The 132,201-nt window shown below is 49.8% G+C and overlaps 5 protein-coding genes, 1 long non-coding RNA gene and 1 pseudogene across 13 annotated transcripts; 3 read left to right on the top strand and 4 right to left on the bottom strand.

The window, feature by feature from the left end:
- Positions 1–11,669: 11,669 nt before the first annotated feature.
- SELPLG (selectin P ligand) lies at positions 11,670–22,286 on the top strand. The gene is made up of 2 exons (XM_025986643.2): positions 11,670–11,882; positions 20,068–22,286. The coding sequence occupies exons 1-2, from the start codon at positions 11,873–11,875 to the stop codon at positions 21,405–21,407; spliced, it is 1,350 nt and encodes a 449-aa protein (XP_025842428.1). The 5' UTR covers positions 11,670–11,872; the 3' UTR covers positions 21,408–22,286.
- Positions 17,738–18,172, bottom strand: LOC140594155 (uncharacterized). The gene is made up of 2 exons (XR_011994661.1): positions 18,113–18,172; positions 17,738–18,023 (listed from the first exon to the last, which is right to left on the bottom strand). It is a non-coding gene; the product is annotated as an uncharacterized lncRNA (long non-coding RNA).
- Positions 22,287–27,961: 5,675 nt separating the features above from the next.
- Positions 27,962–45,214, top strand: TMEM119 (transmembrane protein 119). Of its 4 annotated transcripts, XM_025986644.2 has the most exons (3): positions 31,598–32,748; positions 34,820–34,896; positions 43,050–45,214. In XM_025986644.2, the coding sequence occupies exon 3, from the start codon at positions 43,061–43,063 to the stop codon at positions 43,904–43,906; it is 846 nt and encodes a 281-aa protein (XP_025842429.2). In that variant the 5' UTR covers positions 31,598–32,748; positions 34,820–34,896; positions 43,050–43,060; the 3' UTR covers positions 43,907–45,214. The 4 variants fall into 4 exon arrangements, with proteins under 4 accessions (XP_072579115.1, XP_025842429.2, XP_025842430.2 ...); XM_072723014.1 differs by lacking the exons at positions 31,598–32,748; positions 34,820–34,896 and adding an exon at positions 27,962–28,070; XM_025986645.2 differs by lacking the exons at positions 31,598–32,748; positions 34,820–34,896 and adding an exon at positions 37,798–38,062.
- Positions 45,215–64,070: 18,856 nt separating this feature from the next.
- LOC112910512 (mitochondrial import inner membrane translocase subunit TIM14 pseudogene) lies at positions 64,071–64,542 on the bottom strand (annotated as a pseudogene).
- Positions 64,543–64,969: 427 nt separating this feature from the next.
- Positions 64,970–72,125, bottom strand: ISCU (iron-sulfur cluster assembly enzyme). 3 transcript variants are annotated; one of them, XM_025986659.2, is made up of 5 exons: positions 71,993–72,125; positions 70,226–70,339; positions 69,220–69,330; positions 66,999–67,077; positions 64,970–65,492 (listed from the first exon to the last, which is right to left on the bottom strand). In XM_025986659.2, the coding sequence occupies exons 1-5, from the start codon at positions 72,104–72,106 to the stop codon at positions 65,410–65,412; spliced, it is 501 nt and encodes a 166-aa protein (XP_025842444.1). In that variant the 5' UTR covers positions 72,107–72,125; the 3' UTR covers positions 64,970–65,409. The 3 variants fall into 3 exon arrangements, with proteins under 3 accessions (XP_025842444.1, XP_072579114.1, XP_025842442.2); XM_072723013.1 differs by lacking the exon at positions 71,993–72,125 and adding an exon at positions 71,528–71,978; XM_025986657.2 differs by lacking the exon at positions 71,993–72,125 and adding an exon at positions 71,615–71,978.
- A 585-nt stretch (positions 72,126–72,710) lies between these two features.
- On the top strand, positions 72,711–110,400 carry SART3 (spliceosome associated factor 3, U4/U6 recycling protein). 2 transcript variants are annotated; one of them, XM_025986656.2, is made up of 19 exons: positions 72,711–73,902; positions 82,639–82,765; positions 85,029–85,133; positions 88,708–88,892; positions 90,048–90,099; positions 91,598–91,722; positions 95,770–95,925; positions 96,874–97,012; positions 97,482–97,589; positions 98,016–98,093; positions 98,212–98,270; positions 99,162–99,271; positions 102,331–102,443; positions 103,538–103,614; positions 104,255–104,423; positions 106,520–106,974; positions 107,514–107,666; positions 108,506–108,696; positions 109,428–110,400. In XM_025986656.2, exons 1-19 carry the CDS (start codon positions 73,588–73,590, stop codon positions 109,603–109,605), a joined length of 2,895 nt encoding a protein of 964 aa, XP_025842441.2. In that variant the 5' UTR covers positions 72,711–73,587; the 3' UTR covers positions 109,606–110,400. The 2 variants fall into 2 exon arrangements, with proteins under 2 accessions (XP_025842441.2, XP_025842440.2); XM_025986655.2 differs by having other exon boundaries at positions 89,994–90,099.
- Positions 110,401–112,240: 1,840 nt separating this feature from the next.
- Positions 112,241–117,962, bottom strand: FICD (FIC domain protein adenylyltransferase). 2 transcript variants are annotated; one of them, XM_025986640.2, is made up of 4 exons: positions 117,834–117,962; positions 117,387–117,652; positions 116,014–116,366; positions 112,241–115,052 (listed from the first exon to the last, which is right to left on the bottom strand). In XM_025986640.2, exons 3-4 carry the CDS (start codon positions 116,312–116,314, stop codon positions 113,977–113,979), a joined length of 1,377 nt encoding a protein of 458 aa, XP_025842425.1. In that variant the 5' UTR covers positions 116,315–116,366; positions 117,387–117,652; positions 117,834–117,962; the 3' UTR covers positions 112,241–113,976. The 2 variants fall into 2 exon arrangements, with proteins under 2 accessions (XP_025842425.1, XP_025842427.1); XM_025986642.2 differs by having other exon boundaries at positions 117,544–117,652.
- Between the last annotated feature and the right edge of the window lie 14,239 nt (positions 117,963–132,201).

Raw genomic sequence — 132,201 nt, 5'->3', positions numbered from 1 at the left:
CCCCTCCTCAAATGCAGTCTCTTAAAGTTGCTGTAGTCAGTGAGGAGAAAGGCAGCCGGGTTTGTGGTCAGCCCGTGTGTGGCTGCAGGAAGTCGAGCAGCAGATACTGTCTGTGCCCCTCTGTGCCCACAGTCAGGGGGCAGACGCATGTGTGAAGTGTTGACAACCGACTCTCTTCCGCTGCCTTGTGTCCATGCCAGAAAACCCACAGGTCACCATGTCAGCCCCAGACGGCCAGCCAGGCCCAGTGGAGGGAGGACTTCTGTTTTTTTTTAAAGGCTACTTCCTTTGGTGCTCTTGGTGTCCAGAAAAACTTACTGTTGACTCTTAAGAATCTGTCAACTCTCAGTGACCCTTCTGTTTCTGCTAGCATATTAGCATGTCCTAAAGCCATCAGTGGACTCAAACATGTGTCATGGCCAAGGACACACTTTCCTCCAGTAGACAGGCAATATGGGACCGTGCCCTTTGTTTAAAGTCCTTTCCTGCAAGACTGGAAGGGAGTGTGTACACACTGGCACAGCCTTTTCCAGGGGCAGTGCAACAAGTTATATCTGAAGTCCTAAATGTTCCTGCCTTCTGGCCCAGAGTTTTCACCTCTGGGAATTTTGGCCCAGGCAAACTAGTGGGAGATCCATTCAGGAATTAGAGGAAAAATCAGTGTGGTGGGGGTTGGTTAATTAACCAGCCCAGGATGGATTGCTTTTGGCAAGCCCTCTTTCAGGATGTATGCATATGCAGTGTATATTTACGTGTAGAATAAACACAAGTTTTGTTACTGCTCTGTGGAGGTACCAGCTGTGTGGGAAAATTGTATTTAAATAGATTTTACTCAATTGTGTATTTCCCATAACTGTCTTTATTCCCAGAAAAAAGTTATTAAAGTCAACGTATGAATGATGAAATAGTAATACATTGAAACAAGCATCCTAAATCAGTGGCTGGGAGAAAGTGGTGCAGCGACATTAAGTATCCCTGGGGGCAGGGACTCTATAGCCAACCGCCCAGCGGCACCAGTGTTCGGATGGAGTCAGTAGTTAAATGGAAACTTGATTTTCAAGTTTAGAAGAAAAAAATCCTTTTCTATCTAGGCTTAAGTCTGGGGAAAGCCTTTTAAATCTCAGAGGAAAAGCTAGATTGGCTCCATAAAAACCCAATTACATAAAACTTTAATATGTCAAAAGTGAAAGGTCATGGGAGCTGGGAAATAGACTTCCAACCAATATGATATGAAGTAAGATGTTTATATATATTTATATCTGTGATATATATATATCATATATAGATACGGTTTTATTTACTCATGAGGGACACAGGCAGAGAGAGAAGCAGGCTCCCTGTGGGGAGCCCGATGTGGGACTTGATCCCAGGACCCTGAGCGGAAGGCAGGCACTCAACTACTGAGCTACCCAGGTGCCCCCCGAAGTAATATATTTTAGTATGCTTCATCTGCGTTCCAGCTGCCTGCACTGTTTGAAATGGAGGTGATCTCACCTCCCTGGTGGGGTGTGCCACCAGCGGCATTCCTTCTGCCCCCAGGAGTTCAGGCTGTTGGCAAGCTGTTCATCACAGAGGTGGAAGGAGATTGCTGGGCGACACTAGGCAGAATGAGCTTTGTTTCTCAATGGCAAGTTTCTGGAAAAGGTGAAATGGAGAAGTAGGGAGAGAGAAACTCCAGATTCAAAGGTACCCAAGGGTCTAGTAGCTTCTGAGTTTGTTAGGTTGGCTGGAAAGTGGAGGGCAGTGAGTTTAGAGAAGCTGGTAGAATCTGCAGTTCAGCGTAGCTTTACTGTTCTTGTACAGAAATGCAACCAGGTAGGAAAACAGATTTTAAGGGCCCGAGTTCGTAAATGGGCGGTGGGGGGTAGTGTTTGAGAAGCACAGCTGCTCAGGTGACGGGGAAAGTCTGGGATGGGAGACAAGTGAATCACTGCAGGATGCTCAGGAGGCCAGAAAGCAAGTAGATCTGTTACTGAAACCATGGGGTGCTTAGTTTTTTGTTTTTTAAGTGGAGAGGCTTTCTCACACTGGCTCAAAGACTGAATGGATATTTTTGGACAGGATGACAGTGCTGGGTTTGCGGCAGTGCTGGAGAGAGAGGAATCAGACAAAGACCTAGCAGCCAGTTGGTGGGTTGTTTGGAAAGCTTCAGATTGAAAGAGGCAAGCAGGGGCACCTGGGTGGCTCAGTGGTTGAGCATCTGCTTTTGGCTCAGGTCATGATCCCAGGGTCCTGGGATCGAGTTCCACATCAAACTCCCTGTGGAAAGCCTGCTTCTTTCTCTGCCTCTGTCTCTCATGAATAAATAAAATATTTTTTTAAAAAATGTGCAGTCATCAGCATTGCAAAGGGAAGGAGCAAGGAGCTCATCAGGTGCCAGGTGCTGTGCTTGGGCTTCAGCTACAAATAAAGTACCTTCACCGCCAACTGGTCCAGGTGATGCAAGTAGATTGCAGCGTAAAGGGGTGAAGCACAGGGTGCCTGGGGGCCTTGAGGGGGGTGGGTTGCCAGATGAGTGGTGCCTCTGGTCCCCAACAGCAGGCCTTGGCCTTTATCATAGCCCTGCTGTCTTCTCATGACTAATCTCCACTCCCCGCCCATTACCCCTTTCACCACCACACACACACACACACTAGACATGATTCTGTTGTGGCATTCACTGGGTAAATACTTATTTTTCCTGTGAAGGTTTGAAAGTCCTGGAAAAAAATGTAGTTGAGCAAATGACTTAAGTGGTCCAGCTGTGTTTGGGGTTCAGACAGGAGCTGTGTGCCCTGAGGATCAAGAAATCAACCACCAATATTTTAGCAACAAAATCCAAGCTTTTGGGCTGCACTGAGAGGTCTGAGAACTGGGAAGTTGCCCCACAAATAACAGGAAGTTGTTGCAGGTTCATTTCCGTGCCAAGATGATACTTGGGTTGTAGAAGATAGAAGAGGCACCTCATGGTTAACAAACCTGCAGGACCACTTACAGCCACCCTCCATCAACTACAGCCCCCGAAACAGTAAAATGAATTACCACCCTGGCCAGTTTCTACTAGGGGCTGTGGATTAAAATGCCACAAAAGATGACAGGGTGGAGAATCCCATATAGGCATCTGGGCACCTGCCAGAAACTTCCCCTTGTAGAGAGAACAGAGCATTGAACAGCCTTGTAGCTGGTTCCTCTACCACCAGCCACCTGTTCCCTTTTTTGCTTCATGAGTGATGTGTTCTAGAACAGAATCTGTCAAGACCCCTGAGGGGGGCACAAGGTTCCCCTTGTCTCCAGAATGAAGTCCATGCTTTTCAGCCTCCTCTGGGGTAGCCCCCTGGACTTGCCCCCTGGACTTGCCGCCTGCCTCCCACCCCACCTGATTCCCATCTCCTTTCTCATATCCCACTACAGACTCAGCTACTCCTGTTGGCTGTGGCTGCCTCTCACACTGCCACTGCTAACCACTACTGCCATCTCTGATGCGAACTGAGCTTCTGCAGTGGGGTTCTCCAGAGAGACAGGACCAATCAGATGTGTACATATATAAAGTCATTATAAGGAACTTGCTCATAGTTATGGTTGCTGACAAGTCCCAAGGTCTCATTTCAGCAAGCTGGAGACCCAGGAGACCTGATGTTTCCATTTGAGTCCAAAGACAATGGGGAAAAAAAAGGCTCAAGGATAGTCAAGGAGGTCCCTCTTAAACTCCCCATTTTTGTTCTTTTTCTGGCCTTCACCTGATTGGGGTGAGGCCCACCCACACTGTGGAGGACAATCTGCTTTCCTCGGTCTAAGGATTAGAATGTTAGTATCTGGGAAACACCCTCATGGACACACTCAGAATATTTGCCCAAATAATCTAAGTACCCCATGGTCCAGTAAAATTGACATGAAGTGGACTATCACAGCTTCCAAACCAACTGTCCTGCTCCCTACTTTTGTCTGTTCTCAACACAGTGGCCAGAGTAACCATTTAAGGTAGTAAGACAAGTGAGTAAACTGAGGCCCACAGGCCAAATCCACCCCACTGGAAGTTTCTGTAGAGTACACAAGAATAGATTTTTTTACATTTTTAAGTGGGGGGGGGGGGACTAAAAAAGAATGACAAGTAAAAAGTATATAAAATTCAAGTTTTAGCATAAAATTCTCGGAACATAGCCTTTCCTGTTTAAGCAACATCGATGGCTGCTTTTTCCTTACACATTCAGAGTTGACTCTGTGACCACAGATTGGAAAATATGTACAATCTGGCCCATTAAGAAAAAGCTTGCAAACCCCGTATTTTGAGTCAAAACTCTCTATAGGATTTTCTTCCCACTCAGAATTAAAGCTGACTTCCGCATGTTTGGCCGGGCCTGCTGTCTCCCTGACCTCCTCTCCTCATGTCCCCTTGTTTTCGGGGAGGCCTCCTACCTTTAATCTTTCCATGCACTGCTCTCTCCAGAACACCCCTCCTCTGTGAGGCTCACCACTTTGCTCCTCCTCTCCTGCCATCTTTCCCATAATACCTTGTTTCCACCAGATCTATCAACTTCGTTTGAGATTTTGACTATTTCCCCTGAATTGAATGTAAACTCCACAGACAGAACTCATTTATTCACTGTTATCCCTAGAATCTGGCAGATTACATTTTAAAATATCTGCTAAAGGGATCCCTGGGTGGCGCAGCGGTTTGGCGCCTGCCTTTGGCCCAGGGCGCGATCCTGGAGACCCGGGATCGAATCCCACATCGGGCTCCTGGTACATGGAGCCTGCTTCTTCCTCCGCCTGTGTCTCTGCCTCTCTCTCTCTGTGACTATCATAAATAAATAATAATAAAAAAAATTTTTAAAATAAAATATCTGCTAAAGAAATGAAAATAGAGACATTTCGGAGAATGGGGACACTGATGGGATTGTCTGCATGGCAGTACTTTGCTTCCAGAATATGACCTTCCCCTGGCTGGGCCAATCAACGCTCCACTTCTCATGGTGCCAAATCTGAGTTTCCCTTTGCAGAGGCCAGAGACTTGGGGATTCTAGGGAGCAAGCGGGCAGAGCGGGTGTGCAGTGGTGGAGAAAAGGTTTCTGGGTCCCTTTAGTTCACTGAATCCATGCATAGGATCCAGCCACAGTTCTAACCTCAAATTCCATGAGATACCCCAGGAATCCTATTGCCACTTAAGCCAGTTTGAGATGAGTGTGCAACCAAGACTGCTTCCTCATGCCAGTATTCCTCCTTTATCAGAGCCCCTTGAGGTCTGAGTTCCAGAGTTTGCCATCACTGTATCACCAGGCCCAGTGCTCGGGGTAGCCATCAGAGGCATTGATTCCTTCAACTGCTAATGTTGGAAAAATCACTGAGAATGGAGCACTTTTTTTTAAGATTTTATTTATTTATTCATGAGACACAGAGAGAAGCAGAGACACAGGCAGAGGGAGAAGCAGGCTCCCTGCGGGGAGAGTCCAATGCAGGACTTAATCCCAGGACCATGCCCTGAGCCAAAGGCAGATAATCAACCACTGAGCCACCCGGATGCCCCCCCTGGAGTACACTTCTATATTTGATTACCCTCTGACCTTCCAGGTCTGGGACCAGCCCCTGCCATTGAGCCCTGTTCTGTTTACTCTGGAGGAGCAGCTTCACTCTGAGGGCCTTCACCCCAGAAGCTGCTTCTGGGGCTGCCCAGAGTGACAACCAGAATCCAGGACTCCCCAAGGTTCTGTTCCCATTTGAGAAGGGGAATTGCATCCCAGCTGTGGTGGGCCCCAAAGTGGCCATTTCCCCTTTCAATGGCTCAGACTGGCAGATCACAGCCTGTGAGCCCTCCCTTCAATCAAAGAGGATGTGTGTGTGTTGGGGAAGGGGGGAGGGCAGGCCCTTGGGTGTGACCCCGCCCCCACCACCTCCCTTTCATTAAAGCAGCTCTGTTCTCTATAGAAGGATCTTTGCTTTCTTTTGAACAAAGATGATACCCATGGCGGCTACTTTTCCAATGCTGCCCCAGAGAAACGGGGCACAGCCATTTGGACGCTTGTTTGGTAGGGAAGCTATAGGCTTTGTGGTCTGGTCTGGTCAACCTGGACTCAAATCCACCTGAGCCCTTCCCTGAGCCTCACTTCCTTAGGAGGCAGAGTGGCCACCTTGGAAGGCAGACATGATTCTGGGGCACCCGGGTGGCTCAGTGGTTGAATGTCTGCCTTTGGCTCAGGTTGTGATCCTGGGGTCCTGGGATTGAGTCCTACATCGGGCTCCCTGCAGGGAGCCTGCTTCTCCCTCTGCCTATGCCTCTGCTTCTCTCTGCATGTCTCTCATGGATAAATAAATTCTAAAAATATTAAAAAAAAAAAAAAAAGGCAGGCGTGATTCTAGATGTAACACCGTTTCCCCCACAGTTCTGCACCATTTTCAGGTAAATGGGCATCTGGGGGGGGGGAGGGGCAAGGAGGGGCCACGGTGAGTTCGAGCAAATCACAAAGTGATGTTCAGATCTCAGCTCTAGCTAGCCTGTCAGACACAGTCCTTACCCATCCACGAAATCTCAGGATTCCACTGGTGTTTAATGTTTTTTCTCATGTCCCTCAATTGTTGAATGCATGGTTCGACCAGCTTACACCTGGTGAACACCAGGTGGAAGCTTAGCTTCGCTGGCTTCTGCGTCTCTGCAGTTTGAGTTTCATTGCAGCTGTACTGGTCACTGGTGTGAACAGCTGCCCACTCCACCCCCCACCAGAAACAACAGAGGAGTGAAATGCAACTGACAGGTGCCCCCCATCCCCTCATCCCCGCTAAGCTGGTGTAAACATCATCACGTGGCAGCTACCAGGGTTTTCACCCATCGGCTAACATAAGCAAAACTGCATTTAGTGCACGGACAACCATTTAGGAGTGTCCAGGTATAAGGAGATAGTAGACTGCTTGGAGAGCAAGTCTTCTGTTGTCCAAGTGGGGGCCCAACGAGCTTTAAAATGGGGCTGCTCCAGCAGTAATTGGTTAGTGAACTCCCTGGAGCACATGTTGGCCAAAAGGCCCATAAGTGACCCTTGGTCCCAAGGAGAGCCCCACCACTGGGGGTCCATATATAGAGAGAAACCTCACACTCAGTGGCTCATCCTGCTGGAGAGTGGTGGGGAGCATTGCATCCCCTTAGACCAATCATAACGGGCAGGGTCTGCCTGGAGAAGCAGTGATAATGTGCATATTTATTCAACAAACATCTATTGTGATTGAATTTAGGCTCAGTAAACAGCTTGGATTTAAACCCTGGCTCTCTCACTTATTGGCTGTGTGACCTCAGGTGAGTTACTTAACCTCTCTGGGCCTTGACCTTTTTCCATCCCAAAATAGGAATACCAATAATTCCTCATGAGGCAATTATTTGTGGCAAATTACCAGGGTGTTTAATTGTGACAAATGTGTCAAGAGCCTAGGACAGTGCCTGCCATGAAGATGCACCTGATAAATGTTGGCCATTGTTGATTCTTATATGCCAGGCACTATGCTTGGCCCAGGAGATGCAATTGTGGGCAAAACAGACACGGGTGTCTTCTGGAACTTCCAAGGAGAGAGGTAGGTATCAAGGAATCACACGCACATTGGAGAGGGTCACAGTGTTCTAAGATCATGGATGGGGTCAAGGGTCAGGGGTCAGGAAAGACTTTTCCCGACGAGATGGCATGTGAACTGGGTCTGAATTGTGAGTAGGAGTTACTCAGGTGATGAGCAGTAAGGAATGCTCCAGGCAGCCGGAGCTGTACGTGCAAAGTCCTGTGTTAGGAGGAAACATGAGAGGAGCTAAAAGAAGGCACTGGAGCAGAGAACAAGGAGGCCTGGGAGTGGGATGAGGCTGGAGGGGAAGGGAGGTTAAGGCATTGACCACCATGTCAGGGATTTGAGTCTTCTAAAAGCAATGGGGAGCCATTGAATCCTGCATAGGGAGAGTGTTCCTGCACATGGAGCAGGGATCATATACACGGAGGGCTGGGGGCCGGAGACCCACAGTGGGTTTTTGCGACTGGGCTCTGCTACATCTGCAGCCCTATCTACTCTTAGACTTTTACTGATTCCTTGCATTATTTTGCACTAAGCCTTCATGCCTCCATTTTCCAGATGAGACGATCTCAGAGAGGTCAAGTGAATTCCCTAAACACAGCAGGCCTGAGGCAAGGATCCAATTCTCGTTCTCAGACCTGTATTTTTCTACCTGGCTACGTTCAATGGCCTTGGATGGTGGCGTTTGCCCTGGCCACTAATCTATAGGCGCCCAGAGGCAAGGACAGAGTGTGTCTTGTGTGCGGCTCATCCCAGTGCCTGGCGCTCAGGGCTCAGTACACGTGTCGTTCACTGAGAAAGCCAGTGGCATAGTCTTAAGGGGACCCATGTTTCATTCTGCCCCTTCGTGGGGACCTGGTGGGTCGCTTCTTATTGCAATTTGGTTCTCCTTACTGCCAGTGTCTCTCATTTTTCTAGGTCAGGGGCCAGTAAACTTTAGCCGGTAAGTCAAATCTGACCCACTGCCTATTTTTTGCAATGAAAATGTTATCGGCTCACAGCCACACCCATTTATTGCATATAGACTATGGCTGTTCCCATGTTATCACCGCGCAGTTGGGTATTTGGGACAGATCCACAAAGCTGAAAGGATTCAATCTCTGGCCCTTTACAGAAAAAGCTCCTTGGTCCTATTCTAGGGAAGGAGTTGCCCTCAGGCCGTTAGTCTATGATGTCTGAGTAGGTTCCTAAACGCCTCCAGAGAACCCTCCAGAACCAGACTGAGGAGCACTTGAGGAAGTGATGTGACTGGCCCCACCACTGTGGCCACTGGGCCTTGGGAAACCGTACTTAGAAGCACTGAGAAACACAGGGTTGGGGCTTGGGAGGGGCGGTCCCCCGAACACCCCAGAAGGGTGGAGACCGACAGAGGGGTAAGTCTAGTCATCCTGAAATCTAGGGTATCTACAAAGTCCTTGCGCTGCTTAAAATACCTATTTCCTGATAATAAAGCTGGCATATCACACGCATTTTTCTATTTAAAGATACCGAGGAGGACGTATGAGAAAGGGAAGGGCCACGCAGAGACAAGCTCTGTGAGCATTTCTGGCAGCGCGTCCTCCGGGAACCGCACGCAGCTGGGCGTACCTGTTTATGCATCTCTACACCTGCTTTTCCGCTCTCGAGGCACGAGTGCTGTGTGTGCATTCAACATACGTGCGGCTTTCACGTCTGTATCACACTCCGAGCAGCAGGTTTCCATTAGGATGGCACTTGGATGTTTTTTCCAGTGTTTCTCTCACATTGAGTATCGTCGCTTTGAGCTCTGAAGGCATCTTTGGAGCATTGGGGGGGCGGTTCCCGCCTGTAGAAGTAGAAACCCGCTCGCTTTGAATGCTTGAGTCCCACAGGTGTTAGGTGTCACGAGATGTGGTTTTACGGTCTTCTCGTGGACGACACGAGTCCGGATCCTCTTAGCGATCTTTGCTCTTCTGCGAGGCACATCCAGCCGCGCAGGCCTTACCTTGAAGTTGCTTCCCCGCCACGGAGTCACCCCTTCCCCTTACACAGAGCACTTGCTAGAATGCAGGGAAGACTCCCTGCATGCGGGCGCTCAGCCGGCACCACACAGGCCAGGCCTCGAGATAGGGGGCTTATCTTCCGGCCACCTGGACCTGCCTCTGCCACCTACTCTGTGTGACCTTGAGCAAGGCACAGCCTCGCCTTGGGTCTCAGCTTCCCCCCAAGACTGCTCTGAGCGTTACATGAGCTGATCTGATGCACAGCACCTGGCGTGTGCGGGAGCCAAGGCAATGCTAAGCGTCTGTATTACGAAGCTTTGCAGGCGAGGAAGCCGAGGCTCCGGAGAAGCGACCTGCCCACAGTCTCACAGCTGGTGGGAGGCCAGTTATCAGGCCTCTGGCCTTGCAGGTTGTCTCCCGTAGGGCCCTGCTCCTGGATGGTTTTCAGAGCTCACAGATGGCGTACAGGACCAGGGGTGGGTCTGTGGTGCAGTTTCCTTTTCCGCAGGCTGTGCCCGGCCCTCCTGAGACGCAGCTTGTGGCTGCATCTGACGCGGGGAGAAAGGGATGCATCTGCAGGATGTGGGGCTCTGCATCTGCACCACCCCCGCATGGCCAACCCGCCCACCCCAGGCACCCCTGGAACAGAAGTTCTGTCATGGTGTACACCCACACAGTCTCCCCATTATTATTTTATTTTTTTCTTAAAGTTTGTATTTATTTGACAGAGAGAGAGAGAACACAAGCAGGCAGAGTGGCAGGCAGAGGCAGAGGGAGAAGCAGGCTCCACGCAGGGAGCCCCATGTGGGACTCGATCTCAGGACCTCAGGATCACAACCTGAGCTGAAGGCAGACGCCCAACTGACTGAGCCACCCAGGCGCCCCATCCCCATTATCATTTTACTTATATATTTTTAAAAGATTTTATTTATTTATTCATGAGAGACACAGAGAGTGAGGCAGAGGGAGAAGCAGGCTCCCTGCAGGGAGCCTGATAAGGAGCTTGATCCTGGGACTCCGGGATCACCCCCTGGGCCAGAGGCAGACAGACGCTCAACCACTGAGCCACTCAGGTGTCCCCCATTATCATTTTAGAACAACCTGTGTGTAAGGCAGGGTGTGAACCCCTTTCTGCATATGTCCTGCATCCCACCTTGTACGAAGCCACAGGCCAGACCCTGGGAGATGACGCCTTCCTTCACTCCCCTGAGAGCCCTGTGCTTTCTCACATCTCTTGGCTTTTGGTCTCTGCTGTCTGCCTGGGATGGCTTTAGCTTCCTCCTGGGCTGCCCACCCTCCTGGGTAGCGCACCCCTACTTGTCATCTCATGTACCCACTTCTTGGAAGGTTCTCTTGCCGGCTCCCTCCCCTACCAGGGTGGGTCAGGGGCCCCTCCTTGGCTCACCACAGGGTGACATTACGATGCCTCATGATCTGTTTACTTGTTCACCTGCTGGCTTCCCCGCCAGAGGAAGGGAGGGCCAGAGCCTGGAACTGCTTGCCTTTTGGACCTCAGAGCATCCAGCCCGGGATACCAGAGTTGGCACAACCAGAGAGTCAGGATAGAGAAATAAAATAAGCAGGTCTTGGGGCACCTGGGTGGCTCAGTGGTTGAGCATCTGCCTGTGGCTCAGGTCGTGATCCCGGGGTCCTGGGATCGAGTTCTGCATCGGGCTCCCTACAGACAGCCTTCTTCTTCCTCTATGTCTCTGCCTTTCTCTGTGTCTCTCATGAATAATAAATAATCTTAAAAAAAAAAAAAAAGCAGGTCTTGACCCAGTGGAATTTGCAATGTAGCTCCAGTCACTGATTGTGGCGAAAAGGACCACCTGTGCACCTAGAGATGGATCTTGAAGGAATGGCCACGTCATATTTGCAGACCTCAGGAAGATCTGTGTTCCGTGGCTTCTCCCCCCACCCACCCCCCTGATTCCCTTCTTGGACAAGAACCTAGAACCATCCTTATCTGCATGCAGTCACTCCCTTCCTTCCAGGGTGGGGTCCCCTCACCTCGACTCTATGGCCGTGGCGTCATGCCTCTTCACCCAGCCCCCCCACCCCTCTCCCAGCAGAAAGCTGCCGTGTGGTTTTCAGCGTGCACCTGATTACCGGAACCCAAGAGTGATGTTGGGCCCAGCAGGTCCCTGTGTCCCACTACCCGCTCCATTTCAATCCACACTGTCACTGAGTTGTCACAAACAAGGGGGTGTGGGCCGTCACGTGGTTGTGTCTGAGTAACCACATTCTCGCTTCCTCCTTTGGTGCAGGCCGTTGAGGGTTGGCGGGGACTACGGCCGGGGTGCCACAGCAGTGCTCGGACAATCTGGGCCTGGTCCCTGTCGCCAAGGCAGAGAAGCTGCTTCTCCGGGGCCCAGAGGCAGCTGTCCCATGCTCTGCGGAGCATGGAGCACGGTAAGTACCGGCTCGCAAAACCACACTGAGGGGCTGGGTGGTGGCCCTGGGACCAGCAGGCCTGCGTGACAGCATGGGGCAGGCCGGGGCAGGACCCGAACTCCGAACTAGGGCCCCGGGGGCTCCGGATCAACATGGTGGCCTTATTCTGCTGCCATCTCTTCTGGATTCTGCTACCTCGACTTCCAGCCTCCCCACCATCCCCATCAGGTTTGCCCGCAGCCCCTGCCTGAGGAGGGGGGAGTTCTCAATTTGAAAAATCAGAGAAATCAGGAACATTTCTCTAGAAATCATGCTACCCCCTCCTCTCATGTGGGGCACAGGGAGGTGAAGAGATTTGCTCAGAGCGGTGCTGGGGTTGGGTCCAGGCGATTCTGGAAAGGGTGAGCTGGTGCAGGATGTGTCGAAGCCTCGTAGCTACAGATCCACAACAATATTGTCTCCAAAGTTACGTTCTTCACACTTTTTAAAAAGTCGAGGGGTGCCTGGGTGGCTCAGTCGGTTAAGCGGCTGCCTTTGGCTGGGGTCATGATCCTGGGGTCCTGGGATTGAGCCTCAAGTCAGAGTCCCTGCTCAGTGGAGAGCCTGCTTCTCCATCTCCCCATGCCACTCCCCCTGCTTGTGCTACACCCATCAACACCCATAGACAATGATCAGGGCTCCTGTCGCCTCGAATTCTCTTCCTCCTTCCTGGACTCTCTTCCTTTCCCATCTCTGACTTCCAGTCCCAGCCCCAAGACCAGGCCTCTCGGCGGGCGGGGAACTCAGGAGGTGATTCTCCTGGCCCCAGACCCCTCCGTGGCTTCCTCCGGGGCTTGCCTGGCCACACCCGAGATGGTAGATGCCTCCCTCATCAGACTTGGCCAGCAGCCAGGGCAGACTGAAACCCAGAGGGCAGAAGGGGCTGGGCTGCCAGGCTGAGCACCCCCTGGGAAGCCTGGCCAGGCAGGAGCAGGACCTTCAGAGGGGCTGGGGAATCTTCCAAGAATGCTGTGCCCCCTTTCGCAGATGAGAAAATCGAGGCTCAGAAGGGAAAAGCAGCTGCCCATCATGGCCTGGCTGGGAGGTGGCTGAGCTTGGACTTGCGGCGGCCCCATCTGGCTGCAGGACCCTCGTGGGGCCCAGCGTGACCCCGGCCTGACCCCGGTCCAGGTCCCTTGGTCCCCTTTGCTGAACCTGAGCAAGAAGTTGGTGGTGGGGCATGGGGCTCAGGCTGGAAGGACATAGGACGGCTGCAGTGTGTCTGTGTGTCTGTGTGCTTGTCTGTCTGCCTGTCTACACAGACAATTCTTCAGACAAGCATCAGGTGTTAAACTAAAACCAGGTGTAGTTCTCTTTAAATTCATTTGTGTTCTCTTAAATTTAAATTCATTCATTTAAATTCATTCATTATCTTGCCTCCTCTGTACCAGGCTGGGAAATTTGGGGTTGAGAAGGTGAAAGTTGGTGAGGGTTATTTTGGTGAGGAGGGAGCAGAAAAGAATCTTAGCCATCACTGTGGCTTGTGCTCCTGCAAAGAGCTATGGAACAGTAAACAGGTGTATCTGAGGTATTAAAATGTGTGGGGAGGGATCCCTGGGTGGCGCAGCGGTTTGGCGCCTGCCTTTGGCCCAGGGCGCGATCCTGGAGACCCGGGATCGAATCCCACATCAGGCTCCCGGTGCATGGAGCCTGCTTCTCCCTCTGCCTGTGTCTCTGCCTCTCTCTCTTTCTCTCTGTATGACTATCATAAATAAATAAAATTTAAAAAAAAAAAATAAAATGTGTGGGGACGGGTGGTCACTAGGTAAAGAACAAAAACAAAAAACAATCTGAAAGGGCTCCTTGATGGGGGTCAGGGAAATGATGAGAAAAGCTCGGGATGTGCAGGATGGCAGGCCCAGTGCAAGAAGCTCTAAGGTGCATGTCCTGTGCACTTGCAGGTTGGTTGCTTGTCTCCCATTCACAGGTCCCCTCCTGCAACAGGCCTTTCATGAGCTCCCAAGGGTGCTGGGGACCCAGTTGAGACTGTACCCTGCAAAAGCTTGCAGTGGGCAGCTACAGAGCCTGCGCTCCACTGGGCAAATGTCACAATGCCTGCTAAGTGCCTGTCCGCTAAGCCCTGGACATGGGGTGTGAGCAGCAAGACATCTGTGGTTCTGTCCTTTTGAAGTTGAGGGTCCAATGGGAATGAAGTTTTAGACAGTAAACAATACTTTAAGCGGTTTAAACAATGGGAATGACTAGTAGTGCCTGAGCAACCCAGGATGGCTTCTTGGAGAAGGTGCCTATTTGCTCAGCTCTGGAGAATGGATGAAATAGAAGGCTGTGACTGTGAGGTGCATCTGGAGCGAGAGCACCCAGATTCAAGTTCCTGAGCCCTCGCTTACTGGGTACGTGACTCTAGATGCCAAGAGGGTCTCGGTTTCCCCATCTTTCACATGCGGGTCACAGAGGAGGTGGTAGGGCCTGACTGAACTAATGATTCATGCATAGCTCTTAGATCAGTCTCTGGAACATGGTCTACACTTGATACCTGTGGTTTGCAAACCAGGGATGGCCCGGGGCTTGCTGTGGAGATGGTTTTTTAGGACTCTCCATCCCGGCCTTCTCTGACTGTCAAGATTAGAAGCGTGTCAAAGCTATTCCAGGGTGGGGGATTTTTCAGGGATATGGCCCTGAATGCAGAAGGACAAAGATAACACATGGCCATTATTGAGCACTTACCGTGCTGAACACTCAACCTGAACCAGCTCACTTCAACCCACAGCCACCCCACGAAGTGTATGGGCTATGATTGTCCTTTGATCCCAGATGAGGAATCTGTGGCCCAGAGAGGGGAGTTCAGCTGCCCCAGGTCACACAGCTTGTGCGTGCCAGACCTGGGCCTGGATCTGGTTTGATACTGGATCAGTTGGGCCGAGAACTGCCCTGGGGCCCTGGGGTACACCTGGGCCTTGGTTTGACCTACTTATTGATTTGGAGCCTCCTCTTCTCTTGGCTGGCAGCTCAACCCCATGCCCTGAGATGCTCAGTTGCATTTCTTTCTTTCTTTCTTTCTTTTTTTTTTTTTTTTTAATATAGGGGGAAAGCTTATTAACTTTGGGCTGGTAATGATTTCTCGGATATGTTTCTTTTTTTTTAAATTTTATTTATTTATGATAGTCACAGAGAGAGAGAGAGAGTCAGAGACATAGGCAGAGGGAGAAGCAGGCTCCATGCACCGGGAGCCCGACATGGGACTCGATCCCGGGTCTCCAGGATCGAGCCCTGGGCCAAAGGCAGGTGCCAAACCGCTGCGCCACCCAGGGATCCCTCTTTCTTTCTTTCTTTCTTTCTTTCTTTCTTTCTTTCTTTCTTTCTTCTTTCTTTCTTTCTTTCTTTCTTTATTCTTTCTTTCTTTCTTTCTTTCTTTCTTTCTTTCTTTCTTTCTTTCTTTTTCTTTCTCTCTCTCTCTCTTTTTCTTTTTTTTTAAGATTTTATTCATTTATGTGAGAGGGAGAGAGAGTGCCGAGCAGAGGGGAGGGGAGGGGAGGGGAGGGGCAGAGGCAGAGGGAGGAGCAGACTCCCCGCTGAGCAGAAAGCCCACCATGGCCTGGATCCCAGGACTCGGGGATCCGATCACCATCACGACGTGAGCTGAAGGCAGATGCTTAGCTGACCGAGCCACCCAGGTGCCCTGATGCTCAGTCCTTCTGATCCTCTGCTTCCAAACCCTTGAGCGCCGGGATTCCCGGATCCAAGATTCTGAATGGGGGTCCCAAGCTTCTTGGAGCGCCCTGGTGTCTTTCCTGGGCGTCCCGGGGCGGCCGCGGGCTCCCTGTCTGGAGCAGGTTACAGCGGCCTGGGTGGCGCAAGGGCAGAGCAACCTGGTTTTAGGCTAAGGGACAGGAAATGGGCCGCATCTGACCTACCGTGTTAGGCAAGCAGGAAGACAGATGGGATGTAGCAGCTTTCTGCCCCTCTCCCAGCGCCCCTCTCCTGTGGGGAGTGACTGTTCCTGCTCTGGGGGCAGAAAGGCATAAGAGGAGGCGGCTTCACCCTTCTGGGCCTCGCTGTCCTGCCCCGCACGGTGGCCATGGCCGTGGGGAAGGGTCCGCCTCGCTGCCCTCACTGGGTCACACACTTGTCTCAGCAGATACTGAGGCTCCCTGCCACCTGCGGGACACAGGGCTCGCCCTCCGCCCCTCTCCCTGCCACCTGCGCAGCCTGGCTCATGGCAGTGGGGTCTGTGGTCCTTCTCCCCTGAAGCCCGTGAGATGACAGCCACCAGGCTGGGGTGACCGGCCGGCCCGGCTTGCCTGGCGCCCAGGTATGGGGCTGAGAGGTTTTCAGCACTTAACAACAGGAACATCCTGGGCGAGATGGTCACCCTAAATAGACCTGGGCTGGGAGATGGGGCTTTCCTGGGGTGCCCTGTCTTATCTCAACACACAGTGGAGGGGGGGTCTCTGCTCTCACTCAGGACCTGCAGCATCCTCACTGCTCCTGGCAGGAGGGGGAGGTAGGGAGGCTGTCGCATCCACCTCCCCGACTCTGAGCTCATTCCTCTGCATCTCTGTCCACAGCCCCGAAAAGACTCCCCCAGTAAAACACCCCCTGCTGGGTGCCAGCTATGGGGGACCTTCCCTGCAGCGTGTAATTTGATTCTCAGGGCCAGTCTTTGAAGCAAGGCCATCCATTTTACAGATAGGGAAACTGAGGCAACCTGCTCAGGTTACAAACACAGCTGCTGAGTGGTCTCTCCTCCAAGCTGCCTCTGCATGCAGGGGATGGTGGGGACGCGCACAGGGAGAGGGCAGTCACTGGGGAGAGCCCCTTCCATGCCTTCCTTCCCAGCCTCTGGGCTGCAGAAAGTCAGGTCCTGGGTGCCTGGGTGGCTGGGGGGGGGGGGGGTAAGCTTCTGCCTTCAGCTCAGGTCGTGGTCCCAGGGTCCCAGAATCAAGCCCCATGTCATGCTCCCTGCTCTGCGGGGAGCCTACCTCTTCCTCTGCCTGTGTCTCTGCCTCTTCCTCTCTCTCTCTGTCTCTCATGAATAAATAAATAAAAATCTTTAAAAAATAAAAAGGTCCTGAATCATCAAGGTGCCTCCTTCAGCCAGGAACCAGTGGGTGGGGCCTTTGTTCTCGTCCCCACCCTCCCTGTTTCCAGGAAGTGCTGAGGGCTCTGCCTTCCAGGAACCGAGAACTGCCTCAGTGGGGGTGGTGGGTATAAGTCTTCATGATTTTGAAATACGGACCCAACCTGGTGGCTTCTTCTTAAAATCCACCCTGCTCCTCCCCCAGGAAAGCAGGGCCAAGGTTACCCCCAAGCAGGAACTCCACCCGTGTGCAAAGACACTCTGCCTCCTAAAGGCAGGTTGGGAGGCAAAGAATGTGTGTGTGTGTGTGTGTGTGTGTGTGTGTGTGTGTCTGTGATGCATTTATTAAGCACCTACTGCAAGCCTGGACATTCAAGTCCATCATCTTGTTGCATTTCTTTAACAGCTGGATGAGATAGAGGCAGATAGTTATCCCCACTTTACAGATGAGAAAATTGAGGCTGAGAAATTCAAGGTCCTACAGCTTACAAGGAACAGAGCTAGGACCTGAACATCTTTGTGTCTCACCCCAAGGACTGTGTTCTCAATCCCATGCCCTGAATAGCACCTGGTACAAATGGGACTGACCTTTCTGGATGAGATAGCTTTCAAGGTATTTTTTTTTTTTTTTTAGATTTACTTGTTTATTTGAGGGGGGAGGGGCAAAGAGAGGGGGAGAGAGAATCTCAAGCAGACTCCCCCCTGAACTCGGAGCTGACACAGGGCTCCATCCCAGGACCCTGAGGTCATGACATGACCCAAAACCAAGAGTCAGATGCTTAACCGACCAAGCCACCCATGATTTTTTTCTTTATTTGATACAGAGAAAGAGAGAGAGAAAGAACGGGGGGAGGGGCAGAGGGAGAAGCAGACTCCTCACTGAGCAGGGAGCCCAGCGTGACGCAGAACTCGATCCCAGAACCTTGAGATCATGACTTGAGCCAAAGGCAGACACTTAACCAACAGAGCAACCCAGGGACCCCTCCATGGTGATTTTTGGATAACTATTTCTTTTACTTTTTTTTTTAAAGTGTTTTTCTCATAAATATACTATTTTCCAACAAGAAAGAAAAAGGGCAGACCTGCAGAAGGAGAAAACACAACAGACTTCAGCTCAAACAGCAGAGCCTGAGATTAATTTTTAGTGTATCTGTCAATTTCAAAAACTCACTAGTGGAATAAAGAGCTTAATACAGGTATGCAAAAAGGAAGACCCCAAGAGGTTTTCACCCAGGTGCCTTAAGGTCCTTTTTGTTCTTACTCTGCCTTCCTTCTCTCATCTGGGTCCCCAGCCACAGACACAATAAGCGAAGATCTCTTCCAAGGCTTTGCTCCTTCTGCCCCCTCAGCCAGGTCAGGTTTCTCCACAAAGTCTTCCTGAATCGTCATTGGGTTCCAGTCTGATCTCTGCCACTTGCCAGCTGTGTGCCCTCGGGCAAGTTGCTTTACTTCTCTGAGCCTTATCCCTCCATAGTAAAATGAAGATAATCGTAAAGGCCTGATGTGTCTGGTGCAAATATCATAAAGTTTGGTTTAAGAAATTATTTTAAGGGATGCCCGGTGGCTCAATCAGTTGAGCATCTGCTTTTGGCTCAGGTCATTATCCTCAGGTCCTGGTATCAAGACCCACATCAAGCTCCCTGCTCGGTGGGGAGTCTGTTTCTCCCTCTCCCTCTGCCACTACAACCTCTTGTGCTTTCTCTCTCTCTCTCAATTAAATAAATAAAATATTAAAAATTATTTTAGGACATGATCAGACTGGGGATTGAGTTGAGCCTAGAAATTCAGGGGCTTACGAGTAAGTTATAGTCACTCAAGCACTGATGAGCAACTGGTCTCTGCTCTGAATTATGTGAAGTACAAGGAAAAGTATGGGAAATGATCTGGGCTCTGCCCCCGACAGAGTGGGATTGCATGCTGCTGGGTCTGTTATGTCCGAGGAAACCAGGAATACCCGAATCCTGGCCCGGAACACAGCTGTCACTCACCACAGGATCCTTAAGTGCATGATTCTGAATCCCATGAACAACCAACCAGGGCCAGGGGGAGCATAAGAAGAGGGAGAGCCATCAAAAAAGCAGGGGCGCTCGCAATGCCAGGAAGAAGGACCAAGGAGATGGCTGCAGGGAGTGGCTCTGCCCTCTCTGGCTGCTGGCCAAGGGGCTGAAGGGTCACAGCAGAATGGCCCCCAGGCGGGTGAGATGACTGCCAGCTCCCTGAGGGCAGGACTGGTCTGAAGAGGTAAGAGGTTTCTCCTGGCTGTGGATGGTATAGCTGATGGCTCTGGGCCCTGGAGGACTTACAGGAGAGGCTTACTGATGGAGCCAAAGTAGCTGCCCTTTGCTGGGGCTTGCAATGGGAACAAAGTTTGAAGGGCTCCGTAGGTAGGCATTACCTGCTTCAACCTCACAATAAACTATGAGGTAGGTACTGTCATCCTAGTTGTGTAAGAGAGGACAGAAGGGGACAGACCAAGCAGAGACACCGAGAGAGGACGGGAAAAACTGAGAATCTGAGGAACAGGCCAGTGCCACGTAGGGTGGGAGCCAAGATGAAGGAAAGCAGAGCAGAGGGACACGGAGAGACGGGTCAGGAACGGACTCTAAAGGCCTCAAGTGTCCAAACAAGCAGCTTTATCCTGTAGACTTGTGGTCTCCAAACTCTTTGGCTCATGGACCCCATCGGTGGACAACGCATGTACATTGATCTATCTATGAATTGTAAGTAGGTACCGCTGGGCTCATGATAGATTAGAAATGTGTGCAAAAATTGAAATCGCAAATGGGTGACATAACAATATAACTCGAAGCTCTAAGAGTTTCTTTCTATACCCCAGTAGCCTGCCTTGCCCACAATTTTAAAGTTTTAATCAAAAAGGAGAGGAAGGCAAAAACTATGTCTATGCACTGTATAAGGAGAGTTGCAGAGCCCTCTGGATGGATCTATTCATGTGGAGAAACAGTAACAGCTGCTGTTTGCTGGGGAGCTACTGTGCGCTGGGTCAGGAGGGTGCTGAACGCTAAGTGCCTGCCCCAGATCAGACATAGTCCAGGATTGCAGTAGAGGGTGCTTGGCAGGCCCGGGGGGAAGCTGTCCTGATGTCCTTCTGTCCGTGTCTCCCTCCAGGTGCCATGCCTCTGCAAGTCCTCCTGCTTCTGGTTTTGCTGGGCTCTGGCGACAGCCTCCAGCCGTGGGAGATACAGCGGAGTGGGACGGAGGAGGCCCCAGAGCTCCTGCTTGCCCGGGGCAGGAGGCAAGTGGATGAGGAGCTAGAACTGGACGTATATGACTACGCCATAATAGGCACAGACGCCCCAGAGGTTCTCACCCCTGAGTCTATGCCCCTGACCCCTAAACTTCTGGCTGAGATGGCAATGTTGGGGCAGAGGAATTCTACGGGGCATGGAACTCCAGAGCCAGCCACTCTGGAGGCGGCCACAGGGGACTCTGCTGGCCTGGACGCAGGAGGGGTGACCATGGGGAACCTGAGCATGGAAGTGGCCACACAGGGGATTCCTGTCACACTGGACTTTCTGACTGAAGAACCGGCCACTACACTGCTTCCCACCACGGAGGCTCCACTCACAGAGGGGGCTCCAACCACAGAGCTGGCCACCACTGAGGTCCTGTCCACAGAGCCAGCAGCCACAGAGGCACTGACCACGCAACCGGTGGCCACGGAGGCCCAGTCCATGGAGCCTATAGTCATGGGGACCCTGTCCACGGGGCCAGAAGTCACGGAGGCCCTGACCACGCAACCCGTAGCCATGGAGGCCCAGTCCATGGAGCCTATTGTCATGGGGACCCTGTCCACGGGGCCAGAAGTCACGGAGGCCCTGACCACGCAACCCGTAGCCACGGAGGCCCAGTCCATGGAGCCTATTGTCATGGTGACCCTGTCCACGGGGCCAGAAGCCACAGACGCCCTGTCCACAGAGCCCGCTGCCACAAAGGCCCCGTCCACAGATCCAGCCACCATGAAGGGCCCGTCCACGGCACCTGCCTCCACAGGGCACCTAACCACAGTCCTTGTGCCCTCTGATCCTCAAAACAGCACTAATGTGACAGGAGGCGATTTGTCTGATGCCTTCATCAAACGATGGAAAAATAGTCAGGGCCTGCCCCCCCAGAGCTCCGCGGTGCCGCCCCCCGCGGAGGGCCCGGACCGCATCCCCGTGAAGCAGTGCCTGCTGGCCATCCTCGTCCTGGCCCTGGTCGCCACGACCTTCCTCGTGTGCACCGTAGTGCTGGCCGTCCGCCTCTCCCGCAAGACTCACATGTACCCCGTGCGCGGTTACTCCCCCACCGAGATGGTCTGCATCTCATCCCTGCTGCCCGAGGGGGGCGAAGCGCCCACTGCGGCGGCCAACGGGGGCCTGCCCAACGCCAAGAGCCAGGGCCTGAGGGCGGAGCCCAGGGAGGGCCGGGATGGGGACGACCTCACCTTGCAGAGCTTCCTCCCTTAACGCCTCCGCCTCCACCACCCAAGCGCCCCCTGGCCTCTGCAGCCTTCCCAGGCCCCCTCCCGGCCACCGCTGAGGGGAGCAGAGCCTGGGGAGCTTTAGGACAGGGCGGTTGCCCCCCAGGACGTGAAGCAGCTGAACTCCCACAGCCAAAGCAGGACCGGTGAGCGGTGGGCGAGCCACCTTGCTCTTCCTCCTGCCTCCCTGGCTCACGCCTGGCCGGGCTCCCTCTCGGGCCTCCGCCGCTGAGGTCTCTTCCCGGTGCACCAAGGAAGACCCAGAGTCTTCTGGTGGCTGTGGTCACCATACAGGAAGGAGGCTTTGGGGGGAGAAGTGCCAGGTTCCTGAGGCCATTCCTGGTCACCCCTGCCCCCCACTGGGAGGCAGTTTGGGTTTTCTTGGGTATCTCTCAAGGGAACCCAGGGTGAGATCCTAGCCCATGGGGTCTGGGGTGGGCTTGGAGAGCCCAGGGCTCTATCCTTCTTTGGGACCATGTGTACCAATGGGCTTCCTTCCAGGAGTAACCCCCATCCTGCCCTCTCTCAACTGCTCCTGTGTCCACATTTTAAGGTGGACTCTGACTTGCTCACTCCCCAGCCCAGGGCCTGGCACAGGCCCTCAATAAATCTTTGATGAACAAATGATGGCAGAAAGTTTCAGGGTATCGGGGTGACTCCTCCTGGTGGGGGAGCTGGTCCTTTGGGGCCCACAGACTTTTCCTTAAATGGCCGAACATATTGTATGCTTTGCAGACCACGTGGTCTCAGCTGCAACTTCTCAGCCCCACGGGTCCTCGTAGGTGGAATGTGGTGATGGGACAACGTGTCACAAACGAAGAAGGGGTTGGCTGGGTTCTAATAAAACTTGATTTCCAAACAGGCAGCCGGCTGGATTAGGCTCTGTGTTTGCTGACCCCTGATTTAAGCACTGGGGGACCAGATGGTCCGGTTTGTGTGGGACTTTGTGTGATTTTAGTGCTGGGAGCCCCGGGTTGGGGGAAACTCTTCAGCCCCAGCAAATGGGGACAGTCCGCCGCCCTATTCAAGCAACACTCACCGTGTGCCCACCTTACGCAGTTGGACCCACACTGATCCCAAGGGGCAGATCCGAAAGTCAAGGCTTCCCTAGTGGCTTCCCCAGTGGCCAAGCCGGGATTCAGACCCGGGATCTTCCACCTCCCGATGCTTTTCTGTCACTTTGGTATCAGGAGAAGGACGGGAGGCTTCAGGCACACGGTTCAACCTTCTGGAAGAGGAATGCAGCTCACCTTGCAGGACTTTCTCTCTTCTAGAAAAATACCTCTTGTGGCCTGTTGGGGAGCCAAGGGACCCCTTCACTTTGGGTTGTGGCCTGCGGAGAGTTCAAAGACAGGGCTGAGTCCTGGTAGGTGTGGGCTGCAGCTGGAGAGGGGACACCCGGGGACAGGCAGGAGGCAAGGTGGCAGGCGTTGGGCCAACAGGGCAGAGTCAGAGAGGTGCAGGGATGTCGGCCCCGCCCCCTGACGCTCTAGAACGAGTGTGACCCACGAGCAAGGTGATCAAGGTGATTTGGTGGGAGACGGGTGCCCACCCTGGGCCGGGACAGCTGACCCTGCAAAAGGCGGGATTGCACATTATGAGAAACATGGGTTTGCTTGCTCTTTGCAAGTGATGAGAAAAATCATGCGGGGGGCGGGGGGGCGGGGGGACGACGACGTGGGGGGAGGGGAGGGGCTCGATATTACGAAGCCTGAAGGACTTGGGGGACATCTGAGCAGCCTCCGTGGGGTCTTGTCATCCCATCCTCTGGGCAGGGAGCACGTCCCCAGCCCCACCCCCCCTCGCCGCTGGAGGACACTGAGACCCCCCCAAGGGCCTGCCCTCCCCGGCTCGCGCTCCAAGGCTCGGGAAGGAAGACGGGTGCTCGAAGCAGCCACCAGGGGGCGCCCGCCACCAGCTCTTGGGGCCGTGAGAGGCCGGGGCTGGGGGCGGGGGGGCTGGCGAGGGCGGAGCAACCGGCTCCCTGGTGGCCTGGTACCCCAGCCGCCCGGTGCTTGCCAATGTCGCTGGTGTAAATACTCCCAGGGCTCATTTTTGAGCAGCGAGCTATGTACACAGTAAATGCGACAACAGACGTAAATAATCTCAAGAACATAGGAGCAGAATGTAGTAAAATAATTAGGAAGTGATGAGTTTTGAGTATTAGAGGTGTATATATATATATATAATTTAACTTATTGCACAACTGGCTTACAGAATTCTGAAAATCTAACAATTGGCCCTGGGAGATGGCTATAGGCTGGCTCCTGTGCACCCCTGGGCCCTCCTCCTGCCCCGACCTCCTCTCAGCCTTGAACCCCTGCCTGAATCGCTCATTCATCCATTCAGCACATCTATTCCAAGCACAAGCATCTGCAACATCTCCCTCCCTGCCCCTCCAACAGCCTGGGAAGGAGGACTCAGATTCTCCTCGTTTTGCAGAAGAAACAGGCACAGAGAGGCGAAGTCACCTGTCTTAGGAGACACACAGGATCTGGAACTGGAATCCAGCCTTGGAGCAGAAAACCATGTTGCTACCACAATGTCATGCTGCCCTTGCGGCCCCTGTGGGGGTTCTGGGAGAATGCCATGCCCCAAACTCTCCCTGCTGCTGACCTGTCCTGGTGCCTGGAAGTCCCCATCAGTCACCCTGTGGCTCCAGTGGCGGAGGGAAGGCACTGGTACTTGGGAAGGTGACAGGGTCGAAGCCAGCTCCCCTCCTTGCAGAGAGCAAGACATGGTAATGCTGGGGTCCAACAAAGAGAAATGGTGAGGGGAGGGGGGCACGGAGCCGGCATGTACTGGGCAGTGAGTGCACATCCAGCGCACACCCAGCACTTCATCTGCAAGATCTATCAGGCCTCACAGCCACCCTGGGACGTGGGTATACTTATTATCCCATTTTACTGTTGGGGAAACTGAGGTTCAGGAGGCTGGGTCATTTGCTCTAGCACATTGCTCTGCTGAGAAAGCAGACTCTGCTGACTTCAGCTCTGTTGGTGGGGAAGGAAGGAGGGTAGACAGGACATCAGGAAATGGAGGTGGGGGTGGCAGTGGGAGGGGATGCATACTAAGTTCTCTTGTGTCTTCCGGGCTGGGTTGCCAGCCCTGCGGGGGTTCACCTGAAGGCTGATCTGGGCAGAGGCTCCTCAGGCTTGCCCTCTATATCCCACCCCACCTCCGCTCAGCCAGGCCACATAACTTGAGTGTCACAGTGTGTCCATCCTGTGCCAGGCCCACCGTGCTAGGTCCCAGGATGCCATGTGGGCAAGAGGGGCCCGGGGATGCCTGTTGAGGCTCAGGGCCTGGAGGGACAGCAAGAGATTCACCAAACGATCACCCAGAAAAATAGGAGATCGTGGCTGGACCCGGAGCCCAAAAGGAGGGGTGGGGGGCTGGGGGACTCTGAGTCTGTGCAATGTGGCCAGACCTTGGGGCCGCGGGAGGAGTCAGGACAATGTTGGAGGCTGGAAAAGGTGCAGAGTTGTTGAGGGTGGGTGTGGAGAAGAGAATGTTCCAGGCATGGAGAACAGTGCAGAGAACAGGGTGGGGGCATTGGGAGAAAGGACAAGGCTGGGGCGGCGGGAGGGAGCCAGCGAGGCTTCAGGGAGGTGGCCTGTGTGAGGATAAGAGAGCCTGGGCCAGAGTGGAGGGTGCAAGAGGGGAGGAATAGAGAGAGAACTGGGAAGGAGGAAGCGTTGGAGTTGGTGATGCCTTGGCAGGGTGATGACGAGACGGAAAAAACCTGAAATCCCGTTTCCTACATGGGTGTCGTCGGTGGAAGAAGCAGGCCAGGCGGTGGGATGGGCTTCGGCCGTGAAGAGTCTCCAGGGCCTGTTCAGTCTCCGGGCGGAAGCGTCAGGAGGCTGCTGGCAAAGATGCTCCCCGACATTTGCCATCGGGGAGATGCAAATGTCGGCCACCCTGAGATGTCACCCTGCGCCGCCAGAAGGACTACAGTTCAAGGCCCAGCCTACCGCGTGCTGACGAGGATGCGGAGAAGCCGGCACACGCACACGTGCTGGTGGGGGTGCAACAGGCACAGCCACCTTGGAAGCCAGCGTGGCTGTTTCTTATAAAGTTAGCCGCGTATTCGCCGTATTGCACGATCGCACCACGTCGCACACGCAGGCAACTCCGACTTCCCTTCCCTAGGTATTTCCACAAGAGAATGAAGACGTGCGTCCGTACAGAGACCCGAACGCGATGCTCGTGGCCGCTCTATTCATGATGGCCAAAAAGCAGGAAACGAACGGGCCAGTGAACAATGGGACACTCCTCGGAATAAAAAGGCGTGGACAGGTGACACAGGCACCAGCGTGGATGACTCCCAAAGGCACGCGGAGTTAGAGGCCACACCCGAAGGGCTACTCGTCTACTCTGTGGCTTCGATGGTAAAAAGTCCAGAAAGAGGCAAAACCAATCTATAGTGGTGGGGATCAGATCAGTGGTTACCGTCGCTGGGGATGATGGAGGAGGGGGCTGGAAGGAGGCTTCCGGGGTGATGGGAACATGCTTGACCTTGGTGTGGGTGCTGGTCACACGAGCTCGTCGTCCCCCGGAGCTCACTCAACCGCTCTCGTCTGATCGGTGCGTTCTACTGTGAGGGAAGGTGCAGCAGGCAGGGGGGCTGCTGAGCCTGGCATGTCTGCGGGTCTGCTCCGGGGAAGGAGCGTGTGTGACGGTGGGGGGCTGGGGCATCTGCCCCAGGGCGGCCGGGACAGGCCAGGTCTCCTGGGGCCGCATCCCCACCCGGATCCTGCCTCGATGCAGCCCTCCTTTCCTGCAGCGGCTGGCTGCTCCTGTGCTCAGACACCATCCGTGACTCCCTGGTGGAAAAAAAAAATATATATGACTCCCTGGTGCCCGAGGACCAAAGAAGTTTCCAGTCTTGTCATTTGCTGCCTGTTGACCTAAACGTTTCAGGGGCCGGACAGACTGACCTCATCACTCCTCACTCTCACACACGTTTCCTGCCCGAGTCATCGTCCCCTTCTACTCCCTCTCTCTGGGGCACAGCGACCCCAGCCCCGGAGGCCTTGCTGAGCTCCGGGTGACCCAGCCATGCCTCTGGGCTCCCTGTGTGCTGTCCCCTCCTCTTCCTGGTTCTTCGCCCTGAGCCCAGGCTGGCTGACCAAAAGATAACTTCTGGTTGTTCTCCACTCCCAGCCTCCGTCTCTCCATCTGGAAGCTGGGTGTCCGCCTGTCTGCTCGTGCCCGAGCAGCCACTGTTCACGTCCCTGTTCCTCCCGCTCAGGTGGGAGCTGCACGAGGCAGGGCCCGGCGAGGCCTTTCAGGCCCTAGAAGGCTCAGGAAGGAGTCAGAGGTCAGAGGTGCTCGCCCGGTCTTTGCCGCGTGCCTCTCGGAGCCTCCCAGTCCTCATCTGCAGCACAGGCATGGTCGCAGCACCCCAGGGAACCGCGGACAGTAAGGGCCCGTTAGCCTTCGCAGGGGCAGGGAAGTGGGGGCGCCGCTCACTCCCGGGGGGCCAACCTTGACTTACTCTGTGCTAGATTTGTTGTCATCCTTTGCTGGTTTCATCCTCGCCCTGGGACGTTGGGCCTCTGTAACCCTGTTTTACAGATGAACAAACTGAGGCTCAGAGAGGTTCGGTGGCTTTGCCTGAGGCCACGCAGCTTGAAAAACCACAGATCTGGGGTTAGCCCTTAGACTTGCCCGGGCGCACCGAGAGGCCGGCTCCTCCAGGAACTCCCCCATGATCTCCACTGCTCTGAGCCACACGCCTCACCCGACCGCCCCTCGGGGACAGAGCAGAGTCCTCCGGGGGGGCCGCTGGGCACCCACGCCAGCCACGGTGGAGGGCACCCTGTGCTGGGAAGCAGCCCCTGGGCTCTGCTCCTGGGTGCCCACGCAGCGCCAGGGGCTGCAGGGGCGGTGCTGGGGCGGGGGATCCGTGAGCACAGAGGTCCTCCCTAATTCAGCCCCAGCCTGGACTCGGCTCTGAGACCCGATTTTCCCATCTGCAAAGTGGGAGCACCTGTACTAGCTCCTGGCCGGAGGGACAACTCCGAGGGCAGGAAGCAGATCGGGGGAGCGGCCCTGGATGACCTGGTGGGCAGCGAGGGCACCCCCAGGCAGCTGGGGAACCAGAGGGCCTGAGGCGGCGCGGGCACATCTGCCTGGAGGTGCGGCCTGAAGCTGGGCTGCACGGAGATTGCCCAGAAGACAGCGTGGGCGCCCCTGGGCTCCTGCTCGTGTCCCCCTACCCGGGGATGCGGGCCTGCTTGCGGGGGTGAGGGGAGTGGGGGGGGTGAGGGGGTGGGGATAGCGCCTCCGCCTCCAGCATGTCCCCCGGCAGGTGACCCGGCAGGTGACCCGCCAGCCTTCGGGGACTGTCCCCACGGCTGGAAATGGGCATGAGAGTGTTTCCGAAGGGCGGCCTGGTCACCCGGACTCTCAGCCTCTGGTCTCCGCCTCCGCGAAATGGCGCAATAGCGGGGTGGGTGGGGGCGTCGGGAGGGTGACGGAGGCGAGGCTGGAAGAGAGGAAGGGCTGCTATTAGGGCTGCGGAGGTGGGAAGCCTAGAAGGAAGCCCACGATGGCTGAGAGGGGCGCCCCCCCGTGTGCGCTCCTAGGGGAGCTTTATTGGCTTCTTTCAGACTTTTCTGGGGCCCAGAATCTCCGGCTGGTGAGTAAACCGTCATTCTATACTTTTTTTTTTTTTTAAGATTTTATTTATTTATTTATTTATGAGAAACACAGAGAGAGAGAGAGAGAGAGGCAGAGACACAGGCAGAGGGAGAAGCAGGCTCCATGCAGGGAGCCCGATGCCGGACTCGATCCCAGGACCCCGGGATCACACCCTGGGCCGAAGGCAGACGCTCAAGCACTGAGCCCCCCGGGAGCCCCTCGCTCAGTGCTTGTTGCTGCCTGCACACGAAGGCTCTGAGCCCATGGTCCTCACCTGGGGGCGCCTCTGCCCTCCGCAGGACATTGGCCACGGCAGCGGATACTTTGGTGGCACCCCTGGCATCTAGCAGGTGGTCGGGGCTGCTGCTAACCCTCTGCAGCACGCAGGGCAGACCCCCCAGCCCGAAGTGTCTGGAACGCAAGGCCAGCAGTGCCGAGTGCACACTGCTATGTGTGTCCCACACGTCCTGGGGGTTGGAAGGCTGTAGCCCCAGCTGGCCCCCTGGCCTGCCCTCCCAAGCCTGCGGAGCACCCCCATGCCCAAGGTCGGAGGAATGAGAATGCCATCGCTGAGTTCTGGGTGGGTCGGGCTCAGGGCTGCTTTTCTCAAGAAAGGAGAGAGAAATGGGCCTCCTGACGTCCCGTGCCAGACAGAGGTGCCAAAGGGGCACAGATGCAGACCCCTTTCAAGGCACAAGAACCCTCCCAGGGAAGCCATGTGCTGGTGAACCACACTCCCCTCCAGTCTCAGCTCTGGTTCCGGGCTGTCCCCCTGCCCACTTGGGGTAGTTCTTTGCAGAGACCCTGTCGTCTAGCTGCTGGGCGCCCCCAGGAGGGAGAGGCTTCAAGTGATTTCCTGCGGAGTTTCGGCTGTGCCTCAGCCAGTCGCTGGGTACAAATGACCACAAAGGACCGTATTCTCCCTCTCACTGTGCTCTGGCCCCATCCTTCTTGATTTTTCTTCTCCACATGCTCCTGCCTCAGGACCTTTGCACCTGCTGTTTCCCCTACCCGATGTTCTCTTCCCAGATGTCCTCCTGGCTGGCACTGTCTCATCCTTTTGGTCCCAGCTTGATGTCAGTCTTCAGAGAGGCCTTCTCTGCAGCCCTGCCCACAGGTCTTTGTTCCAACAATCCCCCTGCTCTTTTTTTTTTTTTAAGGTTTTATTTATTTATTCATGAGAGATACACAGAGAAAGTCAGACGACACAGGCAGAGGGAGAAGCAGGCTCCTCTCGGGGAACCCAAAGTGGGACTTGATCCCAGGATCCTGGGATCACAACCTGAGCCAAAGACAGATGCTCAACCACTGAGCCACCCAGGCATCCCACCAACAATCCCCTTTTCCCTTCAAGGCACCGATGACTGTGGGATAATGTTGAGATGCCAGTTTTTGCTGTGCAAGGGCAGGGGTCCCTGTCCCTCACGTTCATTGTCTCCCCTCGTCACTGCCCGGAGCCTGGCTCACAGTAGAGTTTCAGGGGACATTTACTGAATGAGCAAAAAAAAGCAAGGGAGGCTCTGTGAGGATGTGGGGAGGAAGACAAAGCAATGGGACCCACAAGAGTGTAAGCACAGGGGGGTGGAGACCAACGGAGCCGTGTGTGTGTGTGTGTGTGTGTGTGTGTGTGTGTGTGTGTGTGTGTAAGGCTTGGGGCCAGGCAGCCGTGGTTCGAATCCTGTTCCCCTGCTTCCCTGTTGCAGGATGGTGGGCAGCTCTCTAATTTCTGGGGCCCTCGGCTTCCACACCTGTGAACTGGGGGGAGGAGTCCTTGCTAACCGTAAGGCCGTGAGATGTGGCCACGCATGTGGCTGGCACGTCGTAGGCACCCAGCTATGGCTCAGTTGGGTGGGGAGAGATGGTCCCTGGCTTCGGGATAGACCAGGGCCACCTGAGCAGCCCTATGCAGGCCTCCCTGCCCCCCAAGCTTCGAAGCCCCGTCCCTGTGGTTTGGGGAGCAAACCCCCACCCTGCTGAGCTCTCTTTTGGCCTAAAATTAGCTCACAAATTCCTTGGCTCCCTGGTCAGTGCTTCCAACCGACAATTCAAACCAGATGTTTCCAGCTGTCGGGGCCCATCTCCCCCAGCCAGCGCCTGCCTGTGTCCCTGCCCTGGGAGGGCTGAATTAACCCCGGGGGAGAGGAGCCCGCCACCCGCACCCAGGAGCCTCCGCTGCGTGGCGGGTGCAGGGGTGTGGAGGGGAGCCCTGGGTCGGTGCGCACACCCCTCCTAGGATGGGGGGCCCCCCTTGCCGACTCACCTGCTGGAGGGTGGGTGGGGGGACTAATCGCCCTGCCCCTTTCCATCCGGTAGCCTGATGGAGCGCCTGCTGTATGCCAGGCTTCTGTGCTCACTGCTGTCCAGATGGTGTGTTAACATTCTCAGTCCCTGTGTCACTTGGTTGCTGTTATTATTATCATCAGCATATTTATTTAGTGCCAGGTGCCAAGGCTCATGGATTTCTCATGATAACTCGGGGATCCAGGTGTTATCATTACTCCCATTTTACAGATGAGGAAACTGAGGCCCAGAGTGATTGAGTAGCCTAGCCCCAGGTCACCCAGCTTCAAAGCAACAGGACCCAGAGGTCCCTGAAGGGCAGGTGGGGTTTACCTTCTCGCTGTCACCCGCATGTGGGGCTTTTCCACTTGGCAGGTGGATCTGGATGTCGAGAAGACCGTCTCTGTGAGGATGTCCCTAGGCCCAGCTGCAGAAGACTGGCGGCTGCCGGGAGGAGGAGGCTCTCAGCAGTGCCCACAGCCAAGTTTCTGGTCCCAGCTGAGTCAGAAGCTGGTGGTCAGGGTGGAAGGAGCCACGGGAAGGGCTGGGGATCTGTGTGGCTTCTGTGGGGGCCTCATACGGAGCCCCTTCTCTTCCCCAGAGATGAGATCTAGAACCATCTTTTGGTCAGAGTCCTGGAGAGAGAGAGCATTGGGGGTGGGTAAAGAGAAGAAGGGTTTGGTGCAAGGAGAGAAGTGGTGGAGGGTTTTGCACACACAGGGACCCATGGCTGGCCGTCTTCACCTACAATAAAAGCCCAAACACTTGCCAATACCTGCGGGGGCCCCGCATGATCTGGCCCCGGTGCCCTGTGGCCTCACTTCCTCTCACCATCCCCTCACTCTCTGTGTTCTGGCCACACTTTTCTTTTCCACTCTTTGAAAATGCCAGGCGTCCCCTACCTCAGGACCTTTGCACTTGCTCTTCGCGCTGCCTGGAATGAATGCTCTTCCTCTCATCATCTCTGACCCACTCTCTCTCACCCTCAGGGCTTTACTTTACTGGAATGTCACCCTTCCCTGACTTTTCTTCATGCCACACCATATATACATTATATAAGTTATCGCTTTAATTGTCCTGCTGGTCCCACCAGATGTGAGCTCCAGGCAGACAAGGATTTTTATCTGTGTTGTTCTCTGCTATAGCCCTAGTGCTTGGAAAGTGTAGTATGAGCACATAGTATGTGCTCAATAAATGTTGAGAGAGGGAAAATGAGAGAGAGAGAGAGGAAGGAGGGAGGAAAGGAAGGAGGGGAGGAGGGAGAAAAAGAGGAAAGGGGGGAGAGAAGGAAGATGGAACAGAAGGTCCTAGTGTAAAGCAAGAGGTGCAGAAAGAAAGCAGGAGACGTGCGGGGTGATGGACTGATGTTTGGGTGACTCAGGACCCCCTGAAGTTCAGCCACAGCCCTCCCCACTTCTCCCTCTCAGCCAGCACCCCTCTGCTCAAAGTCAGTCCAACAGTGCTGAGGAGGAATCTAGAAGCATCCCCGGATTCCTCCCCATGATGGGGGAGCAGGTGGGGTGGGGGCCGCGGGCCTCCTGGGGAGGGAGCCCCCGAGGGCACCCAGTGGGCCGTGCGGACGGGGAGAGGGGGACCAGGTCTGCAGCATGGCAGCGGGTGTTTACATTCCTGTGCTCCGGGATGGGTTCCATGTGGGGCTAACGAAGCTGCTCCTTGCACCGTGTGGGGAAATGTAAATGTTTACAAGGCCGCGTGCAGCTGGCGGGGCCACCACGGCCACAGGAAGCCCGAGATCCTATGGGCTCCCGCCGCCCCCCTCAAAAAAAAGAGGGATACAGAGGCCTTTAAAAAAAAAACTTTTAATTGACTTATCACCCCCACAAAAGACACAAATCTGAAGCGTGCACCTTGATTTTTCCAAACACACGCACCCAGGCAACCACCCCCCGGGTCTCGACAGTGTACATTTCCAGCCCCAGAAACTTCCATCGCCAAGGATAACTAACTGCCCCGCTGACTCCTGTTCCCATAGCTTGGTTTTGCATTTGTTCCAGAATTTCACGTAAATGGCGTCACCCCGAGTGTGTTCTCTGGGGTCTAGTTCTTCCGCTGGGCCTGTCGACGGGGCCTCTCCTGGCGCTGGGTCTCCCGCCTCTCCGTTCGCTGCTGAGAAGCGCCCCCGTTGGAGGCTCCACGGGCTGGGCATCCGTTTCTCTGTTGGTGGACATCGGGGTTGTTTCCAGATTTGTTTGCTCTGATGGATTAGAGCACTTCCGGGCATTTTGGTCTTTGTGTGGCTGCGTGTCTTTATTTCTGTTGGGCAGGTACCTACGGAAGGGCTTGCTGGGCCGGCCGGGACGCGGACGGTGAACTCGGTACAAACTGCCAGACGGTTCTCCAAAGAGGCTGTGCCATTTCTCTCCCATCCGTAGTGGGTGAGCGTCCGCTTGTTTGCTGGGGGCGTGCAAACAAGTGGAAAATTTACCTAGGATCACTGAACGGCAGAGCCTGGGGGAGCCTCCACTGCTCCTTCCTGATCCAGGAAGGGAAACTGAGGCCCGAGTCACACAGTGTGTGGGGGGCAGAGCCAGGAGCTAATGCAGGTTCCCCAATTTCCAAGCTGCTGGTCTACTGCTGGTCTACTGCCTGGTCTTTTCAGATCAGGACCTAGTCTTGTTTTCCTGGAAGAGGCCTCATGCCACGCCCTTCCCTGCCTCAGGGCCTTTGCACTTGCTGTTCCTTTGACCCGGGGAGCTCTTCCTCCTGCACCCCGAGTGCCTACTTTCTCTTACCCTGCAGGCTTCAGTTCAGAAACCTCTTCACGGAGGCTGTCTCTGACCCCCGTTGCTAAAATAGCTGCCCAGCCACATGCCCTCACCTGCTTCTAAGCTACTCTGTTTCCTTTCTGTCTCCCTGATAGCATCCTACAGGGGTGGGTTATCTTTCTGATTTGCCAGTTGACTTGTGCCTCATCTGTGTCCCCTACTAGGAGTTCCCAGGCAGGGGTCTGGTGTCTCTCTTGTTCCCATGCACGAGCTGGTGCAAAGTCAGTGTGGGCCTCAGTTTCCCCATCTGTAACATGGGCAGATTGCTAAAGTCATTCAGCCAGTGGATGGCATTTTTTGAGCACCTGCTGTGTCCAGACACAGGTATCGGGGATACCTTCACAGAAGAGGGCCCTGATTCTGGACCTGAGAAGCTGACAGTCTAGAGTCCGGTGTTGATAGGCCATGAGGGCCCAGTGTTCTCAGCGCTCTGAGTGGGGAGCCTAGTGGACACGGAGGAGGCTGCTGAGCTCCCGCTCCAGGGGATGGGATCAGGGAGGCCTTCCCGGAGGTGGTGATGACCAAGCTATGAGATATGCAGGGGTGTGGTCAGGCAAGGGGGGGTGTGTGTTGAAGACAATGCACCAGGCAGAGGGGACAGCCCAAGCAAAGGTGGCAGTGTCTGTCTCACAGCTCTCTGTGGCTGGCACAGATCCTGGCACAAGGAGGTGCCCAGTAAAGAGCTGGGGAGTGGGTGAGCCTCTCTAGTTTATGGGTGGGGAAACTGAGGCCCAGGGAGGTTTCACAGCCCACCCAGAGCTCTGGCTTGCCCAGACGAGGCCCATTCTGCCTCCTTGGAGCACCCCACGGGAGGCCACTCCATGGGTGTCCCTCTGAAGGCTAGGACTATGCTGTGATGGGGCCACAGCCCAGGCTTCTCCAGCCACATGAAAGGCTTGGGATATTTTTGCCAGGAGGGCAGGCCCCAGTGGCCCGAGGGCTGTGTAATTAGAGGTGGCTCCGAGCCCACCAGAGGCTAGAGCGGGGGGCTGTTCGGCAGGGCGGGGGCACAGCTGTTAATTGTACGGTGGGCACAGGGTGGGGTCTCTGAATGGCTTCATGGCTGGAATTATAGGTTGCAAACGAGTGGCCTGGCATGTTCTATGCCACAGGCCTGCCCGCGCCCCTTGGAGCCACAGCTCTGTGGACCATAGGGATCATCTGGGCTGGGCCCCACAACAGGTCCCAGGAGTGGAAACTGTAGAATGTGAGACCTTCGGACAAAGAGTGGCTGGAGAAAACTCTCAGAGCACGAGGTTGTCCGAACCCGGGAATGCAAGAGTGGTGGTCAGAGTGGTCATGCGCACATCAATAAGCATTTATTGAGCACCTATTGTGTGCTAGGCACTTTGCTCGATGCTGGCAGTGCACAAAACGGACTCCGCAGACCGGGCTCATCTACTCTTAGTCGATAATAACCTTTAGGAACTGCTCTGAAGGTGCTGGGTTCCATCTACCTCAGGGCCTTTGCACATGCTATTCTCACTGCTGGGACTCCTCTTGCACCCTTGCCTTCCTAAATACCTCCTCATCTTCATGAGCAGCTCTACTACTGCCTCATGGAGGCTCCCGTGAACTCTGGGACCAGACTAGCCCCCTATAGCGCCAGAACCGCCCCATCCCAACTCCTAGCCCAGTGTGCAGTTAGATATTCATTTGTTTGTTTACTTGTTTATTGCAGGTCTGCCTTCTCTGTAAGCTCTGTGCCTGTGCTTGCTCGTCACTGCCTCCCAGAGCCGGACACTGGCTGGGTATAAAGTAAATGTCAAGAGAAATTTGTGGGGCGAATGAAGGGCTGAATGTTAGGGCATGGGAACCTCAGTGCTGGCGGGCTCGTGGCAGACATCTAGTTGGAGCCCACATTGCACTGCGGCCCAGAGAGGGGCAGGGATGTGCCCAGCCCCCCACCGTTGAGGCATGGGCTGGGGCTGGGACTGGGGCTCAAGGATCCTTTTCTCTCCCATGGGTGCCTGACATTTTTGCTGTCCTGGGAACTGTGGGTTGGGACGTTGGGCTTACGGGGAACATGCGTGCCTTTGTGTGCATGTGCGCTGATATGGTCTGCCGGGCTTTCAGGGGCCAGATGGAGGTAGAACAGGGGCCCTACTGTGGGGAATGGGCCCTCTGGCGGTGGGAGGATCGCTGGCCGGGCAGTTTCATTTCCAGATGAGACACAAGCTCTGGATGCCCCCAGTCTGGCCTGTGGGGTCCTGGCCAGGCCACACCGCTGTGAGCCTCAGTTTGTACATCTGTCCAGGGGGCTCTGCTTGTGTATCCACCTCTCCCCGAGCTCCTATGGGGCCTGCTGGGCCTGAGGCACCGAGGTAGGCTCCGTGGAGGGCAGGAAAATTCTGTACCTTGCAGAGTGGATGACTCCAGCTCTGCCCGAAACGAGAAATACTCTTCAATCTCAGCGTGGGAGACCGGATAATGCGCCTCCCCCAGAGACGCCCACCCCCCCATTCCTGGAATCTGCGGATCCTAGCGGTCCCTGGCCTGGTGAGAGGGCTTTGCAGACGTGATTAAGTTAAGGAGAGCAGATGGGGAGACATCGTCATGGGCTACCTGGGTGGGCTCAGCGTCATCCCCGGGGTCCTTGAAATCGGGAGAGAGTTTGGAAGAGGGCCAGGGGGACGGCGGCCTCCGCCTGCTGCAGCGGCTGTGAGGACGGAGGAGCCTAGGAGCGAGGAATGCAGGCGGCTTCGAGATCCCCTCCCCCTGAAGCCTCTGGGACGAGCTGACCCCGCGACCCACACCGGCCTTTCAGCGGAGGGAGACCCATTTCTGCCTCCGGACTGCTGGCACCGTGAGAGAACAAACGTGTGTTGTTTTAAGGCACGAAGGTTGCGGTCGCTTGTTACAGCGACTGTAGGAAACTCATACACTCGGCATCTAGGCCATTTCCTGGCCTCCAGCTCCTCCGACTTTTGCCAGCAGCCTTGCGAGCAGCAGAGAGTGTCTGTCCTCGGTTTACAGATGACACAGTGGAGGCTCCGTAGGGGCCCGGACACAGTGGAGGCGGGATCTGAACCCAGGACTGTCTGCCTGTGGGTCAGCTCAGCTGCTCTGCCGCCAGAGGAGGAGCAGAGCCGGAGCGGCCTAGAGGCCTGGGGGCAGGCCCTGTTTGGGAGAGCCATGGCCCTGCCTCTGGATTTCTCAGGGGCAGGTTCCCCGCAGCCCTCAGACGCTGCAGAGGGGCTCCTCCCCGGGGCTCCTGGGGTGCCCGCTGGCTGTCCGGAAGGTGGGTTCAGCTGCTGCACGCGTCTGTGGGCGGCCCCTCGCACCTCGGGGCGTGTGTGTCTGTGCGGGTCCGCGGGTGGGCAGCTGTTCTGTCCCTGCAGGATGCCAGGTTTTGGAGGGGGGCGGATCCTGAGAAAAAAAAGGGAACTTGTCTGGTTTTATTTTCCAAACAGACAACTGTCCCCCCACCCCGGCCTTTATGAAGGTGAGCAGGGGTTGCTGGGCCCACTGGAAGGAATGACAGTAATCTGGAGCCCTGTCGATTCGTGTCCTCCCTGTCCCATACCTCCCGTGGCTCCCGACTGCCTCCTGGATGAGTGACCTCCTGACACTTAGCCTGGCTCCTGCTGACTTCAACCCTCATTACCTGCTCCTCCCCTTTGTCCACCTGGGGCTCTAGCTGTCCACCAGGGGACAAAGGCTCTAGTGTAACCCGCATGGCATTCGGGCCGCTATGCCTCCGTCCACCCAGTCCTTCTGCCGGGGACTCTCGGGAGTGTCTCGCTCAGACTCCGCGTGCTCACAGCCTCGTCCTCCAGGATGACTTCCCTGCCTCTTTCTCTCAGGGGACCTCCCCTGCCCTGGGGTTCCCTGAGCCCTGGGCCTGACCTCTCTCCTCCTGTCCTGTAAAAAAGTCATTCGCGTCGCGTGAGAGCTCCTCGAGAGCCGGCTTGTGTCTGTTCCCCTGAAACCTGATGGGCACGGTGCCTGGCACACGACGGATGTTCAGTAAGCATTTGCCAAGTGAACGAATGAAGCGGCGTGTGGATGAATGAATGAATGCACGCAAAGGGCTGCAGAGCCGCTGGAGTCGTCGGGTCAGCCAGAGATCTCAGCTCCAGGGGCTGCTACTGACTTGCCTGTTTCCTGGCTGAGCCACTTGACTACACCCTGCCTCACTTTACCCACCTGTGAAGTGGGCTCTGACTCCCGCTTGGGCTATTCCATCTGGGGTCCTGTCAGGCCACGGATGAGGTGCCAGAGCCCAGGGGGAGCCCAGAAAGCTTCCTGGCCACAAATAAGCAAACCGAGGCCGGGACAGGGAAGAGCCCAAATGGGGCTGGACAGTGGGTGCTTGAAGCCCACTCCCTGCCCAGGCCTGGACCCTCCGCGGGGCCTCCGCTCAGGCACTCCCTCAAACATGCTCAGCTCCCACCCTGCACCTGAGCCTCTGGAAAACCTGACTCACAGCTGGAACCCAGCACTGGGGACTTTCCTCCTCACTTCCAGGGGCTCCCCAACCTCCTTGACCTTGGTCCCCTTTGGAAGGGAGGCAGGCCCTGGCTCCCGGCTCTGGGGGTGGGGGTGGTGGGGAGCGCTGCAGGACAGCCCTGTCTCTGTCTGCGTGGGCCAGTGCCGGGGCCCCAGGGTCAGGGAGGAAGTGCCCCATCTGGTGTCCCCCCAGAGCTGGGGGGCACCGCGGGAGCATGCGCTGGGGGGGGACAGGGGGGCGTGCAAGCTGGAAGCAGGGGTATCGTGTGTGGCCGAGCGCAGCCCCGCCCCTCCCCTGTCCCCACCCCAAACCCTCCTAATGGAATCAAGCTGGCCCCGCAGCCCAGCCGCCCGGCGGAGGGAGGAGGCGGGGGCAGGAGGGTGGGCGGCGGCGCCAGCCCCGGCAGCGGCAGCTGGCACTCCCCGTCGCTCCACCTGGCGGGAGCACCCAGGCCTGCGCGCGGAGGGACTGGTGAGTCCCCGGTGTCCCCTCTGCGTCCCCTCTGTTCTGGGAGCCTCGGGGCGCCTTGGGGGTTTAGGGACGGAGGCCGGCACAGGCACTTTGTGGGGAGTCTCTAAGTTCGTGTGCATTCCGAGGGCGTGTTGGATGCTGTGTGCCCTGGCATCTGTGCTAAGGGTTCGGGTGGCGGAGTGTGAGTGCACCTCCTCTGTGTCGGGGCCAGTGTGCGCGTGTGCAGTGGTGGCCTAACTGTAGGGGAGGGGTTCTTGAAAAGTGGGCACCCGGGTAGTTGTCCCGGCATCAGCGGGAGGCTCCTGTGGACCGGGATGTCCCGTCCGTCTGTGGCCTGTGGGGGAACCGAGTGTGTGTCGGGGGATGGCTATGTGCTCGGGTCTGTTGTGCGTCCTCTGTGGATCCGTGCTGATGGGCTGTGCAAACTTTCTGGGGTTGTCTGGGCGTTGTGTGTCCCCGTTGCTGTGAGCGTGTGTGCTGTGAGACAGGGTGGCGTGTCTGTGTTGCGTGCCTCTAGATTGTGTGTCCCTGCTGCCGCTGCTTTGTGTGGGTGTGTATTTTGAGCCTCGGGACTCCCCTTTCCTCTCCGGGCCTCCCTTCCAAGGGGCCCAAGTCCCTGTCCTTGGCTGCCCCAGGGCAGGGGGTGTACTGCTTCAGCCAGCCCCCCTCCCCCAAAAGCCACTAATTGAAGCCAGGTTTTTGCGGGCTGCCCCTCCCCCTCTGGCCACCAGTCTCTGGGTGGGGGTGGGGCAGCGGCTCAGGCCCCTCAGCTCAGGTCCAGGGCCCAAGGGGTGGATTTGCATCATCTGCGTATTCCCCACCTCTGCTGGGGCCACAGCCTTCAAAACCACCAACCCTGAGTGACGTGGGCTCTGGAGGGAGGCCCTGCTCCAAGCTGGGGGTCCCGGCACAGTCCTGAGGTGCCCCCTAATTGGTCCCCACTCCTCACCCAGCACTGCGGCTTCCTGTCCTAACATTGGTCCAGGGGCGGGGCCCTTAGCCCCATCGCACAGATGTGGAAGCCGAGGCCCTCAGAGGGGACGTGCTGAGCCCGGACATGGCTGTGCCCTGAAGTCCCCTGGGCCTGTCAGACCTGCTCTCCGTCTGCGCTCTGCTGCCCCAGGTTGGTGACCCCCGGGGCAGGCCATTCCCCGGCACGGGCCTGAGGCTCCCCTGAGGCTCCCCTCTGGTAAAATGAGAGGGGTTGGCCTGAGCCCACTCCTGGGGGCCGCGGGCTTCTGAGCCCTGGAAGAACCTAGGGCTTGGGGAGCTAGGCTAACGTCTCCCAGAAGGAGTGGGGCCAGCTGGCGGGAGGCTGACCCCTTCGGGGCTGTCTGGGCCACTGGGCCTGGGGTACACAGGGGAAACTGAGGCCCAGAGAGGGCAGGGGCTCATCATTGCTTTTCAGGCCCAGCCGGCTCCCCCACACTTGTCCTGTGCCTTTCCCGGGGAGCCCTGCTGAGGGCTGTGGGGGCACCTGAGAGTCGGGGCCTCAGCCTCTAAGAGCCAGCGATCATTTGTGTGGCCTCTTTCCTTAACCTCTGTCCCTGACCCCAGGGCTGCGGGGAGAAGGCGGCCCTCCCCTCTGTCCTGCTCGTTGCTGGGTGTGTGTGTGTGTGTGTGTGTGTGTCTGTATGTCTGTGTCTGTGTCTGTGTCTCTGTGTGTCTCTGTGTATCTGTTTCCGTGTATCTGGGTGTCTGTGTGTGTCTCTGTGTATCTGTGTCTGTGTGTCTGTCTCTGCGTGTCTCTGTGTGTGTGTGTGTGCACGCACATGTGCGTGTGTATGCTCCCCGGATTCCTGGGTGGTCAGGGTTGAGATTTCACTTAACAGGGTGGAAAAGCTGGTCATTTCCCGAGGTGGGGCGGCAAGGAGCTGGTTCACACAGCAGGTGGAGGTGAGCACCTGCCGGCCTGGTGCAAAGGTGGGGCTCACCCCGGGCTCTGCTGGGGTGGCAGGGTGGCTGCTCCTGGGCCCCAGCTTGCCGGGTGTGTGGCTACCCAGTGCCAGCTGCTCTCTGCACTCGTGTCCCCTGGCCCTCGTGTCTCTGAGCAGAACCTGCACTCACTGCTCCGCCAACCCCCCACTTTACAGATGGGGAAAGCAAGGCTGTGGGGGGCTGCAGCAGATGGCAGCACTGGCCCAGGGTGGGGCGGGGATCCTAGCTGTGCCCTTGTGCCCTGGCCCCTGGGGCAGGCTGCATGACCCCCACTGCTCCCCCCCCCCAACCCGCCTCGTGGCCCCCTGCGGTGGTGAGACGCTTCAGCAGCCACCACGAAAGGTCTCCCTCAGCTTCATTTGCACAAGGCAGGGAGGTGACCCGTGGACAAGGACCCCAAAGACCAAAGCTATCTGCAGGCACCTTTGCGGACAAGTATGGTATGAGGTGTAGGGAAGGCCCCCGGTTCCAGCAGACGAGTGATGTCCTCCAGGGGTGCTAGCTCATTTGGGGGCCAGCCCGGAGCACATGGGAGCCTTCCCTACAGGAAGGTATTGTGAGTGTGTATGTCTCTGTGCAATGTATATGTGTGAACATGGGTGTGTGCCTGAGTATATGTATGTGTCATGTGTGTATATATGCATAATGTGTGAGTGTGTGCATATGCATGTATGGTGTGTACATGTGCATGTGTGCAAGTGTGTATGTGGTATGTGTGTGTGTGGTGTGTGAGAATGTGTGTGTGTACACGTGTGATGCCAGCGTGTGGATTCTCAGAGTCACATAGAGAAAGGTTAAAATCCCAGCTCTGACACGTGCCATCTGTGTGTCCTTGGGCAAGTCATTGTCTGTCTGTGAACCTCCAGTCCTTTTTCTGCAAAGCAGAAGTGGACAGTGCCAGCCCCCAGCGTTGAGCTATAGGGTTGAGCTATAGTATTGAGCTATAGGGTTCAGCTATAGGGTTGAGTTATAGGGTTGAACTATAGTGTTGAGCTATAGGGTTGAGTTATAGGGTTGAACTATAGGGTTGAGCTATAGGGTCACTCTAGGGTTGAACCCTGGCAAAGGGGGCAGGGGCTTCACCTGCAATGGAAGTGCAGAGTCATTAGCTAATTTAAAATGAACCCCTGAGTAGTTTTGCTTCTTTTTATGTCCTAGAATGACCTTTTGGTTTTCTTGGTCATCTGAGCCAGTTTGTTCAAATAGACACCAGTACAATTAATTCCAATTAGTGATCCTTAATTAGGAGACCTCAGGTCAGTTGGAACAAGCTACTCCATATCCTGACACTGTAACCACTTAGCTCCCTGAATCCCCATAAGTGACCCACAAGGCCGGTGCTGCCCGCCATGTGAGGACTGGCTACTCAAGGGGCCACACAGCCCAGGTATGGGGAACCTGACCTCCCCTCCAGCCCAGGACCTCGCTCTGTGCCCCTGGGCCCCTGACACCTGAGAGAGGGCATCAGGCAAGGGATCCCAAGGCTTTTCAGTCCTGGAGCTTCAAGCCCTGCACAGGTCAGGAGGGGGTTCTCAGGGACAGCCAACAAGGGGGGCACAGCAAGGGGCTTCTGGGTTTGTCTGAGCACTCAGCCCCCTCAGGCTGGCAGGGAGAGCCCTTGTTTGAGAAGCTGGCCTCCTCCGCAAACCTGGACCATGTGGAATGTATTAGTCAGCCTGGCTGTCTGGGCCAGATGGGGTCTGGGGGTTCACGTCGGGAGCAGCCTTCCAGCGGGGGGAGGAAGGGAGGAGCGGGGTTCATCTGGTTCCCATTTAGTGGTGGCCTAGGACTCGGGCTCCAGCAGGCTCCAGCTCTGTCTCAGGCACGAGGGTTCCCCCACCCCCCGCCTGCATATCCCCTCCCGGGCCTCCAGGCCCTGCTTTGCGCCTTGAGGTGAGGGAGGGCTAACCATGTTCCTGGCATCCAGGCCCTCTACTGAGCTCAGGGAGTCTGGAAGCTTCAAAACCTGCACGTCTCCTGAAGAAGGGACCAGGACCACAGAAGGACTGAGGGCTGCTGGGGAGGGTTGCCCAGAGGAGGAGGGGTCAGCTCCCTTAGCTACTCCATTTCTTTTTTTTTTTTTTAAGATTTTATTTGTTTATTCATGAGAAACACAGAGAGAGAGAGGCAGAGACACAGGCAGAGGGAGAAGCAGGCTCCCCGTGGGGAGCCTGATGCAGGACTCGATCCCAGGACCCCGGGATCACACCCTGAGCCAAAGGCAGAGCCTCAACTTTGAGCCACCCAGGCGCCCCATCAGTTACTCCATTTCTTACTTACCCAGCCTGACCATCGTTTCTCCCTCCATGCTGTGCTCAGATCTCAACCCCAGCTCTTGCTGGGCAGTGACTTCATCCCTCTGAGCCTCAGCTTCCATACCTGGAACATGGGGATGATAATAGTACCTCCCCCCATTAGGTGGTTCTCGGGAGTCGATGAAATTCTGTGTAAGAAACTTAACATAGGGGATCCCTGGGTGGCGCAGCGGTTTGGCGCCTGCCTTTGGCTCAGGGCGCGATCCTGGAGACCCGGGATCGAATCCCACGTCGGGCTCCCGGTGCATGGAGCCTGCTTCTCCCTCTGCCTGTGTCTCTGCCTCTCTCTCTCTCTCTATGTGACTATTATGAATAAATAAAAAAAAAAATTAAAAAAAAATTAAAAAAAAAAAAAAAGAAACTTAACATAGTACCTGGCACATGGTAAGCAATGAAGGGGTAAGTCATTATTAATTCAGCCAGGTCAGTCAAGATACATTTATTGAGCACTTACTGTATAGGAGGTAGGGTTTGAAACCCTGAGGGTGCCGAGATAAATAGGATGCGGCCCCTGCCCTCCGGGACCTCAGGGTGAAGTGGGGTGACTCCCTGGGGGTCCCTCCAGGATGAAGTGGGAGGGCAGGCAAGAACCCCCTGTAGGAACGAACGGGTCCCATCGCATGGCCGCGAGGGAGGTGGCCCGCTAGGAGGTGGTCTGCGTTTCCTGCACCTCCTCAGGCCCGCCGAGGCCCTGGAGTCCCACCCGAGCTCTCTCCTGCCTCGCTTCCCCACAGGTCTCGCCAACATGCTTTCTGCGGTGGCCCCCCGGCTGGCCGTGTCCCTGCTGCTGCTCCTCAGAGCCCTGCCCGCCGCGGCCTACTCCATGCCCCTGCGGGCCGCCTCCCTGGAGGACGCGGGGGGCAGCGGGGACGCCGAGGGCTCGTCGGCCTCCTCCCCAAGCCCCCCGCTGCCCCGGACCCCGGCGCTCAGCCCCACATCGGTGGGAGCCCAGCCCACGCCCCTGGCGGGCCCCAAGCCCCCCACCAACTTCCTGGACGGGATCGTGGACTTCTTCCGCCAGTACGTGATGCTCATCGCCGTGGTGGGCTCCCTGGCGTTCCTGCTGATGTTCATCGTCTGCGCTGCCCTCATCACCCGCCAGAAGCATAAGGCCTCGGCCTACTACCCGTCATCTTTCCCCAAGAAGAAGTACGTGGACCAGAGTGACCGGGCCGGGGGCCCCCGGGCCTTCAGCGAGGTCCCCGACCGGGCTCCCGACGGCCGGCCCGAGGAGGCCCTGGATTCGTCCCAGCAGCTCCAGGCTGACATCCTCGCGGCCACCCAGAACCTCAGGTCCCCCACCCGGGCTGCCCTGGGCGGCGGGGACGGAGCCAGGCTGGACGGCAAGTCGGAGGGGGACGAGAGCGGCGGCCGGGAGGTGGACCAGGAAGCCCGGGGACGCGGGAGCCCGGCCGAGAAGGCAGCCGCGCCGGCCGAGCCCTGCCCTGCGGGGGTGGAGGGGGCCCTGGAGGCCGACCCTGGCCCGGGCCCAGGCGAGCCGGAGTCGGCCCCTTCGCCAGCCCAGGAAGCCAGGGGACCAGCTGACCCCCCCGAAAGCCCCTGTGCTTGCAGTGTCGCCCCCAAGGTCTAACAGGCCTCGGGGGCTCTGGCCCGGACTGTCCGACCCCTAGTGGTCACCTCCACGGGGGTGGAAAGGCCCCTGACCCTTCCCGCTCCCCGACACCCCCTCCTCGGCCACCCCCTGCTGCCAATGCCCGTGCGTCCCGGCCCTGCAGCAGGCAGAGATGCTGGTCTCCAGTCTACCCCAGGAATCACCCCAGGTACCAGGGACATCCCCCCTGCGGCCTCAGAGGGCTGCATCCCAAACAGCCTCTCTGGGGTGGGGGCGGATGGGAAGGATCCTCGCTGTATTCGTGATAACACACCCCACGAAATCAGCCACGTCATCCGGGCAACGTATGTCACAGGCCCCCTGTGATGGTGCCAACGCTGCCGCTCTTCCACGGAGGTAGGAGAGACAAATTAGGATAGCGAGGAGTTTTGGATGAGGGTGAACAGGACGTGTCAGAGGCCCCGGGAGGGGCGTCACTAGAGCTACTGCAGAAGCGGGCCTGTGAATCAGGAAGCTTCCAAGGGGCCTGTGCACGCCTCATGACGCATCCCTAAGTGAGCGTTTCCAAGGCTGAGTTCCCTGGGGTACTCCATGGGAAAAGGATTTTGGGGTCCAATGAGTTGAGGAAACGCTGCCTCTCCGCTCCCTGCACCCTCCCTCCCCTTAGAGCACCCCAGGGCTCTGCAAATACTCCAGGAAAGGCCCCCCGCACAATCTGGTTTGGCTTGATCTATCGCAAACTGCTTTTGACCACAGAGTACTTTTTTTTTCTTTTTTTTTTTTTTTACAGCTACAGAATAAAAACTTGCAGAGCACATTCTGGAAAATTACTGCCCCAAATGTTCGTGAAGGCGCCCCCTAGTTGGGGTTGGGGGTGTGGGGCCTGGGGGCCTCAGCCTGCTTAAGTTCTTCCAAGCATCTCTGCCTGGGAACGAATTTCTCATCCCATTATTGTTATGGGCATGGGGGTGAATGAATTGAACCTTTCTTGTCAGGCCCCCAAAGCAGCCCAGAAACTGGGGGTCTGTATGTGAGAGGGCCCCACTCTGGGGGAGTCTGAGGGGGTAGGGGAGGGCTTCTAACACCCGGCCTGGAGCTGCGGGGCCCTGGCCCCCCCACCCTTTGCTCATATGCGTTGTCTGGCAGCCTGTGCTCACAGCATTCTTTAGCCTTTGACAAGGGAGCCTGAGCTCCGTCTTGATTTGGGGAGGCTCTGGAGGGTCCTCCTCCTCACCCCTCCATCTGGGCCCCTCCCCCAACTTCTGCACAAGTTTTTAGGTGCTGAGATATAGCAAACCAGCACAATAAACCTTTATTCTGGCCTGAGTGTCGCTGGTTTTCTGAGGGGATGGGAATGAGTCTGCTGGCAGGGGTGGGGGTAGAGCATTTCTTCCAGGCTGTTCCATGGGGTGGGGCTCTTGGGGGGAGACACATCAGGCAGGCCCCGAGAGGCTGAATGAGAAGATTCGTGAAAGGAACGTCGAAGGGGTTCCCACCTCCTTTTCCGGGAAACATGAGCAGGGGAAGAGCTGCCAGCCAAGGTTTCAGTCTCCCGTCTGCTGGCAGAGCGGCCGAGGACTAGAACAGATCTCGCAGACAATGCCAGGCTCCTGGCACCCTTGGCCTGGGGTGGGAGGCAGCCCCAGCCTTTGTCTCCTCGCCCACCAGGCTCTTCCTTGCCTTTGATGGCAAGTTCCTGCAGCCACTGCTGCCCCTCCTCCCTGGAGCTGCCAGCTGGAATCCAGATGTGGCTGGGCTGGGAGCACGTGCTGGATCCCCCGGGGTGAGGGGGGCAGGGAGGCTGTCCCCCCAGCTCCTCTCCTCCGCTGACCCCACATCCCTTCGGGGAGGACCGGGTTTGGGTTTCATAACACACAAGGCCTCTGTCTCGCGCAGTGGGGAAGGGCACTCCCCCTCAGGCCAGACCGGCTCCTGCCCAAGAATGTAGGGAAAATCCAATATGGATAAGTGAATGCTGCGTGTCCCGGACCAAGTCACTCAGGGTCTCTGTGTGGGACAGGCTCTCCCCTAGTTTCTGAGCTCCTGCACGGTCGAGGTAATCGGGTGTGGCTGGGATATACATTAAGCTTCCCCATAACAAGTAAAGCCCCGGTAAGACAGCAGCAGATGTCGGGGTTCCTGGGGAGCAGGCAGGGATGGATTTTGTAATCAGCAGTTCCCTGGCCGCTGGTTCCCCATTAATTGTCACCGGGCCCATTAGAGGACACAAAGCGTGTGGCCTTAATGGTAGCCTGTGTCTTCCAGGACTGATGAGGGTGGGGATTCAGGAGGTAGTTTGAGCCCCAGGGAGGGAGTCAACCTCTCCCTCACCTCTGAGCTTTTACAGCTACTCTTCCCTCTGCCTAAGGCACCCTTCCACCTCTTTTCTTGTCTTGCTAACTTCTCCTCCTCTTTTAGCTTCCACCCTAGATGTCACCTGCCCTCCCTGACAGCCCCCACCCAGACTCTCTCCCACACTCCCCTGGGCTCAGTGCTACTAATTGCTCAGAGCTAACGAGCACCTCTTACGTACCAGGCACTGCTCTAAGCACCGAACGTCATTTACTCCTTGAGACTCCCACCCTGAGGAGAGAGCCCTGCTGCTGTTTCCTCGTAGAGGCGGAAACAGGTCCACAGAGGCAGACAGTTGCCTGGGTCACAGAGCCGGGATTCCAGCCTGGTGGTCTGATTCTACAGTGACTTCTCCATCGGGCTCTACAGCTTTGTGGATGCGTGAATGAAGCCCTTGGGGAGGAGGAAGCAGGGGCCTGTTCCGCTTAGAGCCCTCCAGTATGCTCCCACATTTTAAAAAAAGATTTTATTTGTTTATTCATGAGAAACACAGAGAGAGAGGCAGAGACACAGGCAGAGGGAGAAGCAGGCTCCATGCAGGGAGCCCAATGTGGGACTCGATCCCGGGACCCCGGAACCCCGTGAGCCAAAGGCAGATGCTCAGCCACTGAGCCACCCAGGGGCCCCTGATCCCACATTTTTGTCGGAGTCACGGGAAGGGCCTTCCCAGGGCACGCATCTGGCCAGGCAGCAGCAGAGGGTGCGCTATGGAGGGGGCTGGGGGCACGTGTGCGCTGCGGCCTCATGAGGGAGGCTGGGCTTGTGGGTGGGGGCTGGGGGATCCCCACTGTTCACAGGGATCCGGGAATCTGCCAGGGCCAGAACAGGCCCCCACTGTCCCAGGGCTTGTAAAACCGCACAGCTGCCCCCAGGCTGCGCATCTGTCTGGGGGCCAGGCCTGCTGTCGCTCTGGCGGTACAGAGGGAGGGGGAGGGGAACAAAACCCTGTCAAGACGCGGACCCCCACTCAGTGCGGAAGTGGGGGCTTCTGGGGAGGTGTGGCGGGGGCCAGCGGGGAGCCGGAGGGGAGGAAGAGGTGCCCTGACTTTCTCGGATCACCCCGGCATCACCCCGGGGGAGCCGGGCATTCGCTGGCTCATGTCCCAAGCAAGAGCTTGTGCAGAAGTCACTGCCTCCTGGGAGCTCTGTACCAGGCTCAGCGTCTTTAACCCTCTTGGGGTCATTAGGTGGTTTGAGCCCTGGGGACACTGCCGGGGTCAATGCCAGTTCCACCCTTCCTTAGCTGTGTGGCCTTGGGCAAGTGGCCTCACTTCTCTGGGCCATTCACACAGTCAAGACAACGGACATATCTGTCCCCCCTGATTGTTTCTTCGTACCCCTTTTGTTTCCATGTGTGTAAAGGGAGATGATCCTACCCTACCTGGTAAGGGTTGCAACCTGCACGTTGGGATTATCTGAGAACTTTTTAATATCAGAACTCCTGGGCTCCACCCAGATCATTAATTAATTAGGTAATTATTTAGTTAAAATAATAAAAAATAATAAAATAATTAAAATCATCTCTATGGGCCTGAACTCACGACCTTGAGGATCAAGTTTCATGTGCTCTACCGACTAAGTCGGCGAGGCGTGCCCCCGCTCACCCAGACCAATTAAATCAGAGTGTCTGAGGGTACAGCTGGGCAATTGTCACTGCCTGTGGGTCTGTCCACCACCATCTACCCAGAACTGGGCAGGGTGGCCTGGTACACAGTAGGTGCTCCGTGTATGCACATGCGTGCATGTGTATAAGGCTGAGGGAAGCCCTCTGTGCCAGCACATCCATTTAACCCTCACCACACTCCCCACAGAGAGATGAGCAATATCATGACCCCCCATTTAAAGATATGGAAACAGAGGGTGCAGAGGCTTGCCCAATGTCACACAGATGGGCGTAGCTGGGATTTGAACCCAGGCCTGTCTGACTCCTCGAGCCAGGCCCTTCAGCACTGAGCCTCCTGCTCCATTTTAAGAACCTGTTTGTGGTTCTTCTACTGATGAACCCTTCTACTGCTGAGCCCTTCTACTGATGTCGGGGTGTCCGTTGCATTTCATCGTGGGTCCTGCTTCCTTGTTTTAACCCTACTCTCCCCCTCGGGGGGTTGACTGTGACTGCCCAATGCATGCAGAGTCCTGGAACCACTGAGTCTGTCCCAGGTGCCCTTAATCAGCTCTCTGGGTTCCAAGGTGGCCAAGGAGCAACTGCCAGGGTCATGGACTCTGTTTTCCAACCTCAGACTCTTTAATGAGCACCTACTGTGTGCCAGGGATTGAGGACACACCATTAGCACAACAGATCTGAGGCTATATGTGAGTGGAGGAGACAGAAAATGAATCAAAGAATCATCTAGATGGAACCACAGTGATTAATAACAGGAATGGCCGCCATAAATATATGTGCTATTATATGTGTCTGGCGCTTTACTTATACTAGTTCTTTTTTTAAAGATTTTATTTATTTATTCATGAGAGACACACAGAGAGAGAGAGGCAGAGACACAGGCAGAGGGAGAAGCAGGGCACCCATAGACCCGGCTGCAGAGCCCGATGCAAGACCCGATCCCAGGACCCTGGGATCACAACCTGAGCCAAAGGCAGATGCTCAACCACTGAGCTGCCCGGGCATCCTCTGATATTAGTTTTTACAGCTTTGCTGAGGTATAATTGACACATCATAAAACCACACAGTTAAAATGTGCAATTTGATAATTTGACATACGTGTATACTCATAAAGCCATTCACACAGTCAAGATAACGGTCACATCTGTCACCTCTGCTTGTTTCTTCGTACCCCTTTGTAATCTCTGCTGATTGTTCCTCCCCACCTCAATCCTTAGACCACTATTGATCTACTCTCTCCGTCACTATGACTCATTTTTATTTTCTAGAATTTTTTATCAATGGAACCATTTGTGTGCTCTTTTTATCTGGTTTCTTGCATGCAGCATAAATATTGTGAGATTTACTCAGGCTATTGTATATATTAATATTTCACCACTTTTTACTGCTGAGTAGTATTCCCTTGTGTGGATACACTACAATTTGTTAATTCATTCACCTGCTGATGGACGTTTGGGTGGTTTTCCAGCTTTTGGCTATTACAAAGAAAGCTGCTGTGAACTCCTGATGTTAGTTTACTTCTTCCTTACAGCTTTCTTTCTTTTTTTTAAGATTTTATTTATTTATTTGAGAGAGAGAGAGAGAGAGAGAGGCAGAGACACGGGCAGAGGGAGAAGCAGGCTCCATGTGGGACTTGATCCAGGGACTCCAGGATCATGCCCTAGGCTGAAGGCAGGTGCTAAACCGCTGAACCACCCAGGGATCCCCCTTACAGCTTACTTAATGAGACGGTTGTTATTTCTCCCCATTTGACAGATGAAAACAACAGACTCAGAGAGGTCGGGTAATCTGCCCAAGGTCACACAGCCAGCAGTTGAAACACTGAAACTTAGGGTAGGAATGTTTGAGCTAAGTTACTGTAGTGAACTTCTGAAGCTTGGAGGGTCTCAGAAATCCTGATCTAGACCAGTACCCCACCTCATACGCGGACATCTGAGGACCAGACAGGGGCTAGGACCCTCCAGAACTGACCAGGAATCTGGGGTCTTTGGTGGGCGGTCCTGTGCTGTGTCTAGTTCTGCTCTGCTCTGCTTCATCGCTGGCCCTTCACCTGATGCTGGGGAAGAAGCAGGCCAATGTGGAGTGGGACAGGGATTTGTCATTTTTTTGAGTGGTTTTAATTTCAGGATTCCTCCGGCTGCTCAGAAATAGCAGGAAGGATTTGGCACTGGCTCCAGGGCCCGGGGTGGGGGATCCCCTGCAGCTGCTCCCCTCTCCCCAAATGGGTCCAAGGTTTATGGCGGCAGCTGCAAAGTATAAAATAGTCCTGTTCGTAAATCCACTCTTGCCAGGGTCCCTGATGCCAGAGGCCTCTGCAGTGCCCACCACGGGCATCCTGCCACCCGCGGGGACCCTGCAGGGACACCTGGGGGTGTCTTGGAAGACTGGAGGGCCCAGGTCTATGGGTGGCCACCTGTAGCCTCTGCTTTAGGGTTTGGGAAACAAGACTCAGCTAGGGGGCCTGGAGGGGAAAAGATAGACTGGGATTGTACAGGCGTGGAGGATTGGGGACAGCTAGGGGAGGAGAGAGACAGAGGGATACGGAAATAAGGAACCAGGAGACCTAGTTAGGCTCCTTCTAGCTGCGTGACTTTGGGCAGTCAGCTTACCTAACTTTGAACTACAGGCTCTTCACTTATAAAGCCCTGGGACCACAGCCCCTGCCCTGTCTCCCCCCTGCCCCCCTGCCCCCCCAGAATGCTGTGAATGCACTTTTCAATGTGTAGGACAGTGGAGCGTGGTGGTTAGGGGTACAGGCTTCACATGACCTGGGTTGGAATCTCAACTCTGCTACCACCCGGCAGTGTGACCTCAGGCAAGTCACTTAACCTCCCTGGGCCTGAGTTTCTGCTTCTGTGAAGTGGGAATAATGGTGGTCCCTGCCTCGGAGAGCTGGTGGAAGTTGAGTTCATTCACTTCCAGGGTTTAGAAGAGGCCCCCCATGGGTGTTCAATAAACGTGAGCTTCTGTTAGCTGTAAACTGACGTACTGTGTGCAAAGGGGGAAACTTCTGTCTCCAAGTGTCTAGCTGTGTCGAGAGTTACCTCTTCCTTCCAGATCTAAGTAATAGGAGCTTCAGAATCCTAAGATCAGTGATTCTTACTTAGATACTTGAAACTTTAGAGTTGTTTTAGAGTTTTCTTGGGGTGGGGCAGGGCAGACGGGCCTGGAAATGTTGGTAAAAGCAGAACAATGCCAGTATCCAGGGAAGTCCCGTGAACTCCACGGAGGGGGCGAAGGGTGTGGCTGGAGAGAAGAGACAGGCTCACGCTACCCTTTGGGCAAAGACACCCCCCCAACCCTGTATGCCCCTCTGCAGGGGTTTGGCGCCTGATGGGGGCCAGGGGTCATGTGGCAGCTGTTCCCTCTGAGGTGTGGTGACCCCAGTTAGGGCTTAGACATTGTCTGGGCGAGTGTAGCTGGAGACGTGGCTGACAACGTGGGTCGGGGAGCCCAGAGACTTGGGCTCATCTGGGGTGGGCGCCAGGGCTATTTCTGGGGAGTTGGAAAGGTGGGGGGAGTGATGGGGTGGGGAGGGTGGCCCAGCTGGATTAGTTGCCAGGTGACCTGGAATATCTTCCCTCCCTTCTTTGTTGGGTTCCCATCTACAGAACAAGCCAAACACTGGGTGTTATACTATATGTTGGCAAATCGAACTTCAATAAAAACAAATTAAAAAACAAAATGAAACAAAACAAGCCAAACACTTAGCACTGACTCTGGGCGGGAGACTCCTTCAGGCAGTGTAGGGGAAGGACAGAAGGTATCCACATTCCAAAAGAAATCCGAGTTGGAATTCCACTTCCAGGCTGCGTGACCTTGGGCAGCTTCTCCCTGCTTTGGGGGCCTCAACCCCTTCCCTGTGAAAGCACGAGTCCTGCCCAGTTGTGAGACTCAGATGAGAAGGTGCTCCTCGAGCCCAGGGCCCGGGGTCCAGGGTAGAGAAAGGGCTCCATTTCTCTAGACTCTCCTGACGATCTTTGTCACTCCTGCTGCCAGGAAGCTCCGGAGAGGATGCTGCAGGCCATTCTGATCTCTGAGATTCTGTGGCTTCCCTGCCCAGCGCTGCGGGTCAGAGCCCAGTATGGAGCTGGGTGCCCAGTAGGTACTCAGTGAATGCTGAGCAAGGAGTCCTGAGGTCCCTTTGAGTTGCTCCCTGAATGAGGAGCAGAGAGGGAGGGTGACATTGGAGGTAGGACATCTCCCTTGCACCCACCCTAGGGAGGGTTGAGACGAGGTTCCCTGAAAAACCCCTCTCTACCCCCCATCTCCTACGTCTGTCCTTGGTCAGTGTTTATATCCCACTATCACATCCAGTTTCCATCACTTGAGTACCCACCGTGTGGCAGGCACAGCACTAAGCACTTTCTATACACTGGGTCCTCACAGAGCTGAGGGAGGCACAGATATTATGCACCTTTTACAGAGGAAGACATGGAAGTTCAGAGAGGTGAAGTGACTTGCTCAAGGCCACACAGCCAGAAGGTGCCTGAGCTGGGCTTTGAATCTCCTGAGGCTTTGGAGCCCATGGCCGGTGCTCTGAAAAGGCCTGCAATCCTGTCCCTGAATGAATGAATGAATGAGTGAATGAATGAGTGAATGAATGAATGAATGAATGAACGAATGCAGGACAACAGGGTTAGAGCAGAGGCCCAAGCCCAAGGCGCCCACACTTCTGCGTGGCCCTGCAGCTCAGCTGGGCAGCAGGTGTCGTCACAGGGGCCGGGGGCTGGGGCGCCTGTGGTCTGTGGGCAGAAAGGTGGCGCAGGGGGCTCTGACCACAGCCCCCCGCCCGGGGGGCCGGGCCCTGCGGGCTCACACATGGCGCATGCGCGCAGGTGCGGCGCTCCCACTCGCTGGTGGAGCAGGTGTCCGAGCCCCTGGCATCACCCCGAGGTCACGTGGCAGGTGAAGGAGCAGCCGGCCCTTGGCACCCTGGGGCCCTTGGTCCTGCCCAGGATGTGGCACGTGCGGGGATTCCGAGTCCACCGGGTCTGGAGGACCGGCCCACAGCCCTCGGGCTCTGCGGAGACGTGAACTTGCAGGTGGGAGGCCCGGGCAGGCACGGGCTCTGGGTCCGTGCCCCCGGGTGGGGGTGGGGGAGGGGGTCCAGCTCTACCCTCTCCCGGGCTGTGCTGCGGGGGCAAGTCGCTTGCCCTCCCTGGGCCTCAGCTGAGTCTCTGGCAAAGGGAAGAAGGAGGCTTGCTCTGGATTTTAGCCAGCTGGTGGGTTCCAAACTGTTCCTGTGTGAGGTGTTATGGTCAGCACCTGGGGAAAGCACTGCGGGATGCCATTTACCCTAAGTACAAAGAGCCACTCAATTCTTGGACGTGAAGGTCTTGGGAGAATCTGGCTTCTTCCACTGCCACTTCCCAATTCTCCCCAGAGAGCTCAAACTACCCCTGTGTCCCCTTAAGAGACCCCTAGAGGAATCCTTCCCGCAAATTCTGTCCTCTCTAGCATCTGCGAATGCCTCCCTATTAGGAAGTCCATCTTTCTAGCGCACCTAAGTTGAACAGGCCGGGCCTGAGGGCCAGTTTCCCCACAGTCTGGCCTGCAGCAGAGCTCTGGCTGGAGGGACGGGGCCAGCTATTGGGGAGCCAGTTAGAAACACTTTTGGTTTTTTTCCATGACCTCTCATAAGATGGGAACATCTTGTCTTTGTTCAGATTTGATCTTCACATGGTCTGGTTTTCAGCAGAGCAGAGGGAAGATGAATGGCCCTCTCGGAGGGGTCAGATGGCCACATTGACCATTGTTGTAAATGTCCCTGCCCTTTGCCCCAGAAATTCTTTTCCAGAGCCGGCCTACACATGGACCTACGAGGATGTTCATGCCAGTGTTGTTTACAGGTGGAAGAAGGGAAGCTGTCTCTGTGCCCATCAGTGTGGCAGTGGTAATGATGGTGCTCCTGCCCAGTGAGGGGATATTCAGAGAGAATTGGCTGTTGGGGGGGTGCTGCAACATGAGGGGTGGTCAATACTGACATAGTATTTCCCAATTTGCTTTTCACATAAATGGTTTCACTTGAAAAATCACTGCAGAGTTGGTTTGATCAGCTTCATTTAGCTGGCGAGGAAACCATCCCTGCTCTGGCGAATTGTTGATGGAGGTGAGGTGACTTGTCCAAGGTTACACAGCCGGCACGTGGGGGAGAGGGCTCAGATCCTAGGTCTGCCCTGGGAGCTCAACCTCCTTGTGGTCTACCTTATGAGACTGGAAAGGGCTCTGAGTTCCAGGGAGCAGCCCTGGCGTGATGGACTTATACACACAAGTCAGGTGCGTGACTGAGGTGAGGACTTCTGGTCACCTGGGCTTCAGGTGTCCCCAGAATGGAGCCAGTTCGGGGTTCCCCTGGGTAGGTACAGGGGCCGCAGCAGGCCCTGGGTGAGCTCGTGAAGGGAGGTCACAGATGGCAGAGCTGGGTGGCCCTGTGTCCTCACACATTTCCAAGGGCGTCCTCCAGGTGCCTGTCTTTGCAGACCCAGGGAGTGCTCCTGCCTGTAGGTCCTTCTGGTGGGATCGCCAGGTCAAAGGAACATGCATAGCCTGCTCACAGATGCTGCCAAATGACTTGTCCAAGATGCGGCACCAGTTTCCATTCCCATCTTGGTCTAGAAGGACCCCCCATTTCTCTACATCCTTGACGACACTGCTGGCATTCAGGCTTTTTCCGATCCAATAGGTGGGCAGTGGTGGGTTAGTAGGGCTGTCTGAATACTGGTGAGAAAGGGAACTCTCTCCTTACAGAGTACTTCTCCCATGAATTACTTGTTTCTATCCTTAGTCTCTGCTTGTATTGATTGTGTATCCACTGATTTTCAACTCTTTTGAGCCACAGAATCCTTTGTTTAATTAACTCTCACCAGGAATCCTAACATAAGTTGCATGAAAAAAGAGCTACATTTTGGAAGGGGGATGGGCTACTCTGAAGGCACCTGTTTGTCTCCCTGTGCTCCCCTGCAGGTGCCCCTGGCCCTCAGTGGAGTGTAGTTTGCAAACAGTTGGCACAGTCCTACCACTCAAGCTACAAAGGTGGAAAATGAGACTCAAAGTTATCCAAAAGGCAATGGCCGAGGCAGGCAGGTCTTCAACCCAGGCCCCCTGACTGTCATCAATATTGACTGGCGGAGGTGATGGTGATGGAGGTGGTCATGATGGTAGAGGTAGAGGTAGAGGTAGGAATAGTGGCAGAGGTGGTGGGGTGATAGTAGAAGAAGAGATGGAGGTGGAGTGTTGGTAGAGTTGGGGATGTGGTAGAGGAGGTGGTGGTGATGGTGGAGATGGTGGTGGTGGAAGTGGTGGTGGAGGAGGTGGAGGTGATGGTGATGGTGGTGATGGTGGAGGTGATGGTAGAGGTGGTGATGGTGGAGGTGATGGTGATGATGGTAGAGGTGGTGGTGATGGTGGGGGCGGTGGAGGTGATGTTGATGATGGTGGAGGCAGTGGTGGTGATGATGATGATGGTGGAGGTAATAGTGAGATGGTGGAGGTGATGGTGGAGTGGTGGTTAAGGAGGTATAGGTGATGGCAGTGATGGTGGTGGTGGTGGCGGCCTTGTGCCTGATCTTAATGGTAATACTTCCAAAGTTTCCCAGTGGACAAATCACTTGCTATTAGTTTTCTGGTAAATATCCTTTTTCAAGTTGAGGAAATTCCTTTCTATTCTTAGATTGCCAAGATTTTGTGTCACAAACGGGTATTGAAGTTTATTAAATGCTTTCCAGTATCTCCTAAGATGAGACCAGTCCCTTTTCTCAGGGTGGGGACCTGGGGAATCCGAATGGGCTGGCTTTGTCTCGGGAGTGCAGCCTTCCCGCTGCCTTGTTCACTTTCCCGGCCTCTCCTTTCTTCCTCCCTGGAACGCAGACGCTGTTCAAGGCCTGAGGAGGGTGAGGCATCGGAATAGAAATGATCTCCCGGTGCTGGGTCAGCGCTTTCTGCCTGCCTGACTTCTGCTGCTGTTTCCTGTACTAATCCCGAGGGGGAACAGCTCTCCTCAGCTTGTTCCAGACATAGCCCGAGACATTCTGAGGTTGCGTTAAAATGTTGGTGGCAGACAGACGGGGTGGGGGGGCGGGGGACCTCGAAGCCTTGCATTCCTCTCCAGGATGCCAGCGGAGGGGTGGGGGAAGGCGGGCCAAGTGTGTGGTGGGGGAAAATTTTTTCTTTGGGGGGGGTTGATTCCGGGTGTGGGGGGAAGGGCTGGTTGCTAGGCGAAATCGGCAGAGATGAATCATGTTCTGGCATGAGTTGGTTATTGGCTAAAATGAGAAGTTGTCCAAGTTTGTGGAATCTTTTTGTTTGAGCTGGAAGGGAATATGGAGTCATTGGGTCCAATCCCCTCATTTTGCAGAGAAACTGCAAATACAGAGCGGGAGAAAGATTTGCCCAGGGAGTAAGAACAGGTCTCTTTTGCCTCGAGCTTTCTTAGGACCCGTGGCCAGAACGAGCCTTTGGGAGGGCCTCCCGTATTGTACACAGTCTGTTCTAGGCATTGGAGATTGAGTGTTGAATCCTCAGACATACCCTCTCTGAGCAAGGTGAGGCTGTATACAGTGGAGAAAATGGACGAGGGTGATGAGCTAGTGAGCAGGTGTGGGCTTCTACCATAACCCTGGGGGATGGGGTGAGGTAGGACCCCAATGGAGGAGGCAGCCTTGGGAAGCTCTGGGGAAGGGGGCTCTGGGCAGAGGGGCCACCAAGTGCAAAGGCCCTGAGATGGGAATGAGCTTGGTGAGTCTGAGGGATGGCAAGGAGGCCACTGGAGGTGGAATGGGGTGAGTGGAGCAATAAGTAGGCAGGTAAGGCCTGAGGGGCCAAAGAGGTTCAGGAAGCTGTTGCTTAGCATAAATCCTGACTTTTCCTTCTGCCCTGTGGTGCCTGCTAAGGGCCTGTCCTGTGGATGATCATGTGACCTGTGATCATATGATGATCATGTTTTGCCCTGTAACAGCCCCTTGAAGATTTTCTAAATGAGAGAGGCCACACTTGTCCGTGGCCATGCAACACAAGCGACCCTGACCCAGGCTCTCTCCCTGAGGCCCTCAGCTCCATCAGCTTGGCCAGAAAAGGACTCGCTTGCACGAGCAGATCGTCCTTTGGTTCAGCTCCTTAGAAAAAAGAGTGGGAAAGGTCAAGAGGAGACAGATCCCAGCGACCGCCCAAGAAGGCTTGCCAAGAAGCAGGGCCAAGCTGTCCCAAGCCTTTGGGGTTAAAATGGATGAGTACCCACTCAAAGGGAGATGGTCCCAGGGGCCCAGCTGTTGTGGGAAAGTGAACAGGACTCTGGGGCTGCAAGGCAAGTGGGACAGTGTGAGAAGCTCCCACAAAGCTCCTTTGCCCCGAGATAGTAAACCCAACAGATGCCTGGAATTCCACCATTAATGATTTATTCATTGGTGGTAAGCCCTTGGCTCCTCTTCTTGTACTTTGCACATCTCCTTTGGAAAATGAGTGGGAAGATGAAGTCCTGAACTCAATATTGTGGTACATTCTAGAGATTGTAAGTGACAGGGGCCTGGATGCAGGACAACTCTGAGGGGCTCTCAGATTTAGAGCTCCCGTGGGATCGACGGGCACTTTTGTCAGGGGTACACTGCTGCCTATCTCTTTTCTCTGCCCAATCCTGATTTCTTACCACCCTTCCACAGGTGTTGATACCAGGACTACTCCCAAATAAATACCCTTCATGCTAAGTCCATCTCAGAGTCAGCTTCCTGGGGAATCTGACCTGTAACAGTGATGGTGATGATGGTGGTGGTGGTGATGGTAGATGTATCCATCTGCTTGCACTGCCAGAGCGAAATACCCCAGACCACATGGCTTAAGCAATGGAAATTTACTTTCTGATAGTTTTGGAAGCTGGAAAGTTTAAGGTCAAGGTTTGGACAGGGATCAGTTTCTGGTGAGGGCTTTCTTCTTGGCCTGTAGATGGCCGCTTTGTCCTCACATGGTCTTTCCTCAGAGACCATGCAGAGGCATCTTTATTGTAAGGCTCCACCCTTATGACCTCATCTAACCATAATTCCCTCCTAGAGACCTGATCTTCAGATAGTCATGTTGTAGGTTAGGGTTTCACTGTATGGATTTGGGGGGAACACTATTTAGTTAATAGCAGTGATAATGGGGACAGTGATGATGGTGATGACCATGATGGTGACAGTGCTATTGCTGCTGCTGAATTTGGTGATGGTGCTGCTTATGGTGGTGATGGTATTAATGATGATGATGATGGTGATGATGATGATGGGAGTGATACTGCTGATGGTGGTGGTGGTGATGGTAAGGATGATGATAGGGAGGGTGGTAATGGTGATTATGGGGTGATGATGGGGGTGACAATGATGGTGGTAATGATCATGGGGATCATGGTGATGATGATGGGCATGGTGGTGATGGTAAAGAGGATGATGGTGGTGCTGCTGCTGATGGTGGGCAGGGTGATGGTAAGGGTGATGACAGTTAACATTTATTGAGCTCTTACTACATGCCTGGTTCAGTGTTTCACTTGACATGTCATAATTCATTCAATCCTCACAACAATCCTATGACTTAGGAGCTGGTTTTCTGCTGATTTTTCAGAAAGGGAAATCAAGGCTCAGAAAGGTTCAGTACCCACTTAAGGTCACATGCAGAGATCATGGCAGAGCTGGGATCAGAACCCAAGCTCCCAGGTCCGCATCCAGGGTTGCTCCCTAAGGCCCTGTGGTCATATTCAAAGGGGCCAGTGACATAGGGCTACATATGGTGGGGAGGCATTTGGGCAGAGGGGGGGGGTCTAGCCCAGTGTCCCCATTGGGGCTTCCTGTGACCCACTGGCTTGAGGTACCAGGGGCAGGATGGGAGGCCCCTGGAACTTCTTTGGCACCAGCAGCTCTAGGGCAGTAATAGTTGTCCTCACTGTAGGGGCCTTTTGGAGTTATTCTGGGACCTGGGCTTCTCTGAGGTGAGGGCAGGACCTAGAGCTTTCCAAAGATAGCTGGGCGGGGAGGGTAGTGGTGGTATCTGAGGCTGGATCTGGGGGAGAGCCATGCCTGTGGTTGGCCAAGCACTGTGAAAGGAGCTTGCCCAACAAGCCGTGTGTGACAGAAGTCACATCTGTGTGTGTCCTGCGCTGGGGCAGCCAGACTAGGGCTCTGCAGACTAGGCCTTACTGTGAGGGCCAGTCTCATGGCAAAGATACCATAGGTTGGAAGTCTTGAGGTTCTAGTATTTTAAAAAGAGTAACAGTAGTAGTAGCAGCAAACAGTAGGAGTAAGAGTAACAACAGTTATTACTATCCATAATAGCCATGATAATACCAATGCTGATAGTAATCAGGGCAGTAGAGAGAATGGAGTCGAGTAGTAGCAAGCAGAGTGCCGGGACTCTGGCTCAGACAGCCGTGGGCTCCAATCTCGCCTGTTACTTTCTAGCTGTGTGATCTTGGACATGCCACTTTACCTTTTAGTTTCCTCATCTATAAAATGGGATAATAATAGCATGTTAGGCTTCCTGCGGGGAGTCAGTGAGCTCCTCTGTAACAACACCAGGCAACTGTGCCTGGTATGTAGTCAGGGCTGAACTATTGTGTGTGATCCTAACAGACGCCGTGACAATGATGAGCTCTATGTATCATGCACTTTACTGCATTGTCCCATTTAATGGTCCTGTCAGTCTGACTGGGCAGGTATGATTATCATTCCCATTTTGCAAATGAGTAAGCCGAGGCTTGGGATGTTTGGAGTCTCTTGTTCAGGGTCATGCACGGACAGCCGGCATTTGAACCCACCCTGTCTGATTCCAGCATTCCCAGCTCACTCAACTTTGCCCTGCTGCTGCCTCCCTGTGTGGGGACCACATTCTCTGGGGAGGTGGCTTTTTGAGGGTTGGCTGATGTCACCTTGGAGCGGGGAGAAAGCAGGGAGATAGGCCAGAAAGAGCCATGGATGAGGAATGCACTCCACATCTATCTCCTGCTTGGGGTTGGAGCTTGCCTGTAGGGTCTTCCTCACTCTACCAACACTCAGTGGGACCTAGAAGTATTCTTTCCTGCCATGAGGATAGACACAGAGTCTGCACTCCTGCCTCAAGTTGAAGGAGCCTCAGTTATCAAGAGGCGCCTCTCATTTGCTTGGCTTTTAAAGAAGACTCCAAGATAGAGACAGCAAGTTTTGACAAGACATGCTTAATGTGAGGTTCTAAAACTGTGCATTCTGATGTGGTCCCAAGTGGCCCAAATCCAAGAATAACATCTAGAAAAGGTTAAATTAGAGACATGGTCATTGCTGTGGTGTGGTGCTTTGAAAGGAGTGAGAGGGGGATAGGGGACATTATTGGAGTGCTTACCTACTGCTTCCTAGCTGTGTCATCTGGGGCAAGTCATTTAACCATTCTGATCCTGTTTCTTCATCCATCCATCCATCCATCCATCCATCCATCCATCCATCCACCACTGTCCATCTATGTATCCATTTACCCATTAATCCACCTACCCATCTATCCATTGATAGATCCCTACCGTATCTATCCATTCATCCATCCATCCACTCACCCAACCACTCACACATTCTTCTATCCATCCACGCATCCATTGACCTATTCATCCACTAACCCACCCATCCATCTACTTACCCATGAATCCATCCATCCATTCACCTATCGACCCACCCACCCACCAATCCATCCATCCATCCATCCATGCATGCATGCATGCATGCATCCACTCAATTAGCATTCAGGGAGTCCCCTAGTAGATTAAGAACTGTACCAGATGCTGGGTCCCCTAATTGGGACATTGCTATGAAAATAATCTACACAATCATCAACAGAAAACCAAACTATGGACCTTCATACATGGAATGCTGTGCAGCTGTTTAGAATGTGGCAAGTCTATAGGAACAGATAGGGAACGGTCTTCAGAAATATGGTCAAGAGGAAAATAAACATGGCGGAAATATGTATAGCATGTTACCACCTGTGTAAAAAAAGAAATGAGGACAGTCTATTTAAACACATGTATACTTTGATTTGCGGAGAGAATTTCTGGAAGGACATCTAAGAAACGAGTATCAGAGATTGCCTCTGGGGAAGGAGGCTGAAAGATTAGGGATGGCAAGGAAATTTATGTAGCACTCTTTCGCTTCAGGCTGTTTGAATTTTTTTCTTGAGGCATGCTACCTATTTAAAATTGAAAAAAAAAAGACTCAGTGTCTGTATCATGATATGGAAAGACAAGAGAACAGTAAATTACAATGCTGTCCCTGGCACATGTGATTAAGAAGTATAGGGGATTGTGGGAACAGAGAATGGCACCTAGCTCAGCCTGGGACAACCTGGAAGGCTTCTCAGAGGAGGTAATGCCGGAGATGAAGCTCCCAGGCTGAACGGAGGTTAAGAGAAGACGTCTGGCAAGGGCATTCCTGGCAGAAGAAACAGCAAGAGAAAGGCCTAATGGTAAGATTCGGCATCCTGTAGCAAATCCATCAATGTGGTAGGAAGTCTTGAATTTGTGTAAAGTGCACCAGGGAGCCATGGACAGGGTCACTTTGATTTAGGAAGACCCCCTGGCAGTCATGTGCAAAGTCAATCCCAGCAGTGAGGCTGGAGGCAGGGAGACCAGTGGAGAGGCCAGGAGAGGCAATGAAGTTCTAGATGGAGGCAGGCACTGAGGGGCAGAGTGGAAGGGACTCAGGAGGTCTTTTGGAGATGGGGAGTGACACCTCCTCACAGGACTGTGAGCATCCACTGAAATAACTGTAGCAAATTGATTTGCAGAGTATACACTGGAAACTCCTGAGGAGCCTTAAAAGCATACCAGCGTCCACACTCCACCTCCAGGACGTTAGATTTAATGGGGGCATTGGGGTTAAACCGGGTTCCCAGATGACTCTGACGCACAGCTAGCTAAGGGCCATAGTACTTGGTGGCGAGGTGGCCAGATAAACGGATTGGGGCCTATCCTGTGTTGGTTTATCTTCTTTGTGTGAGGGCTGAAGGCCCTGGGGAGCCTCTGATGCGCGGTCAGTCAGAACCTTGGTGTGTCCTGTGAGAACGAAGCCAGGAAGGAGAAGCATGGGCTTTGGCTTGAGTCCGTTTAAATAATGTGCCCCTTAGAGGGTTGTCAATGAGAAGGAACAGATTATCCATTTGGTATAGGGCATGGATGCCAGATACACTCTGGTAACTTCTGTGTCCCCATCTCCCTGGGGGAGGGGAAGTTTTACTCAGGGATGCTCAGACCTAGCTTTAGGCTCATTGAGGAGTACGCGATGCCCTCGTGTGGTGAAAACTAGATTTGTCTGGGCAAAGGGGGGAGGCGGTCTTGACTATAAGTCCAAAAAAATTCATTTCTTTGAGCTGCACAACCACATATTTTGAGGTTTGGGCTGTTCTGGTAACATTGCCCGAGTTGTTTGTGCGCGGCCTGTGATGTGTAGAATTCTGGTTCAACTCTCAGAGGATGCAAACTGGGACAGAAAGGTCTCATTTTTTAAATTACAAAGAAAAGCGGTGGGGAATTGCAGTGTTGCCACATATAATGAAGAAGGGAACAAGACCAGCTTAGCCTAGAGGGATTGTGAATTAAATAGTAGAATGCACCACACAGGACAATTTGACATGGCTCCTCCCGGCGGCCCTAATTTGAGATTCTCATAAAGGCCTTGCTCTGTGGCCCTCTCCACAGGCTGTGGAGGGAATGGCCTTTGAAGTTCTGTGCCCTTCTTCAGGACTCAGAGGTCTTCTTTTTTTTTTTTTTTTTTCTTCTTTTCTGTTTTTAAACAAAAGAGAAGAGATAGCTAGCCCATGCCTGAACGAAAAAACCACCATTGGAAAAAACTACTATTCTACTTTTGAAGAGTTGAAAATTTGAGATGGTTAGCTGGTACTTTATTTATAAAAGATTTTATTTATTCATAAGACATAGGCAGAGGAAGAAACAGGCTCCCTGCAGGGAGCCCAAAGTGGGACTCAATCTCAGGACCCTGGGATCATGACCTGAGCCACCCAGATGCCCTGGTTAGCTGGTACTTTAAGATCATGTTTTTGCTAGAAAATTGGGCCTCCTTTAGTGGGATTTTGGCTGATGCAGGACTGTGGGTACCTCGGAATGAAAGACACAACCTTAGGGGTGGGTGCAGAAGAGGGTCGGAAGGGATGGCAGGCAGGATGTTATTCATGCTGGGGCCAGGGATGGAGATTTTTTTAAGCCTCAGGTCGCTGTACATGCGACAGTTCTCAATGAACTACTTGACTATCACACCTGCGTGCAGCAGGACAGAGAATGGACAAAAGCAGTGTCTTCCCTGTGACCTGGCTCCTCCACCACCCAGAACCATGTTGGAGGCCATCAGAAGCCACAGGTAGGGGATCCCTGGGTGGCGCAGCGGTTTGGCGCCTACCTTTGGCCCAGGGCGCGATCCTGGAGACCCGGGATCGAATCCCACGTCGGGCTCCCGGTGCATGGAGCCTGCTTCTCCCTCTGCCTATGTCTCTGCCCCTCTCTCTCTATCATAAAAAAAAAAAAAAAAGTCACAGGCAGGAACCTAAAGCCAAACATTGGGTCTAGAAATCTCCATTTTCAATTCATTCCCCAGGTGTTGTTTTTAAAATCATACTCTTACAGCCTTTAATGTATGAAATCTGAATTCCGTCAGTGATACATATAACCTAAGAAGTTGATCTAGGTGTATGTATGTGCATATATATATATATACACATACACACACCTTGGGTCAAAGTTGTGGCTAAATTCACTTTTAAATTCAAGGTTCCAAGCTGCTGGGTCAGTTCTCGGAAACATGGACAGCTTTTTCTCCCGATGAGAGAACAAGGACCTGTGCTAATTCCATCATAGTATTAATCACATTAGATTTTAATTACGTTTGTCACTCTCCCACTAGATTGGGGGCCCCTTGAGAACAGATGGGCATGTTCACTTTACTCAGTTTGTGAAATAATATACGTTTCTATTCAAATTGTATCCACAATTATTAGCCTCCAAATATTCTTTAATCTGACTTAAAATCCTCAGATACAAAGAAACATACTCAAGTTTTTGATGTAGCTTGTGCTAAATCATTTTTAAAATTTGTAGCTGAGGGGCGTCTGGGTAGCTCAGTCTGAGTGTCTGCCTACAGCTCGGGTGATCTTGGCATCCTGGATCAAGCCCCACATCGGGCTCCCTGCTCAGCAGTCTGCTTCTTTCCTCCCACCCCTGCTCCTGCTTTCTCTCTCTCCCCCTACTGAGGCATTTTATTATAAAAAGTTGGTGCCTCTTTACATATACTCCTAAGAACTTAAAATTCACCATATATTCGTTTCTTTTGTTTCACCTTTTAGAAAATCTTCAGCTTCATTCATTCTGGCTGCTATCTACAGAGATCCTCCCATCTGGGTGATTTTAAAAGCGTCATGCATAGATGGGCAGCTCTTCTTTCACCTTTAGGGGCTTATGCCTGTGTTAATGCTTCTTCCCGTTTAGTCATTTTGGGTTCTAAGTCACCTCTGCAGTAGCCACCATTGAAGGCAGATTTTGGTAGACTTTGAAAAGCTTGTTTTGTCTGAGGCTCCACATGCTTCATGGCTTGTAGAAGATGTAAGGACCTGCAAATCCTACAGCACCAGAGGGCAGTCCAACCACTACCACGGTACTGGCCATGGCTCTGGCTTGGCATCCCAGCCTGGAGGCTGCAGCCACCAGCTCCACACCTCTAAGGCAAAGTGACAAGGCCACCACCTGGCAGACAGGTGCCGCCCAGACATAGGTTCTCCTTCCTCACCCCACCCTCCAGTTGCTCTGTATTTGGTCTGTAGCTTTAGGGGATTGTCAAAGCCAGTTTTTCTCAGCTTTCGGCATTTCACAAGCCAGTGAAATTATAAAAAGAATCTCCTGGACTCATGTTGATTTGTCAATTTACAAACCGCAAAGCATAATGAAAAGAAATGGCTCTTTTCTTTCACCTTTGCCGTTTCATAAAATGTGACACCCATCTAGCCATCTGTCCATGGTCTTTCCTGTCCAGTTTGCTCAGAAAGGTGCAGAGGTCATCACGGGTTAGTACCTGGGAGCCCCAAGGGGCCCTGAGCAGGACCCTAGGTTGAGCGAGGGATCCAAGAGACAAGGCTTATCAGAGAAAAACATGATCTTACGTTCCTTTATTATATATATTATATATGTAAATGTTTTATGTACAATAATTGGTTCTATCAAATAATCATACCAAGGCCTTCTACTGGTAATCTTCCTCAAGATAGATTCAGGTGAGATTAGGTATTTGCGCACTTTGTGGATTAACCACACTTGAGACTTCGTGATTGATTTCAGTTTTGAGGCCATGCACACAATTCAAAATATACACAAACTGGATTAAGGCGATAAAGTGGGCTGAAAGAAAGCACAGGACTTGGAACGAATAAACTGTATTTTGCTTGCATTGGAGCCACCACGTGACCAGCAAATGCTTTGTGCGTCTCAGAGCTGTTTTACTGTAGTGTGAGGGGCTTCTGAACGCCTACAGTGATCGCGTGGCGGGTGTCAGACACTGCTGGACACTTCATTGAGCGCTCATTTCTCTGCTTCTTCTTTCTTAGGTTCTTGTTTCAGTTTGTAATCAGCCAGGGCAGCCTTGATTGCATCTTCGGCCAGCACTGGAAGGAACACAAGGAAAGACAGCCTAAGTGTGTAGACTGTACACAGAAGGTCTGGGATCGCATCTTTAAAAGCCGGAGGGCAGCGGTGCTGGGCAGGGCTGGAGGCCAGGGGCAAGCCAGGAGAGCCAGCCATCTGTTTCCTAAGCCTGATTACTCTTGCCTGGTGGCTTCGGAGAAAGGCTGGTGTTTAAAATACCTGGGATTCAAGACTGGTCCCTTGGTCTCCTGGAATCCCCCTCTGTCCTATCACACTGGGGCGTTCTTTCCTTGCTGGGATAGTGTGAGGACTTAATAAAGCTTCTGACGTATCGGAGGGCCACCAGAGATGTTAGTTCTCATCTGCTCACATGAAGTCAGGACTAAGTGTAGTGGATGCTGGTGAGTGAGCTGGTGTAACTTAGGCCATGCCCCACTGTTGATAGGAGGATCTGCCATATAACTCTCTAGCGATCCCAAGTTTGAAAACTTTGGCTTTGGAGTCAATATTAAAAATGAGGCTTTGGGGGGGGGGGTGTCAGAAATTAAGAATGTTGGAATGACAAGAGAGAGCAAGCAAGTGGCAGAGAGCAGTAGCTGACGGTTGCAGTACCCAAGAAGGCCAAATGAAATGGCTGGGGGTTTTCTGAAAATGTTTACAAGCTATGCCTTGGCTCCTGGGTGCTTCAAATTCCAGTTCAGGTGGAAAGAACTCGAGTCTCAGCAGACTTCCTGATGACTGTTTTAGCATGTCCCTGCCCCAGCACTCAGTTCCCCTATGAGTCTTATGCTGGCAAGAGGCCTGGCTCAATGCTGGTTTTTGACTAATTTGGTCAGTAAACCTCCATGAGTAAGTAAGGCTACTGTTTCTCATTCCCTCCTTCCCCTAGAAGGTTGAAAGAAGATGAGAAAGCTTTAGATTTAAGACAGAGACTGAACTGCAAAGCCAAGTGTAAGTCTTTAGGCATCTGGGCTTTCTCTCACAACAGTGTACAGGGGGCTGTTGCACAACTGGGCTTAGTCATCCCGTACACACAGATGCAGACCGGACACAGTAACATGTTACATGTTACATGCACCAGACAGGATTATGGCAGAAGCTGAATTTTCTCCTTCATTGGTTCTAACTTGATTCCAATGGAGTGGGAATAGCACAGATTCTGGAATCAAAGACTGGGGCTTAGGGCCTCGCTTTCCCACTTAAAAGCCATGTAACTGAGGCACTTTAAGCTGAGCCCTGCTTCCCTGTCTGTAAGAAGGAAAGGTAATGACACTATCTGTGGACTAGAGAACGTTTCTGAGTCTTAGAAGTGATGCCATAAGCATGGCATGATGCCCAGTACACACTCCTTCCTGTAAGACTCTCTTGAGATGGCTGTGAGACCTGGGGACTTAAACCATTCCAAAGGTTATGAACTCCACAACCAAAACGGGCTCGCCATTACTTTGTCACAAATGCCAGCTGATGCCATGACAAAATTACTCCCAACTGTGCAAGCTTGTCGGCATTTTGGAGCAGAGACTTACTGGAGCAGTGCAGTTTCACGGGGGGAAGGCAGAGCTCCTTGGCGATGTCTGTGTTCTTGATGGTCAAGGCTTCCTCCACCTGAGAGGCGTATGTGAGAGTTAACAGTTTTAGCAATGCTCTAGCTTGAGGAACAAGCAATAAAAATGGAAGACCAGGGGATCCCTGGGTGGCGCAGTGGTTTAGCGCCTGCCTTTGGCCCAGGGCACGATCCTGGAGACCCGGGATTGAATCCCATGTCGGGCTCCCAGTGCATGGAGCCTGCTTCTCCCTCTGCCTATGTCTCTGCCCTCCCCCCCACCCCGTGTGACTATCATAAATTAAAAAAAAAAAAAAAAAAAAAAAAAAAAAGGAAGGCCAAAGAGGCCATCAGGACAGGGTGGTGGGGGATGATTTCCATTTACCAACCCCAAAGGATATTCACTGTGTATCAAGGCTAGCTACAGCCAGGACTCTCCAGTATGGAATATACACACCCTACTGCTTGACTGGGGTAAGCAGGGCCGGCAAAGACCCTTTTCTACAAGCCAGCCAGTGAGACATCTCTTAGAAGTCTGCTTGAGGCCAGTGATAGGAGTCTTTTTGTTTTAGCGCAGTGATTTCCTATTCTGGTTTTGTGAATATCAGCTTCACTGATGTCTTATACCAAATGTTTAAAATAAATCCCTTCAACTAGAAGTTTGAATGGTGTTAGGGGGCTCAGAGAGATGGCAAATAGGCCAGTGGCACTCCAGCACTTGGCAGTGGCACAGACCAGTCTTGTGATCATCTTCTATCTAAGACAATCTATGCCTTCAAAACAGACTGAAAAGGATGCTTGGGTTTGCTTGAGTGCCCAAGGGCATGAGGCAGGCCCATGGGGAATGGAGCCCTGCTGCCTTAAGGAAAGCCAGATTTGCCCACCTGCTCCCCAGTTTCTCAGTTCTGCTGACTTCAAGGATAATTCTGCTTTACGTTCTGTTCTGGGTAACTCAGATAGGAGGACCTCAAGGTCAAAGAAAGGCTCTCTTCCTTCACTTTCTGATTACAACTCAAAGGCCAGATCCTGGGAGCAAAGGTACCTTGTCTCACTTCCCCTTTCCGAGGACAGTTCTTAACAAATTACTTCAAAGCCACCTCCTCCAGAACAGGTCAGGTCTATGCTTGCCAAAGGAGCTTGCCAGCCAGAAGGCCCTGAGCCACAGGAAGCAGGCAGCACATGACCTGGCATACTGCATTGCAGTAGAGCTGCCCAGCTCCCCAAGCACACACCTCCATGACTCAGCTCCCTGAACTTGTCCCTCGGGGCTGCAAAGATAAGCAGCCCCATAGTTTGGCTTTTCTGAGAGGTTTTAATGACTGGATTTTAGAAGCTCTAGCTCTTCAGTGGATTTGGGACCTTCTACCTCTGCAGCTGCTGGGAAAGAGGCTTTGGCAGAGAAAACAAAAAAGGCATTCCAGCCTCTCTCATTTCCGTCAGAGGGCCTGCTGACCAAACACCTGATTTGATCACTTTGCCCCTAATCTTTGCTGTTTTTAATTCTTTAATCTCTCTTTTAGCACAGGCTTGTCCATTATTTCATGAATCATTATAAGCCACCTGCAATCCTTCCTGAAACATGATAGAAGGTAATAAATAAGAATACCAACGACAATACAACCTCTCTCACCTTTAGACTCCTAAGAAATAATAATCAACAACCTCGGAGAAAGCCACAGATTTCTTTATAGTTTTTGTTGTTGTTGTTGTTGTTAGAGGTAGAAGTGAAGATTTTTTTCTATTTAACTAAAAACAAAACAAAACAGGTGTGCCTGGGTGGTTTAGTCAGTTAAATGTCTGACCCTTGATTTTGGCTCAAGTCACGATCTAAGGGTTATGAGACTGAGGCCTGCCTCAGTCTCTGTGCTGGGTGTGGAGCCTGCTTAATACCCTCTCTCTTCCTCTGCCCCTCTCAGAAGTAAACAAAATACCACCAAAACCCCCAAACAAATGATCAACAAAAACCCCCTCAAAACAAAAAACACTTAACAAAATTATCCATAATCCCCAAAGTGGAGAATTTAATCAAAGCTCAAGTAGGAGAAATTAAAAACAAACAAACAAAAAAAAAACCTTAGAATATTTTATAAACAAAAACAAAAACCTGCTGCCCTCCCGCCCCCCCATAACTAGACCCTCCCTTAACTCAGAGGCAGGTTTGTTGAGAATATGATTTAATTCTGTCCATCTACAAGCAACCTTACCGTCTTGCCTTTTACCCATTCAGTGGCTAAAGAGCTGGAGGCAATTGCAGACCCACAGCCAAATGTTTTAAACCTGGCATCCACAATCTTCCCCTTTTCATCCACTTGAATCTAGAAAAAAGACAGGTGTTAAGCAGTGGTTCCTGATGCCGCCTCATAGATCCTGCATTTACGGGGGTTCACTGGGGGCTCTCCTCAAGGGCTTTGATCTTGCTTTCCACACCTTAAGTTTTGACATTAATTACTGAATTTGCTTCGTCAAAAGGGCTCAGTGATGAAGAATCAAATGTAGGAACGATCAGCAAAATGATACAGGCCTAATCTGGTAAAGATAAGATAAAAAATATGCCCCTACCCACTTTTTTGTTTTGCAACCCTAGTCTGCTTTTTGGCTATGAAGTTCTGCTCCTGGCTACTCATTCAATCTGCATCTTTACACACTGGGGGGAGTCTGCAATAACCGTCTCTGGTGAGTGCTTTTTAGTTTGGCATGAAATGACATCTAGTGGTTCCCTCCTGCCTTCTGTTTTCCAAGGCAGGCATGAAGACCTCCAGCAAGCTGTCCCCTCACCATGATGAAGATGTGGACAAAGGTACAGGTTTACTCAAAGTGCCAGTTACTATCTTTGTGTTGTTTCCACTTTGGGGGGGGGGGGGGAAGCTTGATATGTGGTATTTCCTGTGTCACTGGGGACTGCTAACTGAATGGTTGTGGTTTTCCTTTCACCAGTAAAATTCACAAAACTTTCTTCTTAGCTGGAGTTGGAATTTAAGCTGATAGAGTAGAAAAGTGACACCTAAAGGGTCAGCACAGTGTGCAGGAAAGGAGAACTAAGATTTAGTCCCTACCCTAATAATCAATAACATTGATCCATCCCACCATCTCACAGGAATCCAGACAGAGACCAAATGGAAAGCTGTGCTTGCAAATGCTTTGTAAACAACGAAGCACTGTGTGAGCAAAGGGATTGCTGTCATTACCACTAAAGATGAAAACCAGTGGTACCTGCAATTTCATTACGTCACCACATGCTGGAGCCCCCACCAATCCAGTTCCAACATTTTTTGATGTCTTGTCAAGGGACCCCACATTTCTAGGATTTTCATAATGATCAACAACCTGCAATGAGAAGGTTAAGAGAAATGTCCCATCCCTCTTTTTTTTTTTTAATATATTTTTAAAATTTTTATTTATTTATGACAGTCACAGAGAGAGAGGCAGAGACATAGGCAGATGGAGAAGCAGGCTCCATGCACCGGGAGCCCGACGTAGGATTCGATCCCGGGTCTCCAGGATTGCACCCTGGGCCAAAGGCAGGCGCCAAACCGCTGCGCCACCCAGGGATCCCCCCATCCTTTTTTTACTGGTCTCCCCAACTTGATGGTAAGCTCCTTGAAGTCAGCAAGCTGAACCTGTCAGGCAGTCCCTAAATAGCAAATGTCACCTGGGGAGGAAGGCTTACGCTCCTGTCAATGAGACTTTATCTTTTTCGTACCTCTTCTCCCAACTACCTTCAGAGATAGGAGTTCCTGGAGAAAAAAATCGGCAAAAATCATGCCTTAACTCCACAGGGTTTTTAGTCACAAATAATTACCTGATCTTTACCGCCTAAGTCACCAGATTTGGGATCCAACAGCATGTCTGGTATTTCGAAATAAATCCATGCTCAAAGGATAGCCATCGTAATTTTTAAAAAATAAGTACGGTCCAGCAATCAAAGGGCTTCCCAGAAGCCTCAAGGAGAATGTTACCCGAGGAACAGTGCTATGGAAGGTGTCTGTTATGCTAAAACGAGACCGGTCCTCCCGCGGCGCTTCAGGGCCGGGCCCTCCCTGCGGAGGGTGGAGCAGCGCGCCCTGCTGGCTGCGAGGCTCCTGGCGCACGTGCGTGGGGCGCGCGTCTTGTCAACAAAACACACCCCTCGGTAGGGGAGGGGCGAAGGCCCGCGGACAGGCGCGGCACGCGAGAGGCGTTGGGGGAACCTCGGGGCTTGTCTCCTAGTTGGCCCTAAGAGTCCCGATCTGCCCGTGTCTCTTCCCACCTGACCACGGATTTCGACTCCAACGCAAGGACCTGTAAGATAGGGCCTCGTCCGGACTCGGCCTCACGCTGGTCCACCGCGTTCCTTAGTCGTTTCCCGAGGGGGAACGTTTCGGGTCTAGGGGACTCGACGCCCTCGGAAGGCAAAAGGGCTGCGAGCCACGCACCTGCCTCTACTCCCCGACGCCACCCCCCCCCCCAATTACGCCTGCTGGTTACGCATCTTACTCCCCTGGGAGCCGACGCCTCCTACGACAGTAGCCGCACCATAAATGACTCCCACGTGCTGGGCACCCTGCCGAGGACCGAACGACTATCCCGTTGAGGGGAATGCGCCCTGAGTCCCCATTTTACCAACGGGGAAAACAGGTCCGACGCAGGGCACGGGCTTGCCCGAGGCCATCCGGGTGGCAGCGATCCCCGCTGAAGCCGAAGCCGAAGCCGAAGCCCGCGCCGGTGCGCGTCGCCGGCGGGTCCCAGGGGGTCGTCCTTCCGGGGGCGCCGCCCACCGGCCGCGGCGCGGGCAGTCGCGGCGCAGCGAGGGAAACCTCGTCCGGTCCGAGTCTCGCGAGAGGGAGGCCCGCACCCCGGCCGCAGTAGGAGGCTCCCGCGGCCGCGCCTCCTCGGGCCGGGCCTCCGCGGAGCGCCGGCGTACCCGGGTGCCCTCGGCGGTCCTCGCCCTCCCGCCCCACTGCCATCGCGGGCCTCGCGCATCCCCTCAGCCGCCCCTACCTTCTTGTGATAGAGCCGGGCCGGAGCCGACAGTTCCCGGGCAGGCAGGCGCGGGCTCCGGAGCAGCAAGGCCGACGCCGCCCGCCTCAGACGGCCAGCTCCAGCCGCCGCCATCTTCCGGGCTTGCGCCTGCGCAGGCCGAGTGCGAGACGGAGGGGAGGAGCGCGCCCGCGAGTCGGCTCCGGCTGGGAGCGCGCACCCTTTTACGTCACCGCGACTTCGCGCCTGCGTCCTCGCGCTCGGTGCACGTGTCCGCCTCTGGCCGCGTCTGGACCACGCCCCCCCGGGGTGGGCGGGACGCCGAACTGAAAGCCTGAAGTTGGAGGGCTTGTGAGTGCAGCGTTGTCGGCCGGGGTGGGGTGGCGGCGTCCTCCGGCGGCCGTGGGGGCCCAGGTTTGTGTTCACGGAGCCCAATCGCCAGAATCCGGCGCGGTGGATCAACCAGTCTACTTTTCTTGACCTCACGTGCAGCTTGGGAAGTTGAGGGTCAGACCGGTTTAGTACCTTGTCCAAGGTTGCCCAGACAGACTCCGTTGGGATTCAAAGAAGGGCAGTCCTGGGTTAAAAAATCCTGATTCTGCACCTTCTCCACTGCGTGGCCCTAGGCTTATGACATCATCTCTTTAAGCTTAGATCCCCGCTTTTGTACTAATTCAAGGACAATTCATGCATTGAGCAAGTACGACTTGAGTACCTACCTGCCGTGTGTCCAGGCGCTGTACTAGGCTTCGGGGATGCAAGAAAAAGAAAAACACATGAGTTCCCGACATAATGAACCTTACTAACGAGGGAGAAATGCAACAAGTAAACAGTATTTTCCTACCTCAAAAATGGAGCTTAACTGAGGAAACGAACACGCCATACCCTGATTTTTTAAAAAAGTATATATGTATATGCCTGCATCTATTTCTCTTCTCATAAGGCAGCAAACTGACCTACTCGTGTGACAATGCCTGGAAATGAAGGGTTTCCAAAGAAACGCTTAGTCGTGAAATTTATTAATACCGGTTTGCAGAATAGGATCCTATAAAACCAGAAACCTCACACGTGTATTTAATGCTTACTTAGGCACCAGGTATTACATAAAGGGGAGGAATCTCTTTGGGAAACGGGTTTTCTCGTGAGTGGTGTGATCGATCCTTCCCTGAAGACTTGGAGGTTTTTTTTCCCTCGTTTGAGGCTCAGATGCTGGGGACGCTGAACCAAGCTCCAGGTCGGGTTAGGCGGGAAGACCGGCGTTTATTCCGAGATTCCTTTTGACCTTCTCAAGATGGCGCCAAATCGTTGACTTCAATCATCGCCCCGTGACTTCCTCTACGGCCCCCACTTCCGGTGCAAAGACCCAACTTCTGCCCGAGGTTGCAACGGAACACATGCCGTGTTGGGGAGCTTTTTCTCTGCGAGCACTTTTACACCTGTGTCAAAGCAACACGAAATTCCATGCACTCTGAGGTTTTCCCGTCACTCGAGGTTCACGGTTTCCCTTTCGGTGGCCGGGAGAGCGGAATTTTGGTCAGGCGCCCGCCACGGGCAGCTTCTACTTCGGCGGGTCTTCGGCGGCCGCGAGAAGACCCGGGAGTCCCTGGAAGCGCAAGATGGCGACGGCGGCCGCAGCTTCGGCTTCCGAAGCGGAGCCTGAGCCGAAGGCCGGGCCCACGGCGGAGGGCGAGGAGGACGACGTTAAGACGGCTAGGACGAGGAGGAAGGTTTTGTCGCGGGCCGTGGCCGCTGCGGCATACAAGGCCGTGGGGCCGGGGTGGGACCAGCAGGAGGAGGGCGTGAGTGAGAGCGATGGGGACGAGGAGTACGCCATGGCTTCCTCGGCGGAGAGCTCCCCCGGGGAGTACGAATGGGAGTACGACGAGGAGGAGGAGAAGAACCAGCTGGAGATCGAGCGGCTGGAGGAGCAGGTGCGTCCGGGGCCGGGGCCGGGCGGCGGCCGGCTCCTTCCCTCCGGTTCCCAGGCCCCCGCCCTACCCCTCGGTCGGTCCCCGGCGGGAATAAAGCCGCTATTAATCACCGCGGCTCCCGTCGTTGGAGCCCTTAATGCTTGCCGCGTGCTCTGCAAGCGTTGTCTCGTTGGGCCCGGGGGAGGAAGTAGAGTATGCCCCTTTCCGCGGGAGGAAGTTGAGGCTCGCCGTGGAGCGAGTTCTCTGGCCGAGGAGGCGAGCCGGGCCTTGAACTTTGAAGCGACTCCAGAGCTGCCGCTCGTCACCGCGCTGTCGAGCTGTGGTCAGCAGTAGCAGTAAAATTGTATTCGTGAGAGCGTGGCTTGTTTCGTTTCTTTTCAGTAGCAGTGCCCACGGTGATGACCACGATAATGGAAATGGGACGGCAGGGATTTCAGCTTCTGGGGGCTAAGGTCCCAGCTCTTCTGTGCTCGTGTGAGTGTAGGCACATTTCCTAAGTTCTCTGAGCCTCCGCTTTCCCCCATGGTCTCCTTGGGGAAATCAAGGCCCGGAGAGGAGGGAAGCCCTGCCTGGAGACCCCAGTAAGGGAGGGCAGAACCGGGCGGGCCTCAAACCTGGGTCTGCCGGCCCTGGGCATGCCCGCTCCCCCCGTCAATGGGGAGCATTTTTCCATCATGTGGTTGTCCTAACAGTAATGAATAGCCCAGTGCCTGGCACCTTGGTGACATGGTGTCTGATCTGTAACTCCTGTCTAATCCAAGGTCCCAGCAGGAAATAGGCGATACATTAAGATTAGGGTAATTTGAGAGAAGGTTAACATAGGGAATGTTGTGTTTATTAGAGTGTGGGCAGACAAATCAGGAGTGGAGGTGCAGTACCTCAGGGCTAGTGACAGCAGGGCTTTGTGTCCACCTTTCGACCTGAAGAGTTTAAGGGAGAAAACTGACCAGTTTTCCGAATGAGTTGTATGGAGAGGGCACCTGAGAGCAGGTGAGACCTTTAGTCAGGGAAGCCCCAGCTTCCCATCAGGGTTTGGGGTTGGGGAAAGGAATGCCGTGACCTCTCTTCCTCTCCAAACATCTGTTGGTGCCTTTTGCTGGGCAAACCCTGCTGGAGGCAAGAGAGCCGAGGCGCCACGGATGTGGTTCACACAGGAGGGCACAGGACAGGGAAGAGGGTGGGGAGTAGAATCGGAAGGGCAAACAAATCAAGCACATTCTCGTCTCAGCAATGAGGAAACAGGCTCGGAATGGATGATGAAATTGAATTGAATTGGTCGGGGTTTTCTGTGGACCAAAAGCCACACTGATGTGAAATCACTTAGTGATGTGAAGTTGTTAACCTATGTTGCTCATTTAACCTTGCTGGGTATGAGATTCCATATAATGTCCTTTTTGGCAGTGATACTTTTGGTGTGAAATAGTAATGATATGTTTTCTTTTTAAAGATTTTATTTATTCATGAGAGACACACAGAGAGGCAGAGACATAGGCAGAGGGAGAAGCAGGCTTCCCCACCAGGAGCCCAATGCAGGACTCTATCTAGGGTCGGCGCAGCAGGATCACACCCTGAGCCAAAGGCAGGCGCAGGTGTCCCTGATGATGATATCTATTGGCAGCACTTGTTTCATTTGTCATTATATTCGAATGTCAAAGGAACCCAGTTGGGGTAGGCAAGTGGTTACCTTTTCTACTTTTTAATAAGTACACCCGTGTTTGTTCAGTCTTTTATTCATTCAGAAAATGCAGTAATATAGGGTGCCAGGCTATGTCCCTGTCCTGATGGAAATTTGTGTCTCTGACTTCTAGCCTTGGGCTTTTCCACAAGCCATTAGCTCACTCTTCTGTGAGGCAGGGGAAATAGGATTAGCTGTTTGAGCGGAAGCGGAGGCTTGGAAGCAGAAAGATTAAGTCCTTGATGAGGATAACCAGCTAGCGAGAAAGGAGGATGAGTCAAAGCAGAGGGCTCCTGGTGTCCTGCAGTCACCTGCCCTATCTCAGGCCACAGAACGTGGAATGGAGCCCAGACGGAGACCACACAGGATGAGATCTGCCAAGTGATGTGAATTGAAGAGCTTCTGGCTCTGTCAAGCTCTGTCATGATGGGGTCTAGAGATTGATTTTTCCAGTTTTTCCAAACCTCCCTCACACCTCATCCTGATCCCAGAGCCTATAGTTCCTGCTGTAACGGCTCTTATGGGGAAGCGTAATGATGAAGAACTTCTAGACAGGCCTGCGAAAAACTCAACCTTGTCATATTTTGTGAATTCCAGTCCTCATCCTGAATGTATTTTGTGAAAGCTCGAAGTTAGTTGTGGTATCTGTCCATGTAACAAAAGCGAAGGTTTCCTGTTAGCTGTATTTGTGTCCTGAAACTAAAAATGGCGCCCCATGGTCCCTTATTCCAGCTCTCTGAGTCTGTGATGTCCTAGATGGTTAAGACAAGGGTTGGAACAGTGCCTCCCTCACTGGACTGTTGGGGAGCTTCAGGGAACCGCCACTTAGGAAGCTCCTGGCAAATTTGACATAGTAGGTGCTGTGCCAAGACCTGCTCTGTTCTTTCCCTGCCCTTCCCATGATGGCAGTGGTTGTTGTATCTTTTGGACCAGGCCTTTGGTTATTTCTCTACCAATATTCCAGGCCCAGGTTGTGCTGTGAGGGGGTCAGGAAATCAACACATCATTTTATGCATTGGCCAAGCCATTCTTTCTTTAAAATTTTACTTATTCATTCATGAGAGACACAGAGAGGGAGAGACATAGGCAGAGGAAGAAGCAGTCTCCCCGCAGGGAGCCTGATGCGGGAAGCAATCCCAGGACCCTGGGATCAAGGCTTGAGCCAAAGGCAGATGCTCAACCACTGAGCCACCCAGGTACCCCTCCTTCTTTCAATAATCCTTTTTTAATGATGTTCTGGGACCAGAATAGTATGTGTGCTTATTTGTTGGTGCTAAGCGAACTCTGTGGAAATGTCTTTTAAATGCATCTTCGTATGCATTTAATAAGATACTTTCAGAACATCTCTTCGTATATAGTGTCTTTATTATTTGGGCCTAAAAGTCAGAAACTTAGACCAAAAGCCATCCTGGTGGCAGTTTCTCTACTTCATTGACTTTTATACCTTTTTTCCTGACCTATGTGTGGTATTCATGTAAGGGGCACTTGTGTAGACATTAATCCCGCTAACTAGCAAGGACTGTTCACCCTGCTTCATGCTCCAAAACCCATTCAGATCCAAGTAAGTTGAGAGCAGTGGGTGACAGGGAGAGCCTTTGCCTCTTCTTTAACAAGGAAAGTACATTTTGGGCAAACTTCACTTCTTTATGTTACTTGAGTGCACACTTGGCAGTTGGTTTTGAAACGTGTGTCATGGCAGCCCACTTGAGAAGTGGGGGTTTATTCCGGCTCCTTCCTGGTACAAATACAGAAACTGAGAACTCGGGGAGATTACACTGCTGCTGCCTGCCCTAGTCCAGTCCTTCTTCAACCCATCATGTAATCTTGGGATGGGCTCAGCTTATTTTATATGTCATGAGCAGGAGAACATTGCTAAAAGTCTTAAGATTTAAAAAAAATATATATAGGTCAGACTCTTCTCTGTTATTGAGTATTGTCTTTTTTGCATGTAATTTGCATACAAAGCAGTTCACGTCTGTAAATTGTGAAATGTGACAATCAAACGAACACTGCTTACCCCACCGCTTGGTCTAAGAGTTAGAACTTCATCAGTGCTGTTGCACGTACTACGGGCTTTATCCCTACTCTATGGCCCTTCCTCCCCTCCTAAAACCTAGGTAACTATTTTCTTGAATCTGGTGTGCTTCCTTCTTTAAAACATGGATAGTTTTATCACCTATGTGTGTTACCTAGGTAACTATTTTCTTGAATCTGGTGTGCTTCCTTCTTTAAAACATGGATAGTTTTATCACCTATGTGTGTTGTCCCTAAGTAATACACTGCCCACTTTTGTTCACTTTTGAGCTTTTGAAAAGTGTATCATGCTGTATGTGTAATCTTTTGGGACTACTTTCCACTCAACAGTGTGTTCCTAGGATTTATCCATGTTGCTTGTAGCTGCAGTTTGTTCATTTTGACGACTTACATTTAGTACACCATTGGGTGGGTGTCCCACAGTTTATTAGTTCTTCTGACATTGCTCCGTTTTTGTTGTTTGTTTGGTTTTTTGGTCTCATTACCAACAAGCTACAAGGAATGTTGTTACTGTTGAAATGTTCAATAATAGAACATGTATAAGAATTTCTCCAGTCAGTGTTTTTGAATCAGTGTTCAAATGGGGGTCATGGTCATGGGTTGTGAATTCATTTTAATAGACGCAACCAGTGCCGCTCTGTCATGTGTTTTTTGTCTGTGTGGGTCTGTTTCTGGGAGTTCTCTTTTGTTCAGTTTGTCAATCCTGTGTCAGTTCCAAGATCTAACTCATTCTTACTAAGGCTTGCTACCTGGTGAAACAAATCCTCTGTGTATTTTATTGCAATAGCTAGTGTCTAGATTATTAAGTACCTTGTCAGAGTGTCAGTTGAATGAAGGAGAGGGAGATACTGCTGAAATGTTGTGGCAGATGTTGGAAGAGTAGAGGCTAGTGTTTGTGTACAGACTTCAAGTAACCTCATACCCCAACTCACATGGAAGTTTTTTGAAAAAATTAGACTTTTCATTTTGAGATAGTTGTAGATTTCCCTGCAATTGTAAGAAATACTACAGAGAGCCTGTGTACCCTTTGCTAGTTTCTCCCAATGATAACCTTTTGTAAAACTACAGTATAATACGACAACCCAGCTGTTGACATTGGTACAGTCAATACACAGATCAGTTTGTCATCACAAGGGTCCTTCCTATTGTCTTTTTATAGCTACAGTTCCTGACCTTTGGCAACCACTAACTTGTTCTCCATTTCTATAATTTTGTCATTTCAAGGATATTCTATAAATGAAGTCATGTAGTGTATAATCTTTTGGATTAGCTTCTCCAATTCAGCAAAATTCCCTTAAGACTCATCTGAGTTGGGTGTATATTGTTCATTTCTTCTTTCTGGCTGAGTAGTGTTCCACAGTGTGGGTGTCCCATGGTTACTTTAATGATTCACTGCTGAAGGACATCTGGGTTGTTTCTAGTTTTGGCTACTAGGAATAAAGCTGTTATGAATATTCACATATAGGTTTTGTGTGAACCTAAAACAATAGGTTTTATTTCTCTGGAAAAGGACCCAAGGGTGCACTTGCTGGGTGATGTGGTAATTGTGCATTGAATTTTATAAGAAACGGCCCAACTGTTTTCTGGAGCTGCCATACACATTTTACTTCCCCATCAGCAATGTGTGAGTGAGCTAGTTGGTTTTTTTTATAGGTTTTTTTCCTGCATCTTCTCCAGTGTGATGTTGTCACTATTTTTTATTTTAGTCATTCTGTTAGGTGTGTAATATCTAATTGTGTGTGTGTTTTAAATATTTTATTTATTTATTTATTTGAGACGGAGAGTGGGCACTTGCTCACAAAAGCAGGGGAGCAGCAGGCAGAGGGAGAGGGAGAAGCAGTTTCCTTGCTGAACAGGGAGCCCTGTGTGGGACTCCATCCTAGAACCTCGGGATCATGACCTGAGCCGAAGGCAAATGCTTAACCAACTGAGCTACCCAGGCACCCTGCTCATTATGGCTTTTTTTTTTTTTAATTTTTATTTATTTATGATAGTCACAGAGAGATAGAGGCAGAGACACAGGCAGAGGGAGAAGCAGGCTCCATGCACCGGGAGCCCGACGTGGGATTCGATCCCGGGTCTCCAGGATCGCGCCCTGGGCCAAAGGCAGGCGCCAAACCGCTGCGCCACCCAGGGATCCCTCATTATGGCTTTAATTTGCATTTCCCTGATAGCTAATGATGTTGATTATGATTATGTGTATTTATTTGCCATGTCCTCTTTGCATATACTTGTTGGTTCATGTCTTTTACTAAACCATTTTTCTTTCTTTCTTTTTTTTTTTTTTAAAGATTATATTTATTTATTCATGAGAGAGCGAGAGAGAGAGGCAGAGACACAGGTAGAGGGAGAAGCAGGCTCCATGCAGGGAGCCTGATGTGGGACTCGATCCCAAGTCTCCAGGATCACATCCTGGGCTGCAGGCAGCACTAAACCTCTGCGTCACCAGGGCTGCCCTACCCATTTTTCTAAGTAGACTTTTTTTTATTGTTGAGTTTGGAGTTGTATCTTTTAAATTCAGTCCTTTGCTGAATATGTGGCTTTGTACATTATATATATATATATATATATATATATATATATATATATATATATATATATATTTTTAAGTCCTTAGCTTGTCTTTGCATCCTCTTACTAGAGTCTTTTATAGAGCAAAATTAGACTTTAATAAGGTCTCAACTGGTCTAGAGTTTTTATCACGAACGGTTGTTGGATTTTGTCAAATGCATTTTCTGTATCAGTTGATACCATGAGTTTTGGTTTAGGTTGTTGATCTAGTGGGTTACAGTGGTTGATTTTCAGACTGCACTCTGAATGAGCCTTATATACCTGAAACAAATTCCACTTACTCATGCTGTATGATTCTTTTTATACATTGAATTTTTTCGTTCTGTAAGTTTTCCTCTCCATACTGCGTTAATTATATCCTTATTTTGACTTGCTGTATTTTCATTTTCATTCAGTTCTGCAGATTTTTAAGTTTTCCTCGAGACTTTCTCTTTGACTCGTGGATTATTTAGAAGTGCGTCACTTAATTTCCTAATGTTTAAAGATTTCCCTACCGTTAACTGATTTCTAATTTAATTCTGTTGTGATCAGAAAACATACTCTATGATTTCACTTTTAAAAAATGTGTCGAGATTGGTCTTAGGGCCCATAATTTGGTCTCAGTAAATCTTCCATGGGCCCCTGAGGAAAAAAAAAAGGTGTGTTCTGTTACTGTTGGATGGAGTGTTCTTTATATGTGAATTAGATCCTGTTGATTGATAATGTATCCTTGCTGTTATTATCCATTTAGTAGTTCTTTTAGTTGCTGAAGTGGAGGATGTTGAAGTCCCCATCATAAGCGTGGATGTGTCTCTTCTTTTAGGTTGAACAGTCTTGCTTAATCTATTTTGAGGGTCTATTGTTTGTTGCATACATGTTTAGAATTGCTTTGTCTTCCTGGTGGTTTGGTTCTTCCATCATTTTGTAATGTCTCTTTTTATCCTTGGTAATTTTATTCTCTCCAAAGTCTGCTTTATGTGATATTAATATAGTCACTTTGGCTTTTTTTTTTTTTTTTTGGACTAATGTTTACATAGTATACCCTTTTTTTTTTTTTAATCTTGCCTGTTTCCTTGAATTTGAAGTGAGTTTCTTGCAACCAGCATATGGTTTTTATCCACTCTGTCGTTCTCTGTCTTTTAGTTAGTATAGATTTATTTATTTTAGAAAATGCGCACGTGCAAGGGGGAGAGGCAGAGGGAGAGGGAGAATGAGAGAAGCAGACTACCTGGTAAGCACAGAACCCCATGTGGGGCCTGACCCTGAGATCTTGACCTGAGACGAAATCAAGAGTTGGATGCTTAACTCATTGAGCTACCCAGGTGCCCTCTTAGTTTATTGAGAGCAGAAACATTTAAGATAAATCCTTCTATGTTAGGTCTAAAGCCTAACATTTTATTATTTTCTATTTCCTCTGTTTCTAAATGTTCTGTTTCTCTTTCTTTGCCTTCCTACCAGTTACTTGAACATTTTTTAGGATTTCATCTTGATTTATTTATAATGAGTTTTGGTGTAGTGCTTTGTATAGTTTCTTAGTGGTTGCCTTGGGTATTAATAGTGTATTTGACTTACATGGTATCTGTGTTCTACCACTGAGTGAAGTGTGGAAACTTAGTTCCATTTAAGTCCCTTTACCATCCCCGCTTGTAAATATTATTGTTTTGAGTATCAGATGGTCTTAAAACTTTTGTGTCAGTTACCACATAAAACTTAGAAAACTCATGAGAAGGACCATTCCAGGATACTTGTCTGTATTTGGTGCTCTTTCAGTTCTTCCTTCCTGATGCTACATGATGTCTTTTATCATTCTTTTTTTTTCCTTTCTCTGTCTTTAAGAGAAAGTCTGCTAGTGACAGATTCTTTGTTTTCTATTGTTTCAGACGCCTGATAGCTTTTTAAGCAGTTATTTTAACTTTTAGTTTGAAAAGTTTCAAATCTATAAATCTGTATACCTATCACTCAGCTTCAACAGGTACTGCCATTCTTGTTTCTCCCAGTAGGGATTTTCACTTTTGTGTGTGTTTGTTTAGTAAAAGACGAAAGCTCTTATAGAGCTGGCAGGTGCTAAAGCATGTTATTAATCACCTTTTAAAACCCTCACAAGAACCTTATGGACTAGACCCTAGTGGTATTCCCATTTTACAGATGAGGAAATAGAGGCTTGGCAAAGTTAATAACCTGCCTAAGGTCACACTGTGTGTGTGTTTGTTTCATCGGGATGTTTCCTGTATTTCAGAGAAACCCAACTACGTTCTCCTCCAGCTAGAACAGATTGGAAGAGATATGCATTTATTAGAGAAAAAGAGATTTTCTTTCTCTTCCTGGGGGTAAATGTTGTATCACTGTCTCAGTGGCTCTCCCAGATAGCACATTTATTTTGTTTGTTGCAGACATGTGCATTGTTATCAGTGGTTAAAAGTGCTAGGTTATTTTGATGGTGGCATTTTAAATTTCACCTGGTGTTCTTTTCTTTTTAGCTATCTATTAACGTCTACGACTACAACTGCCATGTGGATTTGATCCGGCTGCTCCGCCTGGAAGGGGAGCTTACCAAAGTGAGGATGGCTCGCCAGAAGATGAGTGAGATCTTTCCTTTGACTGAAGGTAACATATCAGCAGCAAGGCTGCTTTAATAAACAGAGAACTGAAGAGTATACATTCTGTTTTCAGAGCTGAAACTGGGACGTGTTACTTACAGAAATCTGGAACATATAAATAGAGTGCAAAGAAGAAAACCCATCATCCAGTGTCCATGATTTCTAGTTTTTCATCCTCTAGTTTTTTTTTTTGCAAAACTTAGTTGTGATCATATAATTTTTTTTTTTAATTTTTATTTATTTATGACAGTCACACAGAGAGAGAGAGAGAGAGAGGCAGAGACATAGGCAGAGGGAGAAGCAGGCTCCATGCACCGGGAGCCCGACGTGGGATTCGATCCCAGGTCTCCAGGATCGCGCCCTGGGCCAAAGGCAGGCGCCAAACCGCTGCGCCACCCAGGGATTCCCCGATCATATAATCTTGATTCATATTTTGGATTCTGTTGTTGTTGTTGTTGTTGTTTTTTAATCCTATGTCATGATGAAAACTTTTTATGTGATTAAACTTTTCCCGTGTCTATTTTCCATTCCAGTGTTTATGTATTTAATCCATTCTCTCAGCACCACATAATTGTATTATAATTAAACTGTTGTTTTCCTTTTTTTTTTTAAGATCTTCAGAGAGAGAGAGAGAGAGAGAGAACAAGCAGGGGGAGCAGCAGGCAGAGGGAGAAGGAGAGGCAGGCTGCCCACTGAGCAGGGAGCCTGACATGGGGCTCGATCCCAGGACCCTGGGATCATGACCAAAGATGAAAGCAGATGGTTAGCTAAGTCACACAGGCACCCCTAGTTAAGGTTTTATAAACAATTTTTAATGCAAATGTTTTATACCTTGTTTGTTACACAGTATTTGGGCATTTAGGTTATTTATACTTGCTTATTTGAAACATTAATTTTTATTGGTGTTCAATTTACCAACATACAGAAAAACACCCAGTGCTCATCCCGTCAAGTGTCCACCTCAGTGCCCGTCACCCATTCCCCTCCAACACCCGCCCTCCTCCCCCCTTCCACCACCCCTAGTTCGTTTCCCCGAGTTAGGAGTCTTTATGTTCTGTCTCCCTTCCTGATATTTCCCAACATTTCTTCTCCCTTCCTTTATATTCCCTTTCACTATTATTTATATTCCCCAAATGAATGAGAACATACACTGCTTGTCCTTCTCCGATTGACTTATTTCACTCAGCATAATACCCTCCAGTTCCATCCACGTTGAAGCAAATGGTGGGTATTTGTCGTTTCTAATGGCTGAGTAACATTCCATTGTATACATAAACCACATCTTTATCCATTCATCTTTCGATGGACACCGAGGCTCCTTCCACAGTTTGGCTATTGTGGCCATTGCTGATAGAAACATCGGGGTGCAGGTGTCCCGACGTTTCGTTGCATCTGAATCTTTGGGGTAAATCCCCAACAGTGCAATTGCTGGGTCGTAGGGCAGGTCTATTTTTAACTCTTTGAGGAACCTCCACACAGTTTTCCAGAGTGGCTGCACCAGTTCACATTCCCACCAACAGTGTAAGAGGGTTCCCTTTTCTCCGCATCCTCTCCAACATTTGTTGTTTCCTGCCTTGTTAATTGCTTATTTGAAACATAATTACACCATGCATCTTGTAGATCGGTGTTCAGGAATGTTTATTATAATTGATCTTTTAGGGGAGGCTTTGGAGAATGCTGGTCCCAGATCCACCTCTGTCCCACTCTCTCTGCCCAAAAGTATAACTGCTGAGTATGAAATCAGATTGCCCAGATTCATCCCTGGTTTTATTATTTTACTAGCTGTAAGACCTTAAGCAAATTATGTAAACATTGTAAGACTCAGTTTTCCCAGCAGTAAAATGGGCTAACAGTATCTTCTGCCTTATAGTACATGGATTGGATGAGATATCCTATGTACAACATGTATCAAATACCCTAGAATATCGTAAATGCTTTGATAAATGCCATTAGTATTCATTATTATGACTATCATCTACAGGAATTTAACAAAGATTGAATGAGAAATATATATGTGTAAGTATTTCACAAAAATAATAAAATGCCCAACAGGTGTAGGGTATTATGATTTTAGTTGTTTGATCTTATCTGGAAGCATAAACCTTCTATGTGCTTGGTACAGGTTTTAAGAATTGAATTTCTGTGAACCGTAGCAAGTTGTATATGGTGGGTAAAATGCTTGTGTGCTCCTGACTCAGAGTAAAGTCCCTGCTTTCATCCTGCCCTTCGGGGAAGGAGATGGTGATGCAGGAGGTGCTGTTGTCTTGCAGAGCTCTGGCTGGAGTGGCTGCATGATGAGATCAGCATGGCTCTGGACGGCCTGGACAGAGAGCACGTGTACGAACTCTTTGAGAAAGCTGTGAAGGATTACATTTGTAAGTTCCCCATTCACTTTTTCTAGGTGTCTGTGAATGCATCCATCTCTGCTGCCCTGGGTTGTACCGTGAGGTGTCCCCCCAATTCAGAAAGGAGGGGGTTAGTCTGGTAGTTAAAAAGATTTGAGTTTACTTATTTTTCTGTGGTTTTCATTTGAGAATATTTGGTTTTAAAATACATAGAAGAAACCTTTGTAGTAAAGGAGTGAATAAATTCACACCTAGTATCTTTCTGATCTTTCTGGCAGGGAGAACTTACATAGTATTTCCAGATGACTAAAGGTTGCCTTTTACTTGTTGAATGGGTTTTTAGAAGTTTTGAACAGAAAACTGTTTTTTTTTTTTTTTTTTTTTTGGATATTAAAAAGTTATTAAAACCTTTTTATTTTAAAATAATTACAGATTTACGGGAAAATAATGCAGAAAGGTTCTATACTTACTGCATCCTGCTTTTCCCAATATCTTGTAACTATTGCACAAAATCAAAACCAGGGAATTAATCTTAGTGTACAATGTGTGTATCTATCTCTGAGATTTTATCATACATGGAGATTCTAGTAACCACCACTGTAGTTGAGATACATAATCCTCTATCCCCACAAATGTCTGTATTGTCTGCTTGAGTTGATGTTTTGCCAGCACAGTTGGAGGGTAGACCCCTCTCCCTTTAAGTTTCTTTATCCTCCCCTGTTGGTAGTATGATTCTCTATTCTCTCTCTCTCTCTCTTTTTTTTTTAAGATTTTATTTATTTGTGAGTGACAGAGAGAGAGGCAGAGACATTGAGAGAGAGGCAGAGACATTGAGGGAGAAGCAAGCTGCCTGCAAGGATCCTGATGTGGGACTCGATCCTGCATCGTGGGATCACACCCTGGGCCAAAGGCAGATGCTCAACTGCTGAACCACCCAGGCGTCCCCGGTTCTTTATTCTCTGTATGTACATTTAGGACACATCAGAGAATGCTGTGGGCAAAATGTTTTTTAAAAATATTTTTTAAAAAGCACTCCTTTTATTTATTTTATTTTTTAAAGATTTTATTTATTTGAGAGGGTGTGCATGCAAGCTGGGGGACTTGGGAGGGGAAGAGCAGAGGGAGAGGGACAAATAAACTCCATGCCGAGCACGGAGCCCAATCCTGAGATCATGACCTGATCATGACAATTCTTAATCAAAGAGAAATCAAGAGTCAGATGCCCAACCAACTGAGCCACCCAGGCGCCCCCCTCCCAAAGTTTCCTCCTTTTAAATTAACATCCTTCTTCCATATCTGGTTCTCCCCACTCCCCACTGGGGGAATTTCCCCTTGTGAGAATCCCTGGAACTTGGAAGATAGACTGCCCCGAGGAAGAGAATTTTTCAGATTTACTACCCAAAAGAATTGATCAATTTTTTGAGTTTATATAATCCGGATACTGAAAATTACAGGTGTTATATGAATGTGAAATTACTCCATATGTGCTGTTAGAAGCTAGACTGCGTCTCTCCTCTGATCTGCCCGTGTGGCTGCTTAGAACCTCTTGACCGTTCTGAAGGTGACGTTCCCATGTGTTTGGATGATCCTGTCACCCCTTTGTGAAGGTCTCAGAGTCATTAACAGCACCAGTTCTTTTTCTCCAAGGATCTTTTGTTCCTCCACAGACTGTAATGCTTTTTGGTCCTTTTGGTCCTTGATGGTTTGCGGTCACCCTGCCTTTGGACCTCACTTTCAGTGTTGATGTCAGGATGCCTGCCTTTCCCCCAACAGATTCAGGGCTGCCGGTGGTCAGGAAGTCTGATGACTGTACCATTTAGATTAGATCTTTCTCTTTTTTTGTTTTTTAAAGATTTTATTTATTAATGAAAGAGAGAGACAGAGAACATAGGCAGAGGGAGAAGCAGGCTCCACGCAGGGAGCCCGATGCGGGACTCTATCCCGGGACCTCAGGATCACACCCTGGGCCAAAGGCAGACACTCAACTGCTGAGCCACCCAGATGCCCCATCTTGAAGCAGTTTTGATTTGGGGCCCTTGGGGTTCTTGTGTTAATTTCAGGAGCCGTGGATCATGGAAATTGTGTCACTTGTTTTGTGAATGTTCGAAAGCCACTTTGGCCTGTTTCTTACGTTTTAATTATGTTTAGCACATTGAAGATGCTCAATATAGACCGTTTTTCCTGAGCAGGTACTCAGTGATTTCATCAGTGATTTCAAACTGCGCAGGAGGTATTCATTGTACCATTAATAATTGTATGCCTGTGGTCTTTTGGCTCTTCAACAGTCTTGAAAACTGGGTTCCTTAGACTCTGGAGGCAGCCTCATGCAGAAGCTTCATGCCTGCTTTGGAACCTGTGGTCTAGTGTTGTGTTCTTTATTTGCCTTATAGTCGTCGTGGACTCTGCATCCTTGGGTTTTCTGAATTTAAAATACCGTTCGTAATATTTACCCCTTCCTAGATTAAATATTGGGAGGAGCCGTGAGGTAACCCATTAAAAATTGCCTTCTTTCCCAGGAGGAGCTGTTTCATAGATGATATGTAAATGTTACTTATCATCTCCAAGGGCTTCAGCTCCAAGAGTTATCTATCTAGTTCTTTTCCTTTTTTTTTTCTTTTTAAGATTTTTAAGTAATCTTCACACCCAACATGGGGCTCGAACTCACAACCCTGAGATCAAGTTGCATGCTCTACTAATTGAACCAGCAGGCGCCCCTCACTTTCTTTTTTGTTTGCAGCCCATATGGCAACTCTGTACTGGTGAGCTAAAATGAAATAGCTAACAAATGCTGTCTAAGTTCTCGAAATAAACCTGTTTCAATGAAAAAGCAAGCCTTGGGGAAACATACAGTGATTCTCAAATTGGCTTCTTTATCCTTTATGTATTTTTATTGTACAAAGTTAGTGGATAGGCCTATGAAATTATTTTCAGATCTCTGAAAAGTGACTTAATAGGCAAAAAGTGTACAGTGGGAACCACTGCATTACTAAAGAGTTTAATTCATTAGTCTGCTCTAAAAGCCGCAGGGATGAGTATATTAAGTTTAAGAAGAAAATGACAAAAAACAAGGCAATTGGGTATTTTCTGTTGTTGCTGTTTAAACATTACAAATAAGAGACCTAACATATAGACTTCTGGTTACAGGATTGGTGGTTTTAATTTGTTCTTTGACTTTGACCAGAGAGTTAAAAAATTTCAAAAGTTAAAGAATTCTAGGCTTTGAAATTTTTCTGAAAATTGTCTCAGATTTGTAACTGTTTTCATCAAGTTTTTTCATTGAATTTTCATTGAATTCCTTCCATTTTAACAAATAGGCTTTATAATCATGAGTGTATTACATACTACCTGCTGGCATGTTCTGTTTATGCAGTAAAATCTCAATTATTGTAACCTAGTAGGAACACTGTTTAAGATCTACTTTCTTTTCTAGCTGCAGTATTAGTAATAAACATAAATTGGGATGCTTGTTGATATGCTCTTGCCTTTCTGCCTGAATGAGTACTCTTTTGGTGGACATTTTCATTTGTGATGCATCAGAACAAAAGTTTTGATATTTGGATATTTATTTCATATCCTGAATTAATAGAGCACTTCTCCTCCTTAGGTCCTAACATTTGGCTAGAATATGGCCAATACTCAGTCGGTGGAATTGGTCAGAAGGGTGGCCTTGAGAAAGTCCGCTCTGTGTTTGAAAGGGCGCTCTCATCAGTTGGCTTACATATGACCAAAGGACTTGCCATCTGGGAGGCTTACCGGGAGTTTGAAAGTGCGATTGTGGAAGCTGCTCGGGTGAGTGCCCCTGTCTCTAACCACTGTTTGCTTTTGAATAGTGGGGGCTATCTTTGTACATAGCCTTGGAAGAACACAGATAACCAAATGGTTTTTGCCAATCCCTTGGTGTGGGTGGGCAGAAAAGTAAAATTGGTAGTCTTTATGGAACAGCAAGGATGATTTCTTTGACTAAAAAGCAGAGGACTCTATAATTTTTCTGATATTTAAAAATACTGTTTCAGTTACTGGTTCCAGGTGAATATACAAGAATAACCATGTCACTCCAAAAATATATATCTGTATCCTTATCAATCATATATAATAGTAACTGCAAGAGATTTGATCCCATCATAATTGGGTTTTTTAAACTCTGATTTAAGGATTTTATAGTTCTCCGTGTCCCCTTCCCCTGTGTTGGTGTGCATGCATGCAATTACCCTTGGTACCTTGTGGAGCCCCCTAGTAGTTAGACCATTATTAAAGTAGCCCAGTCCCTTGTTGATTACATTCCTATTGAAAAGTCTGCAGTGATACCTTTGGCTTATCCTGCCTGAGGCATCAGGGCTAACTCCTTTGGCTGACATGTGTGGCCCTCTAGCATCAGACATGACCCTGCCTTGCTCCCACACCCTCCTCGACAGTCGTACCTTTGCTCTCTACTGTACTTACACTGATCCTTTGACTGGGAGTCCATTTCCTCCTTGAACTACATCAAGAGAGCCTGCAGATGTATCCCAAATGCCAGCTCCTCCAGGAGTCTTCCCTGATTTCCTCCCTTCATAACAAAACTCAGCCTTAAAAATCAGCTGAAAGCAAGCTCCAGTACTTTGCTACTTGTGATACTTGCCTTGTGATGTTTACATTCTGCTTAATTGTACTCATATACATATGTGCATATGTAGTCAATATATACAGTTTTTGTATTTTTGCTTTTCACCCCATCATAAATGGGGTAGCAGAGACAACCGTTTTTATGCCTCTTGCAGCGTTTGACACAATACCTCATATAGCAGGTGTCACTTTTTTTTTTTTTAGTTTGAACTAAAAAATTTGTTGAAATATTTTTTGAAGTAGGGAGGACCACAAAGTTTGTCATTTACTATAAATTTGCTTCTTTAGCCCATAGCTGGCTTCCTTTCCCCTTTTGACCGGGAACAAACCTTTGATTCACAGCTGGAGAAAGTCCACAATCTCTTCCGGCGACAGCTGGCGATCCCACTCTATGGTAAGAGAAACTGACCTGACAACGTCTGGCCCTCCATGGTTTTTATTTTATTTTATTATTATTTTTTTCCTCCATGGTTTTTAAAATGCTTTGGGGTATGTCCTATTACTACTAGGTTTTCCCAGCATCTTGTGAGGCAGATGTTGCTGGTCTTCTTACTCTCACTGGACAATGTCACCGTGTACGAGGCCCTTGGTAAAAACATAACCTTGAATTGTTAATGCTGAAGAGGATTGAGGGTCAGCCAACAGAACTAGAAGCCAGACTTCCTGACTCTCATTTCCTCCATTAAGACACTGTTGGAGAGGTAGAGTCACTATAAGGAATAGGGAAACTGACCCCCTGTATTTTCTGGGGAAACTTTATTGAGTAAGAGTTCCATTGTGAGCATTTTCTTCTTAGCAATAACCTCTTTGTATCAGAATGGAGATTTTCACTGGGCTTGTATCATTCTTCTGTGGGGGTGATTTGGTTCAGGAGCTCTATTGATTGGAAGTGTTTACATCTGAATTTCTTGGGCGTTTGGGAAGGATTTTCCTGTTTGGGTGAATGTATTTTGGTAAGCCAAGCCTTTGAAGCTCTGGAGCTTGGGCATGAGCAGTGCCTGGGGGATTTTTCTGGTTATGGGAAGAATTTGGTGCTGTCATCTTGTTTGTTCCCTAGGCATACTTACGCATTGTAACACCCTTGGCATCTCTGGACAACTACTTGAACCCAGATGTAATTTCTCTTTTTACTTTGTGGTTTATTTGGATTTTTTTTTTAAGATTATATTTATTTATTCATGAGAGATCCAGAGAGAGAGAGAGAGAGGCAGAGACACAGGCAGAGGGAGAAGCAGGTTCCATGCAGGGAGCCTAATGTGGGACTTGATCCTGGGATTCCAGGATCATGTCCTGGGCTGAAAGCAGGCGCTAAACCACTGAGCCACCCGGGGATCCCCATTTATTTGGATTTGATTTAACAAATTATAAAGTGACTTTCCAGTTGAATCCATGGGTGACACTCAGAAAAGGCTAGAACTGAGCAGCCTGTAGGTTTCATCTCATATACCAGTGTGCCACGGCATAGTACAGTGAGTAGAGCATGAACTTAAGCCAGACTGCCTGATTGAAGGCCTTGCTCTACTGTGAACTGCAGACAATTGATGTAACCTTCTACTTGGTGTTTCTTCAAGTGCAACATGGGGATCACAATAGAACCTACTCCATAGAGTTGGGAAAATAGAATGAGTTAGTGGATAGTGTTAGAACATAGGAAGCACTAGGTAAGTGTTGCTATTATTTAATTAACTGATTAATTAGTTGGTAGGGCTTCCTGGGGAATTGCTTTGAGACAGAATATAAGATCAAGTGTGGGCCCAGTAGAAGATTTGATCATAAGAGTTGCTGTGGCCACTGATTTGGGAGGGGCTGCAACATTCGAGTCTCGTGGTTACATATCTGGGTTGATAAAACCCTATGGCAAGACCTACGGGGCTGAATCCATCTTTCAATAGATATGGAGGCCACATTTGCAGAGTATGAAGAATGGTCAGAAGACCCAATCCCAGAGTCGGTAATTCAGAACTACAACAAAGCACTACAGCAGTTGGAGAGATACAAACCATATGAAGAAGCACTGGTAAGTGTTGGCCTCCTTTATGGTAAACTTCTCCCTGCAAATTTTTCCCTAATCAATAGTTGCAAGTAAAACCGTATCTTTAAAATTTGTTTTGTTGTCAAATCTGTAGAGTGTATAAATGTGTACGTACAGTTTACATACTAATAATAAAGTGAACGTCCATGTACCCACCACCCAGGTTAAGAAATAGAACATTGCCAGTACCTTAGAAGTCTCCTATGTGCCCCTCTCCGATTGCCTCCTCTTCCCTCTCCCGAGAGGTAATCACTTTCCTGACTTTTGTGATACTCATTCCCTTGCTTTTCTTTATAGTTTTACAATCTATAAACGTATCCTTGATTAATATATTGTTTAATTTTGCCTGTCTTTGAGCTTTGGTATAACGGAATCGTGCTGTGTATTTCACTGAACTTGTTTTTGGGTTGTACTCATGTTGATAAGCATAGTCTGCTTTGACAGCAGTGAGGTGGTAGGCGTGTGCCACAGTGTACTTATGCACGTTCCTAGCTGGGTCACTTTCTGGTTTGTTGCTTGGAGACACACAGAGAGGCAGAGACACAGGTTTCTGGCTGTTCTTGCAAGAGTCTCTTGGTGTACATACAAAAAGGTTTCTCCAGACTATGTCCTTAGGAATGGAATTGCCGGATCAGAGGCTTGTGCTGAACTGTTTCTCCAAGTTATCGGTTGACACTCCTGCCCTGGAGTTCTCACTGACCTGAGGGTTCTGCTTGTTCTCACCAGCCTTGGATATTGATGTAAATTATAGCCACTCTCATGGATCTGAAGTTGTTGTTGTAATCTGCATTTCTCTGACCACTAACGAAGTGGAGCATTTTTGCACATCTGTTGGCCGTTGAGATTTCTGTTTCTGGGAGATGCCTCTTGAAGTCTTTGACTCATTTTTCTTTCATTTGTATTTTTTTCTAATTAATTTGTAGGAATCCTGGATCTGTAATGCTTACTTTTTGGTAGTATGTATTGCAAAAGCTTCCCCCAAGTATGTGGTTTGTCATTTCAGTCTCTAATGGAATCTTTTGATGACCAGTTCTCAATCTTATTCTAATTGGATTTGTCATTCTTCCTCTTAGGGTTTGTGCTTTTGTTTTGCTTAAGAACTCTCTCCATGTTCCAAACTCGTGAATATTCATAGCTCTGTTTTCTTCTGAAAGTTTATAGGGGTATATTTCACGTTTAGAACTTCATATGGAATTGATTTTTGTGTATGGCCTGAGGTGGGGTCCAGTTTCATTTTTCCATATGAAAACCAGTTGTTCCAGCACTGATTCTGATAATTCCATCCTTTCCTCATTGATGTGCTGGCCCACATCTGTCATAGATTAGCTGTCCATTTGGGTGTGGATCTATTTCTGGGCTTTCTGTTCTGCCCCAGTGGCTTATACTACACTGTCCCAATAATGATAGCTTCATAAGTTTTGCTCTTAGGTAACATGAATCCCATCCACGTTGTTCCTCTTCAAGAATGTCTTGTCTTTGTTTAGCTTTTAATATTTCCATTAAATTTAGAATCAGCTTTTCATATTTTATTTAAAAACCTGTTGAATTTTTTATTGGAATTGCATTGATTGATTTGGAGAAGAATATACATCTTTTATTTATTTATTTATTAAGGATTTTATTTATTTATTCATGAGAGACACACAGAGAGGCAGAGGCACAGGCAGAGGGAGAAGCAGGCTCCATGCAGGGAGCCTGATATGGGACTCGATCCTGGGACTCCAGGATCATGCCCTGGGCTGAAGGGAGGCGCTCAACCACTGAGGCACCCGGGTGTCCCTGAATATACATCTTTTAAATGTTGAGTCTTCCAACCTATGAACATGGTATAGGCCGTTGCTATTTAGTCCCTATCTTTCTGTAAAGTTTTATAAATTCATAATTTCTTCTGGTTCCTTGAACACATTTTTTTAAGATCTATTTCTAAGTTTGTTTGTTTTTTTTTCCCTCAGTGGTCAGCTATTTTTTTTAAGTCTATATTTAATTTTATTATTATTTTTTTATTATACATTGAATTTTTATTAGTGTTCAGTTTGCCAACATATAGAATAACACCCAGTGCTCATCCCGTCAAGTGCCCACCTCAGTGCCCGTCACCCAGTCACCCCCCACCCCCCGCCTACCTCCCCTTCCACCACCCCTAGTTTGTTTCCCCAGAGTTAGGAGTCTTTCATGTTCTGTCTCCCTTTTAAGTTATTTTTGATTCCTATTGAAAATGCTGACTTTTTAAAAGATTTGCTTTTCTTGTTGTCCTTGGTATATAAATTGTAATTTGTTTTTTATACTAATTTTTTGTCTATTGAACTTTCTGAATTCTTATAAAGATTTATAGATTTTTTTGGATTTTCTGTGTTGACCATAATATTTGGTTTTTGACTACAACATTTTAAGTGGCATTTTTCTCCCTGTCTTGGTCTTAGAAAATACTTTCAACTTCATGCCTCAGACTTATTCTCGTGTTTTCTTGTATTTCTTACCTTTCTGCTTGACCTGAAAGGCATCATCATTAAGTTAATCTGGCATCATACAGCCTGCTTACATTCACTATGCACATTTCCCACTACCTTTGCTCTTCTTTCCTTGCATCCTGGTGTAGTTGTCTGGAATCATTTTTATTTTGCTTCAGGTACACCCAGTAGTCTCCTGCACTGGATATTTGCTGGTAACAGATTTTTTCGGTTTTAATTTGAAAAGGTCTTCAATTTGCTCTTTAAAAGTTCATTTCTCAGGATGTAGAATTCTAGACTGAGAGTTATGTCTCCTGTCTTTCTTTGTGGCTTCTGTTGTTGCTGCTGGGAAGTCAACTTCCTTGATGGCAATCCTTGTTTTCTCTCTGGCCCATTTTAAAATCTTACTGGTTTTGTTTGATGTCCTGTAATATCATTGCAATAGGTCCAGGGTATATCTTTGTATATATCTTTTTTTTGTGGTTGGTTGGGCTTCTTGGCTCTGTTTTTAGGTATCTTGTGGTGTAGTAGGAACAGAGACTTTGAGAGCCGGGCTGCGTCAAGTTTGAATGTTAGCTCTGCCAGTTAGTTTCTAGCCCTTTGGCTTTGAGCTCATGCTTAGCCTCTGTGTGTATCAGTTGCTTCAAATGTAGGATGGGGATAACGACACCTCAGTGTGAAGATCAGATCCTTAGTACATCTTTCACCAGCAAAAGCTTAATCTGCACCTAGATTTTGTCCTTGGTATTTCTTGCGTCTTTGCTAGTTTGCTGATGATTTTCAAAGATGTTCTTCATATTGAATCTAGCAGTTTTGGTTGTTTTCAATGGCAGTCTGGGTAACCGGTTTGTTATTATAAGGAGAAACTGAGACTAAAACATCATCTTTCCATGTTCAGAGCACGTGTGCTCTCCTGCTGGCCTGCCTGTGCTCCCTCCCTTTTCCACATGTAGATGATTGGTATGTGGTTGGATTTCTCAAAGCCTCATTAATGAAATCCTCGGCTAGTTCGTTTTGTTACGACCGTTAGTAGAATGTGGCTGAAGAGAAAAGCTGAGTAAGGATTTTGCTTGAAAAGAATTTTGATTGTGGGTCTTTGGATCAGTACACATTCAGCCTAGTCTCTTTCATGTTCTGCATGTACCTGCACACTGGCAGGAACTGATATTTGGAACAAGAAGCCTTGGAATGAAGGCTGTAAATCACTCCAGTGTGGTTGTGTTCACTTCATTCAGTGGGCCAAGAAAGTGACTTCTGTTTTGGAGGGGTGGCTAGCCATGGTCGCTGGCAAAGGTTTTTTCTTTCATTCAGTTTCTGTGGGATGCTCCCATTAGAAACCCCCTGTGGCCTAGGGGTAGGTGTAGAAAAGGGTCTCTGGAGCCTTTGTAACCATTGCTGTGAAGAGGCGCTGTGAACTCTTACTCTGCCCATCATGTTGTAGACCCCGGCATGCCAGAAGTTCTGACAGTTGGGATTGGGGATTCTTACTGACATAGCCAGTCTTGCCAGAATTGAATATGAAGATATGTTGTGTTTCCCGACAGTGTCAAGTAGCTCATTTCAACCTCATTATGCTTTGCCTCAGTTGCAAGCAGAGGCGCCCAGGCTGGCTGAATATCAAGCATACATTGATTTTGAGATGAAAATTGGTGACCCTGCTCGTGTGCAGTTGATCTTCGAGCGTGCCCTGGTTGAGAACTGCCTCGTCCCAGACCTGTGGATCCGCTACAGTCAGTACCTAGTAAGACGACTTGACTGTTCTAACTTACCTCCTTGCTGATTGAGAATCTGTTCAATGAAAAGTAGCAGGAGTGCCCAGAGTTAGTTGTGTGCTACCCCTCTCTGCTTCCCCCTTTCCTCTCATCCTCCTCTCACCTCTGCCAGCTCACAGTTTTTCCAGTGTTTCAAGTCATTTCAAATTGATTGCTAACTGTGAAAAAAACTTGCACAGTCTTGCTACTGAGGACTTTCTGACAGATTAACTTTTTTCTTGTAACTTTTCAGTATATAAAAAACATAAGCATTAGAACACAGATTAGTAGGGTGAAAAGCTCCTGGACTCGTCTCCTAGCTCCAACAGTTAACTCATGGCACTAGTCTGTTTCGTTTATATCATTAACCCTCTTCCCCCTTTCGTGTAATTTTTGAAGCAGAGCCAGAAATCACATTTCTTTGTAAATATTTCAATATGTGGATATAAAAGATTTTTTTTTAATGTTTTGCTTTTTTTTTTAAAGATTTATTTATTTATCTGTTTATGATAGATACAGAGAGAGAGAGAGAGAGAGGCAGAGACACAGGCAGAGGGAGAAGCAGGCTCCCTGCAAGGAGCCCAATGCATGACTCGATCCCGGGTCTCCAGGATCACGCCCTGGGCCAAAGGCAGGGGTTAAACCACGGAGCCACCCAGGGATCCCCGATATAAAAGATTTGAATCAGGATCCAAACTAGGTCCATCCATTCGGATTGGTTGATGTCTCTTAAGGCTGTTTTCATCTATACATTCCCCTCATTGCATCTTTTCTTGCCCCATTCCTTCTTACAATTTCTTTCTTGAGGAAACCAGTCCTATGAGAGGAATTTCTAAGGAGATTTCTTTTGTTAGCTGATTGTGCTGAAAATGTCTCATGGATGGTGAAACCTGTAACGATAGCATTTTATCTCCTAACTGTGGACTTCTTTATCATAGGATCGGCAGCTGAAAGTGAAGGATTTGGTTTTATCTGTACATAATCGTGCTGTTAGAAACTGCCCCTGGACAGTTGCCCTGTGGACTCGTTACCTCTTGGCCATGGAAAGACATGGAGTTGACCATCGAGTGATTTCTGGTGCGAATGTTTTTGTGGGAAGAGTCTTAGGCTTTCTGTTCCAGACCAGAAACATAGTGCTGTGATAGTCATTAAATCAGCCTTCCCTGGCTGGTTTGGGATATTGAGTATTAGTGACAAAAAAGGCCCTAAGTGGGAAATAAACTGGTTACAAGCTTTTATCATGCTAACACTTCTTGTGATTTTCCAGGAAGTGGGAGTCTTTTCTCCAAACTTACTTGACCTGGAGTTCTTTTAGTGCAGGGCATCTTGTGGAACGTGCCCTTTCTAGAACACAGTTCATGCAAATCCCGTAGGAGCTTTTCTGTTGAACCTTTCTCTCTAGCCCATTTCACTTTATTGCATCTTGTCATTATTATTAAGTCATATGGTATTTGATAGTCAGTGGAGGCTTTTGTAACAATCTTGATAACTCTTGATAACTTCCTTTTGAATTTGTAACAAATCCTGGCTTTTTCTTCAATTTTAGTGACCTTCGAGAAAGCTTTGAGTGCTGGCTTCATTCAGGCCACTGATTATGTGGAGATTTGGCAGGCGTACCTTGATTATCTGAGGAGAAGGGTTGATTTCAAACAAGGTATTTATATTCACATGTCAAATTCAGTTCTTAGTTTTTTCCTAACATGTTTTGGTGAGAGTCCTAGTTGCCCAAATACATTATGATTAGGCAAATGATGTAGACCAGCCATTGACAACTGTTTTCCCCCAGAACTTTTAGCTACATAAATCCTTAACCAGTCTTGCTGTGAATTGTAAAGGAAGAGTTAGGGTCCTTTTATCCTGGCTCCTGCCAGCATTTTCCATACTGTGCTTTCTGTTCTAGTGTCTTTCTCCCCCAACTATGTGATGAGGGCAGGGACTGGCAATTCTATTTCTGTGTCCCCAGCATGATGCCAGGTGCATAGCAGGCTCCCAGGAGTTTCACTGTAGGATTAAACAAACAAACAAAAAAGACATGGTATGCGGTTTCCTGAAGCCAAACCTCTCTTGCAACTTCTAACAGACTCCAGTAAAGAGCTGGAAGAGCTGAGGTCTGCATTCACTCGCGCCTTGGAGTATCTCAAACAGGAGGTAGAGGAGCGTAAGTGTGGCTTCACCTACTCCTTGATCCACTTGTCTTTCCTCTTGGTGGATATGCCTTCTCAGAGGCTGTTTGTCTCTAAATTCATTTCTAATTGTGACTAATTCTGTTCTTCCAGGTTTCAATGAGAGTGGAGATCCAAGCTGCATGATCATGCAGAACTGGGCTAGGATCGAGGTAAGTGTGTTTGACACATCTGTCTGTGACATCCACCTTTGAAGGACATTTGTGTAATAATATGGCTAATGTTGAGTCAGAATCCTAGGTGATGGTCTAGGGTCTCTAAGAGTTTGTGTTCTATATCTAGCTCGATGAGCATTCAGCTGTTTCTTAAGAGAAACACCAGTACTTGGGTAAGAACTTATGCAGCAGACATCGGAAATCCAGATGTTCACTTGTGGACCGCCCCACCCTGGTGCGTGGTTTGTGAGAGTATACTGGATATGTACTATCTGGCAGGCATTATACTGTGTGCTGGGGAAATGAGGTAGACCTGCTGTGTGCTCCTAAGTCTTTAATGTTGTGTGGGAGTCAGAAATTTGACAAATAATTAGGAAATAGATATTATTTTGGAGCAAGGACCCCAAGTGACTAAGGTATGGAACCTGCTCTTGATCAGCTCACAGAATTGTGAAATTCTAATCATGTTTTATTTTCTGAGGGGGAGTCAGGTCAAAGAAACAAATATCTATCAGGTTCAGAGAGGTTCGCTTGTCCAAGTCACTTAAATGGCAGAGCTAGGACCTACTCCTAGATCAGTCTTTCTCTGCATTGCCTCTTGGACTAAACTTTTGTAGTAAGCTTGATAAAACTAAAAACCTGTGGGCTCCTGCTCTTTGCTCTCATATAGTATAGGCGAACAGCTTGAGACTTGTCACCTCTAAAAGCCGGAAGTGGTTGAGCCGGGCCTGTTGCTGTGCAGCGTGGCTGGGGAATATGCAGGGAGTTACAGAACACTGATCATCAGTGGGGGGTTTTAAGGCACTTCTGTTCAAAGTATATTTTGTAATAGGTGCCAACGTTGCAAGTTTTGAGTCTTTCCTAGTGGAGCCTATTTATGCATTTTAGGCTCGACTGTGCAATAATATGCAGAAAGCTCGGGAACTCTGGGACAGCATCATGACCAAAGGAAACGCCAAGTATGCCAACATGTGGCTCGAGTATTACAACCTGGAGAGGTAACCAACCTGGGGGCGTGTTGGTGGTGCTTATCAGGGGTCAGCTGTTGTGGGTCCTGGCTGCCTCCTGCCAGCCTGGGCTTGCTCCTCCCCACAGGCCTTGGGCCTTTATCTGCCTGTCTTTCATTAGTGGCTATGTGTGTACTGGGCGAGGTTAGGAAACTAAACCTAATATTTAGTGTCCAGGCTTGTTGTACAGCCAAACGTTTCTTTTAGTTTGTTATTTTGGTTTGTTTTGATTTTTGGACCTGAATATTTTATTTGACTTTTTGGAGAACTATTTTTTTATATTGCTTTTGTATGTAAAAGTAGAAAATATTAAAAAGCAGAGAAAAACCCCAAATTATCTGCAGCAATAAATCCAGAGATGTAACCCCTGTTAGCTAATGGTTTTTGAGATTTTTCTATGCTTAATTTTTTTTAAAAGAAAATGCAGTGACAGAGTACATGTTACAAATTTTAAAATTTATTTTAAATAAATGAGACATGACCAACTGTTGTAAACATGGGGAAGATGTAAAGAATAAGACCATCTTTTCTATTTATTGTATCTTGAACATTGCATGTCAGTAAATGTATTTCTGTATACTTTTTTGGGGAATATTTTTTTTACCCCCCATTTAAAAAATAACATGCTCAAATTAAAATAGAGCATTTGCCAAACTATGTGGTAGAGAGTGAAAGTTCCTTAGCATCTCACCCCCAGAGATGACCACTATTAAAGCTTCTTGAATATTGTTCTAGGTCAGCAGTTCTCAAGCTTTTTGTTCTCAAGACCCGTTATACTCTTAAAAATTTGAGAACTGTAGAGAGCTTTTGTATATGTGAGTTGTATGTACTTAATATTACCATATTAGAAAACTGAGAAATTAAAAATTGTCACAATAGTAAATTCATTACATTTAACATAAAGAATATATTTTGTGTGTTTTTCAAATTCCAAAATAATTTAGTGAGAAAAGTGGCACAGTTTTGTAGTTTGGCAAGTATCTTTAGTCTGGCTTGGAAGACAGTTGGATTCTGATGTCTATTTATGCATTTACTGTGTTGTGAATTCTCATTGAAGAATATGAAGAAAATTTGGCTTCCTGCAGATAGGATATTAAAGAAAAGGGTATTTTAACCTTTTCAGATAATTGTGGATATTTTTTCACACTAGGGCAAAATTCAGCAAGTGGTAGTTTTTTAAATAGTTTCAGTGTGGAATATGAAACCATACTGAGTTTTTCAGACTTTGTTATATTAATATTCACTGGCCTGAAAAAAAAGTATTTTTTTAAATTTCATTTACTTATTCATGAGAGACAGACAGAGGCAGAGACACAGGCAGAGGGAGAAGCAGGCTTCATGCAGGGAGCTGGACATGGGACTCGATCCCGGGTCTCCAGGATCATGTCCTGGGCTGAAGGTGGCGCTAAACCACTGAGCCACTGGGGCTGCCCCTGTTTTGTGTTTTGAATAAACCTTTTATCCATATGTGCTTCTGTGACATGCATTGTTCATTTGGAAAATACTCATTCACAAAGTCATGCAGCTCTTCCAGTATTGACACATTTCATTATACAGCATTTAAAAAATCCCGTTTGTTCATATCCTCAGTGATCTTAGTAGAAGTCTTTTTTTAAAAAAGATTTATTTATTTGAGAGAGAGCGAGTGCACATGCAAGTGGGGAGGGGCAAAGAGAGAGGGGGAGAGAGAGAGAGAATCCCAAGAGCACAGAGCCTGACACAGGGCTTGATCACACGAGCTGAAACCAAGAGTTGGGCACTCAACTGAGCCACCCAGACTCCCCAGTAGAAAAGTCTTTTAAGTAGGAAGCTGTCAAACTCAAAGTGGCAGATACAGGGACACCTGGGTGGCTCAGGAGTTGGGTGTCTGCCTTCGGCTCAGGGCATGTTCCCAGTCGGGGGATCGAGTCCCACATCCCTGGGGGGAGCCTGCTTCTCCCTCTGCCTATATCTCTGCCTCTCTGTGTCTCTCATGAATAAATAAATAAAATATTTTTTTTAAAAAGTGGTAGATACAGATTTTCCAAAATTCCGATTTTCACTTAAAAGCTGCAGTTTGATCATGGCAACAAATAAACAGCCAGTGGTTTTCCTTGAAGTGGTGGACTCACTTCATTAATTTTCACAAATGTCTGCCAGGTATTCAGGTCTATGTAACCACAGTTTTTATCACTCAGCTGTTTCCTCAAGTAAAAATGGTGTTCTGTGAAAAAACAAACTGTTCAACTTGCACCTCAAACAAAAAGATAACACTTTTCTTTGTGACAACCATTTTATGTTGGTATGCAGAAAAAGTGCTTTATGTGTATATCTTCTTTTGTCACAGTATATAAAATGTGTGCAGTCTAGATTTGTGCTAAGGATTAGGGTTAGCCATAGCTTTTGCACGTCCCCTGAAAGGGTCTTTGAGACCCTCAGAACTACATGGATCATACTTTGAGAACTACTGCTCTTAACTTTTTTTTTTTTTAACTATTATATGTATTTATAAAATTTATATATATTTTTAAGTTTTTAAAAATAGGAATGGGAGCATAGTGTTTCATAATTGTTGTTAATAAGAGATTATTATAATTACTGTGATTAATGGTGTATCTTCCCATGGGAGTATCAGAATGTGTAATTCTGGGGTTTAAATCTGACCATTCTCTGGATTAGTGCTTCTCTCCTTGGGTAGGGTGGCATCCTAGAATTTCTATAAGGACTTTATCAAGTTACATAGCATTCTTAGATCTCCCACCTGTGTCGCATATGCCAGTGCTATCAAGGCAGGACACCTGGTAGCAGACTATTGTCCTAGGTGCATTTTCCAGTAGCATCTCCTTGGCTAAAGGAAAGAGTGATTTAGGCGAAAACCTTAGTTTTGAGTTGAGGAAAAAGGAGAAAACATTATAAGTAGCAGTAATACAAATAGCTGTGGATATTCCTGGAAGCTAGAGCCATTGCAGAGCTTTTGATCTTGTGACGCTACCTGTGAGAAGATGGCCCCTCCCTTTGTGTGCCTTCTGCTTTGTGTCCTTGTGGCAGCAATGCTTTGTTTTCTGTCCTAGGGCACACGGTGACACCCAGCACTGTAGGAAGGCCCTGCACCGGGCCGTCCAGTGCACCAGTGATTACCCAGAGCATGTCTGTGAAGTGTTGCTCACCATGGAAAGGACAGAAGGTGGGGACCCTCAGCTCTCTGATTCTGGTTTGGAGTCTGTCTCATCCACCATTTGGTCTCAGGACAGACTGTATGAGTACATCTGCTCAGGTGGTGCTCTGTGATTAGACTGCCTGGTGAGCCCATATTCCCCTTGCCTGTCTCTGCAGAGTTTTGGAATAAAGGAAGGCTGAGACATGGCTCTGGCACAGGGTTCTCTTCATTTTTTGTGGTGGGTGTGGTTCTGTCTACTTGTTAGGTACTAGGAGTACTCCTCCCTTGTCCTCAGTCATGACAGAAACATCTCCAGACTCGTTCCCTGGGGATCCAGAGCACTCTAGTTGAGAATCTGTGCAGTAGCACAGTGTCATGCACACCAGAGGCACACTGAGGGTCAAAGGGCTAATGACTACAGGCTTTGGGCGTATGCACATCCCTCATTAAATTTTAGAGCCTTGGCATTAAGTTCTCAATAGGGAAAAGAAATCGTCAATAGGAAAATAGTGAATTTATCCATGGGCATTGATTTGGATTTTGGGTGTGAACCCCTCAGAACTGGGAGTAAAACACCCAAGCAACAATAGATTAAAAACACCCCAAAATTTATCGTTTGAGCAGCTCTTAAAATCCTTCAGTCTTCATGTAAATGTCATACACCTTTTACATTAAGAATGTCTTCGTTTTAGTTTGCTAATGAGAACCTGTAATAGATCATATTCTGGTTTTCAAGTCTTTTCTAAAAGAGAAGGGTTTTTTGTTTTTTGTTTTATTTTTTTAAAGACTTAATTTTTTACTTTCAAGAGTTTGTGCATTCAGTGCACTCTCTAGCAGTGGGGAGGGGCAGAGCTCGATCCCAGGACCCTGAGATCATGACCTGAGCCAAAATTAAGAGTTGTTGCTCAACCGACTGAACCACCCAGGTGCCCCAAGAGAAGGGATGTTTTAAACACAGCTAGAAGAACTGGTCAAATTCTGAAAAGTTCAGGCCTACTATAAGGAAATCTGAAAATAGGGAACTGACTCTCTTGTGGAGATGTGGGGAAATTAAGAACATTTTATATTACCCTATCTTTTAAAATTCTAAATAGTGACAGTTTGCTTCTGTTTCTATCTAGGTACCCTAGAAGACTGGGATATAGCTGTTCAGAAAACCGAAACTCGATTAGCTCGTGTTAATGAGCAGAGAATTAAGGTAAGGATGTTATTTAAAGCCTTTAGAAGCTTTTCTGGCTATTTTGACTGTGTTTGGTGTGAATATTTCTTGTTAAAACCTTTGAGGTCTTCTGAAGAAGTATCTTTTACTCAGAATATTAACTAGTGGAATATTTGAACCTGTATTTAAGCCTGTCTTGTATAATTTTTTTGAATTGGCTTAGAACTTTAGCCCTGATGATAAAAACTTTATGTAGTAGGGGAGTTTGGGACCTAAAGTTTCCTGGGATACAGATGGAAAAGCTAAGAATGGAGCCTCACTTAGTCCTGTGATTGGAACGGGAACACATCCAAATTCATTAGAGCTCCAATTTTACATTTTGTTTTCTTTCTGTTGGTGAGTAATTACTGGGGATGTTGCAGAACATCCTGTAGATGTGAGATCACATCTTCTTAGGAACCCTAAGAAGCCTACATCTTCTTAGGAACCCTAAGAAGCCTGGTAGGGAAAATTGTGAGCACCGCACCCCCTGCCCAAGCCATCTCCTCATGACCTTTCTTTTCCTTGGGGTGGCAAATTTTTCTTCCCAGCGTCCCCTTTCCTCTCTGCTCATCATGGGCCTGTAGAGTTCCCACAGTTATTCCATCCTAGTGATGTGTCCATGTTCCCATCTTCCCAGGCTGCAGAGAAGGAAGCAGCCCTTGCCCAGCAAGAAGAAGAAAAGGCCGAACAGCGGAAGAGGGCCCGGGCCGAGAAGAAAGCATTGAAAAAGAAGAAAAAGACCAGAGGTGCAGACAAGCGCAAAGCAGAAGAGGATGATGAGAAGGAGTGGGGTGATGATGAAGAAGGTAGAGCTTTCTGGAAGTGTTGTTTGGGAACATCTCTAACTTCCAGAGAAGTTACAGGCACCATACATAGAACTTTTTGTCTTGAACAGTTGAGAATAAGTTGTCAGCATGGTGCCCCATCAACTTTCCCATCCCTGCCCGCTGTCCACATTGGCATCATCTTCCCTCCCTACTTGGGCTCCCACAGCCCACCTGTCCCTGCCCTTCTTCCCCTTGGACTCAAGCATCCTGCACCACAGCTTATGCAGACACCTGCCTTGCTCGCCTGCCAGACAGTTTTGCCTTGGTGGAGTTTTCCAAGCAGTGCTTCTCTGGCCCCTGCCATTTCAGGGGCAGGCAGGTGTGGGGCAGGTTTATTTTGGCAGAGTCCACTAAGGTAAAGAATTGCTTGTAGACTTTCAGGGACTCCATACGTGTTCCTGGTACAAAGGGGTCAATTAGAGGGAAGTAGTAGTTCTGTTCACCTTTCTTGTGCACCTTTTTGAAACTGTCAGAAATGACCATGGATGGGTAGCTGGGTAGCTCACTGGCCTTGAGGACCCCAGGCTTAGCGGGGGAAGGCAGATGTGACATGTGATATCAGTGGTGTGTAATTGGGACTGTGGGACAGGACGGTCTGGATTAATGGTGAAGGCCAAATGAGGCTCTGCTGGGTCAGCTCCCCGCAGGAAAGACTTCATGCACTATACTGTCTGGAGGTGAAAATGGGTGACTGTCCAGTGCAAAGGAAGAAGGGAGAATTAGACAGAGCGCATGCCTCAGCAAGGCATGAAGCACAGAACAGCCTAGCATTTTCTCTGAGCAGCAAATAACCGGGTTTGAGCCCTGATGCATGCTGAGGACTGTACTGGGGTAGGTGAGGCTGGAACAGTGGGCCAGTTTGCTCACTCAGGGCCCCTCTTGAATGCAGTGAGTAGTAGTTAGACTTCCATCAGGAAGGCAGTGGGGAATTGATAGGCCTGGAAGTGGGGCCAGTGCCAACTGGCTTTCAGTACTGTCCCTCCAGAGGCAATAGGGCAGATGGGTTGGAGTAAAATGTTAAACTGTGTTGAAGGACACAGCATAACAGTGAACACTTTAGGAATTATAGTGCTTTGCAGAGTGTAGCCTGTGGAGTGCATTTGTCAGAATCACCTGAGGTGCTTGTTTAAATATAAGTCCCCGGGGCGCATGGGAGTTCAGTCGATTAAGCATCCAGTTCTTGGTTTCAGCTCAATTGGGTCATGATCTCAGGGTCGCGGGATCAAGCCCTGTGTTGGGGTCTGTGCTTAATGCCTAGTCTACTTGAGATTCTTTCTCTCTTACTCTGCCCCTCCCTCCACTCACACACATGGGCACATGCGCACTAGGTCTCTCAAAATCTTTAAAAAAGAAATGCAATTCCCTGGGCCGTATCCCTCCTTTGCTGCCCCAGGCTTTCTAGAAGAGGGGTACTAGAATTTGTCATCAGAACTTTGAGGCCCTCCTGAGCTTTTGTGCACTTGACCCTTGAACCTTGGAGGTTAGGGGTGCCAACCCCCCACACAGTCAAAAATCCATGTTTAACTTTGGATTCCCCAAAAACTTAACTACTAAGAGCCTACTGTTGACTGGGAGCCTTACCAGGATAATGTAAATGGTTTACTAACACAGATTTTATGTTATATGTATTATATATTGTCTGCTTACAATAAAGTTAGAGTAAAGAAAACATTATTATACAAAGATCATAAGGAAGAGAAAATACATTTATGTATTGTATTTATCCCAAAAAGTCCGCATGTAAGTGCACTTGTGCAATTTAAACCTGTTCAAGGGTCAAGTGTAATTAAGAGTGGATAATGGGGACTTATGTTATCACTTCACTTGATTTAGTCCACTCACTTGAATGTAACTGGGGCCCAGAGTGTGGGACAAACAGCTAGTGGGACTTGTTGCATGTGTTAGATAAGACTTGATGGAGGGTGTGGCATGGGCCTGGCTCCAGAGAAGGACAGCTATATGTCCTGTGCAGCTGCCGCAGATGCACCATCCAGAGTGGGAGGAGGACTTGTATCGAGCAGCTCGCTTAAGAGAAGTTCATTAATCATTGTTCCTTTTCTTCTTTCACCCTGTAGAGCAGCCTTCCAAACGCAGAAAGGTAGAGAACAGCACTCCTCCAGCTGGTGAGGCACAGGATCTAGAGGCAGAAATGGGACTCTTTGGGAAAAGTGCACCTGTAGACGTCGACCCTCCCTCCAAGCAGAAGGAGAGGGCAGCCGCCCTGAAGAGGGACATGCCCAAGGTGCCCCACGACAGTAGCAAGGACAGCATCACCGTCTTTGTCAGCAACCTGCCCTATAGCATGGACGAGCCTGAAGTGAAGCTCCGGCCGCTCTTTGAGGCCTGTGGGGAGGTGACAGAGATCCGCCCCATCTTCAGCAACCGGGGAGATTTCCGAGGCTACTGCTATGTGGAGTTTAAAGAGGAGAAGTCAGCCTTGCAGGCGCTGGAGTTGGACCGGAAGACTGTAGAGGGGAGGCCAATGTTTGTCTCCCCCTGTGTGGACAAGAGCAAACATCCCGACTTCAAGGTGGGTCTTTGTAGAAAATGCCTTTCACATCAGGTTACTGTGGACAGATTGAACATTTTGTCTTGCAGCAAGCAACTACCATTTAGAATCTGCGTGGAATATTTGTGGTCTGTGAAGAACTAGATGCAGGGTCTAGTTCTGAGCTGGGTAGGTGAGGCCTGACTCACAGCTTAGTGATACCGAGCTTGCGCTAGTTGACAGATGATGAGAAAATTGGAAATTCTAACAGCGGCTGCTTGCCACTGAATGTTGAGAAGTGGCAATGGCTGTGTGAAGGATTTACTGTGTCACCTTGTCAGATCCTCATCCAAACTCTGAGGGTAGCGGCTTTCATCCCTGCCACGTTCCGGAGGCAGAAGCGGGGGCTTTGAGAGGTTAAGTGACTTGGCCAGGGTGACCCCATTAATAGTTCGTAGCACCCAGAGTCGGCTGTGGTCTCTGGCTAGGGTGAGGCCTGTGGCTGAGTCTGGTACTAGCTACAGTATTGTACGTTGGGTTGGGCCATGGGTGCTTGACTCTCTTTCCCTCCCTTCCTGTAGGTGTTCAGATACAGCACTGCCCTGGAGAAACACAAGCTGTTTGTCTCGGGCCTGCCTTTTTCCTGCACTAAAGAGGAACTAGAAGAGATCTGTAAAGCTCATGGCACCGTGAAGGACATCAGGCTGGTTACCAACCGGGCAGGCAAACCGAAGGTCAGTGTCTGTGCAGACGGTGTCAGCCTCCCGAGGCTCTGGCAAACCTAGTTCTCCATCTGTTCAGATTCTTAGTTTCTGAGTGGGTTCCTTGTTAGCTGAGAAATAAGTGAACAGAATAATAGGGACACTTGGCACAGTAGTGCCAAGTGCATTTGGAGTCAGAGTAACCTGTTTCTAGCTAATCATACTAAAAAATAAGGCATTGAGGGAAAAGGAAACTTACCATGAATTATTAGGGGCCACAGTGCAGACCCCTGGCTGTGAGGGGCCTTTTTGGTAGTGTGTGCCCTCCTGCCCCAACTCACCTCTTCATTAGGTTTCCAGGTGCCTCCTTCAGTCTCTTCCCCAGAGACTCCACCAGATTTTCCTATTAGCCCCCTTAGCATCCTGTGAAATCTTTTTGTGTCACGTTCTGAGTAGTTGGCTAGGCACGAGTTTGGATTCCCTTTCTCCAGCCCTCTGGGTTGATGGAGAGTTGAAGAGCATGAAGTAAGGAGGGACCCACATGAAGGCTCACCCTGTATCCAGGCGCCTCATTCATTTGCTTTTGCTGGATTTACTGGTCTGTCTCTCCCTCCCTATCTTTTTTTTTTTTTTTTTCCTGCAGCAAGCACAAGGTACACTGGCCTCACAAAGGTTATCTGATATTTACAATCTGTTGCAGAAACAGGGAGGAAGAGTGTGACTAATGCATAAATCTGTAGACAAAGGATGGTTGCGGTGGGGAAGGGAACCTGATGACGGGGCAGCTGTCTGTACTGGCTTCTCTGCTGAGGCAGGAAGTTGTGTCCTGGCTCTGCCACACCTGATCTGGCTCTGGAACTTGCATCTTTCAGGGCCTGGCCTATGTGGAGTATGAAAATGAATCTCAGGCGTCACAGGCTGTACTAAAGATGGACGGCATGACTATCAAAGAGAATGTCATCAAAGTGGCCATCAGCAATCCTCCTCAGAGGAAGGTTCCAGAGAAGCCAGAGGCAAAGAAAGCTCCAGGTGGTGGCATGGTGCCACGACAGATTTATGGAGCGTAAGTGTTTGCATGCACAAACTCTGCCCTGGCCAGCACTGCAGGGGATTCGTTTCCTGCTAGTACAGCAAGTTGGGGCAGAAAGCCAGGGCCTGCTGTTCCTGGGGATGCTCACGGTGGTTTACCAGAGCAGGGTGTCTGGAGCAGGGCCATGCGGAGCAAAAGCCCGGAAGTGGAACCCTTCCTGGTATTTGCCAGTTTACACTTGGGATTTATTTGAGATCATTTGGTTTCTAGGCAGTGATTATTTTTAAAGTCTCCTTGGGCAGTAGAATCCATCATGTAGATTCTTATTGCTCTGGCTGTAATCTGATAAGAGGTAGCTTTCATCTGGTGGGAAGGAGACCACAAAGTTGTGAGGTTATTTGGTGAGGTCTGAAAGAAGATAGCATTTTTATCCACTCTGCATGTAACTATTACACAGGGTTGGTCTTTGCCAAAATTGTTTAGGCAGTTTGTTTAAACTGGTTTTTGCATATTAGTCAAAGTCACGGAGAACAGGGATCATCTCTCCTTTCTGGTTTTTAGGTTTTTACTCTTTACCTATTAACTTGGTACTCTGCACATTCCAAGAAACTTCTGTAGTAACTGACATAGAAATGAATTCAGAAAGTATGGTTTTCACCTTGTAACTTTGGGTAATTGAAGACCATCCTGGCTTATTTGCACAAAGAAATCAGGGGCCATGGATTGTTGCTTTGTAAGGGTACATCCAGTGTTTGCTCTTCTAGGCGGGGGAAGGGGAGAACCCAGCTCTGCCTGCTGCCTCGTGCCCTGCAGCGCCCGAGCACGACAGCTGCTCAGGCTGAGAATGGCCCTGCCCCACAGCCGGCGGTCACCACTTCAGCAGCCACCGAGGCACCCAAGATGTCCAATGCTGACTTCGCCAAGTTGCTTCTGAGAAAGTGAAATGGGACTCTGGAGAAGGGAAATGCCTTACTTCATGCTGTCCAGGAAGAGCACCCGGCACCCAGCTGTACTCTGGGTATGGAAGGGCCTAGGACAGCACCCCTCCTACATATTTTCCTCTGGGTCAGACAGAAAAGGGATGAGGGTGTCCAAGGAAAGAGGCTTGAAGTGCTCCCTCATATTGAGGGCAGTAGGAGGAAAATTGATCACTCTGTGGGTTGGGCCCAGCGTGTAGTTTCTTTAAGATATTTTTGTGTCTTATAGAGTGAGAAACAGAAGTGAAACTCAAACCCGTTTTGAGACCCACTTGTCCAGGTGTTTTCGGCCATCTCTGGCCCTCTTTTTATAAGACACTTCTCTTACAGCCTGCATAGCACGTGGGCCCATCACTCTTTTAATTTTAAAAGACAAAATGGCAGATGCTAGTAATTCACCAGAATGGCCTATTTTAGTAAAGGGGTGGTGGGAATAGGGAAGTCACATAAAAAAAAAAATGTGATGGATTTCTGTTCAAGGGAGGGGGCGCTGTGCGTTTTTATATTATGTATTTGTAAAAGACACATCAACCCATTGTTTTATGTTTCCTAAAAGCAAAATATTTGTGACCTTTGTTTTCTATGGGAGTTCTGTGTGCCACCTGCTGTGGACCATTTTCTTTGCCTAGTGATGAGTGAACTGTGTTCTTTGTCTAAATACTGAGTTTCAGCCCTTTGGTTTTGTTTAAATATCATGTCAAGTGCAAACTTAAATTCCCCCCTCTTAGCTTTGTTTATTAAACTGAAGTTCTCTTAAAAACGTCTTGCCGAATGGTACTCAGATGTGCATTCAGACACGGCTGTACTTTGAGATGGGTGCACTTGCGTTACTGAACGTGTAAATAGAACTTTTGTAAGTCAACTCCTCTTGTTCCTCTGATTTAAGTCATTTCAGTTGTGATGGGTCCTCAGTTTTATTTTATTTTATTTTTTTTTTAAATTTGAGTTCTCAATTTTTTTTTTTTTTTTTTTTTATTTATGATAGTCACAGAGAGAGAGAGAAAGGCAGAGACACAGGCGGAGGAATAAGCAGGCTCCATGCACCGGAGCCTGATGTGGGATTCGATCCCGGGTCTCCAGGATCACGCCCTGGGCCAAAGGCAGGCGCCAAACCGCTGCGCCACCCAGGGATCCCGGGTCCTCAGTTTTAAACTTCACTTTGCTGCATTTTGGCCCGTTCGCTTCTAAGCTTTTTTTTTTTTTTTTTAATCTTTCATCTCTTATCAAATATTTATTGCTTTAAAAGCTACCTTGCCAGTTCAGTAGGGAGACGGATTTTTTCATAAAGACACTGAGAGAAGAAATCAGGAAATGCTTTCATGTGTGGGAGAAATCAGCCCACTTTATCTGGTTGTTAAGTTTTTGTGCATCAGGCTTTACTGCATTTTTAATGGGAAATTGGAAGCGCCATCCAGAAGTGTTGACAGAAGAGCAAAAGGAACTCCTTACACGCCTGTTCTTGAGCTTCAGCAAGCATTCCCATCTAGTGCAGGGTTCCTCATCTTTGCCACACACCCCCACTCGGCCCCCAGCCCCAGTAACAGTGCAGCGCACCGTGGCCTCCAGGAGATCAGGCCCTGAGGGCCACGGTTTTTTTCATTACTCCTAGAAACATTAGCAGTAATGCTTTTGTGTCCTCAACTGCCCAAATTCCCTGTTTCCTGAGGTTTTTTTTTTTCTTAATATTTTATTATTCTGGGGGGGGAGCGGGGAGAGGCAGAGACACAGAGGGAGAAGCAGGCTCCACGCAGTGAACCCGACGTGGGACTCGATCCCTGGTCTCCAAGATCAGGCCCTGGGCTGAAGGGGACGCTAAACCACTGAGCCACCAGGGTTGCCCTCCTGATGTTTTTTAAGTGCATCCCCCCACCCCCTAGGAAGTTAGGATTGGTTAATAAACCTCTGAAGTCTCTGAAGGTCCCTCTCTACCGTGTCTTTCTCTTTTGCACAAAACATTTTTGGTTAGGTGTTCCTCGTGAATTAAATTCAAATAGTGGCCAGGAGAACGTATGCCGTAACGCTGGTCCCTCCTGTGTTCTTTGGAATGGGCACTCACCCCACCCCTGCCACCCACCCATGGAAGCGACTGGGGATGTGCAGGAACTGCCACCGAGGAGCCCTGAGCATCTCCTGACCAGTCCAGGCTGACGTGGCTTCACTCCTGTTGCTGCACATCTCACCATTCTCTCTTGCTGTTGGCCAGTCTTCTGCCCTCACTTTGTGCTTTCCCATGTCAACACGGAACTGGAGCTGCTCAGACTTGAGCTCAGGGTATTGATGGTCCTAGAAACGGAGTGTCAGGAACATGTGAGTGGGTTTATGTGTTTTCCCCAGGAAATCAAGAACTGATGGTAAACAGAAGCACGAAACACCATCTGAGTTACTGGCGTGTTAGTGGAAGACCAGTAAGTACATCATCCCTGCCAGTGCAGGTAGGTAGCTGACCCACATAGTTCCGTATCACCTTCTTGTCGAAATTACTATCTTGCATCTATTCTTCTGCCATTATACAAACAGGGCTTAAAAGTTCTGAAAGAATTCCTCCTCCATCTTTATGACAGATGGGAACATCTCTTGAATAAGACGGCAGGTCTCAGGCCTTTATTAATAAAATACTTTATTAGAGTCAGTAATCTGTTAAAATAACATCCTTCACAATAAAGCTAAAGTGCACATTTCTCTATATAGTACAAACTACGCACTTCTGGTCAGGCTTCCTTGGTGTGCTGCTAAGACCAAGACGCCAGAAGAGTTCAGGTTGAAGAGATACCTTATGGCAGCATACAAGTATGAAAATATTTTTTTATAAAGGTTTGAATAATTCTCACTTGGGGCCACTTCACACATCTTTTTCTCAATCTTTCAGAAAGCGACTCTGTGCCTATCCTACAAGTAAGTTATAAGCACCTGCTACCTCAGAACAGTGACCTCTTTACAGTCAGGCTGTGACTTCCAAGTCAGAGACCACACTTTGTGTTCACCATCATTCTGACCCTGACAAAGTGCACGACAGCGTTAGATGTCCCAGGCTCTGTCACTGGGAGAGGAACCCGTGGCCCTTTGGACTCTTGAGTAGCATAGCAGCAGTCATATCGGCACCTGTGCCAATATATTAACGGTACAGGAAATTATTCTTCCATAGAACGAAGACTTAGAAACTTGGCCGTATTACATAGAATGTTTTATCATTCTACAAGTTGCTAGAAAAATAAGGCTACTCTAGGCAATCTCTTCTGCTTCCCCGATGGGATGCTGGACAGTACCATGGCTGTGGGAGGTGGGGGTCAAATCAGAAAGTGGATAAAACTGCATGACAAAAGGGATGCATCCTGGCTGTTTTTAAAGGTTTTTCTTAGTTTGGTAGAAACTTCATCTAATTATCAAAAATTCTTATTTGGTGTCGATGTGGCAACTGTTTTTACAGATGTGTTCTTGAGTATTTACCGACACAAGACGTTCAACTCAAGAGTCGGGGGTGAGGGCCGACTTGGCCACTCGCACAGTACCTGATCTGCAGTAGGATTCAGTTGACAAACCCAGAGAATCTGCAGACTAAAACATCTGGTCTGAGCTGCTGCAAACGAAGTGTGAGAAACATTGCATACACAGAGAAAACCAAGCTGGCCGCTCCCCTATTCTTAATTAGAAAAATAGTCTTGATAAGGGAAAAATAACAGCCTCTGGTACTAGGGTGTGCAAGCTATGACTCCAGGACTTCCTTGAAACAAGCAAGGTATCTAACTAAAAATGTTGTCAACATTTTTACTTCACCTCTCAGAAGTTTGCTCTACTAATGAGAATTAGTCACAACGCTAATCTCTTTGTAGGAGAGCAAAATTCTCTAAGAAAGCAAGCTTTCAGTCATTTCTCAAAACTGGAACCAGGTTCTCCCCAAGAGTGCTGACCTCTCAGGTCAAATCACAGAACACTTGGAGGAGTTCCTCCTATGGCTTCTGGACCTCCTTCCACACTTCTGGCCTCTCCCCACGTGAGTGCAAATTCTGCTCCAGAACCGGTGTTCTGGTCACACACACAGCACTGATGCCCCCAAAGCCTACCTAGGGCCACCAGCACAGACAGCACGGACACCATACAACATTTACTAGCCCAAGAGGAGAAAATAAATAATAACTTGGGCTGAATTATAAGTTACCTTAGACATAGGGCTTAATAATTTAGGTTTTCTCTTTTTTTTTTAACTAAAACATTTGGAGGTAAAGAATGTTTTAAGTCCTTTTTCTGTCTCCTTTTGCTTTGGGAGACAGTCCGGTTTCTAGAAGTGCTAAGATTTCCCTCTCTCCGGGACACCCTTGTCACCAAGGGAGGATTTCCAGGGTTATGGCTTTACAGGCAGTGTCTCCTTAAACCCGGAGTGGTTGGGTTTGGCCTCTGGCAGTGCCACCGGGTACTCCGTTGTGGCAAAGAGCAGAGTGTCCAGAGTGGTTTCTGTACACTTGGCGATGAAGCGGATGAATGGCCTCACATCGCCTTCGTTGGCAACTTCCAGTACATGGTAGTACTCAGACCTCTGCTCCTTGCGGATGGTGATGGGTGGGTAGCCCGCCTGCATCAGGATGAGGTTCATCAGCAGGCGCGAGGTCCTTCCATTGCCATCGATGAAAGGGTGAATGTAAACCAGTTTATAATGGGCCAGTGCTGCAAACTCCACTGGGTGCAGATTCATGGCATCCTCGGAGTTGAGCCACTGTATGAACTCCTGCATCTGCTTTTCAACATCTTGAGGATGGGGAGGGATGTGGTGTCCCACAAGGACCTGTGTCGTCCGAAACCTGCCAGCTTCCACTGGATCCACATAGCCCAGCACCCGCCTGTGGATCTCTAACACGTCACTGATGGTGACAGACCCAATGCGGGAAACGAGCGTTGTGTTGATGTAAGTCATTGCTGCGTGCATGCCAATGACCTCGTTCTGCTCCTCCAGGCTTTTCCCTGGCACGGCATAGCGGGTCTCGAGGATGTGCCTGATTTCTGAGAGGGTGAGGGTGTTGCCCTCGATTGCGACCGTGTGGTAGATGTGATGGTAGTAGGTTTCCTCCATGACCCTGCGCAGCGCAGAGTTGCCCTTGGGGATGGACATGACCTTTTTCACTTTGCTGTCGATGATGCTGAAATACCTCTGGTCGATCTCTTCTACCAATGGCAGTGTCCGGTCCCGGTTGACCAGCGCTTTCTCATGGTAGGGCGAGATGGTCAACGCTCTGGTGTATAAGTAATCTGCCTGGATGATGTCCTTGTCCTCTTCTGAAAAGATGCCGAACTCGTTGAGTGCATCTACAAAGTCTGGGTCCATTTTGAGGGCATGCAGGAAGAGCTTGTGGGCTTTCTCCCGCTTGCCTTGGCGTTTCATTTCCAGAGCCTGGTTCAGAGCTGCTTTGGCTTCCAACTTACCAGCTAGAAAAGAGCCAGAGAAGCATTGGCAGAGAGGGTAGGGAGGGCAGAGGATGTTCGGGGAGCCATCCCTTGTGTTGACCCTTCAGGGGGCTTGTTTCGGCTACTCTGTTCACGGTACCACTTCACATGTATGGGTGCATTTGTGCCCCACAGCTGGTGATTGTCTGTGTGTCCCCTGGGAGGTATTGCCTAGACTCCCTGGCCCCCTGCCTTCTGAGTACCAAAGTGAGTGGCTGTGGCCGCAGCTCCTGTTGGTTGGCTTTCCTATATTCTCAGCTCTCTCCTATCCTGGATCAATCCTGGTGATGCTGGTCCCTAGCCCTGTCCCTTTAGGCATAGGCTGTTAACAGCTGCTCCCCTGGTGCTTAACTCTGGAGGTTTCCCCATTCCCTGGGCTGTTCTTTCAATCTTTTAACCCAGTGGTTCTCAACCAGGGGTGATTTTGCCCCCCAGGGGGAGCTGGTGGTGCCTGAAGACGTGTTACGTGTTGCGGTTGTCAAGTTGAGGGGGGCAGTGCTACTGGCATCCAGTGGGTAGAGCCCAGAGATGCTGCTCAGTATCCTACAATGCACCACAGCGGACAGTGCAGAGGGCAAGAAACTGCTCTAGATATAGCCCTCCCTCACCAGCCCCTCCACCTGCTGAGAAAAAGGAGCTCAGTGGGCTTCTTTTTCTCAAATGCCCAGGCTCTCTTACTCTCTGCTCTCTGCCTGGTACACTTTCCCCTCATGCCTCTTCCTTTGGGTCATTTTCCTATTTACACTGGGGTCTCAGCTCAGGCCTTCCCTCCAGGGAGCCTTCCTGGTATGCTCCCCTGCTTCCCCATCACCACGCTGGTGACGCTGTATCAGCCAATTGCCATCTTGTCTAGGCTGGGAGCTTAAGGCGGACCTGTTCACCAGACACATGGGACACAATCTACCCAGTTAAGGATTGAAGGGAGGTGGCCAGTCTGCCTTACCTGGAGAGGCCCTGGTCTTGACCACCCGCAGTGCTGCATCCCTGGAGGTAACACTGAGCTCTGTGGACGGGCTGGTGCACTTGGTGACGGCATGCTGCACCCTGTCCAACTTGCTCCTCAGCAGGTAGAAGCCTTTAAGCACGGTCAAACACTGCTCTTCCAGGGTCCCCAGCGGCAGCAGCAGTGCCAGCAGGGACCCCAACACCATGCTCAGCAGTATCACCCATAGGAAGCGACCCCAGACTGACACCCACTTTGGTTCAGTCACTGCCATCACTGAAGCCATCGGCATGAGTGTCATCTGGACTTAGGGGTGGGCCCCCCACACATACTCAGTTGCCAGAGAGCAGGATCTGCAGGGAAACAGGAGTTGTAGATGAAGCAGGGGAAGGGGACACATTCAGGATAGGTTTCTGAGTTCAGCTGGGGCTTGGAGGGCCCCACACCTCTTATTTCCCTATGACTCAGGGAGAGGGGGGAGTGGGCAAGGCAGGAAGTGAATATAAATGGGAAGGGGCCATCCTGGAGGACTGGTACCACTTCAAAGGCACTGTAACTCTGAAAAGTAATGCCACTGCACTCAACATTTATTGAGCGCTTACTGTGTGCCAGGCCCTGTGCTAAGCACTAAAGACCTCACACATACTGTCTCTTGTAATCTTCAACAGGAGCTGATGCTACTGTCCATCCCACTTCTCCAGATGAGGAAACAGGCTCAGAGAGATGAAGCCCTTTGAGTAAGGGACAGCCTTAGGACTTGAATTCAGGAACCCATGGCTCCAAAGTCACCCCCCTTGACCACAGACCTCTGACCACAGGCATATCCAGACTGGCCAAGGTGGTTTGAGGTCTGTTCTTTGATACAACCGTTTGGTGGCCTGATTTGCTGCCACATGGGTGCCCGCCTCTTGTGCCCACACCCTGGTATTAGCCACAGTGCTGCTACCCTTCCAGCCTTCCCTTCCTACCTGTGCAGCAAGGATCTCACCTAGAGCCTGGGCAGTCCAAGCATCTCAAGAGGAACGTAAGCTGTGGGCCAGAGTAGATGACCACTCACCCTCCACTTGGCAGTGGGCATGTGCTTCCGGCTGGCAGCGGGAATGGAGGGGTCTGGTGTGCAAGTACCACTATGCTAACAATAAGCATTTATTAAGCAACTATGGTGTACTGAGCACTAGGCTGAGTGCTAGCCATGCATTTATCTCAATCCCTAACACCCTATGAAGGAAAGCTACCCCCAGCTTCATTTTACAGGCAAGGGAAACTGAAGCAGAGAGAGTAAGTCAAACTCCAGAAGGCTTTGCGAGTAAATAGAAGCATCAGGAGTGAATCCCCAGTGCATCTGGGAAGAGTGCCCAGGTCTTGATCTCTACCTTATTTCCAACCAGGGCCCGTGCTCTGGCCTGCTTCTGGCGCCGGGCCTCCAAGACCCAGACAGGACTGCTTAGGCTTCTGATGGTCCAGGGCTTACAGCCCAACGGGGAGCCTGGCTCCTTGATACACCTGCAACGGCTTGGCCTGTGCTCTCACCGGGGCACGCTGGGCGTGCTGTGGGGGTTCACGGCCTCGTCTCGGTGCTCGGGGCGGCTCCCCGAGAGACGGAATCCGCGGCAGGGTGGAGCTCGCCAGGGACCCGGGTCTGCGCGGGGCAGGCAAGAGATGCGGACGTCTCACCCCTACCACCCCAGAAGGGGGAAACTGAGGCCCGCGGGGCGAAGCGGCTGGACGGAGGTCCCTCTGGATCCCGCCCAGGGCTCCCCTCCCCGCCGCCCCCTGCCCAGCTCGCTCCTTCCGAGGCGCCCGGGCTCGCCCCCTCCTACCGCGCGCTGCGGCCCGACCCCGCCGCGGCTTCCCGGCGCTCCGAGGCTCCGCAGCCGCCGGCTCCCAGGCCCCGCTCGCCGCCGGCCCTCTGGCCCCGCCCCCGCCAACTCGCCATTGGCCGGCCGGCCAGCCTCGTCGCGGCGGATTGGCTTCCCCGACTCGTCCGCCCCTCGCACTTCCGGGTTCTAGCGTCGGGGTCGGCCGCCCCGGGAAAGGCGCGCCGTGGGTCACCCCCATTGGCTGGCTCCTGTGTTGGCCTCGTGCCGGCGGCAGCCAATAGGCAGCCGGGGGGGCGGGGCCGGGGCGGCAGGCGGGAGCAGCGGGCGCGGTTGCCGGGAGGTCGCTGCCGGGGCCTGCGCTTCCGTAGCTGTAAGATGAGGACGCCCCCGCCCTGTTAGTCTGACTTCGGAGCACCTGCCCCTAGCCTCGACCCCGGGGTACCAGGGTAGCCAGCTGCCCCCTTTCTCACCTCCCTTTACCTTTTCCTCTTTTCAATTTGCATCCACTCGAGGAGGAACTGGCAGGTTTATTTAGCTTCCCAGACAGATTGGGATTTTCGCCTTGAAGCAGAGAGCTGAAGCCTCCGTCTTTGTTCACAGATACTGAAAATCAACATCCATGGGCGCCTGGGGGCTGAGTTGGTTAAGCATCTGCCTTTGGCTCAGGTCATGATGGGGGGGGGGCGGTCCTGGAATCGAGTCCCGCGTAGGGCTCCTCGCTCAGTGCGGTGCCTGCTTCTCCCTCTCTGCCCCTCGCCCTGCTTGTGCTCCCTTTCTCTCTCTCAAATAAGTAAAATCTTAGGTGGTGCGGCGGGGAGCACCTGGGTGGCTCAGTCGGTTAAGCATCTGCCTTTGGCTCAGGTCGTGATCCCCAGGTCCTGGGATCGGGGCCCACATTGGGTTCCCTCCAAGGAGCCTGCTTCTCCCTTGCCTGTGTCTCTGCCTCTCTCTGTGTCTCTCTCAAGAATAAATAAATAAAAGTCTTAAAAATAAAATAACATCCAGGACGTGCCCAGAAATGCTAAGCATTAAGATGTTAGCCATATAGATTCTGGAGGCAGAGAGACGCGGGCTTCAATTCAGTCTTTGTCATCTAAGCTGTGACCTTGAGCAAGTTACTCCAAGATTCAGATTTTCCATTTGTAAAATGGGGACAAAGAGCCTACCATGACTTTGGCCTCAAGTTCAGGATCCACTGAGGCCTGACTCTTCAAGATCTGACCTTCTCCGTGACACACATTCCCCCTGGGAGCCACTGTCAGGCAGAGGTTGTGGGTGTCACCATTGGAGCCACATAGCCCTGGGTTCCAGTACCAGCTCTGCCACTTGCAAACTGAGTTACATTTAGCAAGTGACCTGATCTCACTGGTCCAGTCTGCTTTTCTGTAAAATGGGGACAGTGATGATGATTCCTCCTCATAGCATTTTCTGTGAGGGTAAAGTGAGATCCAACATGGCTCGCACAAAGCAAACACTTGATAAATATCTGCTGTTGCATTTATTCCTAGACAAGACACAAAGTCATTGCTTTTTGTTATTCCCAGAAGAAATTGTCAGACCTGGGGGTGGCTCCAATCACTGAGGAGAGACTCCACGTCCTTTCATAGGTCTTAATCTGCTACCAGTTTAGGCAAGCTGCTGACCCACAGCCAGAAGTGTGCTGTCATAAAAGACACCATGGGGGCCGGGGTGCATTGCAAGGGGACGGGCCAAGCAGCTTTGGCCCTTGCTAGCTGTGCTTCCTGTTTGTGTCTTGTAACCCTTCCCCATTCCCCCAGCTCCCAGCCCTTGGCATGGAGAATGGCACACAGTAAATGCTCAAGAAATTTTGTTGACTCAAATACCTGAAGCAGGACAAATCATGGTGTTTTTAAGAAACAAAATCAGGATAGTGGTTATTTCTGGGGCTTCTGTTTCTGTCTTTTGAACAAAGGTCTCAAACATTGTTCTCTTGAAGTCCTGCGAATTTCACTTCTGATGACTCAAGCAGTAATACTCTAAAAACTTTTCCCAGAGGAGGGCCTGCTATGCAACCAGCTAATTATGAGAGATGGTTAGTGGAGTAGAAAGCAGTGTGGCTCAGGGGTCAGACAGGTATGTGTTCAAATGTAGCTACCTCTTATTAGCTGTCACTTACCCCACTGAACTGGGTATCATGGGGCTTGTGGACTTCTTCCCCTCCCAGGCATAAGGTGATGTCATCATCTGCTTATAAAGGCACCATACAGTGGCACCTGGGTGGCTCAGTTAAGCATCTGCCTTTGGCTCAGGTCATGATCTCAAGATCCTGGGATGGAGCCTCAGTGTCAGGTTCCCTGTTCTCCCTCTGTCCCTCCACCTGCTCCTGCTAGCTCTCTGTCTCTTCCTCTCAAATAAATAAATAGAATCTTTTTAAAAATTAAAAAAACAATAAAGGCACTTTCCACATTCTGAGATGCCAGTGTCACCTCCTCAATGAGCTTAGAACCATGGGCAGCAAATCCAGAAGCTACATCAGAACCATCGACTGACGAGTAAAATTGCCTGGTTATGAGACAACAGGGGTTGGTGGGAAGGGTGGAGAAGGTGAGAGTACCTGCCTTATCCAAAATGGGCAGCAGCTTCTCAGCTCTAGCCTACATTTTAGTTTGTAAAAAAGGAATTGCATCCAGGGGAACCTGCCTTTGGCTCAGGTCATGATCCTGGGTCCTGGGATCGAGTCCCACATCAGGCTCCCCACGGGGAGCCTACTTCTCCCTCTGCCTATGTCTCTGCCTCGCTGTTTGTCTCTCATGAATAAATTAAAAAAATATTTTTTAAAAATATACCCACAAGTTGACAGATTTTCTAATTTTTCAAAAGAAACGTCAGGCCTAGAATTTTAAGCAAATTCTCCAGATTTTTAAAGAGTTGGCATATCTGCCCACTGGCTACGGAGGACTGCCAGACCGTAATCCCTGTTTTAGACCTGTAAAATGGGTGGGGGACGGTGACTGGGAACCCAGGAAGGAACATCACAAATGCTCCTCGGCAGATGAGCGCACCCACTGCCTGTGGCCACCAGGGGCCAGTGATTCACCAGGCATCACTTCTCCCATTCACTCTCTTCCATCACAGTTTTCTTGACTGCGTTCAGCTGCGTTGAATGCACAAAATATGGTCCCTGAAGCGATATTGAAAAGTTGGCTTGCTCCACCTTAAGCATTCCGTATTGGGTGGAAATAGCCTCCTCGCGGCCCACGGAGGAGTTCTCTAAAAGCTTATCCTGACACTTGACAAAGATCCTGCAAAGTGGCTGCTTGGGAAATGTGTCTATTATGCAAAACAAAACAAAACAAACCTTTATGCATCTTTAAGAAACAGCAGTCAAGCGCTTCTTGCTGGCAGAGTCGGATTCTATTGCTTAGGAAACACAAAACTCCCCAACTGAAGGCTATATTGCGTTGAAATGGCTCCAGAATGACTCAACTTCATTTCAAAGAAAATGTACCATACAGGTCCCCTTGCCCCTTTCCCTAGCCTCCTTGGATTTTCCCCCTCTCCTTCTGATTTAGAGCTGAAGAGGCCCCCCAGCAGCCCTTCTCCCAGACTCCTGACATCATCAGTTTGCGTACCCAGTGGGGTCGGGCCCAGTGCCTGAGGCATCCCCAAGGGACAGGGTTTGAGGGAATACCTGCTCTAGACCAATAAAGTCCTCCAACCCAATGTCCTTGGCCCTTGGCTCATGCTCTGGATTCGGGATGGTCTCAGACATGCAAATAAGCGTTGTTTTCAGAGCAAATCACTTGGGGGGAGTGATATTTCTTTCTTCCAAAAATTTAAGCCTTACTCCTTCATTTCTTGTTAAATAGCCAAAATAACCAATTATTTTATTTCGTTATTTTTTAAGTTGAAGTATGGTTGGCATGCAATATTATATTAGTTTTGGGTATACGACATAGTGATTTGACGACGAGGGCTCCGTGCTCGCCAGGAGGAGTGCAGTTACTGTCTGCCACCTTACAGTGTTATTACCACTGCTTTATTTCCTAAAAGCAAAATGAAATCACAGATATAATAGAAGGCACAAATAAATGGTAAGAAAACAAATTCCCATGCATGATTGTATTAGATATTTTTTAATGCACATCTATTATTAACTTATCAAATATTTCAGCCATCCAGAAGGCATAGATAATAAAAAGGGTACCTGTGTTCCTGCCCCCCCCCCACTTTAAGAAATATCATATTGGGGTGCCCGGGTGGTACAGCTGGTTGAGTGTTCAGCTCTTGATTTCAGCTCAGGTCATGATCTTGGGGTCCTGGATGGAGCTCCACGTTTAGTGTGGAGTCTGCTGGAGATTCTCTCTCCCTCTCCCTTTGCCCCTCCCGCTCATACTCTTCTCTTTCTGTGTCTCTAAAAACAAACAAACAAGCAAACAAACATCTTTAAAAAAAGGCACATATTATCAATGCCCTGAAGCCCTGGGCATCCTCTCCCCTGTCACTTTCCCTTCCTTCCCTCCCAGAGATAATCACCATCTTGAATTTCTTACTTATTACATCCATACATGGGCTCTTGTTTTTACCCATATGTATATATAGTACTAAATGATATATAGTGATGTTTTGCAGGCTTTAACATGTTATATGTACTGTATATCCTGCCTTTTTTTGGGGGGGGGTGGCATTATATTTAGAGATTTATATTCATGTCGATACAGTTAGTTCTGGTTCATTACTTGTACACCGCTGTGTTGTATTCCACTATGATTTATTTCCCAGCTATCTATTGATAGATATTTGATTCATTTCTAGTCATTTTCTATTATAAACACTTGACAGTAAAATTCTTTCTTTTTTTAAACAAATTTTTAAATTTGCTTGACACACAGAGAGAGCACAGGTAGGCAGAACAGCAGAGAAAGAGAGGGAGAAGCAGGCCCCCCGCTAGGCAGAGAGCCCAACATGGGGCCCAATCCCAGGACACTGGGACCATGCCTGGAACTGAAGGCAGATGCTCAACAGACTGAGCCACCCAGGTACCCTGACAGTGAAATTCTTGTGTGATATTTTGGCATGTATCTGGAAGTTTCTCTAGGGCAGAATTTCTCAAAGAATCAATCACCTGCTTTCAAAAAAACATCCATTCAGGGCCTGTTCTAGACCAATAAAGTCCTCCAACCTTTCTGGTCCTCCTGTATCTTGACTATAAGTGGAAATAATTGTACTTGTCACACTATCTCATTATTGTTAGTAGTATCTACCATTTGTTAAGCACTTAACCACATACCAAGTAATTTTACATGTATTTTATTGGATTTTTGTGACAATACCATGAAGTAGAGATCATTAAACCCACTTTACAGAAGGTGAAACTGAGGCACAGCTGGAGCTACTCTGTAACAGTTATCCACTGCTGTGTAACAAATAGTGTCCACATTTAGCAGCTTTTTTTTTTAAATTTTTATTTATTTATTTATGATAGTCACAGAGAGAGAGAGAGAGAGAGAGACAGAGACAGAGACATAGGCAGAGGGAGAAGCAGGCTCCATGCACTGGGAGCCCGACGTGGGATTCGATCCCGGGTCTCCAAGATCGTGCCCTGGGCCAAAGGCAGGCACTAAACCACTGCGCCACCCAGGGATCCCTCACATTTAGCAGCTTAACACAATAATTCAAATTTATTATTTTATATAGTTTGTGTCAAGAATCTAGGAGCAGCTTAGTTGGATAGTTCTTCTTTTTTTTTTTAGATTTTATTTATTTATTTATGAGAGACACACAGAGAGAGGCAGAGACATTGGTGGAGGGAGAAGCAGGCTCCCTGCAGGGAGCCCAGTGGGTTTGGGCTCCATCTCATGACCCCAGGATCATGCCCTGAGCCAAAGGCAGATGTTCAACCACTGAGCTACCCAGGCATCATTAGTTGAATTCTTCTGATTCAGGATTTCTCTCAAGATTGCAGTCGCAATATTGGCTGGGGCTACGGTTACTGAAGGCTTGATAGGGCTAAGGAGCCATTTGTAAGGTGGCTTGCTTACGTGGCTGGTGGGTTGTTGCTGGCTGGTGGGCAGGGGCTTCAGGTTTTCTCCATGTGGCTCACTCCATAGGGCCGATTGAGTGCCTTCACAACGTGCAGCTTCCCCCATTATGAGTGATCCAAGAGCATGATGTCTTTTATGACATAGATTTGGAAGTCACACACTGTCACCTCTCCTGAACTGTGTGGGCCACAACATAGAGCAATATAGGTACATTGTGGAAGGGGACTGCCAAACGTTCAGTAGAAGGTAGCGATCGTTAGGGGCCATCTTGGAGGCTGCCTGCCCAGCATCCCCTAGGCCTGCCCCTCCTCAATCCCAGTGGTTCCATGCGACAGCCTAACAGCAGGGACTTCAGGCCCCTTGAGAGAGTCTTTGGGGCCCTCTGGGCAGGAAGCTTCTGCAGGTGTGAGACTCACCTGTCACAACACTGGGGTCCCAGTGTGTCAACTGCCTCCTCCCCAGATGTTTCACGTAAGCTTTCCGGCCAGGTTACTTGGGCTGAGAAGCTGCCTCCTCCTGCCTAAAAATATGGTCATGCTGACATGGAGACTAGCTCAGGTGCTCAAGATGCTGTTTTAGATCACAGCCTCTAAAAGATATAGCCAACACCCTCTCTTCCTCCTGCATGGCGATGGTGACTCGGGGTGGCCACTAGGCCAGCCAGCCTAGAGTGCAGACCTATAGGTCACTCTGTTTGCCTCCTCCCCTTTTCCGATTTCCCTGCTTCCTGGGATCCCGGCCTGTTTCTCCCTGCAGTACCCATCAGCAAGGAAACCAACGCCTGGGAGCTACCGGGTAGAGTGACTGCAACCACCTGGGTCCCCATTGCAGTCCCTTTGAATGCGCCCCAGAAGCTCTTGATGGAAGCTTTCTGTTGCCATAGTAACGTGGAGACCAGGAAATTAGCAAGGGTGCTGGGCTAGGCAAGAAAGCTGAGCCTTTACTATGCATCCTTCTCTTCTAACTAGGTAAGAATTCTGAGGGGGGCTAGGGATGGACATCAAAGAGTCTCTTCCTGGCATCGAGGAAATGTTCTTTAATAAATTGTTGTGAAATGAGCGCAGCCCTTAGAGTGATGGTGGTGGCTCTGGTGTTCACAGAGGAACCCGAGGAGGAAGTTTAGAGGGAAGGCACCTTTCTGCCACTGTTGTTGTTTTTAAGAAGAGTGGCAGGTTTTTTTCTTTCTAAGTTTGTTTGTTTGTTCTAGTAATCTCTACACCCAGTATGGGTCTTGAACTCACTAATCCAAGATTAACAGTCTCCTGCTCCACTGACTGAGCCAGCCAGGTGCACCTCCTGTTAATGTCAACTTTATTGAGCTGTGATTCTCGTACCATATGATTCACTCACAATCACAGTCGATTTTAGAACTGTCCATCACCCTTCCCCAAAAGAAACCTCCCACCCTTTAGGTTTCTCTGCCACCACCTGCCCTCAGCCCCAGCAACCTACTTTCTATCCAGATAGATTCCTCTTCCTATAAATGGAATCATAGAATATGTAGTCTTTGTGACTGGCTTCTTTCAGCATTTTTATTCTGTGCCTCCTTTAAGTCCTCCATAGTCTCTCTGACAAAGGTGTCCCCGTTCTCTTTGAGAACAATTTGTTGGCTGTGGCTGCTGAGTTACCCCTCAGGCTCCAGAGGGATGGAGGGGAGTAGATTCCTTGGAGGCCATCTGGAGCCTTCCCCACTGCTTCCAGACTATAGTGGGGCAGGTGGCCCCTTTGGAGCACGTCCGGCCAGGCATCCTGCCTGTGTGAGTGGACATGCTTCCCCACAACTCCTTCTTCCGGAGGCTGGGGTAAGACAGTCATGATCAACCAGCAAGTGCCTACCAGGTGCCAAGCACTGCCCTGTGACCATCAAGCATGTTAGGATTAGTTCATTGTTATAGACCTTCCCCTTCTCTTCTTTTTGTGGGATTCACTTAAAAGCCACCTCTCTTACTTCATGCACATGTTTTGCTGAAGTTATCTATTTTCTTTCAGCCATAAACAGTGCAGTCTCACTTTTTTGCCTTGTACTAGCCTAGATATTTGACTTGTTCATTGGATTAGCATTATAATTGTATTAAACTGCACATAACATAAAATTTACCATTATACCTATTTTAAAGTATAGAGTTCAGTGGCATTAAACACATTCACGTTGTTGTACAGCCAGCGCCACCATCCATCCCCAGGACTCTTTTCATCTGCCCAAACTGAAACTCTATAGCTCCCTAGTCCCCCTCCCCACAGCCTAGGAGATTCTACTTTCTGACTCTATGATTCTGACTACTTTAGGTGGAACCCTACAGTGTTTGTGTCTTTGTGATGGCTTAGCATAGCATCCTCAGGGGTCATCCCCATGGTAGCACATGTCAGAGTTTCCTGCCTTTTTAAGGCCAAATAGCATTCCCGGTGTTCACTTTGAACATGTCCTTGGGTATAGCTGAGATGCTAGTCTGCTATCATTTCTCTTTTAATTTTAAAGATTTAATTTAAATTTTTTTTTTTTTTTTTTTTTTTTTTTTTAGAGCAGCTTTAAGTTCACAGCAAAATTGAGAGGAAGGTACAGAGATTTCCCACATATGTCCTGGCCACCCTCCATGCACGGCCTCCCCCATTACCAGCATCTCCCACCAGTGTGGAATGCTTGTTGTAATCGATGGACCTACATGGACACATCATCATCACCCAAAGTCTGTAGTTTATATTAGGGTTCACTCTTGGTGTTGTGCACTCTGTGGGTCTGCAAGGATGTATAAAGATAGGTATCCATCATCGTAGAATCATCCAGAGTATTTTCACTGCCCTAAATGTCCTCTGTACTCTGTCTGTTTTTCCCTCCCATCCCTCCCATCCCCCCAACCCAAGGTAGCCTGATCTTCTTACTGTCTCCATAGTGTTGTCTTCTCCAGAATGTCGTATGTTAGAATCCTATAATATGTCACTTTTTCAGATTGGCTTCTTTCCCTTAGTTATATGCATTGAAGTTTTCTCCATGTCTTTTGTGCTTGACAGCTCATTTCTTTTTAGGCCTGAATCTTCCATTGTATAGATGGACCACAATTTATTTATCCATTTCCTTAATGAAGGACATCTTGGTTGCTTCCAGGTTTGGGCAATGATGAATAAACATCTGTGTGTGTAGGTTTTGTGTGGACAAAAGTGTTCAACTCCTTTGGGTAAAAAAGCAAGGACAATGATTGCTGGGCTGTATGGTAAGAGGATATTTCCTGTTCTAAGAAACTGCCAAACTATCTCCCAAAGTGGCTGTCCCCTTTTGCATTTCCAGCAGCAGTGAGTGAGAGCTCCTGTTGCTTCACATCCTTGTCAACATTTGGTGTTGTCAGTGTTCCAGATTTTGGTTATTCTCATAGGCATGTGGTGGTATCTTGTTTTAATTTGCATTTCCCTGATGACAGATGATATGCAGCATGATGTTATTTTCTCATTGACTAGTGCTGGGGGAGATTAGTTGGAAAAGTTGGTTAAAGCAGAAAAACAGGAGATTTTATATCCTAGAATATTTCACCTTTTATATTAACTTACCCGCACAAGTGCTCTATATATTAATTTGTATTCTGTATGTTAATTTTCCAATATTAATATTGGGTTAATTAATATTAGATCAATTGAGTAACCTAAGCAACTAATTAATACTGGGTTAATTAATTGATGATGGGTTAATTGATTAAAGTCTCCTGTCATCTTTCCTGTATAAGTCAGATAATTGTCTCTTTTGGTTTACTTAAATGTAATGAGAATTTTTTTTTTTTAAAGACACTTGCAGAGCAGAATACAAAGCCCTTCCAGATTTTAATGGCTGCCCTTGCCCAATCTTTTACCGAATTCTACCTCTATAACTAATTCCTTCTCAGTTCATATTTTTGAAGTTGACTTTTTCTCTTTGTTTGTTTGTTTGTTTTTTGTTGTACTTATTTACTTGAGAGACAGAGAGAGCAGAGGCAGAGGGAGAAACAGATCCCCGCTGAGCAAGGAGCCCAACGCAGGGTTCGATCTGAGGACCCTGGGATCATGACCTGAGCTGAAGGCAAACGCTTAATTGACTAAGCCACCCAGGTGCCCCAGGAAATTGATTTTTTTAGGGCTTTCTCAAACACTTTTCATAGATACGATTTCCTTTTCCCCTCAAATTTTATCCTATCCACTGTTTACCTAAAATATATCATTTTAATGGCAAGTACAATAGACATAAACAGGTTTTGGAGCAAACAGCTACTTTTGGTAAGCATGCAACTCACCTGGTGGCAGCTGGTGGCTTACTGGTCTGTGGTGGTGAGTGTGCAGTGGACAGTCTCATTGGATAATTTAATTGGACAGATCCAAACTGAGCAAAATTCTACAAACTATCCACCCAGTACTTGTCAAAAGTGTTCTGATCATAAGAACCATTTAAAAGAAAAAAAGATTTTATTTATTTATTTGAGAGAGAGAGAGATCACAAGCAGGGGAGAGGGAGGGGCAGAGGCAGAGGGAGAAGCAGACTCTCCACTGAACAGGAAACCTGATGTAGGGTTCGATCCCAGGATCCTGAGATCATGACCTGAGCCACCAGGTGCCCCACAAGAGCCATTTAAGAAAGACTGAGGAACTATTACAGACTGGAAGACAGTAGGAAGTGTGACACCTGATTATGTCCTGATTCTGAATTGTATCCTTTTATTATAAAGGACTTTATTGGAATAACTGGTAAAACTTAATTGGGGTCTGAGGATTAATTGATGAGAATACATTGGCAGTTGTGGCTTATTTTGATGGTTGTCTTGCGATTCTGTAGAACTACATGTTGCAAGCCCCTCCTCCCAGCTCAGAGTCTCTCCCTGAATAGCCAGTCAGGGAGGAGCAAATGGAGCATGCCTGGACCATCCCTACTTCCCGTAGCAAAGTTCTGCTCACCTAGGGCATCTTAGCTCCTTTCTTGGGAAGCTTACTAGCCTAGCCTAGGGCATCTAGTTTGTGGTCAGGACTTCCTGCCCCCTCTCTGGGGGGTCATTATAACGAATTATTTGTCTGCTATATCCCCAGTGGCCTGTGGACTCATGAGGGCAGCTCTTGTCTGCAGCAGTGACAGCACACAGCTGCAACCCCCCAAATAGTTCCAGGATGAATGCAACATTCTTGTAAGTATCAAGAACTCACCTTGTTTCAGGGCTGATTAGATTTTACTGAACCTTACTGCTTCCTTTTATAAACATCTTCCCTGTGGCTCCCCTTCACCATGCGGAGTGTCTTTCTTAGGGTGTTGACCTCCCCTCATCCCATCCTGGAGTTCCACCAGCTGAAAATGGGGAGTCAGCAGGGAACGGATGAGTGGTTCCAGGAGAGAACAAAAGAGTGGTTTATGGACAGGGTTGCTTGCGCTGTTAGCACATCACCTCCGGGCACTGCACAGAAGTTAATTGTTCAACATTTCACTTTATACGGCTGGATCTAATTACTCGGAGAATGGAGTGTTAAATCTCACACGTGGGCCCTTACGGCTTTCAACAGGGAGGAAGTTAAGAGGCTCAATCACAGTGGAAATGGAGGACAAATAAGTTTCCAGTGTGATGGGAAGGCATAGAGGTGCCCTCAGAAGTAGTAGAGAGGGCCTCTTGACAATGGTGCCCAATATTTTCTGTGCTTCCTGGAGGAGTAGCTGGAGCCCCCAATTATAGAATGACAATAATTACATTTGGACAGAGGTGATCTCATACACCGTTTGCATGCACTTCCTCCCCAGATTGTCCTAATGAGCCTGAAGAGTGTGTATGTGCACACGTGCATTTTCTATGTGTGCCATGCAGGTATTGTTTTCATTTGACGGGTAGAGGAAACATGACCAGGAGGTTTCATGGTCTCCTCCGGGTCTCACAGGATTGGCCTGACTCCAAGACCAACTTATCGTTCATTTGCTTTTTCTATGATGCAGATCCCCAGTGGGCAGCTCAGGGTATGTGCTTTAGAAATGACAAAAGGCAGTGTTGTGCGGTGGTCTCAAGTACAGGTTGGCAGACTACGGCTGGTGGACCCAATCTGGCCCACTGCCTGTTTTTTGTAAATAAAGTTTTATTGGAATACAGCCATGCCCACTCATTTATGTATCATCTATGGTTGTTTTAGCCTACGCTGGCAGAGTTGAGTGGTGGCAGCAGAGGCTGCATGGCCCTCAAAGTCTAAAATATTTACTTCTCATAGAATAAGTTTTCCGACCCTCGGTTTAGCGTAGGATCTGGAGCCAGATTGTCTGGGATTGAAAACCCAGCCCTGCCACTGGAGCAGATGCGTGACTTGGACAAGTTACTTAGTTCTCTCAGGCTCAGTCTTCTCATCTGTGAAATGGGAATGATCACAGTGGTTGTCACACAGGTTGTTGGAGGAGGGAGTGAGCTCTTGGCATACAATACATGGGAGATGTTGAAAGTGAAAATGTTCTGAGTTGCTTTCCTGGCAGGAGTGCTGGCAGGTTTGTGTGTTGGTCACAGACACGATCACACTTGAGATGAGCCCCATCAGGACTGGGGAAATAGCTGTGGGTTATCAGAGTGTTCCCTGTAGTGGGTGGGGATCTGCTTGTTTTGACAGGACCCTAGGCTGTTGTATTACTGAAGGGCAGTCCTGGCTCTCAAATTAGGGAAGGATATGACATAGGCTGTCCTAAATCCTCCTTAACCTTAAAACATGAGCAAGGGGAAATTGCATAACCTCTTGGTAGAGTTTCTGTAGAGGGGGCATTAACCATGTGCAAAATGATTTGGGTAGCTGGTGGCAGGGAGGGAGCCAAGAATGAAACAGGCCACCTGATGTATCTCCTTGGCTCCGAGTACTGGTTAAAATACTGACTCTGAAGATGACCTGGGTTTAAATCTAGACTCCATCATGTCCCATTTGACCTCAGGCAAATGACTCCACCTCGCTGAGCCTCAGTTTCCCTAGCTATAAATTGAGACTAACAGTAATACCTATATCAAGGTTGTATAGAAGAAACCCCATCATGCTTTTAACTCACCTGTGAATCACCTGTTTTATTATTTACTTAGCACTTTTCTTAGAAAATCTTTTTTTTTTTTAAAGATTTTATTTATTTATTCATGAGAGACAGGGAGAGAGAGAGAAGCAGAGACATAGGCAGAGGGAGAAGCAGGCTCCCTGCAGGAAGCCCAATGTGGGACTCCATCCCAGGACTCCAGGATCACACCCTGAGCCAAAGGCAGACACTCAACTGCTGAGCTACCCAGGTGTCCCTTTTTTTTTTTTTTTAAAGGATTTTATTTATTTGAGAGAGAAAAAGAAAGAGAGCTCACACATGAGCAGGAGGAGGGGGAGGAGGAGGAGCAGAAGGAGAGGGTGAAGCAGACTCCCTGCTGAGCAGAGAGCCCAATGTAGGGCTCCATCCCAGGACCCCGAGATCATGACCTGAACCAAAGGCAGCCGCTTAACCACCTGAGCCACCCACGCACCCCTCAATGCTTTTCTTTAAATCAAATTTTAAACATAGAACTTCATCCCAAGGCAGTAATGTTGGTGACATCCTAGGGTGCAAAGTGTCTTTTTCCTAACACACATCCCAGCTGCATTTTAAAAGTATGTCCCATCGGAAACCAAATGTCACAAGGTCAGGGTTTTTTGTGTGTTTTGTTTGCTAATCTATTTCTTCACAGTGCCTGACACATAATAGGTGCTTAATAAATGTGTGTTGAATGAATGACTGGATGGACTTAACCCTCACACTTGAGGACACACTGAGATAATGCGTTTGGCTTCTGGCCCACGGCAAGCACTGGATAAATGTTTGCTGTGATGATTGTTAGCTGGGGCAGTCAGAGTAACCCGGAGCCCTCAGGTTGGGAGACCACCCCCTCCGCAGCACCCCCTGGTGGCAGGCATCTTCCCACCCCTTTGGTTCCAAGTAGGGGGACCCAAACCCTGTGAGCCTGGGGTGTCTTTTGGCTACCTCTGAGCTCTCAGTCCAGATTGCGGCCAGGCTAAGCTGAACCTTGACAATTGCAGAGAGGCTGTTGGGTCTAGAGAGAGACTTTCACAGTACGTGGGGACTCAGGGTATGCAACGGCCAGATCAGTCCTTAGCCATTATTTATTATCGCTGCCAGCATTTTTGTTAAAGGAGATGGCAGGCGTTTGGGCACATAGCTGCTTCCAGATGTCCGCCATAAATGCTCTGCTCTTGCTGAGTTCCCAGGAACATAAAACCCGCTGTCAATGGACTTGCCCAGAGCCTGTATTTGCTGCGTTTTTGTTCTTGTTTAGTTATTACATTAAGTCTCCTGTGATTACAGAGCTGACAGCTGGTAAGGATTTGCATATGGCATGAAATTAAGTTAGTTCATTTTAATGTCTAAACCGAGCGGGGCACGA

This window comes from Vulpes vulpes, chromosome 10 (genome assembly GCF_048418805.1).
Source record: "Vulpes vulpes isolate BD-2025 chromosome 10, VulVul3, whole genome shotgun sequence".
Lineage (NCBI taxonomy): Eukaryota > Metazoa > Chordata > Mammalia > Carnivora > Canidae > Vulpes > Vulpes vulpes.
The sequence above is the reverse complement of the archived record's forward strand: the minus strand, read 5'-3'. Positions and strand labels throughout refer to the sequence as shown.

Coding starts and splice junctions, on each gene's coding strand:
- TMEM119 (XM_072723014.1), top strand. CDS start 43,061: ATGCTTTCTGCGGTGGCCCCCCGGCTGGCCGTGTCCCTGCTGCTGCTC.
- ISCU (XM_072723013.1), bottom strand. CDS start 71,974: ATGCGCGAGGCCCGCGATGGCAGTGGGGCGGGAGGGCGAGGACCGCCG. Junction 70,340..71,527: donor GCACGTGGGAGTCATTTATG/GTGCGGCTACTG, acceptor TTCTCATTGCAG/GTTGTTGATCATTATGAAAA. Junction 65,493..66,998: donor CGTGAAACTGCACTGCTCCA/GTAAGTCTCTGC, acceptor TGTTCCTTCCAG/TGCTGGCCGAAGATGCAATC.
- SART3 (XM_025986655.2), top strand. CDS start 73,588: ATGGCGACGGCGGCCGCAGCTTCGGCTTCCGAAGCGGAGCCTGAGCCG. Junction 98,271..99,161: donor AGAACTGGGCTAGGATCGAG/GTAAGTGTGTTT, acceptor TATGCATTTTAG/GCTCGACTGTGCAATAATAT. Junction 103,615..104,254: donor TTAATGAGCAGAGAATTAAG/GTAAGGATGTTA, acceptor CCATCTTCCCAG/GCTGCAGAGAAGGAAGCAGC.
- FICD (XM_025986640.2), bottom strand. CDS start 116,314: ATGACACTCATGCCGATGGCTTCAGTGATGGCAGTGACTGAACCAAAG. Junction 115,053..116,013: donor CAAGACCAGGGCCTCTCCAG/GTAAGGCAGACT, acceptor GCTCTTTTCTAG/CTGGTAAGTTGGAAGCCAAA.